Raw genomic sequence first — 144179 nt, forward strand, 5'->3', positions numbered from 1 at the left:
GTATGGCTGCAAGAAGATAAGAACAACGCCCTATCACCCTCAAACCAATGGACTCTGCGAGAAGATGAACCAGGTGGTGATAGATCTGCTAAAAACATTGCCCCTGGAAGAACGCAGTCTGTGGCCTGAGAAACTGCCCGATCTGGTGGACCTGTATAACCACATCCCTGTAGGTTCCACCAACTGTACCCCGGCTTACCTAATGAGAGCAAGACCTGGTAAGCTGCCTATTGACCTGGATATGGGAGTCCTGACGCCTGAGGACACCTCGCCAGAGGCAGACTGGGATACAGAACGGCAGCAGCAGTATCGGAAAGTACAGGAGAACGTCGAGCGAAGTCTGTCTCAAGCTAGAGAAAGGCAAGAGAAGGCTTATAACCAGTATGCTCCCGCTGTTCCCCTGGTACCTGGAGAGCAGGTCTTGAAGAGGAAGAGGCGGCTCCACAAGTTGGACGACCAGTGGGAGAAGGACCCGTACACCGTACTGCCATCAAGCCATGAGAACCCAAAAATCTGCGTAATCAGTAAAAATGGAGGGGAAACCACAGCCATTGTCTCCAGAGACCACCTGAAGAAGTGTCCCGAGCAGCTGCAAAGCCCTGAAGAAGATCAAGAAAACCCTCAACCCGCAGAGGAAAGGGAAGAAATGATCAGTACCGTACTCGGAGACTTCCCCCGGTCTTGGACACAAGTAAACGGCGCTGTCGTGGTACCCGTCCTCACCTTTCTCCAGCCAGCCCCGCAAGTGCCTACAGAGGAACTGGTAGAGCTGGAAGAGCAGCCGGCCCAAGGGGCAGAAGAGTCCACACCAGCAGTAAAGGAGGATCAACCCTCTGCTAGTAGTGAGCCTGCTGTGCCCCTAGTGAGCCAAAAAGTGCGCAGAAAGCTGCCCAGCTTGCCCATAACACCTCCTACACCCTGTAGTGCAGAACCAGTTAGTGAGCTCCGTAGGTCCACTAGAGTCACTAGAGGTCAGATGCCCGCTCGCTGGAGAATCTAAACCAATGCACTGTAAAGTTGACTGTTTATTGAAAAATGTTTATGATTTATGTTTGTTGCCTGTTACTAATTATGTTTCTCAGTTACACTGCAGATTTATTTGGACTAACAGGTTATGGACACTGGATAACCGGAACAGTTTTGTAGATAGTTGCACCTTGGTGCCTCTTGCGAAGACGGCCGCGGAAGAGAAAACCTGTCTGGCGTGGCCTCCTTGCGGCCCAAAGTAGTTAGTCTACCCTTGCAGCCACGCCCAAGGACAACGCAAGGGGTTTGCTTTGGACAGGTCCCCTACTTCGCTTAAAGTTTCACCTAGGGTGATATGGACACCCGGTTGCGGACACGCCGTGATCTCTACAGACTAAAGCTTCTTGTAAATATGTTGTCTTATTATTGTTATATCCTGTATTTATGTTTCTTTAAAAATGTGCTTAGTCCCGGAGTACTAAAATTTACTAGGGGGGAATGTGGCACCCCAGGGGTCTGGTTGCTACAGTAATAGAGATATTATGTCTGAGAGCAAGTGGGAGGTTTCTCTGGTCAGGATCCCTAAACATGCAACACGGTCCGCCCAGACCTGGGAGGGGAGGAATCTGCCCTTTTAAACTGGGTCTGGGGCGGGATTAGTCAGTTCAGTTCCAGACACAGGGAAAGCAAGAACAGGAGCTCTGTAGGAGCAGTAGCAGAAGTCCAGGGGCTGGAGCTGAGCAGAGCTCGCCCTGGACGAAGACACTAAAACCGGACACAGGAGTCCGAGGCTGTGGGGACTGATATACACCCAGCAGCAGAAACCAGCCGGCAGGGGATTCCAGGTCCTCTGGCCATAGAAGCCCGGAGGCTCAGTCACAGAGAAGGGACCAGCGCCGCCATCCAGGAGCGGAGGCTAACAGAAGGCCCCAGGTCACCAGCCATACGGGTGAGCACCACACGGTATACTCAGGGACGTGGGCTACTTGTAACCGCTGACAGCAAGGTAGCCAGGAAGAGTGCAGATTAACGGGGAGGCCTACAACTCCACCTGGCCAGGGGAACTCCTGCTTGCTCGCAGACTGACCAGGCCCCTTATACTAGCCAGTACTCCCGGGAGGGTCTGCCTTGTACCATCAGTAAAGACCCTAAACTGCACCTCCCATTTCTGTGATTCCTTGCCGCTCCTGCACCATTAGCACTGGGACCCTCAGACCATCACTCCCATCATCTACCACATTAGCTGCCCTGAGGCAATACTTCTCCCGTGGGGAGTCATCCCATACTCGGCTGTGCAAACAACATCAGCCTCAGCGGTCTGCAGCGCAGCGTCGGTCCCCACTGACCGCAATCCACGGGTGGCGTAGTCGGACACTTATTACAATACAAATAGACTTCCACTGGTTTGACCACCCTGGGCACGGACCGGGTCACCGCCACGGAGAACTACAACCCCCAGCGATCCGGCTCCGGGTATTCCCCCTGCACAGCAGCAGCAGCACAGGCCCAGGGGGCGCGTCAGAGACACCTAGACAGATCTAATATCACCCTGCCTACCCTATCGTCCCTATATAAGTTCAGCACCTATCGCCGAGCAGGAACCTAAACCCTGAATGTCCCTAGAGCTTGGCCCTAGATAGGGAGAGGGAGGGGTGAGCACTGGTCATGTCCCACTACAAACTAAAGACAACAAGGTAAACAAACAAAAGGGGATACTCTTAGCTTGAGCAGATACCAGAGAGATAACGCCAACTGTCCTCCAAGGGCACCAAAGACGAGACTAGCCAACTGCCAGTACTCCAAGTCTGCACAGACGTACATAGAACTATCACCGGCGACTCTCTGGAGAAACTGAGAGTTTTTAACTACCAAGCAAGGGTGTGTCAATCAAAAGCAGAAGGTGGAGGTCGCTGCTGGGTCCTAAAGGAAGAAGGATAAAACTATACTACAGAGATGAGAGGATCAAGAAGGCATCTGCAATGCCAAGCGCAGTGACCTTCTACAGCTGGATCCAGAGTGACTGTCTGTCACACCTGAAACACCCGTGACATATCCTCTGTTGTTTGTGGGCATATATTTGTATGATTGGTATTTTCCTTTAGCCCTTCAGACAAGGTACGTGGTCCCGGAGTCTTCACCTTCAGAAGTAATCCGGGGAACAGGGCCAGCTAGGGCGCCCTTAGCGTTAGGGACAGGGAAGGAGCCCCTGGCCCCGGGATACCCGACAACAGAGTCGTGACAGAATAAGAAAACCTGATGTCACGGAAATGGCTCAGAGCTTAGCAGAGGGAGGTATTCCAGGAAAACTGACAGAACCTACAGCAAGCTGCACCTTCCAGGAACTGACAAATGTCCCAGACCAAAATACTGCTTTTTATTAGCTCACAGTTATGCCCACACACCTGTACTTGATGACCTCATGTGGGGGCGGATTGTGGGATTTGCTGGATCTGTTAGAATTTTATGAGATCTCCAACTTACAGGATATCTTCGCCCATGAAGGTTCCAGGCGGTAGATATTGACATAAACAGGAGAAAATCTGGCTCAACGGACTTGTGAACAAACAGACTAGTGAACAAACTTTTCTTTATTCACCAAAGTGCTCAGTAGAGGATAAAACAGAATCAGTGATGCAAGTTACATGATATGCGACATTGACACATTTCAGGCAACTGTGCACCCTTAATCATGATGGTAGATATTGATGTCATATTTCTTATCATGATTTTACCATTACATAGAGATCAAACAGGGTTCACATAATCTATTGGACCGTTATTAAGTTGGAGGGGTTCTAGTGGCCCCACGGCAATGTGAGTGAATGCGTCACATCCGTCACTCCGCTACGATGCCAAAAATCTATATCCCATAAATATCAGATTGATACAAAATCCCAATACTCATATCAGGATAATAGAGACAGGAAGGCTGGAACACTCTCAGCCAAATACTTTGAACCCAGGAAGCTTCTTCCTTGGAACAAAGGCAGCTTCTGCACTTCTCCTCCCCTGTGAAAACAGATCTCAAAGCTTACAGTCTTTTCCCCAGCAGATATCCTGTTTTAATTACCTGTCCATGGCAGGAGGTCTCTGCTTCAAATGTTTTAATTAGTTTCTCTCTCTCTATAGCTATAATTAATCCCACTTCCAAAGGAGGTTGGAGTGTCAGCTCTTCTCCAGTTATAGGTTGCTTTCCCTCTTCCCCATATGTTCAATGTGAGGGGATAATATCCCCCTCCCTGGAGATGTCTTATGGATTTTAATTTTCCTCTATGACATCCCCCCCGAAGTGAAATGTCACAATGTACAGGAGGACGGCGCCACAGCGATCAGGAAGGTTTATGAGGAAGTTGTGTAATGACAGATGCAACTGGATTATTATTATTCATCACATCCTCAGCGCCAATAACAGTGGCATGTAAAAGTTTGGGCACCCCTGGTCTTAATTACTGTTATTGTGAACAGTTAAGCAAGTTGAAGATGATCTCTAAAAGGGCTAAAGTTAAAGATGACACATACCCTTTGTATTTTAGGCAAACAAAAAAAAAATATAGTCATGTTTTTATATCTTAAAAATGACAATAAGAAAAATGGGCCGATGCAAAACTTTGGGCACCCTTGGAGATTTGTGTGCTTAGATAACTTTGACCAAGGTTTCAGACCTTAATTAGCTTTCTAGGTCTATGGCTTGTTCACTATCATCGTTAGGAAAGGTCAGGTGATACAAATTTCCCAGTTTGATAAAAACCCTGCCTCCTCTAACCTTATGTCAAAACAGCAGCCATGGGCTCTTATAAGCAGCTGCTTAGCACTATGAAAATAGTGGAGGTCCACAAAGCATTAAGAAACAGCAGTTAACAGGAACAGTGGAGGACAAGATAAGGTCTGGAAGACCAAGCAAAATTTCAGTGAAAGCTGCTCGTAGGATTGCTAGAGAGACAAATCAGAATCCCTGCTTGACTGCACAAGACCTTCAACATTCAGATTTAGCAGACTCTGGAGTTGTGGTACATTGTTCTACTGTTAAGAGACACCTGCACATATATGGCCTTCATGGAAGAGTCATCAGAAAAAAAAAACCTCCTGCGTCCTCACCATAAAATTCAGCATCAGAAGTATGCAAAAGAACATTTAAACAAGCCTGATGCATCTTTGAAACAAGATCTTGGAAAATAAAACTCTTTGGCCACAATGATCAAAAGTATGTGTGGAGGAAAAAGGGCACATAATTTCAGGAAAAAAACATCTCACCAACCATTAAGCATGGGGGTAGATCAATCATGCTTTGGGGTTGTGTTGCAGCCAATGGAACATTTCTCGGGTAGCGATAAGAAAGGATTCAATGAAATTTCAACAAATTCTTGATGCAAACAAATGTAAAAAAGCTGAAGTTGGAAAAGAGTAACTTCTACAAATGGATAATGATCCTAAATACACGTCAAAATCCAAAATAGACTACCTCAAAAGAGGCAAGCTGAAGGTTGAAAATCATTGCAAACATCATTGAAAATCTGTGGCTAGACCTCAAAATAGCAGTGCATGCAAGACGACGCAGGAATCTAACAAAACTGGAAGAATTTTCCAAGGGAGAATAGATGAAAATCCCTCAAACAAGAATTGAAAGACTCCAAGGGAGAATAGATGAAAGTACCTCAAACAAGAATTGAAAGACTCTTGGCTGGCTACAAAAGGCGTTTACAAGCTGTGGTACTTGCTAAAGGGGGTGCTACTAGGTACTAACCATGCAGGGTGCCCAAACTTTTGCATCGACTCATTTTCCTTTTTGTAATCATTAAAATGTAAAAGCTGAAATAATATATATATATATATATATATATATATATATATATACAGTACAGACCAAAAGTTTGGACACACCTTCTCATTTAAAGATTTTTCTGCATTTTCATGACTATGAAAATTGTACATTCACACTGAAGGCATCAAAACTATGAATTACCACATGTGGAATTATATACTTAACAAAAAAAGTGTGAAACCACTGAAAATATGTCTTATATTCTAGGTTCTTCAAAGTAGCCACCTTTTGCTTTGATGACTGCTTTGCACACTCTTGTCATTCTCTTGATGAGCTTCAGGAGGTAGTCACCGGAAATGGTCTTCCAACAATCTTGAAGGAGTTCCTAGAGATGCTTAGAACTTGTTGGCTCTTTTGCCTTCACTCTGCGGTCCAGCTCACCCCAAACCATCTCGATTGGGTTCAGGTCTGGTGACTGTGGAGGCCAGGTCATCTGGCGTATCACTCCATCACTCTCCTTCTTGGTCAAATAGCCCTTACACAGCCTGGAGATGTGCTTGGGGTCATTGTCCTGTTGAAAAATAAATGATGGTCCAACTAAGCGCAAACTGGATGGAATAGCATGCCGCTGCAAGATGCTGTGGTAGCCATGCTGGTTCAGTATGCCTTCAATTTTGAATAAATCCCCAACAGTGTCACCAGCAAAGCACCCCCACACCATCACACCTCCTCCTCCATGCTTCATGGTGGGAACCAGGCATGTAGAGTCCATCTGTTCACCTTTTCTGCGTCACACAAAGACACGGTGGTTGGAACCAAAGATCTCAAATTTGGACTCAACAGACCAAAGCACAGATTTCCACTGGTCTAATGTCCAATCCTTGTGTTCTTTAGCCCAAACAAGTCTCTCCTGCTTGTTGTCTGTCCTTAGCAGTAGTTTCCTAGCAGCTATTTTACCATGAAGGCCTGCTGCACAAAGTCTCTTCTTTACAGTTGTTGTAGAGATGTGTCTGCTGCTTGAACTCTGTGTGGCATTGACCTGGTCTCTAATCTGAGCTGCTGTTAACCTGCGATTTCTGAGGCTGGTGACTCAGATAAACTTATCCTCAGAAGCAGAGGTGACTCTTGGTCTTCCTTTCCTGGGGCGGTCCTCATGTGAGCCATTTTCTTTTTAGCGCTTGATGGTTTTTGCAACTGCATTTGGGGACACTTTCAAAGTTTTCCCAATTTTTCGGACTGACTCAACTTCATTTCTTAAAGTAATGATGGCCACTCATTTTTCTTTACTTAGCTGCTTTTTTCTTGACATAATACAAATTCTAACAGTCTATTCAGTAGGACTATCAGCTGTGTATCCACCTGACTTCTGCGCAACACAACTGATGGTCCCAACCCCATTTATAAGGTAAGAAATCCCACTTATTAAACCTGACAGGGCACACCTGTGAGGTGAAGACCATTTCCGGTGACTACCTCTTGAAGCTCATCAAGAGAATGCCAAGAGTGTGTAAAGCAGTTATCAAAGCAAAAGGTGGCTACTTTGAAGAACCTAGAATATAAGACATATTTTCAGTTGTTTCACACTTTTTTGTTAAGTATATAATTTCACATGTGTTAATTCATAGCTTTGATGCCTTCAGTGTGAATGTACATTTTTCATAGTCATGCAAATACAGAAAAATCTTTAAATGAGAAGGTGTGTCCAAACTTTTGGTCTGTACTGTATATATATATATATATATATATATATATATATATATATATATATATAAATATATAAATATATAGTACAGACCAAAAGTTTGGACACACCTTCTCATTTAAAAATTATTCTGTATTTTCATGACTATGAAAATTGTACATTCACACTGAAGGCATCAAAACTATGAATTAACACATGTGGAATTATATAATTAACAAAATAGTGTGAAACAACTGAAAATAGGTCTTATATTCTAGGTTCTTCAAAGTAGCCACCTTTTGCTTTGATGACTGCTTTGCACACTCTTGGCATTCTCTTGATGAGCTTCAAGAGGTAGTCACCGGAAATGGTCTTCCAACAATCTTGAAGGAGTTCCCAGAGATGCTTAGCACTTGTTGGTGTTAGAACCCTCCTGTTTGTTTTTTTCTATCTTGTGTTTTGCGGTCAAGTGACCATATGCCTTTATATTCCAGCTCCGCCCTCCTGGTTGTGTTGGACTTCAGTGTTTGACTGTTTCTCTAGCCTGGTGCTTCGGTGCCTTTCTCTGTCAAGTTGGCTTGGTCCTCTGGGACCTTTAGTACATTTTTTGCCCCTATCCTTATGCAGCCTGATGAGACCAAGCCTTTTTTGGTCGAGGTCGATGCTTCATGGGTGGGGGTCGGAGCAGTTTTGTCTCAGGAGAACAAGGGTGGAGTACATCCTTGTGCCTTCTTTTTGAAAAAAATTTCGGAAACAGAACTGAATTATGATGTTGGAAATCGGGAGTTGCTAGCTATTAAACTTGGGTTTGAACATTGGCGTCATTTTTTGGAAGGCGCTAGATTTCCTATTCAGGTTTTCACAGATCATAAGAATTTGATCTATCGGGATGCTGCCAAGCGCTTGAATGCCCGTCAAGCTAGGTGGGCACTTTTTTTTCTCGGTTTAATTTTTCTGTTACCTATATCCCTGGTACTTAGAATGTTAAAGCCGATGCTTTATCTCGCAGCTTCTCTCCTACGGTCGGTGCCGAGGAGAGCATTTTACAGAAAGGGGTTGTGGTGGCGTCTTTCGACTCCTAGAGTCTTTAGGAGAGATTTGTTTGTGGAGTGTCATGAGTCTCAGTTGGCAGGTCATCCAGGAATTTCGGAGACTAAGAGACTTATCAGTCGCAGTTTTTGGTGGCCTGGATGGCAGAAGGAAGTCATCAAGTGGGTGCGTCAGTCTACTGTGTGTGTTAGGTCAAAGGCTTCACATACTCCTGCTGTGGGGTTGCTTTGCCCTCTGGAGATTCCTAGTGCGCCTTGGACGCATCTCACAATGGATTTTATTACTGATCTTCCTGTGTCCGAGGGTTTTACTGTCATCTGGGTGGTCGTGGACCGTTTTAGTAAGATGTGTCATTTGGTTCCATTCATTAAGTTGCCCTGCACCAAGACACTCGCTAAGGCGTTTGTTAAGGAGATTGTCAAGCTCCATGGCGTTCCCACGGATATTGTTTCTGATAGAGGACCTCAGTTTGTGGCTCACTTTTGGCGTGCTTTTTGTGACAGGTTGGGAGTCCATTTGTCATTTTTGTCTGGTTATCATCCTGAGTCTAATGGACAGACTGAAAGAAAGAACCATGATGTTGAACAATTTTTGCGATGCTTTGTGGCGGACAATCAAGAGGTATGGTCTGAGTTTCTGCCTCTCGCAGAATTTGCTCTTAACAATCATACATCCTCCTCTGCTGGGTGTTCTTTTTGTTTTTGTTGTACTGGGAGACATCCGTCTTTTGGTTCGTTCTCCAAATTGGGGTCGGCGGTGCCGGAGGAGAATTTTTCCGGTGATTTGGAGAGAGTTTGGACTAATGTACGTTGCAACCTTCAAGAGGCTAACAAGAAGTCGAAGAAGTATTTTGACAGGAAACTTAAAGAGGTTTTGTTTACTTTGGGTGACATGGTTTGGTTGTCCTCGAAGAACCTGCGGTTGAGGATTCCCTCTAAAAAACTGGGTCCTAAGTTTGTGGGTCCATTTAAAGTGCTTCACGTTGTTAGCCCGTCTGCTCTTAGGTTGGATGTCCCTACTTCCTGGAAGATTAATCCTGTGTTTCATGTTTCCTTGTTGAAAAAGGCTGACGTATCTGATAGGGACGCCACTGTCACAGTTCCTCCTGTGGTGGAAGACGGCGAATATGAAATTTCTCGTATCTTGAATTCTAGATGGCATAGAGGGAGATTACAGTATCTTGTCTCCTGGAAGGGTTTCGGTCCCGAAGACAACTCCTGGGTAAGGACGGATGATGTCTCTGCTCCTAGGCTTGTTAAAGCTTTCCACAGGAGGTCTCTGGATAGGCCTGGGCCTGGAGGATCCGGAGGATCCTCATAAAAGAGGGAGTACTGTTAGAACCCTCCTGTTTGTTTTTTTCTATCTTGTGTTTTGCGGTCAAGTGACCATCTGCCTTTATATTTCAGCTCCGCCCTCCTGGCTGTGCTGGACTTCAGTGTTTGACTGTTTCTCTAGCCTGGTGCTTCAGTGCCTTTCTCTATCAAGTTTGCTTGGTCCTCTGGGACCTTTAGTACATTTTGGTCATTTTGTCTTTTTGTGTTCTGCAGTAACTTCTGTTTAGGAGGTGTCCCATTTTTGTCCCAGTCCTTAGTTCTTTTAGGGACCCCTCCCTTAATTCTATAGGTCTTCGTTCAGACTAGCCGAGGACTAAGGCAGGTCTGTTCACAAGGAACAGTCAGCCCGCTACATCATAGGGATTCAGCTTAGTCTTACTGTAGGGACAGCTTTCCCCTATCCTTTCTTAGTACATGTTGCAGATCATAACAGTTGGCCCTTTTGCCTTCACTCTGCGGTCCAGCTCACCCCAAACCATCTCGATTGGGTTCAGGTCTGGTGACTGTGGAGGCCAGGTCATCTGGCGTAGCACCCCATCACTCTCCTTCGTGGTCAAATAGCCCTTACACAGCCTGGAGGTGTGTTTGGGGTCATTGTCCTGTTGAAAAATAAATCATGGTCCAACTAAACGCAAACCGGATGGAAAAGCATGCCACTGCAAGATGCTGTGGTAGCCATGCTGGTTCAGTATGCCTTCAATTTTGAATAAATCCCCAACAGTGTCACTGGCAAAGCACCCCCACACTATCACACCTCCTCCTCCATGCTTCACGGTGGGAACCAGGCATGTAGAGTCAATCTGTTCACCTTTTCTGTGTCGCACAAAGACACGGTGGTTGGAACCAAAGATCTCAAATTTCGACTCATCAGACCAAAGCACAGATTTCCACTGGTCTAATGTCCATTCCTTGTGTTCTTAGCTCAAACAAGTCTCTTCTGCTTGTTGCCTGTCCTTAGCAGTGGTTTCCTAGCAGCTATTTTACCATGAAGGCCTGCTGCACAAAGTCTCCTCTTAACGGTTGTTGAAGAGATGTGTCTGCTGCTAGAACTCCGTGTGGCATTGACCTGGTCTCTAATCTGAGCTGCTGTTAACCTGCGATTTCTGAGGCTGGTGACTCGGATAAACTTATCCTCAGAAGCAGAGGTGACTCTTGGTCTTGCTTTCCTGGGGCGGTCCTCATGTGAGCCAGTTTCTTTGTAGCGCTTGATGGTTTTTGCAACTGCACTTGGGGACACTTTCAAAGTTTGCCCAATTTTTTGCACTGACTGACCTTAATTTCTTAAAGTAATGATGGGCACTCGTTTTTCTTTACTTAGCTGCTTTTTTCTTGCCATAATACAAATTCTAACAGTCTATTCAGTAGGACTATCAGCTGGGTATCCACCAGACTGCTGCACAACACAACTGATGGTCCCAACCCCATTTATAAGGAAAGAAATCCCACTTATTAAACCTGAGAGGGCACACCTGTGAAGTGAAAACCACTTCCGGTGACTACCTCTTGAAGCTCATCAAGAGAATTCCAAGAGTGTGCAAAGCAGTCATCAAAGCAAAAGGTGGCTACTTTGAAAAACCTAGAATATAAGACATATTTTCAGTTGTTTCACACTTTTTTGTTAAGTATATAATTCCACATGTGTTAATTCATAGTTTTGATGCCTTCAGTGTGAATGTACAATTTTCATGTAACGGGTCTGGGAGGTGGAACCTCAGAGCAACTATACAAGGGGGCAGTCCTTGTAAGGAAGCGGGTGGCTCCCAGGGAAGACGGGCAGGTAGTCACGGCAAGTGACAGGGACAGTCTCTGGGTAGAGGGGCAGGTAGTCACGGCAAGTGACAGGGACAGTCTCTGGGTAGAAGGGCAGGTAGTCACGGCAAGTGACAGGGACAGTCTCTGGGTAGAAGGGCAGCGGGCTGGTGGCTGGTGAGCGCTCCCAGGTGAGCGGGCGAGAGTCTCTGGACAGGCAGGTGGTCACGGCAAGTGACGGCAGAACCTCCAGGTAGACTAGCAGACAAGTAGCGGGTAGACGCTCCCAGGTGAGCGGGCAAGAGTCTCTGGACAGGCAGGTGGTCACGGCAAGTGACGGCAGAGCCTCCAGGTAGGCTAGCAGGCAGGTAGCAGGTGAGCGCTCCCAGGTGAGCGGGCAAGAGTCTCTGGACAGGCAGGTGGTCACGGCAAGTGACGGCAGAGCCTCCAGGTAGGCTAGCAGGCAGGTAGCAGGTGAGCGCTCCCAGGTGAGCGGGCAGGCTGGTCCATAGACAGACTGACAGGTGTCGGAGAGCAGACCGTCGGACCGCAGGCTTGCAAGCTGGTAAGCGGATATCAGGCAGGTATCAAGCAGGAATCTGGCAGATGACTGGCAGGTAACAGGCAGGAATCAGGCAGGTAACTGGCAGGTAACAAGCAGGAATCTGGCAGGTGACTGGCAGGTAACTGGTAACGGGACCTGAGGGCTGAAGCAGAGTGAAGGCTTTGCAACAACATTGCTCGGGCACCTCCATTTTGGAGGAGGTGCCTTATATATGGGAGGTCCTCCAGCAATTGGCCGGGGACTCCTTAGGACGGCGCGCGCGGTCCCTTTAAGAGAGGGGGAGCGCGCGCGCGCGCCCTAAGCACACTGCCGGGGAAGGAGCGCGTGCCGGAAGCAGCGGGGAGAGAAGCACTGGAGGACTCCGCGCCGGGAGCGGGGAAGTGAGAGGGACGGCGTCTCCGCCTAGTACGGGGCAGAGACGCCGATGCTACAGTACCCCCCCCTTTAGGCCCCCTCTTTTTTTGGCCAGAAAGAAATTTTTCAAGGAGAAGCGGGGCGTTGATGTTCTCCCTGGGTTCCCAAGTTCTCTCCTCAGGACCAAACCCCTTCCAATCTACCAGAAAAAAGGTCTTTCCTCTTACCCTCTTGGAGGCCAGAATACTCTCTACCTCAAAGACGTCATCAGCGGAAACCGGAGCAGGAGGGGCACCTGGATTATTGGAAAAAGAGTTAAAGACAACGGGTTTGAGGAGAGATACGTGGAAGGAGTTGGGAATCCGTAGGGTGGCCGGGAGTTTTAATTTGTAGGCCACAGGGTTAATTTGCCTGAGGACTTCGAAGGGACCGATGAATCGAGGGCCCAACTTGAAGGAGGGTACTTTGAGCCGCACATGTTTGGACGAGAGCCAAACCTTGTCTCCCGGACGGAATTGAGGCGGATCCAGACGTCTCTTATCAGCATATCTCTTCATCCGCTCAGAGGACAGAAGAAGAGCGGACCTGGTACTCTCCCAAATAGTAGAAAATTCGCTGACAAGAGACTCCGCAGCAGGGTTGTCCACAGAAACGGAAACAGGAAGTGGAATCCGGGGATGTTGGCCACCGACTATAAAGAACGGGGATTTGGAAGAGGATTCGCTCTCATGGTTATTGTAAGAGAACTCGGCCCATGGTAGGAGATCCACCCAGTCCGAATGGTGTGCATTAACGAAGTGCCGGAGGTAACTGGTCAGGATCTGATTGATCCGCTCCACTTGACCATTGGACTGTGGGTGGTAAGCGGAGGAGAAGTCCAGGGTGATGTCTAGCAGCTTACATGTGGCTCTCCAGAAGCGTGAGGTGAATTGAACCCCACGATCCGACACGATGTGGAGGGGCAGGCCATGGAGACGGAAGATGTGGCGGATAAAGTCTTTAGCCAGCTCGATGGAAGACCAGGCAGGGGAATGAAGTGGGCCATCTTAGAAAAACGGTCAGCGACAACCCAAATGACTGTACAACCGGCAGAAATAGGAAGATCGGTGATAATGTCCATAGCAATGTGCTGCCAAGGAGCAGCAGGTACGGGAAGGGGCAGGAGATGGCCGGCTGGTAGATGTCTGGGAACTTTGTTACGGGCACAGGATGAGCAGGTCGCGACGAAGTCTACCACGTCCTTACGCAGGGTAGGCCACCAGTAATGCCAGGTAATGAGTTGGAAGGTCTTCTTTTGGCCAGCATGGCCAGCTAGCTTAGAAGAATGTCCCCAGCGAAGAACCCTCTCCCGATCTGGTACAGCTACAAACGTCTTACCGGGTGGGAGACGAGTCAGATCCAAGGGGGCCACATTCATCACCTTGGAGGAGTCGATGATGTGCGCAGGCTCCTCCTCTTGATCGGAGGACAGGAAGGACCGGGACAAGGCATCAGCTTTGACGTTCTTGTCCGCCGGACGGAAATGAAGAATGAAGGCGAAGCGGGCAAAAAACAACGACCACCGGGCCTGGCGAGGATTGAGTCTCTGGGCATTTTGGAGATATGCCAGGTTTTTGTGATCCGTGTAGATAATTACCGGGTAGAGAGCCCCTTCAAGCAGATAGCGTCACTCCCCCAGTGCCAATTTGATGGCTAACAATTCACGGTCTCCTATGGAGTAGTTGCGCTCAGACGAGGAGAAGATTTTGGAGAAGAAGCCGCAGGTTACCATTCTCCCGGTAGAAGATTTTTGGGTGAGTACCGCTCCGGCTCCGGAGGAGGAGGCATCAACCTCCAGGTAGAATTGTTTATTACAGTCCGGACGGTGCAGGACGGGAGCAGAGGCGAAGGCTTTCTTTAAGGAAAGGAAGGCCTCCTCGGCTTCAGGCGACCATGTCCTGGGATTAGCCCCCTTACGGGTAAGTGCAGATATGGGAGCAGTCCCAGACGAGAAGTGTGGGATGAAAAGACGATAGTAATTAGCGAAGCCCAGGAATTGCTGTATCGCCTTCAAACCTTCAGGACGAGGCCATTTTAGAACGGAAGAGAGCTTCTCGGGATTCATTTGCAGACCTGTCTGGGAGATGACATAGCCCAAGAACGGTAGGGAGGTCTGGTCGAAGAGGCACTTCTCGTATTTGGCATAGAGGTGGTTCTGCCGAAGCCTAAGCAGGACCTGACGAACATCCCTTCAGTGTGTGGGGAGATCCGGAGAGAAGACCAAGATATCGTCCAGGTATACCACTACGCAGGAGTACAGGAGGTCGCGGAAGATGTCGTTGACTAGTTCTTGAAAGACAGCGGGAGCATTACAGAAACCGAAGGGCATCACAAGGTACTCATAGTGACCGTCCCGGGTATTGAATGCCGTCTTCCACTCGTCTCCTTGACGGATACGGACCAAGTTATATGCTCCTCGTAGATCCAGCTTGGAGAAGATCCTGGCGCCCTTGAGACGGTCAAACAATTCGGAGATGAGCGGCAGGGGGTATTTGTTTTTTACTGTGATGAGATTGAGTCCTCTGTAGTCAATACAGGGACGTAGCGAGCCGTTTTTCTTTTTGACAAAGAAGAATCCGGCTCCAGCCGGGGAGATAGATTTTCGGATAAATCCCCTAGCCAGATTCTCTTCAATGTACTCAGACATGGCCCGGGTCTCGGCTGCAGACAACGGGTAAATACGCCCACGGGGAGGAGTGGTGCCAGGTACCAGGTCGATCGGGCAGTCATATGGCCTATTTGGTGGCAACGTCTCTGCTTCCTTCTTACCGAAGACGTCCGCATAGGGCCAGTAAGGAGCCGGGAAACCTGGTAAATTAGCTGGAGTAGGCGGAGGGCGAGCTGGGCGGACCGGAACCAGGCAGGTCCTATGGCAGTCTGGACCCCATCGGAGAACTTCACCAGATCGCCAGTTCAATACGGGTTTGTGCGTCTGGAGCCAAGGTAGACCTAGCAACAGGGAGTGAGACAGTCCGGACAGCACATGGAATGAGATTTCCTCAGAGTGCAGCATTCCCACCTGCAGGGTTATGGGTTTAGTGACGAGCAGGATGGTCTCCGAGAGAAGTCTTCCATCCACGGAGGCGACTGATAATGGTTCAGCCAGGGACTTGGTGGGAATACGGTATCTCTCTACCAGAGACTGGGAGATGAGGTTTCCAGCAGCTCCAGAATCCAGGTGGGCGAGTTCAAAGTGACGGTTTTCACTCCAAGCAATAGAGACCGGTAAAGTCAGAGACGGAGAGGGCTTACTTTTGTCTAGGACGACCTCTCCGAGCGGTCCTAGACACTGGCGTTTCCCGGCTTTTCCGGGCAGGAACGGATGAAGTGCTCCATACTACCACAATAGAAACAGCTTCCCTCGGCTCGGCGAGATTCTTGGCGAGATCTGACCATCTTGGTCTGGTCGATCTGCATAGGTTCAGGCGAGAGCGCCCGTGGAGTGACTGGTTGAGAGGCAGGTCTCAGGGAAGTAGGAGCAGAGCAAGAAAAGTCTTTCTCCCAGGTAGTCTCTTTGGCACGTTCTTGGAACCGGATGCCAATCCGGGTAGCTAGTGACACCAGGTCATCCAGAGTGGTAGGAATGTCCCGACCAGCTAACTCGTCCTTAATCCGACCGGAAAGACCCTCCCAGAAGAAGGACACCAGAGCCTCATTTTCCCAGGCAAGCTCAGAAGCGAGGGTGCGGAACCGTATGGCATATTGGCCCACGGTGAGACTCCCTTGGCGGAGACGTAGCAGAGAGGAGGCAGAAGAGGTTTTCTGTCCAGGTTCATCGAAGACTTTCCGGAAAGCAGCGAGGAAAGACGGCAGGTCGGACACCAAGGGATCCCCTCTCTCCCACAGGGGATTTAGCCATGCCAGTGCCTCCCCAGTGAGATGGGACATGATGAAGGCCACCTTGGCCCGGTCGGAGATGAACTGGTAAGCCAATAGCTCAAAGTGCAGGGTGCACTGGTTTATGAAACCCCGAGCTAAAGTAGGTTTGCCGGCAAAGCGTGGAGGTGCCAGAAGCCGAGGTCCATAGTCGGGTACCATGAGGGGACTGGATTGCGGTACCGCAGGAATGGGCACAGCTGGACCAGAGGTAGACATAGACGAGTCACACAATGCGCCTAGACGAGAGTTAACGGACCGTAGATAGGACAGTACCACCTCCTGCTGAGTTTTCTGACGTAAGACTTCCTGGTGCAGATCGGAGATCTGGAGGCCACCGGGTTCCATGGCCCGAGCAAACTGTAACGGGTCTGGGAGGTGGAACCTCAGAGCAAATATACAAGGGGGCAGTCCTTGTAAGGAAGCGGGTGGCTCCCAGGGAAGACGGGCAGGTAGTCACGGCAAGTGACAGGGACAGTCTCTGGGTAGAGGGGCAGGTAGTCACGGCAAGTGACAGGGACAGTCTCTGGGTAGAAGGGCAGGTAGTCACGGCAAGTGACAGGGACAGTCTCTGGGTAGAAGGGCAGCGGGCTGGTGGCTGGTGAGCGCTCCCAGGTGAGCGGGCGAGAGTCTCTGGACAGGCAGGTGGTCACGGCAAGTGACGGCATAACCTCCAGGTAGACTAGCAGACAGGTAGCGGGTGGACGCTCCCAGGTGAGCGGGCAAGAGTCTCTGGACAGGCAGGTGGTCACGGCAAGTGACGGCAGAGCCTCCAGGTAGGCTAGCAGGCAGGTAGCAGGTGAGTGCTCCCAGGTGAGCGGGCAAGAGTCTCTGGACAGGCAGGTGGTCACGGCAAATGACGGCAGAGCCTCCAGGTAGGCTAGCAGGCAGGTAACAGGTGAGCGCTCCCAGGTGAGCGGGCAGGCTGGTCCATAGACAGACTGACAGGTGTCGGAGAGCAGACCGTCGGACCGCAGGCTTGCAAGCTGGTAAGCGGATATCAGGCAGGTATCAAGCAGGAATCTGGTAGATGACTGGCAGGTAACAGGCAGGAATCAGGCAGGTGACTGGCAGGTAACAAGCAGGAATCTGGCAGGTGACTGGCAGGTAACTGGTAACGGGACCTGAGGGCTGAAGCAGAGTGAAGGCTTTGCAACAACATTGCTCGGGCACCTCCATTTTGGAGGAGGTGCCTTATATATGGGAGGTCCTCCGGCAATTGGCCATGGACTCCTTAGGACGGCGCGCGCGGTCCCTTTAAGAGAGGGGGAGCGCGCGCGCCCTAAGCACACTGCCGGGGAAGGAGCGCGTGCCAGAAGCAGCGGGGAGAGAAGCGCTGGAGGACGCCGCGCCGGGAGCAGGGAGGTGAGAGGGACGGCGTCTCCGCCTAGTACGGGGAAGAGACGCCGATGCTACATTTCATAGTCATGAAAATACAGAAAAATCTTAAAATGAAGTGTGTCCAAACTTTGGTCTGTACTGTATATATATATATATATATATATATATATATATATATATATATATACAGTACAGACCAAAAGTTTGGACACACCTTCTCATTTAAAGATTTTTCTGTATTTTCATGACTATGAAAATTGTACATTCACACTGAAGGCATCAAAACTATGAATTATCACATGTGGAATTATATACTTAACCAAAAAGTGTGAAACAACTGAAAATATGTCTTATATTCTAGGTTCTTCAAAGTAGCCACCTTTTTCTTTGATGACTGCTTTACACACTCTTGGAATTCTCTTGATGAGCTTCAAGAGGTAATCACCGGAAATGGTCTTCCAACAATCTTGAAGGAGTTCCCAGAGATGCTTAGCACTTGTTGGCCCTTTTGCCTTCACTTTGCGGTCCAGCTCACCCCAAACCATCTCGATTGGGTTCAGGTCTGGTGACTGTGGAGTAGTGTTGAGCCACCCCCGTAGTGTTCGAGTTCGGTTCGGTTCGTCGAACACCCGTGTGTTCGCCGAACTGTTCGTCGAACACCTTCGAACACCGTTAAAACCAATGGCAGGCAAACAAAAACACATAGAAACACATAGAAAACACCTTCAAAGGTGTCCAAAAGCTGACAAACTGCTCAGCAGACACAACTAACACATGGAAAAGTGACAAGTACATATAGTCATGCGAAAAGAAAAGAGGTGGAGGAGTAAAAGGAGGGGGAGACACAGATATAGGCATGTCATGCCCTTCTAAAATCCAAAAAGTGAGAAGCCGACACGTTCAGTCCGCTCCTGCCCGTGCCACCTCCGCGTCGCCGGGTTTGTGCCAGAGCCGCGGTGAACCCTGACGGCCAGCCCCCCTCTCCCAATACTGGTGCCTGTCCGCTGGTGGGTCGAGCGAGCCCCCCTGTGGTGGAGGCAGCTCTAAGCTTTTTAATTTAAATTGTCTCTCTAATTTGAATGAATACACTTTAAATCCATTTACAAGGATCTATTGGAGGGCAAGTCTCATGCCAGCAGCCGCGTAATTCCAGCTCCAGTAGCGTCCACTAAAGCTGCTGCAGTTAAAAAGCTTTTATAAGGATCGAGCTCGGCTGTCCACCGCAAGGCATCCTACTGCCAGTCCCAGCCCCTATGCCTTGGGGTGCCTCCTGATGCTCTTCACTGAGTATCCCGTGGCCCCGAAGCATTTCCTTTGAAAAAATTAAGTGTCCAAACTACAGGTGGTGTAGCTTGCTTAACAGCTGGGATAATCCGCTGACTAGCAGACACTGCTACTAGGCACAAAGTATTTCCTGGGCTAGATGCAGTTAAAAATTTGTAATTAGATACTCTCGTTGGATGCTGAGAAAGCATTCCATAGAGTCTCCTGGCACGCCATATATGATTCTCTTAAAAAGCTTGGGGTAGGGGTCTAGGGGACCCTTTTATAGCCAAAATCACGGCCCTGTATCGCAATACGTCACCTAGGCTGAAGATAAATGGAACTGTAGCACCCTGAGGGCTCGGTTGCTACAGAGGTATTGCACCTCACCCAGAGGTGTGATATCTCACTCTCAGGTAAGGATGTAGTGTGGATCAGGACCCGACACCTGCATGCATTACACCACATTGCCGTGGGGCAGGGCGACCAATATGCCCCTGAGATGGGCACGACAGTCCCTGTCCCTGGCTGGAGTGGGGGGAGGGAACACTGAGGAAGGGGAACCCTGTAGTGCAGGAGCAGGGAGGAAGCAGTTCCTGGGTGCATTGAGAAGGGAGTATAAAAGGTGGGCACCATCTTAGTTCAGTGCAGAGAAGTCTGAGCAGAAGTGGCAGGGAGCAGGGGCTCTGCATGAGCTCTGCTCCGGAGGCGGGCCTAGTAACAGAGGCCCAGGCCTGGAAGAGGGAGAAGGGAGGAAGAGGAGCGGAGAAGGCTCCAGGAACGAGGAACGAAGGGATCCCAGGGGTGCGGACGGGCGAGTCGCCACCGCACGCCCGAATCCACCTGCGTGGAGGGGTCAGGCCAAAGGGGGAGACCGGTCCCCGAAACTAGTGGAGGCAGGAAACGACCCTCAGCTAGAAACAGGAGGCTGTGACATTTTATGTGGCGCAGCCCCTCGCTACACCCGCTAGGAAGGCACCACATAGGGTCAGGGAAACTGGCGCCAAGTTTACCAAGAGGAGGCCCGAGGCAGCCGGACAGAAGGGTTGGTAAGAAAGGCCAGACAAAGGACACACAAAGGGGTTCCTGTGAAGCGCTCCAAAGTTATCTGGGAGTTGTCTGAGCCCCTCACCTGGTGAGCACAGTACGACGTGGGCAGCCGTTACCTGCAGACGTGGTCTGGATAATAAGAACTGTGAGTAAAGGCCCTGGACTGCATCACTGACTCCGTGTCGTTACTGCTGCTGCCCTGCACCATCACCCCCATCCTCCATATACACTGCCCTGAGGCTATACTCCTCCCGTGGGGAGTTATGCTACGCTCTGCTGCACCCACAACACCAGCCTCAGCGGTCTGCCCTGGAGCGGCGGTTCACTCTGACCGCAATCCACAGGTGGCGTAGTCGGACATTTAAACATCAAAACCACATAAATAGTTCCGCCACTGGTTTGTCCGCCCTGAGCCACGGAACCGGGTCGCCGCCACGGAGACTACAACCACCAGCATCCACCAAAAAGGGTCCGGCTCCGGGTGTCCCAAGGCCCAGGGGGCGCGTCAGAACATTTTCATCACCTTTCACAATCACCAATGGGACAAGGCAGGGATGTTCTCTGTCCCCTCTCTTATACATCCTAGTGACGGAGCACCTGCTCTCATCAATTCGCCATAACCCCAATATTAGGTGGATTGAGGTGGGAGGCACCGAGTACAAGTGCTCTCTATTTGCTGATGATGTCCTAGTATATATCACTCAATCACATATATCCATCCATGCTGTTATGGCTGAAATAGATCACTTTGTTACATGGTCAAATTTTAAAATCAATGCAGCGAAGTCTGAGGCCCTCGATTTCTCCCTCCCCAAATCCATATAGGATTCCATCCAGTCCAACTTTCCCTTTGCCTGGCCCTCACAGGGTATCAAATACTTAGGAATTCCTATTCATAGAGACCTCTCCCATCTATGTTATCTTAATTTTGGGCCCTTTATTGAACAACTCCATACAGACCACGGTTGGCAAGTTAGAACTGTAAGATTCACTACGTGAACCACTGGTGTTTTGTGGAAAAGCACATGTACACTGTGTTCCAAATTATTATGCAAAAAGTGTTTAGGAGTGATAAGGGAAGAATTTGTTTGTTTGTCAGTTAAACTCATTGATGGTGATGTGTGTCAGGGCTCTTTATATCACTGTAAGCAATTGCAGACACCTGTGCTAATTAGTTTGGCAGGTGTGTCCAATGAAAGGCAAGACTACTTAAGAAGGCTGTCTAACATTATTAAGCAGCCTACATTTTCTGCCAAAATGAGAAAGAAAAAGGATGTGTCGGCTGCTGAGAAGCAACAAATTGTGGAGTGTTTAGGTCAAGGCATGACTACAATCAACATTGTGCGATGATCAGGATGAAGTGTCTTGGCAATCAAGAAGTATGTAGCTGATTCACAGTACACACGTGTGCGTGCTGATAAGGGCAAATTGAGGACTCTTTCCTACAGGCAATTACGTCAGGTTGAAAGAGCAGCGGCAAAAAAGCCTTGTCATAGCAGCAGACAAGTTTTTGAAGCTGCTGGTGCCTCCAACGTCCCCCGAACAACAAGATGCAGGGTCCTTCAGAGGTTTGCAGCTGTGCATATGACGCGCCCCTGGGCCTGCTGCGTCGCGCGGCATCGCGCGCACGGGGGAGCTTACCCGGATCCGGATCAGATAGGAGTAGTAGTCTCGTGGCGGTGACCCGGTCCGTGCCCAGGGAGTCAAACTGAGCGGCAGTCTTTAGCAGTAGATGTTAAAAATGTGCGACTACGCCACCCGTTGATTGCGGCTATGAGGCCGCCGCTGCAGGGCAGACCGCTGAGGCCGGTGATATGGTTGTGCAGCGTAGATGGTATAACCCCCAACGGGAGGGGTATGGCCTCAGGGCAGCAGATGAGGATGATAGTGGTAGTGATGGTGCAGCAAGGAAGCTCAGAGACGCGTGGTGCAGTTTCAAGGCTTTTACTCACAGGTGTTGCTCCGGTCACTTCGGCCAAGAGTGACCACCCGAGCCGTGCTGCGTCCACCAGGTGCGGGACTCGGCCAACTCCCAGGCAGTTCCAGAGCGTGGTCCTGAGCTCCCCTCTCTTCCTTCCTACAGGCCGTCCTCACCAGGGACCCACCTATGTCCGGCTCCCTCGGGTCTTTTGGTGGCGAAACCTTTCCCGGCTTCCCTGACCCTATGCGTGGTCTGCCTTCCTGGTGGATATGGTGAGGGGTCGCGCCAAAGCTTGTCCACGACCTCCGGTTCCTGGCTAAGGATGATTAGCCTCTGCCAGTTTGGGATCCGGTACCCTCTTCTGCCAACCCTTCACCCGTCTTAGTTCACTTGTGGGATCTCAGGGTTCCCTCTATTCTTGCGTCTCTGGGCCTTTCACCGGGTTTCTCCTCTTCTTCCTCTTTCTCTGCGCTTCAGGCCTGGCCCTGGAGCTGGGCCCAGCCGGAGCCACAGCTCCCTGTCGGCCCTCTCTGGCTGAACTCTCCCTCAGCTTCTCCTCAGAATCAACCTCCTGTCTCAAGATGGTGCCCACCTTTATACTCCCTCTGACACCCGAGCCCAGGTGACTAGCACCCAATGGGCTCCTACCAATGCCCAGAGTCCCTCCCCTGTCTGCTCCTACACTACTGGGATGTTCCACCCCCCTCCCCACTCCAGCCAGGGACAGACGCTGTCGTACCTGCACATCTACCTAGTGGGAGTACCGTTGTTCTGTCCCCCGGAAATGGGGTGAGTGTAGTGCAGCTAACTGAGCTCAGTCCCACACTCCATCCTTACCCGGGAGTGGAATACCACACCTCTGGTTCGAGGTGCAATACCCCTGTAGCAGCCGAGTCCTCGGGGTGCTACACATACGCCATCCTGTCGACCTCCTCTATCCACTTCACACAAGCAGAAACGGCTCCAGTGGGCCAAACATTACATGAAGACTGATTTCAAAACTGTTTTGTTCACGGATGAGTGCCGTGCAGCGCTCGATGGTCCAGATGGATGGAGTGGAGGATGGCTGGTTGATGGACACCCCACGCAAACACGGCTACAGCGCCAACAAGGAGGAGGTGGAGTAATGTTTTGGGCTGGAATCATGGGGAGAGAGATTGTCGGCCCCTTTAGGATCCCTGAAGGCGCTAAAGATGAACTCCATAATGTATGTGGATTTTCTCAAACAGCACTTCCTGCCATGGATCAAGAAGAAGAACCGTGTATTTCACAGCAAGATCATTTTTTTGCATGATAATGCACCATCTCATGCTGCACATAAAACATCTGCATCTCTGGCTGATATGGGCATAAAAGGGGACAAACTTATGGTGTGACCCCCATGCTCCCCTGACCTCTACCCCATTCAGAACCTTTGGAGCATCATTAAAAGGAGTGTCTATGATGGCGGGAGGCAGTTCACATCTAAGCAACAGCTCTGGGAGGGTATTCTGTCCTCATGCAAAACAATTGAAGCAGAAACCATCCAAAACCTGACAAATTCAATGGACGAGAGAGTTCAGAAGCTCCTTTCGAACAAGGGGTCCTATGTGAAAATGTAACATCACCTAGAATAAAGTTTTGAGTTGAAAACTGTTTGATTTCAGTTTCTAACAACCTGCTAATGCTTATAATTTCAAAAATGACCATTTTTTTGGTCTTTATTAAAATGAAAAGGTTGATCGAAAAGTTTGGGGGATCTAAGAGTGTGGCAACCCAGTAGTCATGATTACTTCGAATTCTGACAATATGAGGGTCATGCTGCAGGTAGTGCAGCAAGAAGGCACTTATGTGTCTTGCGCATCTCGGAGCCCCAAAATTATTTTCCGGGCTAGATGCAGCTAAAAATTATTATTAATTTTAAATCTGGTGAAGCTTTAGTATAGATGGCCTAATAGGATCAGTGCTGCACACTGCTACAAAGCCCAAATTATTTTCCAGTCAAGATACAGATAAACATGATTAGTAATTTTAAATCTGGTGGAGCTTATTATAGATGGCCTAATAGAATCAGTGCTGCACACTGCTACAAAGCCCAAATTATTTTCCAGCCAAGATACAGATAAACATGATTAGTAATTTGAAAGCTTAAAACGGTTGGTAGGGTGATTTTAACCAATCATCAAGCTTTTACTCTCCCCAGGATGACACAGGGGTAGAAAAGTCGTTTCGGATCCATGATTTGTTCATCTTTATGAACGTGAGTCTGTCTACATTATCAGTGGAGAGCCGCGTGCGCTTATCTGTCAGCACACCACCAGCAGCGCTGAACACACGTTCAGACAGAACGCTGGCTGCGGGGCATGACAAGATCTCCAAGGCGTAAGTGGCTAGCTCCGGCCATTTATCCAGATTGGAAGCCCAAAAAGAGCAAGGGTCCAGTGACACAGTCATGGCTTCAATGTTTACTTGGAGATACTCCTGTACCATCGTCTCTAGGCGTTGACTATGTGTCAGACTTCTTGTCTCCTGTGGCCTTGCAAAGGATGGGCTAAAAAAGTGGTGAAATGATTCCGCAAAATTGATGTTACCAGCAGATACTGTGGTTCTGTTACGGTTTGAGTGCTGAACACTTGACGGTCCCACGGTTGGCAAGTTGGAACTGTGAGATTCACTACGTGCACCACTGGTATTTTGTGGAAAAGCACATGTAAGATTCTGCAACAGTCTCTGCTGATACTCCTGCAAGCGTGCATCCCTTTCTATGGCAGGAATAATTTCTGCAAATTTACTTTTGTACCGGGGATCTAACAGTGTGGCATCCCAGTAGTCAGGATTATTTCTAATTCTCACAATTCGAGGGTCATGTTGCAGGTAGTGCAGCAAGAAGGCACTCATGTGTGTTGCGCATCCAGGAGCACCAAGTCCCTGTTGTGTTGGTGGTGAGGTAACAATCATGCTTCCTTCCTCTGTCCTCTCCCCCCAACCTCGCACAACAGAAATGTGATCAAGGTCTCCCTCATCTGATGAGTCTTCCATCAGTTCGTCCTCCACTTCTTCCTGGGCTCCTGCACCTTCCTCACTAGTTTGGCTGCTACCATGCGCCCTGGTAAAACCATCTCCCCCACCCTCACATGCCTGCCGCCTTGGTGCTGCCGACCGTCTGGACCTTGCAGATGTTAGCCCTTCCGCATACAACTCCTCCTCCTCTACTTCCTCCACCTCCTCTTGTGCCACCACCTGACTCCGAATTCTGTTTAACATGTGCTCCAGCATGTAAATCACCGGAATAGTCATGCTGATAATGGCATCGTCAGCACTAAACATCTTCGTCGCCATTTCAAAACTGTGCAGAAGGGTGCATAGGTCCCTGATCTGAGACCACTCCTCCAGCGTGATTTGCCCCACCTCTGGATCTCGTTGGCCCAGGCTATACGTCAGAACGTATTGCACCAGGGCTTGTCGGTGCTGCCACAGTCGCTGCAACATGTGCAGAGTTGAATTCCACCGGGTAGGCACATCGCATTTTAGCCGGTGAAGTGGCAGGCCCAACGACTTCTGTAGAGATGTAAGTCGCTGAGCTGTGGGATGCGAACGGCGGAAGTGAGCACACAGCGACCGTGCCCTCTGCAGAAGGCCATCTAGTCTGGGATAGTGGGCTAAAAATTGCTGGACAACCAGGTTCAACACGTGAGCCATACAAGGCACGTGTGTGACATTGCCCCGGCGAAGGGCCGCACCCAGGTTTGCAGCATTGTCGCACACGGCCTTCCCTGGTTTCAGGTCCAGTGGAGACAACCATTCATGAAATTGGTTCTCCAGAGCTGACCACAACTCCTCAGCTGTGTGACTCACATTTCCCAGACATTTCAATGTAAAAACCGCCTGATGACGTTGAGCCCTACTGCCAGCATAGTAAGGAGGTGTGCAGGATCCCTTCTGCGCAGTTAGAAAGCTTGTGGCATGACCAGACAGGCTTTGGGTGCAGGTGGAAGACCGAGAGGAGGTTGAGGAGGCAGAAGCAGTGGAGGAACTTTGACATAAAGAGGATTGACGCACAACTCGTGGGGACGGCAAGACTTGGACAGCAGCCCCTTGTCCTGCTGTCACCATAGTTACCCAGTGCCCAGTCAGCGACATGTAACGACCCTGTCCATGCCTACTCGTCCAAGTGTCTGTGGTGAAATGCACCCTGTCACACACAGAGTTTCTCAAAGAAGCGGTGATGTTGTGTGCGACATGCTGGTGGAGCGCAGGCACACCTTTCTTTGAGAAGTAGTGCCGACTGGGCATCTGGTACTGGGGCACTGCGACGGACATAAGGTCTCGAAAATCCTCTGTGTCCACCAGGCGGAAAGGCAGCATTTCTGTAGCCAAGAGCTTGCAGATGGTGAAATTCAACCTCTTAGCTTTCTCATGGCTAGGAGGAAATGGTCTTTTACTTGTCCACATCTGAGGGACCGAGGGCTGGCTATTGTGCTTAGACGGGGTTGATAAGGGTGTCCCCGGCAAACTGCCGGTCTGTGAGGAAGATGCAGGCGGACATGTTAGGTTGCCTTGATTCAAAGGTGGTGCTATCGATGTCGGACAGCGCTCAACACCAGCTGGTGTTACCACCTCCAAAGAAAATGATGACCTGCCAATCACGCTGGCTGTTGCGGGTAAAGAGGTGGCAGGTCTGCGCCCCAAAACAGGTGTGACTGCTGTCCCCCCAGTCACAGAGGATGAAGAGGCCGCGGATGCACAAGATATGGCAGACGGTGGTTGGCCCGGCCGGCTAGGCCGCATTGTAGCACACTGAGCTTCCCACTGCAACTTATGCTTCATGTCCATGTGCCGGTTCATGCATGAAGTACTCAAACTATGTACTTTTTGGCCTCTACTTAGCTTTTGCTGACAAATGTTACAGATAACACGAGTTGGGTCATCTTTATCGATCTGAAAAAATGCCCAGGCTATGCAAGGCTTAGCACCCATGCGACCTGAAGAGCCACCACGACTTGTGGTGAGAGGCAGAGTTGTGTTTGAGGATGCAGTTGTTGACGTGCTTCCAGTACTACGTCTCTGTCCAGGAAGGCGCAACCTGACCTCGTCGTCACTAGCATCTTCCTCCACCTCCTCTGCTGACCTCATCTCTTGGCTGACTGTGGGTTGACAGTAAGTGGGATCTCCAACCTCATCATCATCACCCTGTGCGTTATCACACCCGTCGTCCTCAGAGCCAACCTGTTCCTGCCCTGACAAAAAACTAAAGTTGTCGCTCCAATCAGGTATTTGAGTCTTATCATTGTCTTCCTCATTGTCTCCACCAACAGGAGTTACAGTTTGGGAATGAGGGTCTACATTATGGTCAGAACCTTCTGCGTCTGGTCCTGGATCCGACTCATAAAGATTCTGGGCATCAGTGCAGATCATTTCCTCGTCTGGATTCACAGAAGCGCTGGAGTCGACCTCTGATTCCCAGGCTATAGTATGAGTAAACAGCTCTGCAGACTCAACCATCTGTTCTACCTCATACTCAGACGGGCAGCTGGAGATTTGGGAGCTGTGAGGAAGCAAGTGTGATTGGGGTGACACCTTTGAGGACTGGAGTATTTGTGATGTTGAAGTTGATGTGGAGGAGAGCCCACTTAAAGGAGCACTTGATATCCGTTGAAGCACCTGCTGTTTTTGTGCCTCATGTGGAATTTGTAGCGATTGGCGTGGCCGTAAGAAAGGGATCTTATCACATTGTCCGCTAAAAGAAGTAGACATTTTAGTTTGGCTGGAAGATGGTCTTTCTTCTGCAGATGTTACTGTTGCTTTAACACCTACCCCACGGACACAACCTTTTTTCCCCTTCCCAACACGCCTATTCCCCTTTCCACCAGCAGCAGGCCTTTTTCCACTCATTTTGGTGGTTAACTAATTCACAACTCTGGAGTTGTTTGCACAAAAAAACAATGGATGGGAACCGAGCAGAGCTGAGTGGCCAAACTGTGGCATTAGGCCAAAACTATTGGCTGGGTTAGATGCAGAAAAAAATTATATTCAATTTGCAACCTGATGGAGGTCAGTATAGATGGACTAATAGAACAAGTCCCACACACAGCTAGAAGCCCAAATATTTTTTCAGAGGTAGATGCAGAATTTTTTTTTATTCAGTTTGCAACCTGATGGAGGTCTGTATAGATGGATTAATAGAACAAGTCCCACACACAGCTACAAGCCCAATATTTTTTCAGAGGTAGATGCAGAAAAAAATTATATTCAGTTTGCAACCTGATGGAGGTCAGTATAGATGGACTAATAGAGAAAGTCCCACACACAGCTAGAAGCCCAAATATTTTTTCAGAGGTAGATGCAGATAAAAATTATTTTTAATTTGCAACCTGATGGAGGTCAGTATAGATGGACTAATAGAGAAAGTCCCACACACTGCTAGAAGGCCAAATATTTTTTCAGAGCTAGATGCAGATAAAAATTATATTCAATTTGCAACCTGATGGAGGTCAGTATAGATGGACTAATAGAACAAGTCCCACACACAGCTAGAAGCCCAAATATTTTTTCAGAGGTACTGTAGATGCAGATAAAAATTATTTTTAATTTGCAACCTGATGGAGGTCAGTATAGATGGACTAATAGAGAAAGTCCCACACACTGCTAGAAGGCCAAATATTTTTTCAGAGCTAGATGCAGATTAAAATTATTTTTAATTTGCAACCTGATGGAGGTCAGTATAGATGGACTAATAGAGAAAGTCCCACACACTGCTAGAAGGCCAAATATTTTTTCAGAGCTAGATGCAGATAAAAATTATATTCAATTTGCAACCTGATGGAGGTCAGTATAGATGGACTAATAGAACAAGTCCCACACACAGCTAGAAGCCCAAATATTTTTTCAGAGGTACTGTAGATGCAGATAAAAATTATTTTTAATTTGCAACCTGATGGAGGTCAGTATAGATGGACTAATACAACAAGTCCCACACACAGCTAGAAGCCCAATATTTTTTCAGAGGTAGATGCAGAAAAAAATATATTCAGTTTGCAACCTGATGGAGGTCAGTATAGATGGAGTAATAGAACAAGTCCCACACACAGCTAGAAGCCCAAATATTTTTTCAGAGGTAGATGCAGATAAAAATTATTTTTAATTTGCAACCTGATGGAGGTCAGTATAGATGGACTAATAGAGAAAGTCCCACACACTGCTAGAAGGCCAAATATTTTTTCAGAGCTAGATGCAGATAAAAATTATATTCAATTTGCAACCTGATGGAGGTCAGTATAGATGGACTAATAGAACAAGTCCCACACACAGCTAGAAGCTCAAATATTTTTTCAGAGGTACTGTAGATGCAGATAAAAATTATTTTTAATTTGCAACCTGATGGAGGTCAGTATAGATGGACTAATAGAGAAAGTCCGACACACTACTAGAAGGCCAAATATTTTTTCAGAGCTAGATGCAGAAAAAAATTATATTCAGTTTGCAACCTGATGGAGGTCAGTATAGATGGACTAATAGAGAAAGTCCCACACACAGCTAGAAGGCCACATATTTTTTCAGAGGTAGATGCAGATAAAAATTATTTTTAATTTGCAACCTGATGGAGGTCAGTATAGATGGACTAATAGAGAAAGTCCCACACACTGCTAGAAGGCCAAATATTTTTTCAGAGCTAGATGCAGAAAAAAATTATATTCAGTTTGCAACCTGATGGAGGTCAGTATAGATGGACTAATAGAGAAAGTCCCACACACAGCTAGAAGGCCACATATTTTTTCAGAGGTAGATGCAGAAAAAAATATATTCAGTTTGCAACCTGATGGAGGTCTGTATAGATGGATTAATAGAACAAGTCCCACACACAGCTAGAAGCCCAATATTTTTTCAGAGGTAGATGCAGAAAAAAATATATTCAGTTTGCAACCTGATGGAGGTCAGTATAGATGGACTAATACAACAAGTCCCACACACAGCTAGAAGCCCAATATTTTTTCAGAGCTAGATGCAGAAAAAAATTATATTCAATTTGCAACCTGATGGAGGTCAGTATAGATGGACTAATAGAATGATGCTATGCCCAAAAGATTTTACTTCACTAGGTGCAGTAAAAAAATTGGTATTCTATACACAGGTGGTATATCTTGCAACACAGATAGGCTACTCCACTGACTAACACACTCTGCAATAGGCCAAAAAGGATTAGCTTTGCTAGATTCAGCCAAATGCTGTGAAAAAAACTTGCACAGCACTGGCACAGACCTGCCTGGCAAAAACTGATCGGAACTGATGTAACCTAGTCCTGAAAAGGACTCCAATTACAATTAGTCTTTACTCCCACAATCTATCTATTTAAGAGCACAGACCTGCCTGATAAAAGTCGTAGGAAATGCTGTAACCTAGTCCTTAAAAGGACTGCAATCACAACTATTCCCTACTCCCAAGCTATCTGTAGATTTGTGCGAAAATTGGCTTGAAATTAACAAGGTATAGCGCACACAGCAACAGCGGTGCCGTCTAACACGCAGCTGCAGCAGTGAGAAAATGGTGGCGACGGGGAAAATGGCTTGGTCTTATAGGGCAAGGACATGTGACATACACTGCCAATGACACATGCCCTTGCTTGTGTGAAAAAAAGCACTTCGCTCCGTGTGTGCGCTGCTGATAGGCTGACAGATTGCACCTCCCCACTGTAAATGCGGGAAAGAGAAAAGAAAATGGAGATCTTCATTGTTCCTGCAGAGATCCATCCCCTGCCCCTCCCCCCACCCCGCTGTACACTCAAACTGCGTATTAACATTAATTTTCATCATTACTGAGAAAAAATCCAGTTATGATTTTGGTGCACGAACAGTTATCGAACATAACCTCGAACAGCCAAATTTTTCTCAAATTGTTCGTGTTCGCCGAACGGCTCGAACACCGCCCTAAACAGCTCGAATTTGAGATTGGCGAACAGTTCGAGTAGAACAACGCTCATCTCTACTGTGGAGGCCAGGTCATCTGGTGTAGCACCCCATCACTCTCCCTCTTGGTCAAATAGCCCTTACACAGCCTGGAGGTGTGTTTGGGGTCATTGTCCTGTTGAAAAATAAATGATGGTCCAACTAAACGCAAACCGAATGGAATAGCATGCCGCTGCAAGATGCTTTGGTAGCCATGCTGGTTCAGTATGCCTTCAATTTGGAATAAATCCCCAACAGTGTCACCAGCAAAGCAGCCCCACACCATCACACCTCCTCCTCCATGCTTCACGGTGGGAACCAGGCATGTAGAGTCCATCCGTTCACCTTTTCTGCGTCGCACAAAGACACGGTGGTTGGAACCAAAGATCCCAAATTTAAACTCATCAAACCAAAGCACAGATTTCCACTGGTCTAATGTCCATTCCTTGTGTTCTTTTGCCCAAACATGTCTCTTATGTTTGTTGCCTGTCCTTAGCAGTGGTTTCCTAGCAGCTATTTTACCATGAAGGCCTGCTGCACAAAGTCTCCTCTTAACAGTTGTTGTAGAGATGTGTCTGCTGCTAGAACTCTGTGTCGCATTGACCTGGTCTCTAATCTGAGCTGCTGTTAACCTGCGATTTCTGAGACTGCTGACTCGGATAAACTTATCCTCAGAAGCAGAGGTGACTCTTGGTCTTGCTTTCCTGGGGCGGTCCTCATGTGAGCCAGTTTCTTTGTAGCGCTTGATGGTTTTTGCAACTGCACTTGGGGACACTTTCAAAGTTTGCCCAACTTTTCGCACTGACTGACCTTAATTTCTTAAAGTAATGATGGCCACTTGTTTTTCTTTACTTAGAATTTTTATTATGGCAAGAAAAAAGCAGCTAACAGTCTATTCAGTAGGACTATCAGCTGTGTATCCACCTGACTTCTGCACAACACAACTGATGGTTCCAACCCCATTTATAAGGCAAGAAATCCCACTTATTAAACCTGAGAGGGCACATCTGTGAAGTGAAAACCATTTCCGGTGACTACCTCTTGATGCTCATCAAGAGAATGCCAAGAGTGTGCAAAGCAGTCATCAAAGAAAAAGGTGGCTACTTTGAAGAACCTAGAATATAAGACATATTTTCAGTTGTTTCACACTTTTTTGTTAAGTATATAATTCCACATGTGTTAATTCATAGTTTTGATGCCTTCAGTGTGAATGTACAATTTTCAAAGTAATGAAAATACAGAAAAATCTTTAAATGAGGTGTGTCCAAACTTTTGGTCTGTACTGTATATATATATATATATATATATATATATATGTATATATATACACATACACACACACACACGCACACACAGGTGCATCTCACTAAATTAGAATATCATCAAAAAGTTAATTTATTTACGCTCTTCAATACAAAAAGTGAAACTCATATATTATATAGAGTCATTACAAACAGTGATCTATTTCAAGTATTTATTTATGTTAATGTTGATGATTATGGCTTACAGCCAATGAAAACACAAAAGTCATTATCTCAGTAAATTAGAATAATTAACAAAAAACACCAGCAAAGGCTTCCAATGCATTTAAAAAGGTCCCTTAGTCTGTTTCAGTAGGCTCCACAATCATGGGGAAGACTGCTGACTTGACAGATGTCCAGAAGGATGTAATTGACACACTCCACAAGGAGGGTAAGCCACAAAAGGTCTTTGCTAAAGAAGCTGGCTGTTCACAGAGTTCTGTGTCCAAAGCATATTAATGGAAAGTTGAGTGGAAGGAAAAAGTGGGGTAGAAAAAGGTGCACAAAGAACCGGGATAACCGCAGCCTTGAAAGGATTGTTAAGCAAAGGCCATTCAAAAATTTGGGGGAGATTCACAAGGAGTGGACTGCTGCTGGAGTCATTGCTTCAAGAGCCACCACACACAGATGTTTCCAGGACATGGGCTACAAGTGTCACATTCCTTGTGTCAAGCCACTCATCACCAATAGACAACGCCAGAAGCGTCTTACCTGGGCCAAGGAGAAAAAGACCTGGACTGTTCTCAGTGGTCCAAGGTGTTGTTTTCAGATGAAAGTAAATTTTGCATTTCATTTGGAAATCAAGGTCCCAGAGTCTGGAGGAAGAGCGGAGAGGCCACAATCCAAGCTGCTTGAGGTCTAGTGTGAAGTTTCCACAATCAGTGATGGTTTGGGGAGCCATGTCATCTGCTGGTTTAAGTTCACTGTACGTTATCAAGACCAAAATCAGCGCAGCTGTCTACCAGGAAATTTTAGAGCACTTCATGCTTCCCTCTGCCGACAAGCTTTTTGGAGATGGAAATTTCATTCTCCAGCAGGACTTGGCAACTGTCCACACAGTATGGCTATGTGCCGACAATGCAGAAATGCTCCGGAATTTTTCCTGAGCATTTCTGCATCTCCCTGGCATAAAAAACGCATGCGGATTGTACATGCGTTTTTCCTGTTTTCCTGCCAGGGACATGCGGATGTGAAGCGTTGTTCACATGCATTTCCGCATGCAGGTTGTGAAGCGCTTTCCAAGCGATTTTAGCATCACTTGGAAAGTGCTTGACAACTTGGTCACACTATATAAATCCATGCAAACGGCATGGATTTATATACTGTGACCGTAAAAGAATGCTCAAAAATAAATCTATACTTACCCTCTGATGGCCCCCGCTGACTTTATTCGCTCCGCCCTGGCTTGCCAGCAGCTCGCGGTACACTGAAGGACCTGCCGACGTCAGCGTCGCGTGACCCGTCGCATGACTAGATGACGTCAACGCAGGTCCTTCAGTCCACCGCGATCTGCCGGCAAGCGAAGACAAGGAGACCATCAGAAGGTAAATATAATATTTATTTTATTCTTTTTTTAACAGGTTCTATGGTACCCGATCCGGAGGAAAGTCTCCTCTCCTCCAGACCTGGGTACCATCGACACATTGAAACGCATGGAATGCGCATCTGGAGCATCATCAAAAGGAGTGTCTATGATGGCGGGAGGCAGTTCACATCTAAGCAACTGCTCTGGGAGGGTATTCTGTCCTCATGCAAAACAATTGAAGCAGAAACCATCTAAAACCTGACAAATTCAATGGACGAGAGAGTTCAGAAGCTCCTTTCGATCAAGCGGTCCTATGTGCAAATGTAACATCACCTAGAATAAAGTTTTGAGTGGAAAACTGATTTCAGTTTGTAATAACCTGCTAATGCTTATAATTTCAAAAATGACAATGTTTTTGTTCTTTATTAAAATGAAAAGGTTGAAAACTCTGCTGTGAATAATAATTTGGAACATGCATTTTGAGTGCAGTTTGAGTTTTTTATTTTTTTTAAAATATACTGTTATCATAGGCAGTTTGTACAAAAACCTTTCAATTGTACTCTAATAGTTATTTGACTGGAAAATTACAATGACTGCAATTCATATAGGTAATTTGGGAAAATCTGAGAAAATATTATTTGCATAATAATTTGGAACACAGTGTATATATAGCTTAAAAAACAAAGGAAATGTGTTATCTTTAACTTTAGCCCTTTCAGAGATCATTTTATCTTCAACTTGCTTAACTGTTCACAATAAGGCTGTGTGCCCACGATGTGTTTTTTTAAGCGTTTCCGCAGCGGCAAAAACGCTGCAGAAATGCTTAAAAACGCATGGTAGAAGGCCTGCCATGTTCCCCAATGAAAATCCGCATGCGGAAAAAAACGCAGCACTACCAATTATTTTGCGGAAGTGCTGCGTTTTCGCCGCCATTGACTTGCATTAGAACGCATGGATTCCGCTTCACTAGATAAGGACATGCGGAATACATGCGTTTCAATGTGCGGATGGTACCCGGGTCTGGAGGACAGGAGACTCTCCTCCGGACCCGGGTACCATAGAACCTGTAAATAAAAGAATAAAATAAAAAATAAAGATTATACTTACCTTCTGGCGGCCCCCGCTGCGCTCCTCCTCTCATGCCGGCAAATCGCGATGGACTGAAGGATCTGCGCTGACGTCATAGTCATGTGACGGGTCACCCGACGCTGAAGTCGGCAGGTCCTTCAGTGTACCGCTGCCGGCAGGGAAGCAAGACAACCAGGGGCCATCAGAGGGTAAGTATATATTTATTTTTTACCATTCTTTACGGTCACACTATATAAAGCTATGCAGTTTGCATGGATTTATATAGTGTGACCAAGTTGACAAGCTCTCACCAAGTGATGCTAAAATCGCTTGGAAAGCGCTTGTCAACACACATGCGGAAATGCATGTGAAGAACGCTTCACTTCTGCATGTCCCTGGCAGGAAAATGCATGTACAATCCGCATGTACAATCCGCATGCATTTTTTTCTGCCAGGGAGATGCAGAAACGCTCAGGAAAAAATCCTGAGCATTTCTGCATCATGGGCACATAGCCTAACAGTAATTTTGACCAGGGGTGCTCAAGCTTTTACATGCCACTGTATCCTTAGTGCTGGGGTGTTCGACTCAATGTTGGGTCCTCTCTCTCCTCAGTATTGGGCCCTCATTCACTTTACTGTTTGGTTGCTCTTCTTAAAGTTGGGGTCCTCTCTCTGCCTAGTGTTTGGTCCTCTCTCTCCTCAGTGTTGAATCCTTTTATCAGTGTTGGGTCCTCTCCTCAGTGTGGAGTCCTTAACTCAGCGTTGGGTCTTTTCACTCTTTAATGTTGGGTTCACTCTCTCCTCAGTGTTGGGGTCCTCTCTCTCCATAGTGTTTGGTCTTCTAGTTCTTCAGTGTTGGGGTCCTCTCCTCAGTGTTGAATCCTCTCCTAAGGGTTGGGGTTCCCTCTCTTTCCAGTGTTGGTTTCTCTCTCCTCAGTGTTGGAGGTCCTTTCCTCAGTGTTGGGGTCCATTCTCTGGCCAGTGTTGGGTCCTCCCTACTCAGTGTTGGGATTCACTCCCCAGTATTGGGGTCCTTTCCTCAGTGTTGGGGTCCTCTTTTTTTCTCCCCAGTGTTGGGATTCTTTCTTTGGTGTTATGGTTATCTCTCTCCTCAGTATTGGTGTCCTTTCCTCATTGTTGGTGTCCTCTCTTCAGTATTGGGTTTTCTTTCTCCCCACTGTTGGAGTCCTCTCCTCAGTGCTGGGGTCCTCTCCCCAGTTTTGGGATCCTTTCCTTGGTGTTGTGGGCCTCACTCTCCTCCGTGTTGGGTCCTCGCTCTCCGCAGTGTTGGGTCCTCTCTCTCCTCAGTGTTGGGTCCTCTCTCCTCAGTGTTGGGTCCTGTCTCCTCAGTGTTGGGTCCTCTCTCCTCAGTGTTGGGTTCCTCTCCTCGGTGTTGGATCCTCTCCTCGGTGTTGGGTCCTGTCCTCAGTGTTGGTTCCTCTCTTCTCAGTTTTGGGGTCCTTTACTCATTGGGTCCTCGCTCTCCTCAGTCTTGGGTCCTCTCTCCCCAGTGTTGGGTCCCCTCTCCTCAGTGTTGAGGTTCCTTCTCTCCCCAGTGTTGGGTCCTCTCCTCAGTGTTGAGGTTCCCTCTCTCCCCAGTGTTGGGTCCTCTCCTCAGTGTTGGGGTCCTCTCCTCAGTATTAGGTCCGCTCCTCAGTGTTGAGGTTCCCTCTCTCCCCAGTGTTGGATTCCCCTTTCTTCTCAGTACTGGGGTCTTCTCCTCAGGGTTGGGTCCTCTCCCACCCCAGTGCTGTGATCCTCTCCTCAGTTTTGGGGTCCCCTCTCTCCTCAGTGTGGGCATCCTCTCCTCAGGGTCCTCTCTCTCCGCAGTGTTGGAGTCCTCTCCCCAGTGGGGCCCTTTCCACAGTGTTAGGGTTCTCTCTCTCCTCAGTGTTGGGTCTTCTCTGTCCCCAGTTTTCGGGTCCTCTCCTCAGTGTTGAGGTCCCCTTTCTCACCAGTGTTGTGGTCCTTTCCCCTGTGCTGAGGTCCTCTCCTCAGTGCTAGGGTACTTTCCTTAGTGTTGGAGTCTTTTCTCAGTTTTGGGTCCTCTCTCTCCAGTGTTGGGTGTCCTCTTCTCAGTGTTGGGGTCCCCTTTTTCCTCAGTGTTGGGTCCTCTCTCCTCAGTGTTGCGGTCCTCTCTTCAGTCTTGGGTCCTCTCTTTCCTCAGCATTGGGGTCCTCTCCTCAGTGTTGGGTCTTTTCTCTCCTCAGTGCTGGGTCTTCTCTTTCCTCAATATCGGGGTTTTCTCTCTCTCCTCAGTGTTGGGATCCTTTCTCTCCCCAGTGGTGGGATCCTCTCCCCAGTGTTGGGTCCACTCCTCAGTGTTGGAGTCTTTTCTCTTCTCAATACTGGGTCCTCTCCTCAGTGTTGGGTCATTTCCTCTGTGTTAGGGTCCTCTCTCTCCCCAGTGTTGGGTCCTCTGCTCAGTGTTGGGGCCATTCTTCTCCTCAGTATTGGAATCTTTTAGTATTGAGGTCCTTTTCTCTGTGTTGGGTCCACTCGCTCTCCTCTCCATTCTTTCTCTCCTCAGTGTTGGGATCCTCACCCCAGTGTTGGTTCCTCTCCTCAGTGTTGGGGCAATTTCTGTCCTCAGTATTGGGATCCCCTGTTGGGGTCCTCTTTCTCCTCTGTGTTCTGTTCACTCTCTCTCCAGTGTTGGGGTCACCACTCTCCTCAGTGTTGGGGTCCTCTCCTCAGTGCTGGGTTCTCTCCCCAGTTTTGGATTCTCTCTCTTCTCAGTCCTTTTCTCAGTGTTAGAATCCTCTCTCCCTCCAGTGTTGGTGTCCCCTCTCGCCTCAGTGTTGGGGTCTTTTCCTTAGTGTTGGAGTCCTTTCTCAGTGTTGGGGGCCTCTCTAACCCCAGTGTTGTGTTCCCATCTCTCCCTAATGCTGGGGTCCTCTCCTTAATGTTGGGTCATCTCTCTCCTCAGTGTTGGGTCCTATCTCTCCTCAGCGTTGGGTTCTCTGTCTCCGGTGTTGGGGTCCTCTCCTCTGTGTTGGGTCCTCTCTCTCCTCTGTGTGCTCCCCTCAGTATTTGGATTCCTTTCATAGTGTTGGGGTCCTTTCCTAGGTATTTGGGTAGTTTCCTCAGTGCTGGGGTCCTCTCCTCAGTGTTGGATTCTTTCCTCAGTGTTGGATTCTCTCTCTTCTCAGTCTTTTTCTCAGTGTTAGAATCCTCTCTCCCTCCAGTGTTGGTGTCCCCTCTCGCCTCAGTGTTGGGGTCTTTTCCTCAGTGCTGGAGTCATTTCTCAATGTTGGGTTCTCTCTCCCTAGTGTTGGGGTCCTCTCTCACCCCAGTGTTAAGGTCTCATCTCTCCTCAGTGTTGGGGTCCTCTCCTCATTGTTGGGTCCTATCTCTCCTCAGTGTTGGGTTCTCTCTGTCCCCAGTGTTAGGGTCCTCTCCTCTGTGTTGGGTCCTCTCTCTCCTCTGTGCTGCGGCCATTTCTCCCCTCAGTTTTGGGATCCCTTTCTTTGTGTTGGGGCCCTTTCCTAGGTATTTGGGTCATTCCTCAGTTTTGGGGTCATCTTTCTACTCAGTGTTGCATCCACTCTCTCTCCAGTGTTGGAACCCCTCTCTCCTCAGTGTTAGGGTCCTTTCCCCAGTCTTGGGGTCATCTCCTCAAGGTTGGAATACTCGCTCTCCCAAGTGTTGGGGGTCTCCTCTCTCCTCAGTATTGGGGTCTCTCCTCAGTGTTGGATTCTCTCTCTCTCCTCAGTGTTGGGTCCTCTCTCTCCTCAGTGTTGGGTCCTCTCTCTCCTCAATGTTGGGTCCTCTCCCTACTCAGTGCTGGGGTCCTCTCCTAACTGTTGGGTTCTCTCTCTCCTCAGTTTTGGGGTCCACTCCTCAGTGCTGGGTCCTCTCTCTCCTCAGTGTTGCGGTCCTCTCTCTCCTCAATGTTGGATCCTCGCTCTCCACAGTGTTAGGTTCCTCTCCTCAATGTTGGGTCCTCTCTCTCCTCAGTTTTGGGGTCCTCTCCTTGATGTTGGATCCTCTCTCTTCAGTGCTGGGGTCCTCTATTCAGTGTCGAGTGCTCTCTCTCCTCAGTGTTGGGGTCCTCTCCTCAGTGTTGGGTCTTTTCTCTTCTCAGTGTTGGGGTCCTCTCTCTCCTCAGTGTTGGGGTCCTCTCTCTCCTCAGTGTTGGGTCCTCTCTCTCCTCATTGTTGGGGTCCTCTTCTCAGTGTTGGATCCTCTCTCTCCTCAGTGTTGGGGTCCTCTGCTCAGTGTTGGATCCTCTCTCTCCTCAGTTTTGGGGTCCCCTGCTCAGTGTTGGATCCTCTCTCTCCTCAGTTTTGGGGTCCTCTCCTCAGTGTTAGGTCCTCTCTCTCCACGGTGTTGGGATCCTCTCCTCAGTGTTGGGTCCTCTCTCTCCTCAGTTTTGGGGTCCTCTCCTCAATGTTGGATCCTCTCTTCAGTATTGGGGTCCTCTCTACAGTGTTGGGTCCTCTCTGTCCTCAGTGTTGTGGTCCTCTCTGTCCTCAGTGTTGGGGTCCTCTCTCTCCTCAGTGTTGGGTCCTCTCTCTTCAGTTTTGGGGTCCTCCTCTCAGTATTGGGGTTCTCTCTCTCCTCAGAGTTGGGGTCCTCTCGTTCCTCAGTGTTGGGGTTCTCTCTCTCCTCAGTGTTGGGGTCCTCTCTTCAGTGTTGGGTCATCTCTCTCTCCTCAGTTTTAGGGTCCACTCCTCAGTGCTTGGTCCTCTCTCTCCTCAGTGTTGGGGTCCTCTCTCTCCTCAGTGTTGGGTTCTCTCTCTCGCTCCTCAGTTTTGGGGTCCTCTCCTCAGTGTTCGGTCCTCTCTCTTCCCAGTGTTGGGGTCCTCTCTTCAGTGTTGGGATCCTCTCTCTCTCCTCAGGTTTGGGGTTCACTCCTCAGTGTTGGGTCTTTTCTCTCCTCATTGTTGGGGTCCTCTCTATCGTCAGTGTCAAGTCCTCTCTCTTCAGTTTTGGGGTCCTCCTCTCAGTGTTGGGGTCCTCTCTCTCCTCAGTGTTGGGACCTCTTTCTCTCCTCAGTTTTAGGGTCCACTCCTCAGTGTTGGGTCTTTTCTCTCCTCAGTGCTGGGTCCTTTTTCTCTTCATTGTTGGGGTCCTCTCTCTCCTCAGTGTTGGGGTCCTCTCTCTCCTCAGTGTTGGGATCCTCTCTCTCCTCAGTGTTGGGGTCCTCTCTCTCCTCAGTGTTGGGTCCTCTCTCTCCTCAGTGTTGGGGTCCTCTCTCTCTCCTCAGTTTTGGAGTCCACTACTCAGTGTTGAGTCTTTTCTCTCATTGTTGTGGTCCTATCTATCCTCAGTGTTGGGTCCTCTCCTCAGTGTTGTCGTTCCCTCTGTTCTCAGTGTTGGGGTCCTTTCCTCATTGTTGGGTCATCTCTCTCCTCTGTGTTGGGTCCTCTCTCTCTCTTCTCAGTGTTGGTGTCCTTGGGGTCCTCTCCTCGGTGTTGGGTAGTTTCTCTCCTTAGTGTTGGGGTCCTCTCTTCAGTGTTGGGCCGTTTCTCTCTTTAGTGTTGGGGTCTGTCCCTTGTGGCTGCAGTTCCTCCTCCCTCCAGGCGGTGGCAGTAGAGCAGGGATGAATCACAGGGTGGTGGCTGCTGAGGTTTTATCTTCCGCACTTTTCTGCTGCTCGCAGTCAGTTCGGGTGTCTGTGCCGAGGTTTCCTGTGCTGTGAGCGCCCCCCGCTGTACGGTGAGTGACCCCTCTGCGGGAGATAGCAGCCGGGATCGGGTGCAGCCCCCAGTGTGCTGTTCAGACTTTTTTTTCTTTCTGCTCCATCTGCGCGCAATCTCCATATATAGTCAGTCACACACTGCTGATAATGAGTGCAGTCCGGGAGCACGGGCATATGTGAGGGGGCGGCAGTCCCGTGCAAGGGATGAGGGGAAGGGGCGGCAGTCCCGTGCAAGGGATGAGGGGAAGGGGCGGCAGTCCCGTGCAAGGGATGAGGGGAAGGGGCGGCAGTCCCGTGCAAGGGATGAGGGGAAGGGGCGGCAGTCCCGTGCAAGGGATGAGGGGAAGGGGCGGCAGTCCCGTGCAAGGGATGAGGGGAAGGGGCGGCAGTCCCGTGCAAGGGATGAGGGGAAGGGGCGGCAGTCCCGTGCAAGGGATGAGGGGAAGGGGCGGCAGTCCCGTGCAAGGGATGAGGGGAAGGGGCGGCAGTCCCGTGCAAGGGATGAGGGGAAGGGGCGGCAGTCCCGTGCAAGGGATGAGGGGAAGGGGCGGCAGTCCGGGAGCACGGGCATATGTGAGGGGGCGGCAGTCCCGTGCAAGGGATGAGGGGAAGGGGCGGCAGTCCGGGAGCACGGGCATATGTGAGGGGGCGGCAGTCCCGTGCAAGGGATGAGGGGAAGGGGCGGCAGTCCCGTGCAAGGGATGAGGGGAAGCGGCGGCAGTCCCGTGCGAGGGATGAGGGGAGGGGGCGGCAGTCCCGTGCGAGGGATGAGGGGAAGGGGCGGCAGTCCCTTGCAAGGGATGAGGGGAAGGGGCGGCAGTCCGGGAGCACGGGCATATGTGAGTGGGCGGCAGTCCCGTGCAAGGGATGAGGGGAAGGGGCGGCAGTCCCGTGCAAGGGATGAGGGGAAGGGGCGGCAGTCCCGTGCAAGGGATGAGGGGAAGGGGCGGCAGTCCCGTGCAAGGGATGAGGGGAAGGGGCGGCAGTCCCTTGCAAGGGATGAGGGGAAGGGGCGGCAGTCCCGTGCGAGGGATGAGGGGAGGGGGCGGCAGTCCCGTGCGAGGGATGAGGGGAAGGGGCGGCAGTCCCTTGCAAGGGATGAGGGGAAGGGGCGGCAGTCCGGGAGCACGGGCATATGTGAGGGGGCGGCAGTCCCGTGCAAGGGATGAGGGGAAGGGGCGGCAGTCCGGGAGCACGGGCATATGTGAGGGGGCGGCAGTCCCGTGCAAGGGATGAGGGGAAGGGGCGGCAGTCCCGTGCAAGGGATGAGGGGAAGCGGCGGCAGTCCCGTGCAAGGGGAGGGGGCGGCAGTCCCGTGCAAGGGATGAGGGGAGGGGGCGGCAGTCCCGTGCAAGGGATGAGGGGAAGGGGCGGCAGTCCCGTGCGAGGGATGAGGGGAAGGGGCGGCAGTCCCGTGCGAGGGATGAGGGGAGGGGGCGGCAGTCCCGTGCGAGGGATGAGGGGAAGGGGCGGCAGTCCCTTGCAAGGGATGAGGGGAAGGGGCGGCAGTCCGGGAGCACGGGCATATGTGAGGGGGCGGCAGTCCCGTGCAAGGGATGAGGGGAAGGGGCGGCAGTCCCGTGCAAGGGATGAGGGGAAGGGGCGGCAGTCCCTTGCAAGGGATGAGGGGAAGGGGCGGCAGTCCGGGAGCACGGGCATATGTGAGGGGGCGGCAGTCCCGTGCAAGGGATGAGGGGAAGGGGCGGCAGTCCCGTGCAAGGGATGAGGGGAAGGGGCGGCAGTCCCGTGCAAGGGATGAAGGGAAGGGGCGGCAGTCCCGTGCAAGGGATGAGGGGAAGGGGCGGCAGTCCCGTGCAAGGGATGAGGGGAAGGGGCGGCAGTCCGGGAGCACGGGCATATGTGAGGGGGCGGCAGTCCTGTGCAAGGGATGAGGGGAAGGGGCGGCAGTCCGGGAGCACGGGCATATGTGAGGGGGCGGCAGTCCCGTGCAAGGGATGAGGGGAAGGGGCGGCAGTCCGGGAGCACGGGCATATGTGAGGGGGCGGCAGTCCCGTGCAAGGGATGAGGGGAAGGGGCGGCAGTCCGGGAGCACGGGCATATGTGAGGGGGCGGCAGTCCTGTGCAAGGGATGAGGGGAAGGGGCGGCAGTCCGGGAGCACGGGCATATGTGAGGGGGCGGCAGTCCCGTGCAAGGGATGAGGGGAAGGGGCGGCAGTCCGGGAGCACGGGCATATGTGAGGGGGCGGCAGTCCCGTGCAAGGGATGAGGGGAAGGGGCGGCAGTCCCGTGCAAGGGATGAGGGGAAGCGGCGGCAGTCCCGTGCAAGGGGAGGGGGCGGCAGACCCGTGCAAGGGATGAGGGGAAGGGGCGGCAGTCCCGTGCGAGGGATGAGGGGAAGGGGCGGCAGTCCCGTGCAAGGGATGAGGGGAAGCGGCGGCAGTCCCGTGCGAGGGATGAGGGGAGGGGGCGGCAGTCCCGTGCAAGGGATGAGGGGAGGCCTCTCACTCCCATCATTCTGGAGCTCACAATCTATAATCTCCCTCGTTTTCTGTAGCTCCTGTCGTCATGTTGTCTATACCCTCGGTGCAGGGATGTTGGGGGTTGTAGTGAAGGAGCACAGGCTTATTATGTAATCCCCCCGGCCTGCTGAGTGGGGGGGCTTTGCACCCTCCGCTATAACCCCACCTGTGATTTAAGATTTGATTCCTCGCCTTTGTAAGATCTCTGCTTGCTGTAAGTGACTGGGAACATGAAGTGAGGCCCCAGCTCTGACTGGAGTGTTGTTGCAATGTGCTGTCCTCTGTGCGCTGATACATTGTAACGGCCGTGTGATCACAGGATTCTCTGCGCTGATACATTGTAACGGACCCTCAGCTCTCGCACTTTGTTCGCAGTTTCTTTGTGTGAACCAGGTTATTTTCCCTCAGTGACAGCAAGCTCGCCTAATGGGAAAGTCTGTAATCTGGTCTCCCGCCAGCCGGGACGTACGGGCGGCTGTGCTGGCGGTGACGGGCTGCTGTCTGCACTGTGCTTTGTGGTTACAGCAGGCGACGGCTCTGACCATTATAATTGGGTGTAATTGTAGAGACGGCGGCGTCTTCTGCAGAGGGGGACGGGAACTTTGGCTGCTCAGCGCGTAGGCTGGTCACATGACCGGGCGACCACCATCTCCATCAGTCTCTGGTGCCGGTGGATACTTAGATCTTGCTCCAGGGGCGGCCATGGATCGCGGTCACCAGCCATTGTGGTGTTCTGAGCCGTGGTTGGACGCTGTCGCTCAGATCTCGTAGATCGTTGCTTTTTTTGCGGCACAGGGTTTTCCTCTGGACTATGACTGTCGTGGTGCAGGAGAATGGCCCCGAGCCTCCTGCACTGCGTGCTTGGCGTAGCCGTGCTGAGGTGGTGTCTGGGCGCGGCTCTGCTACACCCACACCTGTGCTGAGCCATTATCCATATCTGGGCATACGATGGACCACCACTGCAGCCCCCAAAAATAGAGGGGGAAACCAAATCCTCTATCTTGATGCTCAAATAACCTGTCCCACCCTGTGCCCCTCACACATGTGAGCAGTGATGCCTGGTTGTCTCCTGTCTGATCCTCGGATCACTTCCACTGCTGCAGTCCCATGTAAATGAAGCCTCCTGAACTATTGTGAAAAGCCGTACAACTTTCTAGTTGGATTTCTGTATTCGTTCTTTATCCTCTGCTTGTTGACAGTGAATAAGAATACTGTTGTTCACATGAAGCTGAAAATGCTCCTGGTCTGTGCTGCTCATAGCTGGAGGCTGGTAACATTGTATCAGTGCAGGTATCTGTGTCTTGTATGATGAGTCTGTGCTGAAGCTGGTCTGCAGGAGGCTGTGCTGGCCCTTTAAATTTGTGTCCTGGTAGATGTGAGAGCCACCCCCGGTGATAGTATAATTTCCTGTGGTTTATTACACTCTAGTTATAAACACCCCCTCTCCCCACATTAGTTTCCGGATGTTTTTATTTCCTTTATTTTTAAATTGTTTCTGTTGCTAAGAAACCAAACCCCGAACACAACTCCCATCATCCTCATTCTATTCTGGGGAATGTCTGGCCTCAGTGCTGCCCCTTTGAGTGGAGATGCTGGGGCCCATGGATTCCCGTCCAGCAGTTTATAACCCTGCAGTCAGATGCTCGCTGTCAGTGAATGGAGAAACAGCCCCACAATGGATGGAGCCATCAGCCGAAGCAACTGGATGGCAGCTCTCATAAAGCAGTGACCTGAACTACCACCTCCATGTTCCTCCGCATCTCCCCATCATGTGACTGCCGGCATACGTGTATAGCAGCCGAACCCAAGACTAGATGTAATTATAGATAGGACATGGAGCTGGCTCGCCCCCCCCCCCATCACTTGAACTGTTTCCCACGAGCCTGCACATGCTGCACACTCAGTTACACTGTGGCCCCCCGACCGAGCCTGCACACGCTGTACTTGGTTATACTGTGGCCCCCCTGAGCCTGCACACTACTTATCCTGTGGCCCCCCCGAGCCTGCCCGCTCGCTTATCCTGTGGCCCCCCCGAGCCTGCCCGCTCGCTTATCCTGTGGCCCCCCCGAGCCTGCCCGCTCGCTTATACTGTGGCCCCCCCGAGCCTGCCCGCTCGCTTATACTGTGGCCCCCCCGAGCCTGCCCACTCGCTTATCCTGTGGCCCCCCCGAGCCTGCCCGCTCGCTTATCCTGTGGCCCCCCCGAGCCTGCCCGCTCGCTTATCCTGTGGCCCCCCCGAGCCTGCCCGCTCGCTTATCCTGTGGCCCCCCCGAGCCTGCCCGCTCGCTTATCCTGTGGCCCCCCCGAGCCTGCCCGCTCGCTTATCCTGTGGGGCCCCCCCCCCGAGCCTGCCCGCTCGCTTATCCTGTGGGGCCCCCCCCCCGAGCCTGCCCGCTCGCTTATCCTGTGGCCCCCCCCACCCCCGAGCCTGCCCGCTCGCTTATCCTGTGGCCCCCCCCCGAGCCTGCCTGCTCGCTTATCATGTGGCCTCCCCGAGCCTGCCTGCTCGCTTATCATGTGGCCTCCCCGAGCCTGCCCGCTCGCTTATCCTGTGCCCCCACCCCCCACCCCGAGCCTGCCCGCTCGCTTATCCTGTGGCTCCCACCCCCGAGCCTGCCCGCTCGCTTATCCTGTGGCCCCACGAGCCTGCCAGCGCTGCACTTATACTGTACCCTCGGACCTACTGCTCTCCCACAGCATTCTCTGGATGTCATTGCTGTCCTGATTTTATGTTATGTCGGGTGTGAAGTCATTTTTGGGGTCAGAGGTACCTTTATGCACTGATCCAGCGCTGTGGGACTAGAGGGTGCAGTCTGGGAGGCCATGCATCGTGTTTCCCTTGTGAGCTGCATTCCCCCATAATTTGGTTTATATATTGTTGGTGCGGCTCCTCCGGGGGGGGGGGGTCCCTGGCTCTGGGCGTGGCCCAATGGTGGGGGGGGGGGTTGCCCAGTGAGGAGTGGGAGGGAGGGGGCCCTTGTCACAAGCTCCTTGGGTCATAGCAGACATTTCTTCCACTGGATGGAGTCTGAGCTGTGACTCATTTTGGAGAAGCCATCTGGCCACCAAGACTTCCCCTGCCAAGTGCCTATAGGATTTCCTGACCAACTGGGAGGATGAGAAGTGCTGACTAGAGCAGGAGCCGCTCTGCATTGTAGGAGATGGTGACTCCTGCCAGGAAGTGCAGTCGAGGGTCTGCCACTATGGGGGATGATCACAGCTGCAGTGGTCTGCATCCTTCACCTATCCTCACTGTAGATCTGACATTGCATTCCAGAGCTAGGAGGCTCAGGATGAGCGGCGAACTAGGCCCCTTCAGGGCTGGTGACTATTCTGGCCGCTCATCTCCATGTGTCACACCCAATAATACTGTGGCATCTTGGGGTCCTCGCTCCCCCCATGATCTCCTGGAGGAATCCTTACACTGTAGTGGACCCTCAGCTGTAAAAGGGTTAACTCCCTTGTATCTGAGCCCAAAAATATTTGTGGTTTTTGCTCAGTGCTAGTGGAGAGACTGAGTCACTGCCGGTGGGGGCTCTGTAGGGAAGTCCTTACTGCGGTCCAGTGGAATGATGGACGCGGGGGTCTCTTTCTTGACGACCATATTGGATGTCAGCTAGCTTTTCCTGGAGCAGATCTATCAAGAGCTGTCTGACTCCCGTTTCCGGGGCGTTGTGGTTTTGGGGGGGACCCTCTGCTCCGCCAACTCGTCTGCACACGATGGTAATAGTCAGCCCTGGGGGGGAAAGTCACAGAGTGCCCAAATATAGAAATATTCGCATCACCCCCACCTTACTGCACAGCTGCAGCTGCCCCCTCCCCCCACCCCACACTACAGCTGACATTCTAGATACGCAGAATAGTGACTGCAGCTCTGGAGGTGACTGGGGGATATGACATGATGCAATGGCAGAATAGTGACTGCAGCTCTGGAGGTGACTGGGGGATATGACATGATGCAATGGCAGAATAGTGACTGCAGCTCTGGAGGTGACTGGGGGATACGACATGATGCAATGGCAGAATAGTGACTGCAGCTCTGGAGGGGACTGGGGGATACGACATGATGCAATGGCAGAATAGTGACTGCAGCTCTGGAGGGGACTGGGGGATACGACATGATGCAATGGCAGAATAGTGACTGCAGCTCTGGAGGGGACTGGGGGATACGACATGATGCAATGGCAGAATATTGACTGCAGCTCTGGGGGATAATTCATGATGTAACGGAATAGTGATCGGAGCTCTATAGGTGACTGGAGGATAAAATGTGACTGCAGCTCTGGAGGTGACTGGAGTAGTTGCTATAGCCCTCCGGCACCATCTCGGTGATTATTTCTGACGCTCCCGGTGAGCTTGGTGCAGTCTCTTAGATGTGGGATTTGCACTGTCTGTGCCCGAATAATCACATGTCATTATAAAAGGATTAGACGGAGGTAAAGTCTGCTCCACCTGCGTATGGAGAGGCCAATGATCAGCACGGGGTAATGAGGATGTGCAGCCGTTTAGTGTATGCAGCACCACTAATGATGGGAATCCTGAGCCCGCAGTCATGTGACTAGACAGTTGGGGGAGGCAGGTTCGCTGAGGACTTCTCTCATCATCCTGAGGGTCACATTCAGAAGTGGGCCGAGTCCTGCTCACACAGCTGAGGTATTGTTACAATGTGTCAGGGTCTGTAGAAACTAACGACTAAATTCTGAGCTTTCGCTGTGAGACGTGTTGGGTCAGGACCGGATTTCTTTGTGGCTAAGAATGTCCTCATTCGATGTCAGCAAGCACAGGTCTTGTGGATGATGGGGTTGTGCTTGGTGGGCGATGCCTGGCTCTTCTGTGTGACGCTCTCTCCTCTTTTTCAGCTGTCAGAGATGGTGGTTGATCACCCAGAGTTTGAGAGGGCGGGGAAGGCGCCCGGGCTGCAGGTCTGGAGGATCGAGAAGTTTGATCTCGTGGCCGTGCCGATGAACCAGTATGGATCCTTCTTCACCGGAGACGCCTACATTGTGCTGAGCACCATCCAGCAGCGCTCCGGGAATCTGCAGTACGACCTCCATTACTGGCTGGGTGAGTGTCGCCCGTGGGCCCCTGCTGGCATCAGGGTCTGCTGCCTTCCTGCAAACTCTGCATTGTGGGGCTGTGGTGTGCGCAGATCCACAATGCAGAGGATGCGGTGTTCAGTGCCGGGTCACACGGCGGATGATGGGGGTTGTAGAAGTGCCTGGTGCTGAGTGATCATTTTATAATCCTAATCCAGATAATCCTAATCCTCTCACACACTGCACTGCACGTTTCGAAATACGGTGCTAAGTGTCCATGTACCGGGCAGATCCAAAGCTCTGAGAGGCAGGTGTATTCTGGTGCTCTGTATGCCCCCTTCCTTGGTGTATTGAGGTGCGCTGTATGCCCCCTTCCTTGGTGTATTGAGGTGCGCTGTATGCCCCCTTCCTTGGTGTATTGAGGTGCGCTGTATGCCCCCTTCCTTGGTGTATTGAGGTGCTCTGTATGCCCCCTTCCTTGGTGTATTGAGGTGCTATGTATGCCCCCTTCCTTGGTGTATTGAGGTGCTATGTATGCCCCCTCCTTGGTGTATTGTGGTGCTCTGTATGCCACTTTCCTTGGTGTATTGTGGTGCTCTGTATGCCGCCCCCCCCCCACCACGTGGTGTATTGTGGTGCTCTGTATGCCCCCCCCCACACCACGTGGTGTATTGTGGTGCTTTGTATGCCCCCCTCCCACCACGTGGTGTATTGTGGTGCTCTGTATGCCCCCCTCCCACCACGTGGTGTATCGTGGTGCTCTGTATGCCCCCCTCCCACCACATGGTGTATTGTGGTGCTCTGTATGCTCCCCACCACCACGTGGTGTATTGTGGTGCTCTGTATGCCCCCCTCCCACCACGTGGTGTATTGTGGTGCTCTGTATGCTCCCCACCACCACGTGGTGTATTGTGGGGCTCTGTATGTCCCCCCCACCCCTTGGTGTATTGTGGTGCTCTGCATGCCCCCCCCCCCCCCTTGGTGTATTGTGGTGCTCTGTATGCCCCCCCCCCCCTCGGTGTATTGTGGCTCTCTGTATGCCCCCTCCCCCCTTGGTGTATTGTGGTGCGCTGTATGCCCCCCACCCCTTGGTGTATTGTGGGGCTCTGTATGTCCCCCCCACCCCTTGGTATATTGTGGTGCTCTGCATGCCCCCCCACCCCTTGGTGTATTGTGGGGCTCTGTATGCCCCCCCACCCACCCCTTGGTGTATTGCGGTGCTCTGTATGCCGCCCCACCCCCCACCCCTTTGTGTATTGTGGTGCTCTGTATGTCCCCCCCACCCCTTGGTGTATTGTGGTGCTCTGTATGCCCCCCCACCCACCCCTTGGTGTATTGCGGTGCTCTGTATGCCGCCCCACCCCCCACCCCTTTGTGTATTGTGGTGCTCTATGTCCCCCCCACCCCTTGGTGTATTGTGGTGCTCTGTATGCCACCCCACCCCCCACCCCTTTGTGTATTGTGGTGCTCTGTATGTCCCCCCCACCCCTTGGTGTATCGTGGTGCTCTATATGCCCCCCCCACCCACCCCTTGGTGTATTGCGGTGCTCTGTATGCCGCCCCACCCCCCACCCCTTTGTGTATTGTGGTGCTCTGTATGTCCCCCCCACCCCTTGGTGTATTGTGGTGCTCTGCATGCCCCCCCCCCTTGCTGTATTGTGGTGCTCTGTATGCCCCCCCCCCTCGGTGTATTGTGGCTCTCTGTATGCCCCCTCCCCCCTTGGTGTATTGTGGTGCGCTGTATGCCCCCCACCCCTTGGTGTATTGTGGGGCTCTGTATGCCCCCCCACCCCATGGTGTATTGTGGTGCCCTGTATGCCCCCCCCCTTGGTGTATTGTGGTGCTCTTTATGCCCCGTCCCCTTGGTTTAATGTGTTGCTCTGCACACACCGCTCCAGTGTCTACCCTTTGATGGGAGTGGCTGACACCAGCGGACAGTAGCTGGCATGCTGCAGTGCAGGGGGGTGGTCTCATGTGTTGCGTCTTCTTCCTCTAGGCGATGAGTGCACACAGGATGAGAGCGGATCTGCCGCCATCTTCACAGTCCAGATGGACGATCACCTCGGAGGGAAACCCATCCAGAACCGGGAGGTGCAGGGCTATGAGTCGCACACCTTCCTGGGATACTTTAAATCTGGCATCAAATACAAGGTGAGGCGTTGTCATTAGTGTGCCAGGCTTTACACATGGAGGCAAGAAACCAGTGTCGGTGAGGACCGCTGCAGTGTGTGTGTGTGTGTGTGTGTGTGTGTGTGTGTGTGTGTGTGTGTGTGTGTGTGTGCCTGCTGTGGCGTGTGTGTAGGGGGTGTTAGGCCGCTACGTCCTGCCGCAGACTGTTCAGTGCCGTTGATCTGTATCCTCTGTCCCTAGGCTGGTGGCGTGGCCTCAGGATTCACTCACGTGGTCCCCAACGATGTGAGCGTGGAGCGGCTGCTGCAGGTGAAGGGCCGGCGCCTGGCGCGTGCCACAGAGGTGCCTGTGGCCTGGGGGAGTTTCACCCAGGGAGACTGCTTCATCCTGGACCTGGGAGATGTAAGTGTGGCTGACCACGAGGTGCAGCCATGGAGACAGTCAGCAGGGAGCAATGTGACCCCCGCCCCCCACCCCTTCCCTGTCGGACCCCTCCCCTGTCGGACCCCTCTCACTTGCCCGCTCTTTTGCAGGAGATTTACCAGTGGTGCGGGTCAAAGGCAAACAGATTTGAAAAGCTGAAGGCCACTGCCGTCGCCAAAGACATCCGGGACAACGAGCGCCACGGCCGCGCCAGAGTGTACGTGGTGGAGGAGGGGATGGAGCGCGAGAAGATGATCCAGGTGCTGCGTCTATGGGGATACTGGGACTATATACGCAGTGGGTGGAGCTTTCCCAGAATGGGCAGGGCTATGCATCATCTGATTATTACTAGATGGTCACATGATGGCAGCTGCGCAGGGGGCATTGTACAGATTTCCTGGATAACAGCTTACTCCTTGTGCAGAGCCTGCGCTTGTCGTGTGGCTGCCATCTTGTGGGGGGATGGGGGGGTCACATGGCACGCATCCTGAGGTTGGAGGTAAATTCTGGAATACATTTGTGCGTCTGAGCGGCCGGATCTTGTTACAGGCAGGGGATGAGCTATCTGGACACAGAGCCTGAAGGTGGCAGCCATTGCTTCACCGCTCTGTATATGGGCTGATGTAAAGCACCCCCATGAAGGCGTGTGCCCCTAAAATGTTTGGCCCCGAGAGAACGCTCCCCATTCCCCTGCCCCACGGTAACGCCTCATCTGGCCCCCGGAGGACACCACCCCCACCTGTAACGCCTCGTCACAGTACGACGTCCAAGATCTCCAGTCCTAGGTGCTGAGGGTTAATATTACCCCCTTCCGCTGCCCATCCTGTAGTCCTCCATGTACGATGCCCCCCTGCGCTCTGTGCTGCTGGGAGTGTGGAGCCCTGTGGTCGGGGCAGGAGGTGCTGCCATTAGAGGGCTGCAGTCCAATCACTGGACACTGCGGGCTGCCAAGTTCATACACTATATCCTGCTGGGAGTTGTAGTCCTCGGATTCTGGACATGGTTATGGATGTCTGATAGTCCAGCACCGGATTATCGGGTGCAGCTATGAATCCATTACCGCTTCCCTCTCTTTCACAGGTTCTAGGGGAAAAGCCGGATTTGCCGGAGGGAACTGCCGATGACGTGAAAGCCGATGCCACAAACAGGAAGCTGGCGAAGCTGTACAGGGTGAGTGCCGGGCGCTGCTATACAGGGTGAGTGCCGGGCGCCGCTGTACGTCTTCATGCACCCACCACTGAGACATTTCTCTCCTTGTTTCCAGGTGTCTAATGGCGGTGGGGCGATGTCCGTCTCTCTGGTCGCCGATGAAAACCCATTCACACAATCTGCTCTCAACTCTGACGACTGCTTCATCCTGGACCACGGATCTGATGGCAAGATCTTTGTCTGGAAAGGTTCGTATCGAGCGTGAAGTGGCAGAAACCTGGGGAGGGGACAATGCCCCATCCACAAAGCTCTGCGCAGAAGTGGACACTGCTTGGTCCACAACAAGGGAAGCGTTAGTGTGGCTCCTTCTGTGCACTATAAGGGCCCCTCAGCTGCGCCAGCAGGATAGACCTGCCATCTTGTAGGTTGTACATAAGAAGGTCCAGCCGCTCATGACCTCCGCTTACTGTCGGTGAATGTACCCAGAGGATGAGTTGTCTTGTTGTCTCCGCCTGTGACCTTGGGTACCAGGCTGCAGCTGGGGTGGCTTTCAGCTCTTCTAGAGGGGGCACCTGCTGGAATATTAAGGTCTCGATGGGGAGGTCTCTAGTGTACCCCTTATCCAGATGACTGTAATTGTGCTAAATGGTACAGCCCTAGGTGGCCCCTCGCTCCTGCTTTTCTTGGGCTCACCCTGAAGGTGACATACATAACCCCCATCTTATCTTCCTTACAGGTAAGAACGCCAACATGGAGGAGAAGAAGATGGCTCTGAAAACCGCCACAGAGTTTATCTCCAAAATGGGATATCCCAAGCAGACGCAGGTGAGTGGCGAGGACGAGCCGCAGCGGGTGTAATCATCCCCACATTCCAGGCCAGTGCAGGTTACTTACAAGAGATGTGTTGTACTGGAAAAAGTCATCAGACTAGTGGACAGACCTCCACTAACAGTTTGGCTGTGGTAATGAGTGAGTTATCGTTCAGTAGATAACACTTTCCATCATCAGAGTCTACAGAAGCTGCACATGTCGGAAAGGCTTAGGTATTTCCGCTCTGAGGCTTGTGTGACCTTTAACGTGATGATCAGGAGCACTGAAGGAGTAGTCCCATCTTCTCTAGGAGCAGGTGTCCATGTGATGCTCAGGGTCTCCACATGGGGTGCCATACAAACATCCATCGCTTCTGCCTCTGAAGGTACAAGTCCTCCCAGAGTCCGGGGAGACGCCACTCTTCAAGCAATTCTTCAAGAACTGGCGTGACAAGGACCAGACTGAGGGGATGGGCATTGCTTACGTCCCCAACCACATTGCCAAGATCGAGAACGTGCCGTTTGATGTCAGCTCCCTGCATGAGTCCCCGGCCATGGCTGCGCAGCACGGGATGGTGGATGATGGGCGTGGTGAGAAGCAGGTGAGGCCTGATCTCCTGGGGTCGTCACTGCAGATGGTAGTGTTGGTAGTACCATGTTCCTCCTGCGGGTGGCAGCATTCTCACCTGCGCACTCTTGCAGATTTGGCGCATTGAATCCTCCGAGAAGGTTCCGGTGGCGGCGTCTCTGTACGGTCAGTTCTACGGAGGAGACAGTTACATCATCCTGTACAATTACAGCCACGGTGGGAAGAAAGGACAGATCATCTACACCTGGTAATAACGCAGGGCAGTCCTATGTAAATGATTACCCATTAACACCTGGTAATGACCGCAGGGCAGTCCTATGTAAATTATGCCCCATCATTGCCTCCTTTCTGGAGCTTTCTTCTGCCCATTTTTTTTCACTCACTATTTTCTAGCTCTCCTCTTTCTAGATCTACTCTTGCTGTCAGTGAATTTGACCTCTTTTATAAATTGGGACAAACTGAAACCGAGAAAATAGGGGATGTCTGAGCTCCAGTCCATGAACATTAATTAGTCTTCTCCACCTTACTCCAGTATGGCGGGTCTTCCTCTGATATTGGGGGGGGGGTGGTGCTACACTATTGGGGGTGTGTGGACCTTATGCTCCGCCATTGTGTGGTGTTTACATGTTAGGTCTGATGTCTCTTCTCATTACAGGCAAGGACTGGACTCCTCAAAGGACGAGATCACGGCCTCCGCATTCCTGAGCGCCCAGCTGGACGAGGAGCTAGGAGGCGGCCCAGTGCAGGTCAGCATCATCGCATGTTGTCACACTGCAGATGTGCGGGACAATGTGCCAGAGCAGCTGCTCCGGGGGAGGGGAGATGGATGAAGGGAACCCATGAATATATATATATATATATATATATATATATATATATATATATATATATATATATATATATATATATATATATATATATATATATATATATATATATATATATATATATATATATATATGTGTATATGTATATATATATATATATATGTGTATATGTATATGTATTTATACACACATCTGTGTGTGAGGAGCCCCCTCTAGTGGTGACTATTTATACACACCCAGAGGCGAAAGGGAAGGCTGACAGCACTCACCAAGTTGGACGTTAGTTTAACCCCTTACTTACCGGGGACGTATTAGTACGCATATTTGCGATCCCTCCGTTCAGTGAGGGCTGCTGCGCTGAGCCCTCACTGAACGGAGCACATGTCAGCTGATTCTTACAGCTGACATGTGCCCGCAACAGCCGCGGGTGGAATCGCAATCCACCCGCGGCTGTTAACATGTTAAATGCTGCTGTCAATCTCCGACAGCAGCATTTAACGCGCGCTTCCGGGTAGCGCGTCATAAGCCCCGCCCACCGGCGACCCCGTCACGTGATCGCGGGTCGCCGATGGGCGTGCATGACAACCCAGGGTCTGCAGCAGACGCCTGTGGTTGTCATGATCTTGTCGCTATGAGCGCCACCTAGTGGTCGGCGCTCATAGCACAGGACTATTTCTGCTGCATGCAGGGGACCTGCTCGTCCCCTGTATGTAGCAGAGGCGATCGGATAGTTGCTGCTTCTAGTCTCCTATGGAGACTATAGAAGCATGCAAAAAGTAAAAAAAAAAAGTTTTTAAAAATATAAAAAAATATAAAAGTTTAAATCACCCCCCTTTCGCCCCATTCAAAATAAAATATATAAAAAAAAAACCCCACATACACATATTTGGTATCGCCGCGTTCAGAATCGCCCGATCTATCAATATAAAAAAAGAATTAATCCGATCGGTAAACGGCGTAACGAGAAAAAAATTCTAAACGCCAGAATTACGTTTTTTGGTCGCCGCAAAATTGCAATAAAATGCAATAACGGGCGATCAAAACATCGGATCTACCCCAAATGTTATCAATAAAAACGTCAGCCCGGCGCGCAAAAAATAAGCCATCAACCAGCCCCAGATCACGAAAAATGGAGACGCTACGGGTCTTAGAAAATGGCGCTATTTTTTTATTTTTTTTTACCAAATTTTGGAATTTTTTTTCACCACTTAAATATAAAAGAACCTATACATGTTTGGTGTCTATGAACTCGTAATGACCTGGAGAATAAGAAGGGCAGGTCAGTTTTAGCATTCAGTGAACGTGGTAAAAAAATAAAATAAAAAACAACTGTGGTATTGCACTTTTTTTTGCAATTTTACCGCACTTGGAATTTTTTTCCCGTTCAGGATATGGTAAAACTAGTAATGGCGTTGAAAAGTACAACTCGTCCCGCAAAAAATAAGCCCTCACATGGCCATATTGACCAAAAAATAAAAACGCTATGGCTCTGGGAACAAGGGGAGCAAAAACGAAAATGCAAAAACGAAAAATGCTCCGGGGCTTAAGGGGTTAAAGTTCCAAGGAACTGGCTTGGAGGATTAACAGCACAGAGGCAAACAAACAGCGTCCAGTCCAGGGTGATGTATTCCAAAAGTCTGACGATTATATTCCGCCATCAAGTTACAACATTTCGACCTGTTATAGGTCTTTATCAAGTATGCACAGAAACACAATGGGCAGGTTTATATAGTGTGGCTAACGCACAGGTACCAATCGCCACAGAAACCAAGCCCCCTCATTAGAAACAGTTTTTACAAAAATCAATGATGCAGGGCTTATCACCCCTCATAGCAATCCATAAGTAATATATTATACAATTTAAAAAATAGAAAATACTCCCCATGTACAATGTTATAGCAGTTGTTTATAAATTAACATTATCGTGGTCAATGAGTCCATTGTACAAGGAATCATTGACCAGGAGCTGCAATTCCGACTTAAAACAAATTGTGGGGTCACAAGTAAGTTTCTCATAGACTAATTCATTAAGCTGACGTAGTATTTCCTCTTTATATTTATTACTATCCATTATAACCACCGCTCTGCCTTTATCGGACGGTTTAATCGTCATTGATTTATTGCTCGTCAAATCATCTAAAACTTTTCTATCAAGGGCTGATAAATTATGACCCGTTTTTAAATGAAAATTGTTTCTCAACAAATCAACATCATTTTTCACAAGCTGTGTATGTATGATTCCACCAAATGATTGTTACGTGGTGGTTGGAAATGACTCTTGTTATAGAATCCCACTTCATTTAAAGCAAACAGTGGGCCCTCAACCGTTCTTTCAGAATTATTACATTCCTCAAAAAAAGATGCTAGCTGTAACCTCATAAAGAAAGTATATAAATCACTTTCCAATGGAACCAGTCAGGTGCATTGGATGGACAAAAAGATGGTCCTCTTGATAAAACATCTAATTAAATATCAGTTAAAGAAGTCTGAGATATTTACCACGAAGTCTGTTATTTAAACAGCCTTCTGTTTCTCCTCCGTATTCCTTGTCCTCATCGTGGTATGTCTCGTTATCCTCTGCTGCTCCCGCATTGTTCCTCTTCCTCCAACCACCTCTCTGTTGTCTCCTATAGTTTTCTCCACTTTTCTTTTTCCCAAAAAATGTGTTGAAATAAATCCTCCTACACTTGAGTCGTCTGATTCAGCTGTTCTGAATCCAAAATTCTGTGCATTCCTCTCCTGAGGTCTACGTCATCTCCTTGTTTGGGCAAACTTTCCTTTTGTTATTAAAATTCAACTGAAATCCCAGTTGACAATTAAATATCCGACCTGTTTTGTAATCCTCCGCATCACGGAACCACTTTGTTTGGTTTGTTGCTCCTATACTTAACGAGGTTTTCATGCAACTTAGTCTTTAGGGAACCCCATTCTTGTGCGGTCAGCTGATTGGCCAATTTACCTTCTAAATCAGAAAGATCCCTCCTAATCGTCTCCATTTCTCCGTGTAGAAACTCCATATTAAGCAGAATAATATCAAAGGCTAATTTATTCGAGATTGACTCAAATTTTGCTAATTATTCGGCGGCAAAGTGGGTCTCCAATGTGGCCGTAACCCATGAGGAATCCTGTGTCCCTTATGGTATTCAATTAATGTAGTGATGTAGCTGAAAGGAAATGAGTCTCCTCCTCTTTCTCCCATTTTGTTTCTCAACGTGTCTATTGTGGGTCTATTTACTTAGAAAAGCAATGTCTGTACCTGGACCAGACAGTATCCATGTATCATCATCATCAGTACAATGGGTTGTGGCAGTTTCTGGCTCGCCCACATCCAGAATCGTATTCATTTCCGTCATCTCGGAAGGGTGCATGCTGGCCTGGTTCACATAAACATCCAGAGGCAAAGGGGAAGGCTGACAACACTCACTAAGATGGACTTGCATTTAAAATTCCAAGGAACCCACAAGTATACACAGAAACATTGCACATGGGGGGTATTTTCTATTTTTAAACTGTATAATATATTACTTATGTATTGCTATGAGGGGTGATAAGCCCTGCATCAATGATTTTATAAATTTTTGTAAAAACTGTTTTTCTAATGAGGGGGCTTGGTTTCTGTGGTGATTGACACGTGTGTGTGTGTGTGTGTGTGTGTGTGTGTGTGTTAGCCACACTATATAAACCTGCCCATTGTGTTTCTGTGTATAAAGACCTATAACTGGTCGAAACGTTGTAACTTGATGGCGGAATAAACGTCAGACTTTTGGAATACATCACCCTGGACTGGACACTGCTTGCTTACTTTTTCCCTTCACCCATGACAGCACACCTGACAGGATACGCCCTTTGAGGACAGGAAACCATCTGAAATAAAAGGGCGGCAAAATCCAACACCACATCAAATAACACCCAAGAAACGTGCACACCCATATGGTGAGAAAGAAGGGGGGGGGGATATACGGGTGCTGTCATGGGTTCTGGAAAAACCGGCTACCGGTAAGTAACCTTGGTGTTTTCCCTTCACCCATGACAGCACACCTCTCCCCCCCCTTCAGTTTCCTGTCCTTGATGGGAATCCTCATGAAGTATCAGGCAGCTGTCATGCTGAAGATTCTTACCCAGGCCTTTCCCGGCGCTGGAAGAGCGGGCTCTTGTCCGTGGCGCCGGCCTTCAGGTGCTGGTAGCGCCGTCCGCATGTTCCCCGGGGACCTGTTGCACGTGCGGGCACAGGCGGTGCGGAGGTCCTGGGCTTCTTTACAATGCCGCGGTTCCCTCCCCCTGCCGCCCATGTGACCGGAAGTGACCGCGGTCATGTGCCTCTGACGTCATGGCGCGAGGCACGCTGGGTAGGGCGTGCCTCAATGACGGGGGCGGCGCCGGAAGAAAGATGGCGGCGCCCTGTATAATGCCGGCTGGCATGGCAAAACGCTGGCGGCGGCTGCAGAAACGGTGGCCAGGGGGAGGGGGCTAATCACCGGAAGGAGACCGTAGGGACCTGCAGGTGGCTGACCCCGCTCATCTCCCTATTTAAAGGAGCACATTGGGTCAGAACACTGCTCAAAGTCCCGACATAATGTCTGACGTAGAGCAGCAGCAGCTGTCGCCACGGCCACGATCGCTACCACCTTCATCACCACCTCCGTCTGCTCGCCGATCTCGAGGGTCCCACGGAATGAGCAGCAGTTGTCCCAGTCAACAGGGTAAAGCTTCTCAGGACTCCACGTTCTCCAGGAGGGATGCATCGCGTATCCTGAAACAGTCTTCAATTTCGGTATCCGCAGTGGCGGGGCGAGTGATCTTCGTGAATGTCACTAGATATATTTGCTAATAGGACTCTTATTGTGTGTTTAAATCACCAGGAGGAACCCAGGAAACTTACCACCAAGAAGTGGAACAGGGAATGTGCGATATGCAAATGCCCACTAGCGATAGACTGGCAGAAGGAGCTCTGCTCGGACTGCATTCAGAAAACTATTTGTGAGGGTACCCCAGATTTTGCAGCTAGCCTCAGGTCTGTCATCAGATCGGAGGTAGAGGGTTCCCTTAAAACAATTTTGAGGAAAAGAAGAAAAATCATATCTGATCCTTCTTCTGACTCTGACTCCTCTGTGTTATCGGATGGACAGTGTCGTAGTGGGGCCTCATCCTCTTCAGACAGTGATAGAGGGGGGAGACCATGCTTCCCTATAGAAGACACAGATAAATTAGTAAACACTGTCAGAACCACTATGGGGTTAAAGGAAGATAAATCCGTTAAGTCCCTAGAAGACATCATGTTTGCGGAGTTAGAAGAAAAGAAAAGAAAAAACGCACCTTCCTGGTGAATACTAAGGTCCAGGCACTTATCAATAGAGAATGGAGGAAGCCTGAGAAAGTAGGAGCCTTGCCTTCATCCTCAAAGAGGAAGTATCCCTTTGACCTAAAACTGGGATAAGGTGCCAAAAATTGACGCTGCGGTGTCTAGATCATCAAAAAGATCGGCACTCCCTCTTGAAGACTTCGGGGTACTTGGAGACCCCTTAGACAAAAAGGCGGATACCTTTTTAAAGCATACTTGGGAATCTGCAGCAGGAGGTCTAAAGCCAGCCATTGCAGGAACATGAACCGCTTCTTCCCTTATGATATGGTTACAGCAGTTGGAAGATCAGCTGAAAAATAAAAAGACCTCAAGGGAAAAAATTCTAGCCAACCTCCCCCTATTACATGGTGAAGCTGCCTTCCTAGCAGATACCTCTGCTGACTCAGTAAAATTGGCAGCTAGGTCGGCTGGTCTATCAAACGCAGCTAGATGAGTTCTGTGGCTCAAGGGATGCCCTGGGGACTTACAATCAAAATCTAGATTGTGTTCTATCTCCTGTGATGACCAATTTCTCTTTGACAAAAAATTGGATGATGTCCTTGAGAAAGCAAGCGACTAAAAAGGAAGGTTCCCTGGGTTTTTGGCGGAGGCCAGGAAGACCTATTTTCGGAGGGGGAAATTGAGTAGAGGTCGCCCCCCGGGAGAAAAAAGAAAGTGGGATTTCAAGAACCAGTCCAGATAAATGTTCGAAGGTCCCTCCGCCGCCTCCAAAAAAAAAACTTCCACAATGACGCCAGGCTACAAGTTGGAGGGAGACTCTCAATTTGTTTTGGCCTGGGAAAACATTTCCTCCAGTCCCTGGGTCCTCAACATAGTAAGAGATGGACTAAGGATTCAATCCCCTCAGCAGCCTCGCCGCTCGTTTGTGATAACTCCGGTAAGAAAATCCCCAGACGAACAGCTGGCCCTAGAATCAGAGATCTTGAGTCTGTTGAACAAACGAGTGCTATGCGAAGTTCCAGTCAGTCAAAAAGGAAGGGGATTTTATTCCCCTCTTTCTAATAAAAAAAAAACCCGACGGTACATTCAGAACTATTAGAAATCATGTCCTAATTCACCCAGATCATCAAAAGTATCTAAGGGTTGCTCTTTACATCCAAGGGAGTTGCAGACACTTCCAGTTCCAAGCTCTTCCCTTCTTGTTGTCAGATGCTCCAAGGGTATTCACCAAGCTGATAGCCGAGGTGACATCCTTTCTTAGCATTCAAAATAGTCATACCATATCTGGACGACTTCCTTATAGTGGGGAATTCAGAGAGCCACTGTATTTCACAACTGAATCAAGTCATGGCTGTCTTGCGGAACTTAGGCTGGATGGTCAAAACCCAAAAATCAAGGCAAGAACCCGCAAGGGTCCAGGCCTTTCTGGGGTTTACTCTAAACTCCGAGTGTCAGACTTGTCTTCTACCCGACAGCAAAATAGACAGTCACAAACTTGGTCTCAGCAGCCATACACACCCCATACATGTCCTTAAGGAAGGCTATGTCCCTGCTAGGTACTCTAACATCATGCATTCCGGCAGTCAAGTGAGCCCAATTTCAGACAAGAAACCTTCAGTGGGAAATCTTGTCGGCACAAAGATTGTTAAAAGGGTATTTAGAAGGAAAGGTACATCTCTCCTTGCGAACCAGGAACACCCTCTTGTGGTGGACAGACAGGTCAAATTTATCTTTGGGGGTCCAGTGGGACACACCAGTACAAAACATCATCACGACCGATGCAAGCAACTCGGGGTGGGGCGCACACCTGGAAAATCACATAATTCAAGGCTCTTGGTCATTCTTAGGGAAAAACGAGTCATCAAATCTAAAAGAGCTATGGGCAGTAAGGAACGCTTTAGAAGGCTTCCACCCTTTACTCCAGGGTCGTTATGTTTGGATTATGTCGGACAACAGAACCACTGTGGCCTATGTAAACCACCAGGGGGGAGCAAGATCTCATTCTCTTCTGGAAGCAGTAGGTAGGCTTTTTCAAATAGCAGAGCAAAATCTTTTAGCACTTACGGCGCTACATATACGAGGCATAGAAAACACGAAAGCAGACTTCCTAAGTCGCAACAACTTGAGACAAGGGGAATGGGCCCTGAATCCCAGTATATTCCATCAGATAGTATTCCATCAGTATATTCCATCAGATAGTACAGCTATGGGGTCTACCAGAGAGCGATTTGTTTGCCGACAAAAACAGGCAAGTGGAGAAGTTCTGCTCACTAGACCCAAGGGGAAACCCATTGGCAATAGATGCTTTCCAGATTCCTTGGGGCTTCAAGTTGGCCTATGCCTCCCCTCCAATAGCTATGATACCTCTGGTGGTGAGGAAGATCAGGAAGGATCAAGCGAGAGTGATTCTCATAGCCCCCTTCTGGCCAAAGAGACCATGGTTCTCCCTTTTGAGGATGTCACGATCAGACCCATGGATTCTACCAGAGACCCCGGACCTTCTAGCTCAGGGACCAATATTCCACTCTCAAGTGAAGGGTTCCACCTAGCAGGGTGGAATTTGAGAGGGCAATATTGAGGGGCAAAGGTTTTTCATCAGGTTTAGTGTCTACTCTATTAAGAAGTAGAAAGCCCATAATCACCAAAATCTATGGTAGAACATGGAGAAAATTTTTAGATTTCCTAGGAAAGCCTTTAAGCCAAAAAACTCCAATTAATTCCATCCTGGAGTTCTTACAGAAAGAGTTTGAGTTAGGTCTGGCTACCAGTACACTTAAGGTCCAGGTTTCTGTCTTGGGTGCGCTGTATAACCATAACTTCGCAGCCAATAAATGAATTACAAGGATCATTAAATCTTGTGGTAGAACTAGGCCAGTCTCAATACCCAAAGTTCCTCCATGGAACCTGAATTTAGTACTTGACGCCTTAACTATGGAACCCTTTGAACCAGTTCAGGAGTTGTCTGCAAAATAAATAACTCTCAAAACAATTATTTTGGTAGCTATAACATCAGCCCGTAGAGTAAGTGATTTGCAGGCCCTATCCATAAATCCTCCATATACACAAATATTTGAGGATAGAATAGTATTGAGGTCTGATCCAGCCTACCTTCCTAAGGTTGCGCTCAAGTTTCATAGATCTCAGGAAATTGTTCTGCCCTCCTTTTGGAACAACCCGAAGACCCCAGGGGAACAAAAGTTTCATAACCTTGACGTTAGAAGGGCTCTATTACAATACATAAAAGTAACTAGCCAGTGGAGGCGTAGCCAATCCCTGTTCGTAGCCTTCCAGGGGAGTAGGAAGGGTTATGGGGTGACAAAAGCAACTATAGGCAGATGGATTAGGGAGGCCATTTGCTTAGCCTACACGACTAGTAACACCCCGATCCCTGACTGCATCAAGGCTCACTCCACCAGAGCCGTGGCTGCCTCCTGGGCAGAGAAGGCAGAGGTATCGATAGATCAGATCTGTAAGGCCGCTACATGGTCATCACTATCTACCTTTTTCAAACACTACCTTTTGGATCTATTCTGCCTATCTGACTTAACCTTTGGTAGAAGATCTATCCTGCCTATCTGACTTAACCTTTGGTAGAAGGGTGCTGCAAGCGGTGGTCCCTCCCTTAGGGGTTTCTTTCTCCAAAATTCTCTCAGATGTGCTGTCATGGGTGAAGGGAAAACACCAAGGTTACTTGCCGGTAGCCGGTTTTTCCAGAACCCATGACAGCACCCGTATATCCCCCCCCCCCCTTCTTTCTCACCATATGGGTGTGCACGTTTGTTGGGTGTTATTTGATGCGGTGTTGGATTTTGTATATGACCTTTTTTTTTTTTATGGAGGTCCTCTCAATGCTCTGTAACTTACTGAAACGGGGGAGAGGTGCCGCCCTTTTATTTCAGATGGTTTCCTGTCCTCAAAGGGCGGATCCTCTCAGGTGTGCTGTCATGGGTTCTGGAAAAACCGGCTACCGGTAAGTAACCTTGGTGTTTCATGTTGCTAATCCTCCAAGCGGGTTCCTTGGAACTTTAAAGGAACGTCCACCTCAGTGAGTGCTGTCAGCCTTCCCTTTTGCCTCTGGGTGTATAAATAGTCACCACTAGAGGGGGCTCCTCACATACAGATTAATATATACAGTCACCAATAGAGGGGGCTCCGCATTCAGGTGTGTGCGCATATACAGTCAGCAATTGAGGGAGCTCCTCACATATAGATGTGTTGATAAAGTCACAACTAGAGGGAGCTGTTCAGATACAGGTGAATATATACAGTCACCACTAGAGGGAGCTGTTCACATACAGATTAATATATAGTTACCACTAGAGGGGGCTCTGCATTCAGGTGTGTGCATGTACAGTCACCACTAGAGGGAGCTGTTCAAATACTGATGAATATATACAATCACAACTAGAGGGGACTCCTCACATTCAGGTGTGTGTACATAATCACCACTATAGGAAGCTCCTCGCATACCGCTATTACAGCTATGTGTGTGTATATACAGTCACCACTAGAGGGAGCTCTGGGCACACATGTGTATGTGCAGGTCTCTGCTGTGACTGCTGCGACTCTGTGCAGTGACAGTTGATCTTGGTGCCTCCTTTATGTATTGAAGTCTTCGTTCTTCTCTCTGTGCAGGGGCCCAGGAGTCAGGTACACGCGTGTGCTGCATGTTATACTGGGGGCCCCCTTTCTGTGCTGGTTGGGTTGATATGTGCCCCACATGTAATGCAGTGAGTGGCTGCTGATTACAGGGTCTGCAGCTTAGTGTATTATTTATCCCCACCCCACTCCTCTGACGGCAGCCATATTTTCTGAACCCTAATGACCTTTGTGATTTGAGGCGACACTCATTGCTGTGTTGGTCCCTGTGCAGACATTACACTGCATCAGTGATTCCTGAAGGTTGTGTGCGGAGCATTCTGGGTAATGTGTGCGGTGCTGGTGTAGAATATGTATGTCCCCCACCTCCCTGTGCATGGAGTGTGGTCATAAGCTGCACGTGTTACCTGCTCACCATCACCTGGAGATGCGAGGGCCGGCTGGTGGCTTTCTCCAGTGATGTGGGTGGAGTGTAATATGAATACTCTGTGTGACAGGTGCGCGTGGTGCAGGGCAAGGAACCGGCCCATCTCCTCAGCCTGTTCGGTGGGAAACCGCTGATCGTCTATAAAGGCGGTACCTCCAGAGAAGGCGGACAGAGCGCGGACGCTGACGTACGTCTCTTCCAAGTGCGGGCATCATCTGCGGGCTTCTCCAGAGCCGTGGAGGTAAGGTGTCTCTACTGTAACAGCCTGTGTGGCCCCGGTTCTCCTCTGGTGACCGGGGCCCCGCTTGTGTCTCCCGCCTCCGGTGACCGGGGCCCCGCTTGTGTCTCCCGCCTCCGGTGACCAGGGTCCCGCTTGTGTCTTTCATAGGTAGACGCCTCTGCTGACAATCTGAACTCCAATGATGCGTTTGTCCTGAAGACCCCGTCCGCTGCATTCCTGTGGGTGGGACAAGGCTCCAGCGATCCGGAGAAGCAGGGGGCCCGCGAGTTATTAACTGTCCTTGGTGTCTCTGGCTCAGAAATTGCAGAAGGAAGAGAAACTGGTAAGAAACCCAACAAGGAACTATGGGGTGAGCATTAACCCTAGCTCGGCCGGGAGCAGGGAATTGTTTGGGAAGTGACTTGGCAAGTTTTGCCCAATCACTATGATCGGTTCCGGTCCCGTGGCCGCAGTGTCTGTGGTTTCCGTCGGAGTCTGCGGCTATTGCGGATGTGTTGCCTGCCGTGTCTGCGGTCTGGTGAGGTGACCTCCGTATTGTCTTGTGAAACAAACCTGACGTCTCACCAAAGCCCACCACTCCTGCGGCGGTGTCACCTCGTCACAGGTGATTGAGAGGATTGAGGTTGCGCCTGGACATGACTGTAAATCCTTGTTGGGTTCAGTATGTGGCACATGTGCCGATCTCAGGGAATCGCGCTCCTGGTGTGGCGGTCGGATCAGCGGTGATTTTGTCGATTGGTCGGAGCTCCCGGTGGTTGCATCGCCTCCAGCGCTGGAACTTCAGCTGCCGTCTCCGCTTTTCGCTGCCAATTATTGAAGTTACGTTTTACTTTTTCCTGCGATTTTTATTTTTTTTGGTCACTCCCCTAGGTCCATTGGCGCAAAGTCCATGTTAACACTTTCGCTTCTGTTGTAGATGACTTCTGGGCAGCGCTGGGTGGGAAGGCTCCATACCGCACCTCTTCCAGGCTGAAGGACAAGCTGAACGCCCACCCCCCGCGCCTCTTTGCCTGCTCCAACAAGACCGGCAGATTCATTGTGAGTGGCTGCTTCTGTCCCCCCTCTCCACCCTCCAACCATGACCTCTGTGTTTCCCACCCTTCCTGGCCTCACTGCCGTCACTCCCCCCTTCTCATTTCTCGCTACATCCTGTAGATCGAGGAGGTTCCAGGAGAGATCACACAGGACGATCTGGCCGCCGATGACGTGATGCTGCTGGACGCCTGGGACCAGGTACAATACAACGGCCACTGTAGGGTTCATGCTTCTGGCTCCTAACCCTGGAAGAAGCAGACACCAGAGAGCAGCAGCTCCGAACAATCAATGCCTCTTGTCTTTTCAGGTCTTTGTCTGGATCGGAAACGAAGCTCAGGAGGAAGAGAAGAAGGAAGCACAGGCCTCAGGTAACAAGCGAGCGTCACTCCTGGGCGTTCTGTGGACTGGTGGTCTGCGGAGTGTCACTCCTGGGCGTTCTGTGGACTGGTGGTCTGCGGAGTGTCACTCCTGGGCGTTCTGTGAACTGGTGGTCCGCGGAGTGTCACTCCTGGGCGTTCTGTGAACTGGTGGTCCGCGGAGTGTCACTCCTGGGCGTTCTGTGAACTGGTGGTCCGCGGAGTGTCACTCCTGGGCGTTCTGTGGACTGGTGGTCATCGGAGTGTCACTCCTGGGCGTTCTGTGGACTGGTGGTCATCGGAGTGTCACTCCTGGGCGTTCTGTGGACTGGTGGTCATCGGAGTGTCACTCCTGGGCGTTCTGTGGACTGGTGGTCATCGGAGTGTCACTCCTGGGCGTTCTGTGGACTGGTGGTCATCGGAGTGTCACTCCTGGGCGTTCTCTGGACTGGTGGTCATCGGAGTGTCACTCCTGGGCGTTCTCTGGACTGGTGGTCCGCGGAGCGTCACTCCTGGGCGTTCTCTGGACTGGTGGTCCGCGGAGCGTCACTCCTGGGCGTTCTCTGGACTGGTGGTCCGCAGACCGGAGCTGCTTGCATAATGAGGGTCAACATCTCACCTTTGGCCACTTCTGTTTTTTCAGCCTCTAAATACATAGAGACAGATCCATCTGGCAGAGACAGGAGGACCCCTGTGGCCGTGATCAAGCAGGGATTCGAGCCCCCCACCTTCACTGGCTGGTTCCTGGGCTGGGACAATGACTTCTGGGCGGTGGACCCCCTGGAGAAGGCGCTGGCGGAGCTGAACATGTGACTTGGACCAGTGCTCTGCGACCTTTGTGCCTTCACTGCCCGAGACCCCTGATTCCTCACTAGAGACTGACAACTCTCCACCCCTCCCCCGCTGTGCAGTCCCCAAACATATGGAACCCATAATAGTTTTTCAATATTTAAAAGCAATAAAAGCTTCAACTGGATCCAGCGCTGAAATGTTCTGTCGGCGGTGCCCAATGTCCCAACCCGTGCGCCGATGTAAGACGTCTCATACTGAAACTACTGCCCCCTACTCCACTCATAGCAAGAGCTGCACTCATAGTATCTTATTATGTAACATCAGCTCTGGATGTGACTGGAGGATAAGACCTGATGTTATGGCTGAATAGTGACTGCAGCTCTGGAGGATGCCAGTGCTGCAAGACTTTCCTCAGTGAGCTCTAACCAGACATTTAATGTAACGGCAGCAGTGTTGTGGTTGCAGCTCTGGGTGTGACTAGAGTAGAAGATACGGTTGATACTGAGCTAGTCTTTGTTTTTATCGGACTTCTTTCCACATGTGGAAATCTCCATTTATTAGACACAATATATAAAACGTGATGATTAATAAGTTTGTCGCGATTCACTGAATTATGGCGAAAAGTAGAAAACACATAAATTACAACTAAGCAGCACAGAGAAGGCAATGCCGTGGTGTCTAGAGGAAGGCTGCAGGTGCAGTGTAGGGGTTCCCTGTAAGTAAGTGCATCCTGCCCCTGAGCATCATGGGACAACCAGCACTGCAGAGTAGCGTGAGTAAATGGCTACAGTGTATAGAATTAATTGTTGTCACTGCGTCTTTCGGTCTCTGCTCCCACTGGACGTGTTACTTGCGGCCGGAGACTATTCCCTGCAGCATATCAATGGGGAGAGGGAAGACAATGGTGGAGTTCTTCTCCGCAGCAATGGTGGTCAGCGTCTGAAGGTAACGTAACTGCAGAGCAGCAGGGGATTCTGAAATCACTATGGAGGCTTCTTTCAGTGCACGAGACGCATTCATTTCACCTTCTGCAGCGATTACCTGTGGAGAGAGGTATACATTATAGGGTTAATGCACTGCCATATCTAGGGGTCAAGGAGAGAGATGCATGCTGCTCCCCCTAGTGGTGGCTGCAGACAGAATCTCATAATGTGTCGTTCTACAGGGAGCTCCCTCTAGTAGTGGCTGCAGGGTATATGTGAGGGAATGAGGACTTTGAATCCTGATCTAGTTTTCTCACTTTCGTCTGTATTAAGTAGTGAATATAAAACCCTGGTGATACTTTGGCCGTCAGTCAGGAGTGTGATTGATCTGAGCGCAGTGCGCGGTTCAGAGGGTCCTCTCCTGCAGACGTACAGGGTGCAGCTCCATGACATTCCCAGAGGTGGGGGAAGGGTTAATCTGCAGGAACAGACATTAGACATTTCTGGCCTCTCTGCCGGTGCCAGATCTGCTCAACAGCCGGAAGCTGCTGCCTCTGCTAATCCTGCAGCCTCCCAGTAAGGACTGGTATGTAATGGGACAATGCCCGAAGCTGGAAATAGACAGGTGCCTGGATACTGTAGCGTCGTGGCACATGTTCTGGACGGGGGAGGGGCAGAGAAGCGGCATTCTCTTGGGGCAGATAATGTGGGTCTGGTCCATCACCGGCCTCCCCCCTATAGGATGTGTGCGGAGGAAGGGAGCGGCTGACTGGGCAGTATCTGATGAGGGATGAACTGATGAGTGGTGTTGTCTCTGGGGTCTGACTATCACCATCCTCATGGCTGGTGGTTGTTCCCTGTCCACCTGATGAGTCAAAGTACTTGTCTGCTTAAAATATGTGAAGGGACATTGATCACCTGAAACACTCTGTGCTGCTGTAGCTTACATACCTTGGCCCTGGCCTCTCGGGCAGCCTCTGCTTCTGCAGCCATTGCCCTCTGCAGTTGCACAGGTAACTTGACGTCTTTGATCTCCACACGCTCCACCTTGATACCCCAGTCATCTGTGGCAACGTCCAGCGTGGACTGCAGGGAGAGAGGAGAGGATGTCAGGCATGGCTATGGTCACATGCCGAGACCCTTGCGGTAGCGCTCCCTACCTGCATGCTATGCGCGATCTCCTCTCGGTCGGACAGGATCTGGGATAGGTTCTTGGTTCCCAGCACGTTCCTCAGGGTGGTCTGCGCCAGGAGGCGAGTGGCAGAATCGGCATTGGTGATATTGGCCACGGCTAGAGTGGCATTCTGGACCCGGTAGTACACCACACCGTCCACGCTGACCGTCACCGAGTCTTTAGTGAGGATCTGAGAAAACATGGGAGAAATGAAAAAAATCCTGACACCAGTGTATTGCTCGCAATCCTGCCCTGGTATCAGGCATGATCTCTGCTTGCAGGCAATGAACGGGCACAGTCATGGTTTAAAAATCCTTAAAAAAAGACACATCCACAAAGCTGAGGGGGGTGGTGCTTTAGACCAGTGTTCCCCAACTCCAGTCCTCAAGGCCCATCAACAGGTCATGTTTTCAGGTTTTCCTTAGTATTGCACAGGTGATAATTCCATCACCTGCACAGGCAATGACTCCATCACCTGTGCAATGCTAAGGAAAACCTGAAAACATGACCTGTTGATGGGCCTTGAGGACTGGAGTTAGGGAACCCTGCTTTAGAAGCCCAGTGCTACGCGTTTTGGACGCGATTCCAGTGTCTTTTCTCAAAGCTACTCTGTTGCTAATGGACAAACATTATATACATAGATGATTAAATGCACCTGATAGAAATAACCCATGTGATCTCCAACATGGGGGGAGGTGTTAAGATGAACATTAGTGAATGTTCAATCATTATTGGAAATTCCAACATGAAATCAGCCTGTAATCATGAAAAATAAAAACATTAATATCAGAAGAATAAAAACACTGATTAGACCAAGTGAAAGGAGATCACATAAATACTGTAATATTGGTAGTGATTGTGGAACATTACTTCTTTGCGCATGTTCAGACCGTCTGGGACACGGGTACCTGGTTTATACATCCAAAAGGCTCCCCTGGTCTGCAGACGTCTTCTGTGATCTCCTCCCCTCTCAAGTTTCCTAACTTTCTCTATTCCAAAGACCTGAAAGACGCAACCTGTTTATTATGATGGGAGATAAAGTGCTGAGATGTATGTGAGATTGTGTGGGGAGTAAGATTATTGCTAATTGTGCCTGTGATCTGCTCGGAAATGCCAACTCTTAATTTCCGTGTTATACAGCCGACGTATTTTATTTCAAATAGAACTGTTAATGACATACTACATCCTGAGTAATACAATTGATGGAATTTTTAATAAAATATTTACATGATTTATTGTGGTTGTAGAAATCCTTTGTAATTAATGCATGAGTACTAGTTCTGCATCTATTGCCACCACATCTGTAGAAGCCTTTACATGATAACCAGGTCTCCGATTTATTTCTAGATGAAAAATAACAAGGTGAAATAATATTTCCAATGGTGGATGCCCGTTTTGCTACAATTGCACAACAGTTGGACAGAGAATTGGGAGACTCAGGTGCTAGATTAACCAAAAGAGGCTACCCTCCTTGGACTATACAGCGTCCAATCTTATTTAATGCAAAAATAGACAGGATATTATGTCAAAACTAAAAAGTGAAACCTCTACACCAGTTATCAATAAAATATAGTTCTCAATTTAATCGTATAAAATCAATTTCAAAATTCTTGCCAATTTTACACCATGATTCAATATTTTCCTCCATTTTGGAACAAGTTTGTGCAATTATTGCAAAACGGCATCCACTATTGGAAATATTATTTCACCTTATTTTTCATCTTAAAATCAATTGGAGACCTGGTTATCATGTAAAGGCTTCTACAGATGTAGCAATAGATGCAGAGCAAGTACTCATGTATTAATTACAAAGGATTTCTACAACAACGATAAATCATGTAAATATTTTATTAAAAAATTATATCCAATTGTAATACTCAGGATGTAGTATATGTCATTAACAGCTTTGTAATAAAATGTACGTCATCTGTACAACACGGAAATTAAGAGTTGGCATTTCCGAGCAGATCACAGGCACAATTAGTAATAATCTTACTCCCCGCACAATCTCACATACATCTCCGCACTTTATCTCCCATCATAATAAACAGATTATGTCTTTCAGGTCTTTGGAATAGAGAAAGTTGGGAAACTTGAGATGGGAGGAGATCACAGAAGACGTCTGTGGACCAGGGAAGCTGTTTGGATACGCAAGTGCTTTTCACTAAATTAGAATATCATCAAAAAGTTAATTTATTTCAGTTCTTCAATACAAAAAGTGAAACTCATATATTATATAGAGTCATTACAAACAGATTGATCTATTTCAAGTGTTTATTTCTGTTAATGTTGATGATTATGGCTTACAGCCAATGACAACACAAAAGTCATTATCTCAGTAAATTAGAATACTTTATAGCAGCTTGAAAAATGTTATTAAAATCCGAAATGTTGTCCTACTGAAATGTATGTTCAGTAAATGCCCTCAATACTTGGCCGGGGCTCCTTTTTCATCAATTACTGCATCAATGCGGCAATGTGGCACGGAGGCGATCAGCCTGTGGCACTGCTGAGGTGTTATGGAAGCCCAGGTTACTTTGAGAGCAGCCTTCAGCTCGTCTGCATTGTTGGGTCTGGTGTCTCATCTTCCTCTTGACAATAATGACATTTCCATCTACAAAAAGCTTGTCGACAAAGGGAAGCATGAAGTGCTCTAAAATTTCCTGGTAGACGGCTGCGCTGACTTTGGTCTTGATAGAACACAGTGGACCTACACCAACAGATGACATGGCTCTCCAAACCATCACTGATGGTGGAAACTTCACACTAGACCTCAAGCAGCTTGGATTGTGGCCTCTCCACTCTTCCTCCAGACTCTGGGACCTTGATTTCCAAATGAAAATTGGAACTCTGGGACCTTGTGGAGTGTGTCAATGACTGCCTTCTGTACATCTGTCAAGTCATCAGTCTTCCCCATGATTGTGGAGCCTACTGAAACAGACTAAGGGACCTTTTTAAATGCTTAGGAAGCCTTTGCAGGTGTTTTTTGTTAATTTTAATTTACTTTTGTGTTTTCAACGGCTGTAAGCCATATTAATCAACCTTAACAGAAATAAACACTTGAAATAGATCACTCTGTTTGTAATGACTCTATATAATATGAGTTTCAATTTTTGTATTGAAGAACTGAAATAAATTAACTTTTTGATGATATTCTAATTTAGTGAGAAGCACTTGTATAATCCAGGTACCTGTATTCCAGATGGTCTGAACATGCGCAAAGAAGTAATGTTCCACAATCAATAGCAATATTACAGTATCTATGTGATCTCCTTTGACTTAGTCTAATCAGTGTTTTTATTCTTCTGTTAGTAATGTTGTTTTAATTTTTCATGATTACAGGCTGATTTCATGTTGGAATTTCCAATAATGATTGCACATTCACTTATGTTTATCTTAACACCTCCACCCATGTTGGAGATCATAAAATTAAACCATATCAGGTGCATTTAATAATTTATAATGTTTGTCCACTAGCAACAGAGTAGCTTTGAGAAAGAAAGCTGGAATTGTGTCCAAAAGGCGTAGCACTGGGCTTCTAAACAGTCATCCCCCCTCCATTTTGTTTGTATGTCTTTTTAAGGATTTTTGAATAAATTGAATGTTTTATTGGAGCTGGAAATCATCATTTCCACAGTCATGGTTTACCTCTGCCTTGGGTGGGTGCCCTGACAGTACCAGCTTCTCTGTACCTGCATGGAGGGCACCACCGCATCCCACCCTGGGGAAGGGGCTAATAGTGCATCATTGTGCCCCACCCCAGAGCTGGGGCAGGCAGTCACTGACCGCACACCCAGGGGCACAGTATTTTTTTTACTTTATCCCCTTTAATATGTAAAAAAGAAAGTAATAATTGTACACCCTCCCCCCTTTTACCCACTAGAAATAGATAAATGACACAAGCAGTCGCTGTCGTCACTTTCGGAAAGCTTCGGGTTCTGGATTACTTTTTAGTCCCTTTTAACATCTAAACAAAAAAACGAGATTGGATGTTTCACCAATTATGTTTGTTATTTTAACTTCACAGAGCAACAATTAGTTACAAAGACGGAATAGCGAGTTTACTTAGTGGCTGAGCTGCCCGTAAAAAGTACTATAGAAATTAGATGAAAATGTCTTATCTACGCTACGACTGTGAAAACAAATGTGAGTTCAGCGCATAAAAATCAAGTCCTAACATTGTCCCCTACAGGGGGTTTATATACCAACATACTGGCCCCTTTAAATGTAGCAACGTCTGACACATGATCACACTTGTTTCTTGGCTGCGATGCTTTTCTGCAGCTTTAGGCTATGTGCCCACGTTGCGGAAATGAAGCAGAAAATTTCTGCTTCATTTCTGCATGTCCTCTCCTGGAAACACGCATGCGGAATTACGCAAGCGTTTTTCGCGCGTTTTCGACATGCGGAATTGCCTTGCGTTTTTTCTTGCATTGAAAAGGCAATTCCGCTTGCGGAAACGCAAAATTAATGGACATGCTGCGGATTTTTCTGCACATCAAAAACGCTGCGGAAAAATCCGCAGCATGGGCATAGAACTTGCGGTTTCTCATTGGGGACCATGGGGTGCGGATTGACAAGCGTTTTACAAGCGTTTCCGCTGCAGAAAATCTGCAGCAAATACGCTTGTAAAACGCTACGTGGGCACATACCCTCAGGAGTCCTTGTTCGTGGCAGAATATCGCCGGTGTAACCAATATGTGCTTCTGCTAAAGTGATGTCAAATCCGCACACAACAATGGGAATGGCCATAGCATTGTGGAAACAATCAACTGATCATATAACAGCCTGGATCTAAGAGGGCCACAAGACAATCTCAAGACCCGACAAACTAGCAGAGCATTTCACTCCTTTCTCAGGTGATCTCTGGCAGGTTCACAGGTACTCTATCATCAGATTTCCTAATCTGACTAGGGCACCAAAATGCCTGGTCTTGGCCCTGCAGCCTCCTCCGGTCCGGCAGTCACCGGCTCTGCAGCCCAGCCTCCTTAGGCCCTGGATCCCCGTAGTCAGAGGCCCTGCAGTCACTGTCCCCGCAGCCCAGCCTGTTCCAGCACTGCAGCCCCACAGTCATCGGCCCTGCAGCCCAGCCTCCTCAGGCCCTGCAGCCCAGCCTCCTCAGGCCCTGCAGTCACTGCTACAGCCCGGCCTGTTCCAGCACTGCAGCCCCACAGTCATCGGCCCTGTAACCCAGTCACCAGCTCCGCAGCCTCCTCTAGCCCTGAAGCCACCTGTTCTGCAGCCAAGCCTCTGCTGGACCAGCAGTCACAGGCACTGCAGCCCTGCAGTCACTGGCCCTGCATTGCCACAGTCACTAGCCCTACAGCCCAACCTCCTCTGGCCCCGCTGCCATTGACTCTGCAGCCCAGCCTCCTCAGGCCCTGCAGTCACCAGCCCCACAGCCTGGCCTGTTCCAACACTGTAGCCCCACAGTCACCAGCTCTTCAGCGCAGCCTTCTCAGGCCCTGCAAACACTGGCTCTGTTGCCCAGTTTCCTCTGGCCCGGGAGCCTCGTAATCACAGCCCCTGCACGCCTAACTATCATCATATAACAAGAATTCTCTCTAACGGGGGATCTGAGGGAAAAGAGTGGGCGGCTATCTCACCCAACGGTCCAAGTTAACCAGACCAATCTGAATTACGTTAAACTATGAGGAGTAAGAGCCGATCCAACCCACTATCCTGGACTATTCCTGGTGAGGGAAGACCCGGCACATCCACCCATTGCTTCCAGATCTTATAGAACTTATGTAATGCATTTCTTTTCAGATATACCTCCCTCTCCAAATGTATTATGTTGTTCATTTTATTCTTAAGGTCTCCAATAGATGGGGGGTGGCATCTAGCCAATGATAAGCTAACAATTTCTTAGCCTGATATATTATACATGAAATACCCAAGTTCACTGAATCTGGATCAGTCTCCTCTTCCTGAAGACGCAGGACACATGACAATGGGTTTGGCTGTATTTGGATCCCATAGCCCTGTCTAACCCCGCAACCTGTCTAACCCCAATTTTGTACAGCAGACTAGGTGTTCTATATATTCTATGCAAGAGAAAAAGCTGAGATAGCCTCTGTCCCTCCATGACCGCCAACCTAGGGGTCTGTTCCACAACATGCACCCATTGCTCCTCTTTCAGGGGTCCCACATCCCTTTTCCATTTGGATCTGACCTGCATAGGAAACTTATTGAGGTATAGTGGCAAGAGTTTCTTATATAACAAAGATATGATACCTCTGGAAGATCCAGACTTCAGCAGATTAGTGAGACAATAGTCTATTTTGATATTGGCCATTCACTTGATTACTCAGCTCTCTGTGCTAGCCTTTCATTAGGTAATTCGGTCCAAATTACCAGAACTCCCTGGCGCCTAAAATCCTTTCTGGATCCAACTAATAGGAGGATCTCCCCAAACAAGCATATTGGAATATTTTAATATAAACGAGTATACAGCCCCCAATCACATAGTATGGGATGCCATGAAGGCATTTGTTTGTGGACTATATATTAGAAAAATCTGCACTAAAAAAGCAAAAACCAGAGAGCTCACTAATAACATAATACAGGACCTTGCTTATGCGGAGGGGGGACTGATGGCGGACCCAATGGAGGAGCCAAAGATTGCTCTTGGGAGGGCACAGACGGCATTAAAGGACCAAATGATTTTTTCATTATACAGAGATTCTTTGCAGAGGGAGAGAGCGGGGCACTTCTTGGCTACAATTGTTATGGCTCAGGGGGGCACTTCTCAGATAGCCAGTTTAGCTTTAGATAGTGGGGAGGCGGTAAAAAAAAATAAGGACATCCTACAGGCTTTATGTAATTATTATGCTAGGCTTTATACCCCAAAATCTAACCCCAAGATCGAGGAGATAGTGGAATTTCTTGCAAACATACCCCTCTCTGGTATGACTGATGAAAATAGAGAGGCATTAAATAGTGATATATTATTAGAGGAACTGGAAGAGGCGTTAAGACAAATGCAATCTGAAAAGGCCCCTGGAGTGGATGGATTGCCGGGGTAGTTTAACATGTATGCCTCCCTGCTGATGCCCCGCTTGTTGAGGGTGAGTGAGGATGCAGAAAAACAGGGTTCACTTCCTATAGCTATGAAAGAGGCTATAATTGTACTAATTCTAAAACCTGGGAAGCACTCATCTCTTCCAGAGTCTTATTGCCCTTTTTCTCTCCTCCCAGTTGATATTAAATTGTTTGCAAAAGTATTGGCCAATAGGCTATCCCATGTGACAACAGCAGTAGTACATGAAGACCAAACAGGATTTATCCCACATAACTCTACCTCTATAAATATCAGACGCTTGTTCTTGGGTCTTCAGGTTAGCTCCGGGGAATCGGGGCAAGGGCAATTCTGTCATTGGACGCTGCTAAGGCCTTTGACAGCGTGGAATGGAACTATTTGTGGGCTGTTTTGACCAAAATGTGATTTGGATCTAGATTAGTTGGGTCAAATGATTGTATGTTTCCCCAAGAGCAAGAATCCGTGTAAATGGATGGATTTCTGGACCCTTTAACCTGGGATGAGGTACTCAATAGGGGTGTCTTCTCTCCCCGGTACTCTTTGCATTGGCCATAGAGCCGTTGGCAGCCTTACTTCGCTCCTCCAAAGAAAAGAGTGGTTTTAAATGCGGGAACATCAAGCAGAGAGTATCTCTTTATGCAGATGATTTACTTCTATATTTGGGAGAGGTTCAGACTTCTATAGTTCCGGCTATGAATATAATTAAGAAATATGGGAGGTGGTCTGGACTTCAGATAAATTGGTCAAAGTCAGATGTGATGCCAGTGGATCCTCTATCTCTGGAGTTCCCTAATATGCAGATCCCAGTGGTGGATAAGTTTAAATATCTGAGAGTAATTATTAGTGTTAGACCATTAGAATACCAGACTCTTAATTTGGACCCCCTGCTTGCTCAATTTAAAACCAACGTTAACACTTGGTGTTGCCTTCCCTGGTCAGTGATTGTCAGCCAATCTGATTAAAATGGTGTTAATGCCACAACTTCTATACCTTTTAAATAATACCCCGGTCTGGATACATAGGCAATTTTTCAATAAAATCAATACTCTGTTCAGGGAACTCATTTGGAAGAAGCAAAATACGAGGACTAGATCAGAGGTACATCAGAGGGATAAGGGGGATGGGGGCTTGGCAATACCAAATCCATGGTGTACTATATTGCATCACAAATGCAACATTTTAGAGGGTGGGGGACAGATAAAGCATATTATATAGGGGGACGGTTGATAAAAGAGGGCACAAGATGGAAGATCCCTGTGGGATCTCTGGAAGTAGGAAACCTGCAAATCAACAGTGTGTGGCATCCAACACTTGCTATGATCTTCAAGGTATGGGATAGGAGTACAACATTTAACAGGATACGTGGAATATTACCCAGTTTGGCATAATCCAGGTCTGGTAGACATACAGAAGCTTGTAGGTTTTAAAAAATGTGAGGACAGCAGAATAACTCTAATAATCTTTATTTTTATATAGCACCAACATATTCCACAGCACTTTACATACATTATCATTGCTGTCCCCATTGGGAGGAAACCAGAGAACCTGGAGGAAACCCACGCAAACGGGGAGAACATGGAAACTCCTTGCAGATGTTGTCCTTGGTGGGGTTTGAACCCAGGACCCCAGCACTGCAAGGCTGCAGTGCTAACCACTGAGCCACCGTGCTACCCACTCTGATCTCTCAAGTCTTTCAGAATAATATATTTAAAAGTTTCGATCAAATTGAAAATGAATTTAGAATCCCAATGGCCTCCGGACATTCCACGCCACCACATCCAACGTTGATACCATAATAATATTCTTGCATGTGTAATACTAGATGGTGGCCCGATTCTAACGTATCGGGTATTCTAGAATATGTATGCGGCCGACCAGGCGCAATCAGCAGAGCGTTGTTTAAATTTGGTGGCAATATCGCTGATTGGTTGCGGCCGCCGGCTGCGACCAATCAGCGTACCGTGTTAGGGAGGACCGGAGAGCGTGTTTAAATTTGGCGCCAAAATCGCTGATTGGTCGCGACCGCGACCAATCAGCAAAGCGGTGTTTAAATTTGGCCCCAAAATCACTGATTGGTCGCGGCCCCCACCAATCAGCGAATCGTATTAGTGAGGACCGGGGAGCGGCGCTGCCTGTGCGGGTACTTCCGCTGCGAGCAGCTGGGAGATAACCTGCTGCTCGCAGCAGAAGTATCCCGACCGGCGCTGCCGCTCCCCGGTCCTCCCTTCACACTTGCCGTCGGGAGGTCAGCAGCGGCGCCGCCGGTCGGGGTCCTTCTGCTGCGAGCAGCCGGGAGATGAGCCGCTAGCGGCCGCCATCTTTTTCTGAAATCCCGCGTCGCTGATTGGCCGCGGCCGGACCAATCAGCGACGCGGGATTTCCTGGACAGGAGGACAGACAGACAGACGGGATAAGACGATTATATATATTAGATGAGGGTGTACCTTCAGTGCACAGGCATGTGCAGAAAATTTTTAACTCTGACATGAGATTTAGTTAATAAAGTGATGAATAAAGAAATAAAAAAAGAAAAAGAACAATGAACAACCAACCTAACAGTCTTCACATTTGTCTCAAATGGAGAGAAGTGGGTCTGTCTAACGGCCCTAGCCCACATAAGGCAGAGGCCGACCTGTCTCGCATCTTATATAACAAGAATGCTCTGAGAAGCGCTCCGCTTCATGTCCACATTAGGACAAGAGTATACAGTATACCAGTACAAGCATAATATTCCGCATTTCAGTATAAAAAGTATGAAGATCAGGTATCACCCCTGCGCACGGCCTTCTCGTTCCTATCCAGCCAGGTCAGCGCAGTATTAGGAGAGTCAAACAGATGTATATTTCCATTACCAACCACCAGCAGCTTGGCGGGAAACATCATGGAGTATGGTATCTGCAGATTTCTCAGCCGTTTTTTGAAATTGTCCTCTCTTTTTATGTACCTCCATGAAGAAGTCAGGAACAATAGAGATCCTATTTCCATCTATGGTGATGTCTTTGAGGTCCCTGGCCCTCCGGACGACAGAATCCCTATCCTTGTAGTGCAGCAGTCAGATAATTACAGGGCGTGGGGGTGTCCCAGGTGGGAGGGATTGAGTTGGGACCCTGTGCACTCTTTCTATTGCAAAGAATGGGGAGAGTACATCTTTCCCCAGGATCTTTGGAAGTCATGTTTCAAAGTATGCCACAGGATTTCTTCCGTCTGCCTTTTCAGGAGCTCCCACGAGGTGCAGGTTGTTTCTATGTGACCTGTTCTCCAGATCCTCCACCTGATTTATCAGCAGTGAGATGTTGTGCATTGCCTTCATGGGTCAGTGGAGGCCGTTTATCCTCTTCCCTCTAGCTCCCCCCTTTCATTAACCCCACATAAACCTTGCTTACTACAGGATATGTCTGTTTTCATGACGTTCATCTGCCTGCTTAATGTAAACAGAGTAGAGTTACGCATTATTACAGCAGACAAGATGTCTCCAATTGTTGGTTCAGCTAGAAGTGACGCTGCATTTGCAGGACTCATCTCCATACTCCCTTCATCTCTATGCTACCTCCAGGTTGCAGTATGAGGTAAGCGGCAGCCATATTACTTGTGGTGTCTTCACTCCTGGGCTCTGTCTCCAACTCCAGGTCAAGACCAAGGCAATACCCATCGCTGCAATCATCTGGTGAGATTTGTTCAGGTGGAATGCGGGCAAATTTTCCCAGCTTTGCCGCCACCTAAGATGTTCAGCGCTGGCACCATATTGGATGGGGCCACCTCGCGATCTACTGACTCCTTCTCTCTTTTGCTGCGGGTCATGGTGGTATTTGACCTCTCACTCAGGGCCCTGATGTCTCCTGTAAGTACCATCACTGTAAATTCAGCCGTGGAAGCATTATTGCTGGTATATCAGGATGTAGCCGGATTCAGCGGGGGAGCTCTCACACCACACGTCTGCCTCACACGCAGCTCAGGCCATATTTGCATATTCACCCTGACATATGATATTTTCCATTTTTTCTCAAAACATTTTTTTGTGTTTACTCACCTTTTTTTGTATTATGCTTACTAACATGGACACTGAATGTTTCTTGGTCAGTGCAGGATTTCTCTATATTCAAGAGCTTTGCTTGGTCCATGTACACACCTAGGTGCTTATTTTGTATACATGTGTACGTTTTCATATGTATCTTCATAAGCGTACATCAATCTATTCCTGCTGACTGTTTTCATGCTGGTTGGCATACATTCTATGTATGAATCGCTTTTCATGCAAATGAACATCTTGAGCGCCTATTTTTCATCTGTGTTTTTATACATTAAATAATGTTCATCAATATTTATACAACTGCACATGTTTCTCTTACAAATCATATCATGCAATTTTTGCAAGTGTATATTATGCCACCTCAACAATCATCTTCATGATTGGCTCATGCATCTATTGTGCGCCATTAGATTTCTACTTAGATTTGTACAGGCAGCTCTTACTGGTCGCGTCCGACCATCCTATCAATGCTATGTGGGCACACAAGCGCAGTGCTTTTCATCTAGTATGGATCGCAACCAGTAGACGTATGTGGCAGTACGCATGAAGAGTACATGTTCTTTGCTGTATTGAGATACGTTTTTAACACCTGGTCATCCTTTAAAGCGCATGCTCATTATACATTGTGGGACTTATGCTTTTTGTTCGCATTGTTGAGCATGTGCAGTATGTTTGAATATATATTTTTTCATGTCATGTTATACACTCTATGATTGGCTGCAGGCTGACATGCATGCGCAATGCACATGTTGATGACAATCTAACTTAATACACATCGTCTGATTGGTCACATCGACGATGCGCATGCGCAGTACACTTTACCGCACATTGAAGCTTGTTCCGACTTTGCTTCCTCCACATATAGTAATGATTATTTAACTTTTTATCTCTTAACTTTACTATATATACTGTGAACCATGACCTCATTCACTTTTACCTCTGATGAAGCCACGCTATTGGTGGCCATAAGCATGGGGTTGCCAACTCCTCCTTGACCATTGGTCCACCTTATCAGCTTTTCTCCATTTGTGCTTATGTTACCATGCTTTTGTGACCTAGCGTATACTGATATGTGACTTGTGATTATTTAGGCTTCTTTGCACAGCTATAAGCTTATTGAGCCTCACTACCTCATATCATGCTATTTTGCATATTTATTTATATCAATAGATTTTGACCTTTTTGTATATAGAGAATACCTGTGCATATGGCATATTTTCTTTGTTTACTATCTAATGTTTATCTCCATACCTGATATCACTGCATTTTTCAGGCTGATATATTTACCATTCAGGAATTTTTAACCTAAGTGGACATTGGAGGAGAGGTGTTAGTCCTATTATGGACACAGCTGGTGGAATATTTTGTAGAATTTGTTTAACTCTTTTAAATGTTTTTAAAGATATTTGTCACTGTTTATTAGTCTTGTTTAATAAAATTGCATTGCATTATATTTTGGTAATCCCAATTCTTTTAGCGCACTTCTTCTTATTTCATTGTTTCTGTGCTGTAGTGTGCTAGTGGTAGATCCCATATTTATTAGGTGGTGCCCTCAGTAGTTTACTTATCTCTGGCCCTGTAGCCCCGCAGTCATCGGCCCTGCCTCCTCCAGCCCTGCCGCCCCGCAATTATGCCTCCTGTGGCACTGCAGCCCCTCAGTCACGCCTCCTCTGGCCCTGTAGCTCCACAGTCACCGGTATTGCAACCCAGCCTCCTCCAGTCCCGCAGCTTCGTGGTCACTAGCTCTGCGGCCCAGCCTCCTCTGGCCCTGAAGTCACCAGCCCTGCAGCCCAGTCTCCTCCAGCCCTGTAGTCTTGTGGTCACTGGCCCTGCAGTCCAGCCTCCTCTGGCCCCACAGTCACTGGCCCTGCAGCCCAGCCTCCTCCAGCCCTGTAGCCTTGTGGTCACTGGCCCTGCAGCCCAGCCTCCTCCAGCCCCGCAGCCTTGTGGTCATTGGCCCTTCAGCCCAGCCTCGTCTGGCCCCGCAGTCACTGGCCCTGCAGCCCAGCCTCCTCCAGCCCTGTAGCCTTGTGGTCACTGGCCCTACTGCCCAGCCTCCTCCAGCCCCGCAGCCTTGTGGTCACTGGCCCTTCAGCCCAGCCTCCTCTGGCCCCGCAGTCACCAGCCCTGCAGCCTTGTGGTCACTGGCCCTGCAGCCCAGTCTCTTCTGGCCCTGCAATCACCGGCCCTGCAGCCCAGCCTCCTCCAGTCCTGCAGCCCTATGGTCACCGACCCCGGAGCAGCCCAGCCTCCTCCAGCCCCGCAGCCTTGTGGTCACTGGCCCTTCAGCCCAGCCTCCTCTGGCCCCGCAGTCACTGGCCCTGCAGCCCAGCCTCCTCCAGCCCTGTAGCCTTGTGGTCACTGGCCCTGCTGCCCAGCCTCCTCCAGCCCCGCAGCCTTGTGGTCACTGGTCCTTCAGCCCAGCCTCATCTGGCCCCGCAGTCACTGGCCCTGCAGCCCAGCCTCCTCCAGCCCTGTAGCCTTGTGGTCACTGGCCCTGCAGCCCAGCCTCCTCCAGTCCCGCAGCCTTGTGGTCACTGGCCCTTCAGCCCAGCCTCCTCTGGCCCCGCAGTCACCGGCCCTGCAGCCCAGCCTCCTCCAGCCCTGCAGCCTTGTGGTCACTGGCCCTGCAGCCCAGTCTCCTCTGGCCCTGCAGCCCAGTCTCCTCTGGCCCTGCAGTCAACGGCCCTGCAGCCCAGCCTCCTCCAGCCCTATGGTCACCGGCCCCGGAGCAGCCCAGCCTCTTGGTATCTTTCTTACCTCTTGGGGCGGGATGTCGAATGAGATGGTCCTCATATCCACCTTGATGAAGTTGTCAGTGCAGGGCAAGACAAAGAAGAGACCTGCAGAAGAGTCACAAGGTCGGTGGGAGCAGTGATTAAAGGTCACCTCAGGGCAGCGGTTATTGTAAGGCATGCTCAGTGTAGTGAGGGGTCCTGGACAGTGTCATCCCCTGCGCTGTCGGTTAAGAACGGGGTCATATGACTAATTATAACCGCGCTCCTCTGGATTGATTTCATCTTGGCTACTCCCATCATTGTAATACATCTGCAGCTATCAGAAGTCTCGGTCTAAATACTATCACATCCTGTGGATGTGAACGAAGGTTCCTATTCTCTGACTGCTAGCAGAGATACTGATAATGGGGAGGGCACGATGTCGATCAGGAAGTTCATGTTTTGTTTACATGGGACTGTAGCGGTCCTGTGTACAGAACATTATACAGAACCTGACCTGGTCCCTTTGCTCCTCCACGCAGGATACGCCCCAGTCTGAAGATGATCGCCCGCTCGTATTCCTTCACAATCTGAAATCAGAAGAGCCATATCATCAGAGGAGCGATGTAGCGATGGGCAGCCACAGTCCACATATACATGTCCGGGAATCGCTGAGTCTCCTACTTACCTTTATACACATCCATACTGATATAGGAAATGTGATAATGGTGAAGAAGAAGGATACAATCACCAGGAACCACCCGCAGCAGCCGAGCCCAGGGTCCGGATCTCCTGAAAGAGCATAGAGAATCTGTGATGTCACCGCCATATCACATGATCCGCACTCAGCGGCCAATCATTTCTAACCTTTGTAAAAAAAAAAAATCCACTGGAAACATTGTAGCAAACAATTAGGCCACGCCCCACACCTGTAAGCGCCCCTAGTGCGAAGGTGACCCCTCCCACATGACCATTTACTGCCGCAGTGATCTTTGAAGAAAGAGGAGTGGCTGCCCGGAGGGACCAAGGCAAGAGCCACTCACCTGTACCCCCAATCATACAAGCAACCATCGCTACAGGAAGTCACATATCCCCTCACAATTCTGTGCAATGCATCACTATGGTAAGTCACATGTCCGTCCCCCTCCCCCGGCAGTGGTGTACAATGTATCACTATGGTAAGTCACATGTCCATCACCCCTCCCCCGGCAGTGGTGTACAATGTATCACTATGGTAAGTCACATGTCAGTCCCCCTCCCCCGGCAGTGGTGTACAATGTATCACTACGGTAAGTCACATGTCCGTCCCCCTCCCCCGGCAGTGGTGTACTATGTATCACTATGGTAAGTCACATGTCCGTCCCCCTCCCCCGGCAGTGGTGTACAATGTATCACTACGGTAAGTCACATGTCCGTCCCCCTCCCCCGGCAGTGGTGTACAATGTATCACTACGGTAAGTCACATGTCCTTCTCCCTCCCCCGGCAGTGGTGTACAATGTATCACTACGGTAAGTCACATGTCCGTCCCCCTCCCCCGGCAGTGGTGTACAATGTATCACTACGGTAAGTCACATGTCCGTCCCCCTCCCCCGGCAGTGGTGTACAATGTATCACTACGGTAAGTCACATGTCCGTCCCCCTCCCCCGGCAGTGGTGTACAATGTATCACTACGGTAAGTCACATGTCCGTCCCCCTCCCCCGGCAGTGGTGTACAATGTATCACTACGGTAAGTCACATGTCCGTCCCCCTCCCCCGGCAGTGGTGTACAATGTATCACTACGGTAAGTCACATGTCCGTCCCCCTCCCCCGGCAGTGGTGTACAATGTATCACTAAGGTAAGTCACATGTCCGTCCCCCTCCCCCGGCAGTGGTGTACAATGTATCGCTATGGTAAGTCACATGTCCGTCCCCCTCCCCCGGCAGTGGTGTACAATGTATCGCTATGGTAAGTCACATGTCCGTCCCCCTCCCCCGGCAGTGGTGTACAATGTATCGCTATGGTAAGTCACATGTCCGTCCCCCTCCCCCGGCAGTGGTGTACAATGTATCGCTATGGTAAGTCACATGTCCGTCCCCCTCCCCCGGCAGTGGTGTACAATGTATCGCTATGGTAAGTCACATGTCCGTCCCCCTCCCCCAACAGTGGTGTACAATGTATCGCTACGGTAAGTCACATGTCCGTCCCCCTCCCCCAACAGTGGTGTACAATGTATCGCTACGGTAAGTCACATGTCCGTCCCCCTCCCCCAACAGTGGTGTACAATGTATCGCTACGGTAAGTCACATGTCCGTCCCCCTCCCCCGGCAGTGGTGTACAATGTATCGCTACGGTAAGTCACATGTCCGTCCCCCTCCCCCGGCAGTGGTGTACAATGTATCGCTACGGTAAGTCACATGTCCGTCCCCCTCCCCCGGCAGTGGTGTACAATGTATCGCTACGGTAAGTCACATGTCCGTCCCCCTCCCCCGGCAGTGGTGTACAATGTATCGCTACGGTAAGTCACATGTCCGTCCCCCTCCCCCGGCAGTGGTGTACAATGTATCGCTACGGTAAGTCACATGTCCGTCCCCCTCCCCCGGCAGTGGTGTACAATGTATCGCTACGGTAAGTCACATGTCCGTCCCCCTCCCCCGGCAGTGGTGTACAATGTATCGCTACGGTAAGTCACATGTCCGTCCCCCTCCCCCGGCAGTGGTGTACAATGTATCGCTACGGTAAGTCACATGTCCGTCCCCCTCCCCCGGCAGTGGTGTACAATGTATCGCTACGGTAAGTCACATGTCCGTCCCCCTCCCCCGGCAGTGGTGTACAATGTATCGCTACGGTAAGTCACATGTCCGTCCCCCTCCCCCGGCAGTGGTGTACAATGTATCGCTACGGTAAGTCACATGTCCGTCCCCCTCCCCCGGCAGTGGTGTACAATGTATCGCTACGGTAAGTCACATGTCCGTCCCCCTCCCCCGGCAGTGGTGTACAATGTATCGCTACGGTAAGTCACATGTCCGTCCCCCTCCCCCGGCAGTGGTGTACAATGTATCGCTACGGTAAGTCACATGTCCGTCCCCCTCCCCCGGCAGTGGTGTACAATGTATCGCTACGGTAAGTCACATGTCCGTCCCCCTTCCCCGGCAGTGGTGTACAATGTATCGCTACGGTAAGTCACATGTCCGTCCCCCTCCCCCGGCAGTGGTGTACAATGTATCGCTACGGTAAGTCACATGTCCGTCCCCCTCCCCCGGCAGTGGTGTACAATGTATCGCTACGGTAAGTCACATGTCCGTCCCCCTCCCCCGGCAGTGGTGTACAATGTATCGCTACGGTAAGTCACATGTCCGTCCCCCTCCCCCGGCAGTGGTGTACAATGTATCGCTACGGTAAGTCACATGTCCGTCCCCCTCCCCCGGCAGTGGTGTACAATGTATCGCTACGGTAAGTCACATGTCCGTCCCCCTCCCCCGGCAGTGGTGTACAATGTATCGCTACGGTAAGTCACATGTCCGTCCCCCTCCCCCGGCAGTGGTGTACAATGTATCGCTACGGTAAGTCACATGTCCGTCCCCCTCCCCCGGCAGTGGTGTACAATGTATCGCTACGGTAAGTCACATGTCCGTCCCCCTCCCCCGGCAGTGGTGTACAATGTATCGCTACGGTAAGTCACATGTCCGTCCCCCTCCCCCGGCAGTGGTGTACAATGTATCGCTACGGTAAGTCACATGTCCGTCCCCCTCCCCCGGCAGTGGTGTACAATGTATCGCTACGGTAAGTCACATGTCCGTCCCCCTCCCCCGGCAGTGGTGTACAATGTATCGCTAAGGTAAGTCACATGTCCGTCCCCATCCCCCGGCAGTGGTGTACAATGTATCGCTACGGTAAGTCACATGTCCGTCCCCCTCCCCCGGCAGTGGTGTACAATGTATCGCTACGGTAAGTCACATGTCCGTCCCCCTCCCCCGGCAGTGGTGTACAATGTATCGCTACGGTAAGTCACATGTCCGTCCCCCTCCCCCGGCAGTGGTGTACAATGTATCGCTACGGTAAGTCACATGTCCGTCCCCCTCCCCCGGCAGTGGTGTACAATGTATCGCTACGGTAAGTCACATGTCCGTCCCCCTCCCCCGGCAGTGGTGTACAATGTATCGCTACGGTAAGTCACATGTCCGCCCCCCTCCCCCGGCAGTGGTGTACAATGTATCGCTACGGTAAGTCACATGTCCGCCCCCCTCCCCCGGCAGTGGTGTACAATGTATCGCTACGGTAAGTCACATGTCCGCCCCCCTCCCCCGGCAGTGGTGTACAATGTATCGCTACGGTAAGTCACATGTCCGCCCCCCTCCCCCGGCAGTGGTGTACAATGTATCGCTACGGTAAGTCACATGTCCGCCCCCCTCCCCCGGCAGTGGTGTACAATGTATCGCTACGGTAAGTCACATGTCCGCCCCCCTCCCCCGGCAGTGGTGTACAATGTATCGCTACGGTAAGTCACATGTCCGCCCCCCTCCCCCGGCAGTGGTGTACAATGTATCGCTACGGTAAGTCACATGTCCGCCCCCCTCCCCCGGCAGTGGTGTACAATGTATCGCTACGGTAAGTCACATGTCCGTCCCCCTCCCCCGGCAGTGGTGTACAATGTATCGCTACGGTAAGTCACATGTCCGTCCCCCTCCCCCGGCAGTGGTGTACAATGTATCGCTACGGTAAGTCACATGTTCGTCCCCCTCCCCCGGCAGTGGTGTACAATGTATCGCTACGGTAAGTCACATGTCCGTCCCCCTCCCCCGGCAGTGGTGTACAATGTATCGCTACGGTAAGTCACATGTCCGTCCCCCTCCCCCGGCAGTGGTGTACAATGTATCGCTACGGTAAGTCACATGTCCGTCCCCCTCCCCCGGCAATGGTGTACAATGTATGGCTACGGTAAGTCACATGTCCGTCCCCCTCCCCCAACAGTGGTGTACAATGTATCGCTACGGTAAGTCACATGTCCGTCCCCCTCCCCCGGCAGTGGTGTACAATGTATCGCTACGGTAAGTCACATGTCCGTCCCCCTCCCCCGGCAGTGGTGTACAATGTATCACTATGGTAAGTCACATGTCCGTCCCCCTCCCCCGACAGTGGTGTACAATGTATCACTATGGTAAGTCACATATCCGTCCCCCTCCCCCGGCAGTGGTGTACAATGTATCACTATGGTAAGTCACATGTCCGTCCCCCTCCCCCGGCAGTGGTGTACAATGTATCACTATGGTAAGTCACATGTCCGTCCCCCTCCCCCGGCAGTGGTGTACAATGTTGTAGACGTACACGATGCGTCAGCACACTGCGATTAGTGAATACATGAACTCCAATATTGCTGTAAACACTAAGAACGTAAGGTACTTACTGTTTTATGATCAAAGAGCGCAAAAGCCTCCAACCACGTGAAGGTGTATCTAAATATGGATGGTCCCTATTACTAATCTACTCTCCATGTCATAAACTGGCCTCTTCACAATGGGGAGTGAAAAAGTGGAAAAAACATTAAGTAACTTATGTTTTTAATGTTTCCAGCAATACTGCAGTTCATGTATTCATTAGTCCAAGTGTGCGGACGCACCGTGTGTGTATACAGTGTGCATATTGCCCACAGCGGATTTGTGCCCCTGTACATTCATTCAATTCTAAGGGTGAACTGGGCCTATTTTTTCTTTTTTGTCATAAGTTGTAATGCCCCCCCCAATGATGAGCAATGTATCCCTGCAGGGAGGGGTATCGCCCCCAGCTCATTGATTTCAGGTTTTCCTATTACACAACATTCGAGGCGCGGCTCAGATAATAGCCGAGTGTTTATTCTTCCACTGGTAACGGTGAGATATGGAGGAGGTGACCACAACGCAGGAGTGACTAATGACCCAATGTCACCTTCCTTATAAGGGAGAATTTCCCCCATGTAACTCATAAAATCACCCCTGCGGTCTTGAGATTTCAGTGGGAACAACTCCTATCGTGTTCGTGTGTTGTTATTGAGAAATGCTATAGGATGTAGTTACATAACCACCTCGTGGTAATAGCTGCAATCTCTGGTGAAACTCTGACCCCACAGCGGAAGAGAAAATGTCAGGAATGTCCTGGTGTCATCAGTCACACAAGTATTACCAGAAGTCACTGACCTGACCCTGGCACCATGCCAGAAACTGCTGCACCCCAAACACCTCCACCCGTGGGTACCCTATATTAACCTACAATGGCACCACATCCAGCAGCAGGCATCATGCAGTTCCTTGAAAAACTATTCATGCCCCTTGAAGCTTTTCACATTTTTTCAAGTTACACCCACACATTCAAGTATTTGTGAAGTGTAAGGAAATGATACATGGCTTTCTAATTACATCTGAAAATTATGATGTGAATTTGTATTCAGCCCTCTGCAGTCTGATACCCCTAAATAAAATCCTGAGTGACCAATTGTCTCCAGAAGTCACATAATTTGTAAATTGAGTCCACCTGTTTGTAATTTACCCTCAGTATAACTACAGCCGTTCTGTGAAGCTCTCAGGGGATATCTTTGAGAACATTAGGGATCAAACAGCATCATGAAAACAAGGGAACACACCAGTCATGTCAAGATAAAGTTGTGGAGAAGAGTAAAGCAGGGTTAGGTTATAAAAAATAGCCTAAGCTCTGAACATCTCACGGACCACTGTTTAATCCATCATTCAAAAATGGAAGGCGTATGGCACAACTGCAAACCACAAACCTTCCAAGACATGGCCGTCCACCTAACCCGACATCCCAAGCATGGAGAGCACTAATTAGAGAAGCAGCCAAGAGGCTCATGGTCACGCTGGAGGAGCTGCAGAGATCCACAGCTCAGGTGGGAGGATCTGTCCACAGGACAACTATTAGTTGTATACTCCACAAATCTGCCCTTTATGGAAGAGTGGCACTAAGAAAGTCATTTTTGAAAGCAAGTTATAAGAAGTCCTGTTTGCAGTTTGCAAAAAGCCATGTGGGGTACAGTGAGCACGTGGAAGAAGATCCTCTGGTCAGATAAGACCAAAGCAGAACCTTTTGGGCTAATTGCCAAACGCTATGTGGGGCGGAAAACTAACACAGCACATCACCCTGGAAAACACCATCCCCACTGTCACACATGGGGATGGCAGAATCATGCTGTGGGGAAGTTTTTCTTCAGCAGGGGCAGGGAAGAAGGTCAGAGTTGATGGGAAGATGGATGGACCTAAATACAGGGCAATCCTGGTGGAAAACCTGTTTGAGGCTGCAAAAGACTTGAGACCGGGGTGTAGGTTCACCTTCCAGCAGGATAGCAACCCTAAACATCCTGCCAGAGCTACAATCAGGGTAGGACTGGCCTGGCGGGGTACCGGTGAAATGCCGGGTGGGCCCCAGAGAAAGAAGGAGAGGAAGAGGAAAAAATATATAATTTTTTTAGGGACAGGGGCCCTTTAAAAGCACAGGCGGCAGGGGCATGCGCACGTATGCACACAGACCTGACACGCCGCGATGACCATGGCCGGCGTCACCACCCGGCGCACCTAGGCAAGTGCTGGGGCCCCGGGGTGAAAGGACACTGGCACGCTATTGGTCCCATGAGTCAGGGGAGGGAGATTACCCCCCCACACACACACCTCCTCCTCAAATACACACCTCTCCTTGTTCCTCCCAGCTCCAGTGATGTCAGCTCCTTCTGATTCTAACGTCTCAGGGCAAAGTGACGTCACTACCGCCCTCTGCTCTGAGCACTGCAGAGTCAGAAGGCGCACCTGCAGGGAACGGTAGAGGTGAGGATTTGATTTTTTTTTATGTATGCAGCATTACATGGGGCCCAGAACTCTGTATGGAGGACCGTGGGGGGGGGGCAGAACTCTGTATGTGGGACCGTGGGTGTCCCAGAGCTCTGTATGGGGGACCGTGGGGGGCCCAGAACTCTGTATGGGGGACCGTGGGGGGGGGGCAGAACTCTGTATGGGGGACCGTGGGGGGCCCAGAACTCTGTATGGAGGTGGTCACTGTATTACCTGTATATGCCTGTATCATAGCATATACAGGTACTCTGTATATGATGCAATGTCACTGGTGATCACAGTATTACCTGTACACTATACACAATATACAGAACTCCTGTGTATAATGTCCCCAGTGGTAATATTAGTGTTATTAGTATTGTGGTTTTTATTAATGATCAGTATTGTATTATTCGGTCACTATGTGGTGGTAATATGTAGTCTGGTCATGGTGTGGCAGTATTTATCCCTTGTGTGTGGTGGTATTGGTCTTGGTATAGTGGATTATGTTGTGTATGTCGGCCATTTGTTCTCTCTGATATCAATAAGGGGAAGATTCTTGATTTCCAATAGAGATTAATTGCTTAAATGTTTAACCCCTCCCTGTCCTGTGACTATTACACAGTAGCAAATATGCACTTACAGATGTTCTATGGTAAAAACAAGTAATCACCTATCCTAAGGCCCCCGTTCACACATTCAGTATGTGGTCAGTATTTCACATCTGTATTTGTAAGCCAAAACCAGGAGTGGGTGATTAATACATAAGTGGTGACGTGTTTCTATTATACTTTTCCTCTGATTGTTCCACTCCTGGTTTTGGCTACAAATACTGATGTAAAATACTGACCAAATACTGAATGTGTAAACGTGGCCAAAGGATAAGTGATAAGTTATTGATTGGTGGGGGTCTGACTGCTGGGACCTGCACCGATCGGCAGAATGTGCACCTTTTATCCCCATTAGTATGGAGTGGCATGTACTACTCGACCACTGATCCGTTCATTCACTAAGGGGCTGCACTTGGCTTTCTCTGTAAGCCCCCAAAGAGGATGAATGGAGCAGTGGTCAAACGTCCCACCTGCTACTCCATTTTAAAATGGGGATAAGTGTCCTATCAGGGATAAAAGTTCCCCATTCTTCTGATCGGTGCGGGTTCCAATGCTCGGATTCCACCGATCAATAAGTTATTACCTACCTAACCTGTGGATCGGTGATGACTTGTTTTCATCAAAGAACCCTTTAATGCAAACTACAGTAAATGCACGTCCCCGTTATAGTATGTGCACAGTAGATGTGCAGGAGCCTCCTGTGTTTTACAGTCGATGCTCCACTATAACGGGGATAACAGCTACCAGGTATTTGCATATAGCTGTAGGGTGGGCCCCTAGGGTCAATTCCTGCTGTGGACCCCAGACACCCCAGTCCGACACTGGCTACAATGGATGGTTTAGATTAAAGCATATGCATGTGTGTGAACGGCGCAGTCACCGTCCAGACAGAAATCCCTCTGAGAATTTGTGAGAAGACTTGGAATTTGCTGTTCACAGACGTCTCCATCCAATCTCACTGAGCAAGAGCGAGTGTGCAAAGAAGAATGGGCAAAAATGTCACCTCTAGATGTGTAAAGCTGGTAGAGACATCCCCAAAAGACTGGCAGCAGTGATTGCAGCGAAAGGTGGTCCTACAAACTATTGACTCAGGGGGGCTGAATACAAATGCACCTTGCAATATTCAGATTTATATTTTTTAAATATTTAGAAAACCAGGTATCATTTCCTTTACACTTCACAAATATTTGCTACATTGTGTTCGTATCATATAAAATCCCAATAAAATACATTTAAGTTTGTGGACGTAATGTGAAAAAATATGGAAAAGTTCACAGGGTATGAAGACTTTTTCAAGGCGCTGCATATTACCGTACAATGTCACCGTATCCACCTCCACCCGTGTGTTTCATGTATTACCGTACAATGGCACCATGAGGCTCGTGCCTCAATCACGGGGCAGCATTGGAAAGCAGAGGTGTGAGGCACAGGAGGCGACGATCAGCGGCGTCAGCTTGACCCCTCCTGAGACTTCATTATTCACTGGAATAAACATCTGAGACCTGGGGAATCGCAAGTGCGGGAAAAGCCAGCGAACAATAAGGCCGCAAGAATCAGTCACCAGCACACGCCAGGCAGCGATCAACAGAGCCACGGACCCCCTACAACTACTGACCCTAAATCCCCCCATCCTCCACCAACTTCATGGCTACTGACCCCGCTGCAGTCTTAGGTTCTGGGTTATGGTGGGGGAGGGGGGATTTCAGGTTTACCCCTCCATAATTTTACATCTGGCCATTGCAGGGGATGGGGAGTGTGCGGGGGGAGGGGTAATGAGACCTCTGAGGGGCCCTTATCCTGACAAGCCTGATAGGGCCCTGGTGGTAACCATGGTTAGGTAACCATGGTTACGAAACTTCAGTTCAGGAAGACTCATGTCTCATCCCAATCCTCTACTGCTCCTCCTGTCAGTCTGCACTATAATCCTGGCATTGTAGCCAGGAGAAAGCAGTATTACAGTCACTAACAGACAGAAGCCCTGCTCCCCCACTGCTGTCATGGCAGCCTCTACTAACTCAGCGTCTGCCAGCAATTGTGAAAAAAGCAAGGATAGGTCCTTGATACAGTAACATGACCCAGCTTCTGGGAAACCACTGTGATAAAACCGCAGCTCTGTGAGGAAACAATCCCCAAACTGTGTCACCACAGCAACGCTATCCGGCAGAGAGAACAGGAGTAGTAGTACTGTGTGATGTCCAGAGAGAACAGGAGTAGTAGTACTGTGTGATGTCCAGAGAGAACAGGAGTACTAGTACTGTGTGGTGTCCAGAGAAAATAGGAGTAGTAGTGTTGTGCGGGGTCCATGGAGAGAAAATAGGAGTAGTGGTACTGTGCAGTGTCCAGAGAGAATAGGAGTAGTAGTACTGCGCATCATGGTGGCTCAGTGGTTAGCACTGTTACTTGGCAGCGCTGGGGCCCTGGGTTCAAATACCACCAGGACAACATCTGCAAGGAGTTTGTATGTTTTTTCTGAGGTTTCTCTGGTTTCTCCCACACTACAAAGACATACAGTGGCTTGCGAACGTATTCCCCCCACCTGCAACACCACTAAATAGTCTAGTTGGTGAAGTGAGAAAAATATAGCTATAAATTACATTTATGGCATCAAATAACTAAAAATGTACACATGTATTCACCCCTTTTGCTATGAAGAACCTAAAAATTTCTGGTGCAAGCAATTCCCTTCATAAGTCACATGCTCAGTGAAAGGAAGTCCACCTGTGTGCAATCTAATGTCACATGGCTGTCAGTCTATACACAGCTTTTCTCAAAGGCCACAAAGGCTGCAACACCATTAACCAAGAGGAACCACTAACCAAACACCATGAAGACCAAGGAGATCTCCAAACAAGTCAGGGACAAAGTTTTTGAGAAGTGCAAGTCAGGGTTGGGTTATAAAAAAAAATATAAATAAAAAAGAAAATATCCCAATCTCTGATGATACACCGGAGCACCATCAAATCCCTTATCATCAAATGGAAAGAACATGGTATCACAACAAACCTGCCAAGAGAGGGCCGCCCGGGCAAGGAGGGCATTAATCAGAGAGGAGAACAGAGACTAAAGTTAACCCTGAAGAAGCTGCAGAGTTCCCAAGCAGAGACTGGAGTATCTGTACATACGACCACAATAAGCCGTAAACTCCATAGAGGTGGCCTTTATGGAAGAGTGGGCAGAAAAAAGTCTTTACTTACACACAAATATTGTAAGGCTCATTTTGAGTTTGCCAAAAGACATGTGGGAGACTCCCCAAATGTATGGAGGAAGGTGGTGTGCTCAGATGAGACCAAAATTGAACTTTTTGTCCACCAAGGTAAAAGCTATGTCTGGCGCCAAATCAACACAGCTCATCACCCCCAGAACACCATACCCAGAGTGAAACGTGGTGGTGACAGCATCCGGCTGTGGGGATGTTTTTCGGCAGCAAGGCCAGGGAAAATTGTCCGAGTTGAAGGGATGGATGGTGCTAAATACAGGGATATTCTTGAGCAAAACCTGTTTCAGTCTATCAGTGATTTGAGACTGGGACAGAGGTTCACCTTCCAACAAGACAATGACCCACAGCATATTGCTAAAGCAACACTCGAGTGGTTTAAGGGGAAACGTGTAAATGTTTTGGAGTGGTCTAGTCAAAGTCCTGACCTTAATCTAATTGAGAATCTGTGGTCAGACTTGAAGATTGCTGTTCACCAGAGGACACCATCGAACTTGAAGGAGCTGAAGCAATTTTGCCTTGAGGAATGGGCAAAAATCCCAGTGGTAAGATGTGGAACGTTCATAGAGACTTATCCAAAGCGACTTGGAACTGTAATTGCTGCAAAGGGAGGCTCTACAAAGTGCTGACTTTAGGGGGGTGAATAGTTATGCAGACTGAAGTTTTCAGTTATTTTGTCCTATATGTTGTTTACTTCACAATAAAAAGAAAACCAAATGTTCACAGTTGTAGGAATGTTCTTTACGTGAACTGATGCAAAACCTCAAAAGAAACAGTGAAATTCCAGGTTGTGAGATAGCATAACACGAAAAATGGCAAGGAGGGTGAATACTTTCGCAAGCCACTGTATTGATAGGGAACTTAGATTATGAGCCCCAAAGGGGATCGTGATGATGATGTCTATAAAGCGCTGTGGACTATGATGGCTCTATATGAGCAAAGGATAATAATAAAAGCATAATACTATGTGGTGTCCAAAAAGAATAGGAATAGTAGTGCTGTGCAGTGTCCAGAGAAAATAGAAGTAGTGGTACTGTGAGGTGTCCAAAGAGAATAAGAGCAGTAGTACCGTACGGTGTCCATAGAGAATAGGAGTAGTAGTACAGTGCTTATCGGTTCAACCTTCACGTCTCAGCCAAACAAGATAATTATACAGTGCTGTGTTTTCCACAGGCGGCGGGGCAGGTGGAAGGGGGGATCCTTGCATCTTCTATATCACCCGGACACCTGACTGTGCCGGAGCTGTCATCTACTCCATCCCTTACAGCAAGGATACCTGTTACTCCCAACATGCTCTGACAGCCCCCTAAGAGGAAATCCTGGGAGTTGTCTTTCACAATGTTTGGAGTTCATATAAATGCTGTCTTCACCTAAAAGACCCTCATACACATTAGATGAAACTTGTCCGAACCCACCCTTTTCTGCGGGCCAGTTGTGTTACATGTCCAATCATATTGTTTTCACAGGGATAAGCTGCTGCCAGATGAGTCTAGAGGGAGGAGGAAGGTGACCAAAGAGTCCAGAGGGAGGAGGAGGAAGGTGACCAAAGAGTCCAGAGGGAGGAGGAAGGTGACCAGAGAGTCCAAAGCGCGGAGAAAGATGACCAGAGCATCCAGAGGGAGGAGGAAGGTGACCAAAGAGTCTAGAGTGAGGAGGAAGGTGAACAAAGAGTCCAGAGGGAGGAGGAAGATGACCAGAGAGTTTAAAGGGAGAAGGAAGATGACCAGAGTGCCCAGAGGGAGGAGGAAGGTGACCAAAAAGTCCAGAGAAGGAGGAAGATGACCAGAGAGTCTAGAGGGAGGAGGAGGAAAAGGTGTATAGAGGAAGAGTCTAGATGATAAGGGGGACAGAGGAGGAGCCTGGAAGAGAAGGGTGCCAGAGGAGTAGTCTGGAGGAAGAGGGAAAACAGTGGATTCTGGGGGGTGGACAGTCATGTCTATGTCTGGCAGTTATGAAAAAATGCAACAGCGCAGTAGGGTCTTATCCAATTAAATTGGTACAGAAGTATTAAAAACTGCTCACCTAGTTGGGTTGTGTGTTACACAACACCTATAAAGCCTGGACTCCAGATGCTGCAGGTTCCTATGGATGTGTCAGAGATAGATGCTGGGAAAGGAAGTTGTTTCTCCGCTCTCTGGAGTCACAACAAACCACTAGTATGGATAAAAATGTAGGTTTATTGTCTACGCGTTTCACCGACTCCTTCCTCAGGACTACCATACATAACCTAGAAATGGTGTCTAGGTTTGTTGTGACTCCAGAGAGCGCAGAAACAACTTCCTTTCCCAGTATCTATCTGTCTGGCAGTGGCTTTCTCCTCTCTACCTATCGGCTGCGCTGAGAGTTCATGTATATGGGGAAGAGAACTGTTGGCGGACATTACAGCTATCTGATGTGTATGCTCAACTTGAGGAAGGGATTTACAGTGGTGGTTAAAAGTTTTGAGACTGACACAAATTTAGTTTTGGGGGTCTCCAGGTTGGGCAATGTCTCTAGCTCTGACCTGCCCTTCAGGAGCAAAACTGACATAAGGTGGGCTCCGGTGATAAACAAGAAAACAAGCCTCGCCCAACGTACTCTTACCACAACCCCAACAAACGACGAAATGAAAAGTGTATTGTTAAATTATATGGTGGGATTCAGGGATCCCCAAACTCAGGATACCCCAAACATTCTTCACTGATCAAGAGAACTACAACCAGCAGCATGTAACAAAATATGACAAAACTAAGAATGTAACAAAACTGATAACTCCAAATCCAATGATGTCATTAATTCAAAACTAATCATTATTTTCCCCCTATACACGTGATGTCATCGATTACAGTGATTAGAGCTCCGGCTCCCTGACATAAAGTCCTGAATGATCAATCATCAGTAGATGCCGTAATCCTATCACTGCAGTCAGGGGAGATGAGAGGAGTGAACAAGTGTGTGCCCCCCGGGTAAAATGTGTGTGCCCCCCAACACACGTCTGTGCCCCCCTGACAGAAGAGTGTGCCCCCCCAACACAAGTGTGTGCCCCCAGAGAAAAGTGTGTTCCCCCGCAACACAAGAGTGTGTGTCCCGACACAAGAGTTTGCCCCCTGACACAAGAGTGTGCCCCCCAGAAAAGTGTGTGCCCCCCTGACACAAGTGTGTGCCCCCAGAGAAAAGTGTGTTCCCCCGCGACACAAGAGTGTGTCCCCCGACACAAGAGTGTGCCCCCTGAGAAAAGTGTGTGCCCCCCTGACACAAGTGTGTGCCCCCAGAGAAAAGTGTGTTCCCCCGTGACACAAGTGTGTGCCCCCCGACACGAGTGTGCCCCCCGAGAAAAGTGTGTTCCCCCGACACAAGTGTGCCCCCCCCGAAAAGATTGTGCCCCCAAAACAAGCGTGTGCCCCCTGACACAAATGTGTGCTCCCCCGACAAAAGAGTGTGCCCCCAGACACAAGTAAATGCCCCTCCACCCCCCAGAAAAGTGTTCCCCCAAAACAAGTGTGTGCCCCCGAACACAATATGTGTCCCAGACACAATATGTGTCCCCCCCATTCTTCCCCAGACAAGTAATTGCCCTAACATAGCGATGTGCCCTGAGGTTCACAGCCCGGGACGTGTCCGGGTGATTCTTACTGAGGATTTCACTGCCGTCCTGGATCCTGCGCGGCTTCGGATCACTGTCAGCCATGGTGCGAGGTCTGGAGGAGAAGAAGTGACAACACTGACAAGCCTCTGCCGGAGCCGCCTGGAAATCCTGCACAGAAACACAACCAGGATCCACGCCCACCATCCAGGCCGCCCCCTCCCTGAGAAGCACAGCCCCACTCAGGACACAGCCCCACTCAGGACACAGCCCACTCAGGACACAGCCCCACTCAGGACACAGCCCCACTCAGGACACATCCCCTGCTGCTCCAAGAATCAAACAGTGCAAATAGCAACAATAGTAATAATGTCACAGAAATGACGGCAACAAAGTAACAGAAGAGCAGCAGTGGCCAAGCCCTGCGATCAGCTGTATTATCTATAGAGACATCTTCTGCCTCTTGTCTCTCTGCAGCTGATTGTGAAGAGCAGCAGTAATGACAGAAGTGATTATAATCTATGCACTTCTGGTTCATGGCTTGGATCAGTCTGTGGCTCAGTTTCTGATTCGGACATTTAATGGGTCTCTGGTTTGGATCGGTCTCTGGCTCAGATCTTGGTTCAGACCTTGGATCAGTCTCTGGTTCGGGTCTTGGATACATCTCTGGCTTTGTTTTTGATTTGGGCCTTGGATTGGTCTCTGGCTCAGTTTCTGGTTCGGATCTTGGATCGGTCTCTGATTTGGACTTTGGATGGGTCTCTAGTTCATTTTTCTGATTCAGACTTTGGATTGGTCTGTGGCTCTGTTTCTGGTTCAGACCTTGGATCGGTCTATGGTTTCAATCTTGGATCGGTCTCTAGCTCTGTTTTTGATTTGGACCTTAGATCGGTCTCTGGCTCAGTTTCTGATTCTGACCTTGGATTCGTCTCTGATTTGGACTTTGGATCAGTCTCTGTCTCAGTTTCTGGTTCGGACCTTGGATCGGTCTTTGGTTGAATTTCTGATTCGGACTTTGGAACAGTCTCTGGCTCAGCTTCTGGTTCAGAACTTGGATCTGTCTCTGGTTTGGACCTTGGATCGGTCTGTGGTTCAGTTTCTGGTTTAGACCTTGGATCAGTCTCTGTCTTGGACCTTGGATCGGTCTGTGGTTCAGTTTCTGGTTTGGAGCTTGGATCAGTCTCTGGTTTGGATTTTAGATCGATTTCTGGCTCATTTTCTGTTTCAGCTTTCGCCTTAGTTCTTGGTGCGATGTCTGGTTGAATTTTGTCTTTCACATTCTGTCGGAATGAGAAGACACATTTTCCTATAACCTTGGGTCATCTTTAATACTCTAATGATGTCTGTGTACTATAATGTGGCAGCTGGACTGGTCCTGGACGGGACGTATGTACAGTATCACCGAGGTGGTAAGCCTCAGTGATGTAGGACCCAAAGAAGCAGGCCCAGCACGTATAGTGCTGAGAGTTGTTTTTTAACCCCTTAACCACCGTGCGATTTTCTGTTTTTGCATTTTCATTTTTTGCTCCTCTTCTTCCCAGAGCCATAACTTTTTTATTTTTCCATCAATTTAAGCGTATGAGGATGAGTTGTACTTTTGAATGACACCATTGATTTTACCATATAGTGTACTGGAAAACAGGAAAAAATTCCAAGTACGGTGAAATTGCAAAAAAAGTGCAATTCCACCGTAATTTTTTTGGTTTTTTATTTACCATGTTCACTAAATGCTAAAACTGACCTTGCAATATGATTCTCCAGGTCAGTACAAGTACACAGATACCAAACATGTATAGGTTCTTTTTCATTTAAGTGGTGAAAAAAAAGTTTTTAAGAAAAAGAAAATGTCTCCATTTTCCAAGAATGAGTGCTTATTTTTTGCGTGCCGAGCTGACGTTTTTATTTACACTATTTTGGGATAGATCCGATGTTTTGATTGGCTGTTATTGCATTTTATTGCAATGTTGCAGCAACCAAAAAAACGTTATTTTGGTGTTTTGATTTTTTTCTTGTTACTGTTTACTGATTGTATTCATTTACTTTATATTTTTATACATCAGACATTTCTGAACGCAGCGATACCAAATATGTCAGTTTTTTTTGTTTTATTTTGAATGGTGATTTGAACTTTTTTTTAGATTTTTTTTAGATTTTTTAAAACACTTTTATTGGCGTTCATAGGAGATTTACAATGACAGTCTATCATGACAACCCATGGACACCCCTCGATCACTTGACAGGGGCACGAATTGGCATGTCTTGTGACACGCTTCCAGCTCACGCGAGTTAAATGCCGCTGTCAGAGATTGACAGTGACATTTCACATGTGAACAGCCACGGATCCACCTGCAGCTGTTAGAGCCACATTACAGCTGATCAGATCAGCTGTCATGTGCAGTGAAAGATGTGGGCTCAGTGCTGGAGCCCGCATCAAATGCAGGGAGACGACTTTGGATGCACCTATGCGTCCAAGGTCTTAAAGGGGTTAATGGTCCGGGTTTTAGAAACAGCCAAACAGCTAGGTGGGATTGGCTGTTCCCTTACCTCCAGTTCCAGGACTTCAAACAGGCTATATAAGGTAGTTCAGCTACCTCCTTCAGGGTCTGTGTTAAGAAGGAGGAAAAGACTTGTGTTATTCAGGGCAGTCAGTTGGGACAGACTGACCAGAAGTTACTGTGCTTTAAATGTGTGAGCCCATGTCTGTTTTCTTTTCTGTGAAGATTCAGGGGTGGACATATCATTGGTGCTACCTGTGCAGCTGCACAGGGGCCCAAGATGTAAGGGGGCCCATTTCCACCTCCAAAACAGGTGGAATTTATTCATTATGATGATCTATTAGACTGCAAAGTGCCATATACTGTTCTGGCACAGGGACCCTCTTCTGTCTGTGTCCACCAGTTTGAAGATTTATTGACTTTGATAAATCTACCGATTGTTGCACCAAGCTATTTCGTGCCTGTATCTACCTCAACCGCTGCCAGAGTGAGGAATCCCTACAATTGGTGCTTAGAGTGCGGCTAGTAAATCCCAAAGAGCACTGGTGATTGCTGGAAAGACTGTATGTACTGGGTGAAGTCAGTCTCTGCTGTTAAAGCACAGTCTGAAGCTATGGAGTAGCTAATTAAGTAGCTGATCCAAATCAACATGCAGCAACAGCAAGCCAAACAGGAGACTAATAAACTGTTGATGCAACAGTTTCAGCTACAGCAACAACAGGTACAGCAGTAGATGATGATCTTGGCAGAAACACGCAGGGCCAAGGAAGACACACCCCCTCCAAACCGAAATGATGATAAGAGGTGAAGAAGACAGTAAGGTTGCAAAAGATGATTTCCTGTGATGACGTCAAGGCTTTCCTGACTGTTCGAGAGGGTGACGGACCAGGAGAAATTGTCTCTGGAAGGGTGGGCGGATGTGCTGGCACCATATTTGCCTGGGAAAGCACAGAAGGCCTATTATGACTTGACCCGCTCAAGGCAGAGATCTTGGCTTGGCTGGGTGTAACTGTGGCAGTCGGCGCCCAATAAATGCATGAATGAGGTTATCACAGGGACAAGCCTCCCCGGTCACATATTTTTGACCTCCTGCACTTAGTAAAAAAATTTCTACAGCGAGACACTTGTTCCCCAGCCCAGATGGTGGAGCAAGTGGTAATGGGTTGGCTTATCCACTCTCTGCCGAGGCTGGTTTAGTCCTGGGCTACCGAGAGAGATCCCCAGAACGTAGATGACCTGGTGGGCCTAGTGGAGAGGTACCAAGCGGTGGAGAGTTTCCTGGGTGGTCAAGGCGGTAAAGTCACCTTTCTGAGGTTCCCAAAGGGGGTCTGACACCTAAAAGAAGGGGACTAAATCCACACCTGTGGGGCGTCCAAAGTCTCAGGAGGCATCTCAGTTGCTACCGATGCCTGTTGCCCCTGACTTTGGAGCCTAGGGACTGCAGCATAGGCCAGCGCTGCACCTACTTTTCCTACCCCGCCTGTGGTGGGGTTCTTCATCTTGGCGAGAGGCCTCAGACCTGCCAAGTGACTTACCAAATGACTATGGACCATTCACAAGTGATTGGACTTTTGGTGACCCTGATAAGTGACTGGGAGTTTGGTGACCCTGATAAGGCCCACACTTCCACATATGCTACTCCCTGGGAAGGAGGTCAAGGTGAAGTGTCTGCATTTGGACGCCAAGAACTATCCTGTGGCCTGCGTCTAAATACATGCGGACTGTGGTACCATGTCCCATGAAGTGAGAGTGGTCAAGGACTTATTGCACCCTATAATTGTGGGCCATGATTTTTCTTTTGTTCTGGGACCTGTGGTGAAAAGCAATGTGATGTCACCTGGTAGCTCGGGTGACAACCAGGTCAAAACGAAAGAAACTTTGTTGCATGTCGAGTTTTCATTCTGTGTGCTCATTGGTGAGGAGGATGAGGGAGCATCCCCTGAAGCCAATGTTCCTAAGCTGGAGGTGATCCAGGGGAACTTTGGAACTGCCCAACTCAGAGATTCAATATTAAATAGTGCCCTTGAAAATGTGACGGTGATAAATGGTGTTCTTCAGGAGCTTGAGGCCGACAATTGGTTCCCTTAATTTGCCATTAATGGGGATTCGTTGTATGAGTGATCAAGCTAAGGGGTGAGGTAATAAATCAGTTACTGGCACCAGGGCCCTACAGACACAGGATTTTAGACATAGCCCATTCACATGTGTTGGGTGGTCATCTGGGGGGTAGATAAGACCCACGACTGGATTCTCCAGAGATTCTATTAGCCTGGATGCCACAGAGAAATCCTGAGCTACTGTCGTTCCTGTCCCACATGCCTGCTAACCTCCCCAGTAGCTCACTTCCGCAGTACCCTGGTTTTGTTGCCCATTATCGAAGTCCCATTTGAACGTATAGTGATGGATTTAGAAAAGGACGACTGGGACTGAGACTGTCCACTACCCTACCTGCTGTTCTCCATCAGGGACGTTCCCCAAGCCTCCGCAGGCTTCTCCTGCTGTACGGTTGACACCCTCATGGACTCATGCATCTGACAAAAGAGTCCTGAGAAACTGAGGCCACACCTTACAGAAGCGTGATAGAGCATGTGGCCCAGATGCAAGAGAGGATTGCCAAAATTATGTCCATTGTGAAGTAGCACCTACTCAAGGCACAAGAGACGCTTAGACAAGGGTGCATAATTGTCTGGCCAGAGTAAGACAGTTCAACCCTGGCCAATGGTACCTGTGTTGGCACCCACGGTGGAGAGCAAATTCCTGTCCAAGTGACAAAACCCTTATGAAGTGGTGGAAAAGGTTGGTGAGGTCAACTACAAAATTCACCAACCAGGAAAAAGGAAGCCCTATCAGGTTTACCATGTGTCACGGCTAACAGCTGGGGTTGGGGTCACACAGATCCCACCACTGTTACCACTTTCTCACAGATGATGTATCTGCATCACTACATGCCTCTGCTCCTCCTTCCTGGCAGGGACGCTGACTTAATTATCGCACAGGCCGTCCTGTGGTGTCCCCTGCTACAGCTCCCGCATCCCAGTCACAGCGCGTGCTGCACCGCTCCCCTGGCGGTGGGCTTAGGGCACGTGTGCACGCAATCTTGGTCCCTTAAAGAGACAGCGCGCACACTCCTATGTGTCCCCAGCCAATAGCTGGGAGGCACTTAGTAGGGAGGTGCCTGACCAACAATTGAGTTTTGCAGTCTGCTAGCTGCAAGCCTGTTGTCAGGTCCCTGAACCTGCATCTGTTCTAGTACCTATTCCAGTCTGATCTGTAGCTGTTCTTCGAACCTGAAACTGCACCTGCAGTATCTGAACTCGAAAGCGCTCTGGCGGTACCTGAACTTGAAACCATTCCGGCGGTACGTGAACCTGAAACCGCACCGGCGGTACTTGAGCCCAAAACCGCTTCGGAGGTGTGTGATCCAGATACTACTCCAGCGATACCTGAACCTGAAACTGCTCCGGCGGTACATGATCCAGAAACTGCTCTTGCGGTACCTGAACCCAAAACTGTTCCGGCGGTACATGAACCAGTACCTGTGCTTACTACCCTGTCCCATCTGTACTAGCACTACTATACATTTCACCAGTAACCGATCCCACCTTGGACTCCGAGTGTGTGTCTACTGTCCTGACTAGTGATGAGCAAACGTGCTCGGTTAAGGGGTTAACCAAGCACTTCTAGGGTGCTTACCGAGTAGCTTCGGCATGCTCGTACAGTATGTTCGAGTTGCTGCTGCCGCATGTCTTGCAGCTGTTAGCCATGACACGTAGGGATTGCCTAACAAGCAGGCAATTCCTGCATGTGTCGCTGCTATCTAACAGCAACTCGAACATATTGTACGAGCACGTCAAAGCTACTTGGTAAGCACCCAAACATGCTCGGTTAACCCCTTAACCGAGCATGTTTGCTCATCACTATTCCTGACCTTTGGGGTCAGCTGCCGTGGTGCCAGGATCAGTCCTGGAGTAGCACCTGGTGTCCACCTGTGGTCCAAGCCTAACCACAGCATCTGGGGCTCTAGTGAAAACCCAGGTGGTCCCTAGTTATGCCCCTCTAGGCTTTCCTTGGTCCATGGTGCAGTGGGTCCACATTTCACGTGTGTAACAATTTGCTCAGGCCTTGGACCCCGCTGATCCCAAGACCTTTCCGCTCTCTGAATTATTCCAAGAGATTTCCAATCCTGTCCTATCTGCAGACAGTGAATATGTGTTTGTACACCTTGATGTCAGCTGCTTCATCCGTCCCAGTCCAAGTTGCTGCAGCTGCATCAGTGACCACTCTGCCTGCATGTGACGCGCCCCCTGGGCCGTGGGGTACCCGGAGCCGGACCGGCTAGACGCTGGGAAAGTGTAGTCACTGTGGCGGTGACCCGGTCCGTGACCCAGGGCGGTCAAACCAAGGGGTAGTCTATGTGTATAGGTTATTTATAATGTCCGACTACGCCACCTGTGGAGTGCGGCTAATGAGGCCGCCGCTGCGGAACAGTCCTCTGAAGCTGGTGGTTTGGCAGCAAGGGTGGTATAACTCCCCACAGGAAGAGTGTAGCTTCAGGGCAGTGCGTGTGGATGATGGTGGTTATGCTGCAGGTAGTCAGTAATCAACACAGAGTCAGATAGTGCAGTCCCACGGTCTTTACTCACAGTTGTTGTCCAGATTACAGGGGCCAAAGCAATCTCCCTCGTCGTGCTGTGCGTACTCAGTGAGGGGCTCAGTCCACCCCCAGATAGCTCCGGAGTACTTAGCAGGACCCCCTTCTGTATGTCCTCTCTCTGGCCTTCTTCCTGCACCTCACACCTAGTGACACTTCTATCCGGTATCCTTGGGCCTTGGCGGGCGACGTGTGTTCCGTCCCCTGGGTCCTATGTGGCTACCTTCTTAGTGGACTGGTGTGGACTTATGGCCTGCGGTACTTAAAGTGCTGCAGCCTCCGGTTTTCTAGTTGAACCTTGTAGTTCTTGCTAGTTGAGGAACCGGTTCCCTCTATCTGGCCTGACTGACCCCTCTACCTCCTGGTAGCAGCGGGCGTACGGGTGGCTTGCTGCACGGCCCGGACCCCTAGGGTCCCTTCGGTTCCTGGAGCCTTCCTGCTCCCACTCCTCTCTTCTCCTTCCAGGCTCAGGCCTCCTGACTAGGCCCACCTCTGGAGCAGAGCTCCTACAGAGCGTCTGCTCCTGTCACTTCTCCTCAGACTTTTTCACCCAGATCTAAGATGGTTCCTTCCTTTTATATGCTCCTACTCCAGTGCTCCCAGGATCTACGTCCTCCACCCCATCCACTACATAGTTCCCCCTCTCTAGGTGGTTCCCCCCACTCCAGCCAGGGACCAGGGACTGTGCTCTCCCGTAGGAGCAATCTCGCCCTGTCCCCCGGAAATGTGGTGTAGTGAATGCTGGTGTTAGGGTCCTGAGCCATACTCCTTCTTTACCTGAGAGTGAGGTACCACACCTCTGGATGAGATGAAATAACTCTGTGGCGACCGAACCCTCAGGGGCGCCACACATGCATCTGGACTAGCTCCCTGTCTGTCTGCACTGCCACGTTTCAGCGGGGATCCCAAGCCGTGCCGTGACTGTATTAACTAGTGTACCTTGCACTGTGAACTGCTGGCCCACCAGTTCCCCTCGGATCAGGCTAACATTGCGTTCCTGATGTCTCACTTAGGAGGAGAGGCCCTGGCATTGTTCAATCCTCTATGGGAAAGAACAGATCCGGTGACCTCGGATTTGCTGGTTTTCCTAGAGGCGTTTCGCAAGGTCTTCGACAAGCTGGGCCATGTCACTTTTACTGCATCTTCCCTCCTCAGGTTGCCTCAGGGCGGTCTGACTGTCGGCCAATATGCAGTCCAGTTCCACACTCTGTCTTCCGAACTTGGCTGGAATAACAAGGTGCTGGTGGCAGCATTCTGGGAGGAATTGTCCAAATGAATTAAACATGAACTGGCTGGTTGAGACATCCCTGCCACATTTGATGACCTACTTTCCCTGACCATTCGTATTGACCTCAAGTTCCAGGAACGCTTCAGAGAGTCGACGCGTGAAAGGAAACCGCTTTGTCTTCCTTCTTCTTTTCTAAGCACACCTATTATTCGACCGTCTATGCCAACTAAAACCTCTGAACCTATGCCGCTCGCCTGTCTTAAGTTGTCCGAACAATGGCAGAAACACCATCGTGCCAAGGGACTGTACTACTATTGCGGTAGCACAAACAATTTGATCCATATGTGTCCCAAGAAGTCAGGAAACTCCAAGGCTTAGAGTCAGTAGGAGAGGCCTCCCTGTGCGAAAGGGATTCCTTTCCACCATTGATTCTGACCATATCGATATTTTGTGGAGGTTCACGGTTCGTTGAAATAACTCACCTAGATTCCGGCGTGGCTGGAAATTTCATGCAGTAAGAAGTGGTAGATCGGTACCAAATTCCCATTCAACTCCTTGAAAATCCTTTTTTGGTGTCGCCTGTCGATGGGAGGGTCCTATCCAAAATCGTTTCATGTGGTCACCGAGCGAGTAGAGATCCGTATAGGAATGCTACACACAGAGAAGATTGCCTTCTATGAACTTTCCGGGATGTTGCACCCTCTTCTTCTGGGCCTTCCATGGCTTAGTGTTCATGAACCCATGCTAGACTAGAGATCCGGAGAGGTGCTACAATGGTGCCAGTCTTGCCACGAAAAGTGTCTTGTTCCTGTACATCCTGTACGGCTGCAGGCGAAACCATCTAATTTCCCGGGTCTGCCGTTCGCTTACTAGTCTTATGCAGATGTCTTCAATAAGAAAGAAGCGGAAAGATTACCTCCATATAGGCCGTACGATGGTCTCATTGACCTGCTCCCGGGTCCTCACCTCCTTGAGGCTGCATCTATCCTTTGTTGCAAGCTGGGACCCTAGCTATGTCGGAATATGAAAAGGAGAATCTGGCAATGGCATTCATCCAGAAGTCTTCTTTTCTGGCTGGAGCTGGCTTCTTTTTTGTTAAGAAGAAGGAGGGTTCTCTTTGACCGTGTATCAATTATAGAGGTCGCAACCCAATCACGATCAAAAACAAATATCCAATGCCCCTGATTTAGGAATTTTTGATCGTTTAAAAGGTGCCAGGATCTTCACCAAGTTGGATCTTAGAGGAGCACATAATCTGATCTGCATATGCGAAGGAGATAAGTGGAAGACCGCTTTCAACACCTGAGACGGTCATTACGAACACTGTGTAATGCCATTTGGGCTCAGTAATGCCCCTGCCATCTTTTAAGAGTTTGTGAACAATGTCTTCAGAGATATCCTTTACTCCTGCATAGTGGTGTTGACTCACCCCCTGGGCCTGTGCTGTGCAGGGGAACCCGGAACCGGATCGCTGAGATGCTGGGGGTTGTAGTCTCCGTGTGGCGGTGACCCGGTCCGTGCCCAGGGTGGTCAAACTAAGTGGCAGTTATTGGTATGATGGTATTAGTGTCCGACTACGCCACCCGTTGAACGCGGCTATGAAGCCGCCGCTGCAGGGCAGTCCGCTGAGGCCGGTGGTACGGATGTGCAGCGTGGATGGTATAACCCCCAACGGGAGGGGTATGGCCTCAGGGCAGAGGATGAGGTTGATGTTGGGAGTGATGGTGTGGATGTCCCAGTACTAATGGTGCGACAAGGAAGCACGGAAACGCGAGGGTACAGTTCAGGGTCTTTACTGATGGTACAAGGCAAATTCCCCCGGGAGTACTGGCTAGTAGTTGGGGCCTGGTTAGTCTGCGAGTAAGCCGGAGTTCCCCTGGCCAGGTGGAGTTGTAGGCCTTCCCGTTAGTCTGTACCCTTCCTGGCTACCCTGCTTTCGGCGGTTACAAGTAGCCCACGTCCCTGGGTATACCGTGTGGTGCTCACCCGTATGGCTGGTGACCTGGGGCCTCCTGTTAGCCTCCGCTCCGGGATGGCGGTGCTGGTCCCTTCGTTGTGACTGAGCCTCCGGGCTTTTATGGCCAGAGGACCTGGAATCCCCTGTCGGATGGATTCTGCTGCTGGGTATATCTTAGTCCCCACAGCCTCGGACTCCTGTGTCCGTTTTTTGTACCTTCTCCCAGGGCGAGCTCTGCACAGCTCCAGCCCCTGGCGCTTCTCCTTGGCTCCTACAGAGCTCCTGAGGTCTATCTGTCCCTGTTTCTGCGTGTCCAGACCAGACTCCGTCTCTGTCTGCAACTCCTCTCTCTAACCCTGCTTCAGCCCCAGTTTATATAGGGGAAGTTCTTCCCCTCCCAGGACTGGGCAGGAGGTGTGGCATGCTTAGGATTCCTGCCCAGGAGACCTCCCACCTGCTCACAGACGTAATACTGCTATTACTGTGGAAACCAGACCACTGGGGTGCCACATTCCCCCCCTAGTGAAATTTAGTACTCCCGGACTAAACATAACAGGGTATAAACAATAACAATTAAATACATGAGATGGTCACGGCGTGTCCGTAACCGGGAAGCAATAAGGGTGTCCATTTCACCAAAGAACAGGGAGCCGTAACCAGGTAGGGGTCTGTCCTGCCCCGAGTCTTTAACAGTCTGTAGTCCATTCCTGGGTTACGCTCCAAACATATTTACAACAGAGTTCCGGTTACTCACTGTCCATAACCTGTCAGTCCATATAAAGAAATCTGTAACTGAAAAACATAATTAGCAACGGCTACAACAAAAACAGGTAAACATAAAATAGTTAAAGCAACTAGCCAACTTAGATTCTCCAACGTACGGGCATCTGGCCTCTGGTAACCCTAGTGGACCTACGGAGCTCACTAACTGGTCCTGCACTACAGGGTGTAGGAGGTGTTATGGGCAGGCTGGGCAGCTTTCTGCGCACTCTTTGGCTCACTAGGGGCACGGCAGGCTCACTACTAGCAGAGGGTTGATCCTCCTGTACTGCTGGTGTGGACTCTTCTGCCTCTTGGGCCGGCTGCTCTTCCAGCTCTACTGGTTCTTCTGTAGGCACTTGCGGGGCTGGCTGGAGAAAGGTGAGGACGGGTACCACGACAGCACCGTTTACTTGTGTCCAAGACCGGGGGACGTCTCCGAGTACAGTCCTGATCATTCCTTCCCTTTCCTCTGCGGGTCGAGGGTTTTCTTGATCTTCTTCTTCAGGGCTTTGCAGCTGCTCGGGACACTTCTTCAGGTGGTCTCTGGAGACAACGGCTGTGGTTTCTCCTCCATCCTTACTGATCACGCAAATCTTTGGGCTCTCATGGCTTGATGGCAGTACGGTGTACGGGTCCTTCTCCCACTGGTCGTCCAACTTGTGGAGCCGTCTTTTCCTCTTCAAGACCTGCTCTCCAGGTACCAGGGGAACAGCGGGAGCATACTGATTATAAGCCCTCTCTTGCCTTTCTCTAGCTTGAGACAGACTTCGCTCCACGCTCTCCTGCACTTTCCGATACTGCTGCTGCCGCCCTGTATCCCAGTCTGCCTCTGGCGAGGTGTCCTCGGGCGTCAGGACTCCCATATCCAGGTCGATAGGCAGCTTACCAGGTATCGCTCTCATTAGGTAAGCCGGGGTACAGTTGGTAGAACCTACAGGGATGTGGTTGTATAGGTCCACCAGATCAGGCAGCTTCTCAGGCCACATACTGCGTTCTTCCAGGGGCAATGTTTTCAGGAGGTCTATCACCACCTGGTTCATCTTCTCGCAGAGTCCATTAGTTTGTGGGTGATAGGGCGTTGTTCTTATCTTCGTGCAGCCATACAGGTTGCAGAACTCCTGGAAGACTTCCGCTTCGAAGGCTGGCCCTTGGTCTGTCAGCACTTGGTCCGGGTACCCGTGTGGACGGCAGAAGTGCTGCTGGAAGGCTCTAGCTGCTGTTTGAGCCGTTAAGTCCTTGACCGGGACCACCACCAGGAACCGGGAGTAATGATCTACGATTGTGAGGGCGTAGACATACCCAGATCTGCTTGGAGCCAGTTTCACATGGTCCAGGGCTACCAGTTCCAGTGGCTGTCGGGTGATGATGGGCTGCAAGGGAGTCTTCTGGCTGGCACGGTCCTTCCTTCTTAGGTGGCACGGTCCACAGTCTCTGCACCACCTCTCGATGGCTCCTCTCATGCCTACCCAGTAGAACCGTTCACGCAATAAGAACTCCAGCTTCTTCCACCCGAAATGTCCTGCTCCGTTGTGATACGCCTCCAGAATCATAGCCGCGTCTCGTCTGGGGACCACTACCTGCCAGGTCAACTCATGTGTTCGAGAGTTAACCATTCTCCGGCACAACTTCTCCCTGTAGAGGAACAGCCTACTTTTCTCCTTCCACAGTTGCTTAGTCTCCTCTGGGGCGTCTGGGTCCAGACTGGCATCGGCTTGGGTCAGCATTTCCTTCACCAGGCGGACTGCAGGATCACTGTCTTGCGTCTCTGCCCAGTTGTAGTGGGGCAAGGGATTGAACGTCGCGGAGCGCCTGTCCTTCACACGGTTGGAATACAGGGTAATCCCATGACGGTGGAACGCAGGGAGCTCAACTTCTTCCAGATCTTCTGGATCTTCCCCTACATCCGGTAAGTTCGGCATTCTAGACAGGGCATCCGCGTTGGCATTTGAGCGTCCTGCCCGGTATTTGATGGTGAATTCAAAGTTGGACAGGCGGGCCATCCATCTCTGTTCCAGAGCACCGAGCCTTGCAGTGTCCAGGTGTGTCAACGGGTTGTTATCCGTGTACACGATGAATTTGGAGGAGGCAAGGTAATGCTTGAAACGTTCGGTCACTGCCCACACTACTGCCAGGAACTCCAGCTTGAATGAGCTATAATTCTCAGGGTTCCTCTCGGTGGGTCGTAGCTTTCGGCTAGCGTAAGCGATTACCCGTTCTTTTCCTTGCTGGATCTGGGACAGCACGGCTCCTAGCCCGATGTTGCTTGCGTCCGTGTGGAGGATAAAGGGCTGGCTGTAGTCTGGATATGCCAGGATTTCATCCCTCATGAGGGCCATCTTCAGCTGGCAGAAGGACTCCTCTTCCAGCTTTTCCCACCTGAAGGGCGGCTTCTGGTTTTTGGCTTTCCGAGATTGACCTATCAGGAGGTCCTGCATAGGGGCTGCCATTTTGGTGAAACCGGGAATGAATCTTCGGTAGTAGCCTACCAACCCGAGGAACTGCTGCACTTCCTTTATGCTGGAGGGTCTTGGCCAGTCCTTAATTACGGTGATCTTATCAGGGTCGGGAGCCACTCCGTCAGCACTCACCACGTGTCCCAGGTATTGCACCTTTGGTTTCAGGAGGTGACACTTGGAGGGTTTCACCTTTAGGCCGTAGTTTGCCAGAGCTTCGAACACTTCTGCCAGGTGTTTCAGGTGGTCCTCGTAGGTCTTGGAATAGACGATGACATCGTCCAGGTATAACAGGACCGTCTCGAAGTTCCGGTGTCCCAGACAGCATTCCATCAACCGTTGGAAGGTTCCTGGTGCGTTGCAGAGCCCGAACGGCATGCAGTTAAATTCACTGAGACCCATCGGGGTGGTGAATGCGGTCTTCTCCCGGTCCGCCTCTGCTACAGGAACCTGCCAGTACCCGCTAGTGAGATCCAAAGTAGAGAAGAAGTTAGCAGATTTTAATGCAGCTAAGGACTCTTCTATCCTTGGTAACGGGTACGCATCTTTGTGTGTGATACGGTTGACCTTCCTGTAGTCTACACACATTCTCATGGTGTTGTCTTTCTTTTTCACTAAGACTAGTGGAGCTGCCCAGGGGCTACAGCTGTCCCTGATTACCCCAGCCTCCTTCATGTCTCTAAGCATCCCCTTGGCGTGTTGGTAGTGTGCCGGGGGTACGGGTCGGTATCTCTCCTTTATGGGAGGATGGTCTCCCGTTGGGATGTGATGTTCTACCCCCTTTACTCGCCCGAAGTCTAGCGGGTGTTTACTAAACACTCTCTCGTACTCTCGAACCACCCGATAGACTCCCTGTTTTTGGTGTGAGGGAGTGGAGTCAGTACCCAAATGCAGTTGCTGACACCAGTCCTCCATTGGTTTCTTAGAGCCGTTACCTTCCTCTGGTTGAGATGAAGGCATGGGTTCCACGGCCTGTACAGAATTCTGGTTTATGGTGAACAATTTGGCTAGCGTGGCATACCGGGGCAGGTGTACTTCTCTCTCCCCGATATTTATGATGCGAACGGGCACCCTCCCATGGCGTACATCGACCACCCCCCGTGCTGTCAAAATGGTGGGCCTACTGTCTGAGTAGACGGGTTCTACCATTGCTTGGTAGTCTCTACCTCTTAGACCAATAGCTGCCCGGCACCAAATCATCATCTCACTTTTTGGGGGCATGGCAATAGGGAACGGGTCACACATTCTCACGCTTCCTATCTCACCACCAGATAGTTCCACCTGTTGCCGCTTCATCAGTGCCTGGATCTCTTTTTGGAGCACACGCTGCTGGCCGGAACTGGCGTTCTTGGCAACCTGCTGTAAAATGAGAATCACCTCTGCAAGACAATTTTCAATTACATTGGTTCCCAGGGTGATTCTAGGGTGACTCTCATGACCGTCTATGTCCACTATAATCAGTCCTTGTGCCGCCAGTTCGACTTTACCGATTTTAATGGTCACCTCCTTGAATCCCACCTGCGGCACGGGCTGACCATTGCTGGCGATGATACTCAGGTCGTCGTCTGGGTAGCGGGTTATGTCCGAATCATTCCAGTACTGCTTGAAGAGCACGTACGGGATGGTGGTGACCTGTGACCCAGTGTCTAGTAGGGCACTCATAGGAATGCCATCCAGTACCACAGGCAAGATTGGACGTCCCCCTACGTATTTATCACGCCAGTTTGATGGGCCTGATGGTCTTATGCCTGGGGGTTGGCCCTCTACCCCAGGTTGTGCCCGTTTAAATGACAGTACCTTGCCACATGTCCGGGTTGATTGCAGCGGCGGCAAATAGGTCGTCCGTCCTCGTTGTATCGATCGCTGGGTCTTCCTCTGGCCGGTGGGGTCCTCCTTGGTCGGCGCCACGGGATGTCCTCCGGTCCGGATGCCAGCTCGATCTTCCCTGCAGTAGAAACCTGTAAAGACTGCACAGTTCGGGTTAGCGCGGCAACGCTTTTAGTTAGCTCTTGGACCTGATGGTGCAGGTCTGTAGCCGGGTCACTGTTTAAAGCCTGCGCATCAGCTCCCACAGGCCCTGCAGACAAGGGCGCCGTCTCCTGGTGATAAGTGATAGCAGGGAGCCTGTGGGTCACAGCGCCACCTGGTGCCGGTTCTCGGAGCACCCGGATGGCTCTGTCCTTGAACTGTGCAAAGTCCAGGTCATGGTCCTGTAAGGCCATTGCCCGCAACTGGGTTCGGTGGGCATTGCACAGTAGACCCTCAATGAATTGTTCAGTCAACAGCTTATCTTCATTTCCCACGCTGTCAGGGTCTGCCTGCTTAATGGCTCTCAGGGCCTCTTGTAGGTTTAGAGCATAGTCTCTTATACTCTCATGTGCCCGTTGTTTGCACCCATAAAATCTTAGTTTTATTTCGGCTGAGGTGCGGGTGTCAAATGTGTCTTTCAGCCGGGTTAGTATGTCTCTGACAGTCCTCTTCCTCCCAGGTGGCCAGGACTTTACCTCCCTTTGGGCTGCCCCGATTAATTGGGCCACCAGGATGCTCACTTTTTGCGCCTCCGTGAGGGGATACACCTGGAAGAGGCTATCCAGCCTTTCTCTGAAGTCATTTAGGGTATGTGACTCCCCTGAGTACTGGGGTAGTCAGGCTGCCCCCGGGATATAGGGCATGGTGAAAGGCATGACCGCAGCAGCGGTGGCGCTGGCGGCGGCTGTGGCGGTGAAGCTCTCCTCCGTATCCGACATCCTCCTCCCCCCTAGTGGACCGTGGCCTACCATGCGATGATCCTCTTCCGTAGGCCGCGGCTCCGCAGTGGATCGTCAGGGTTGAGGACCTTCCGTCGCGCTCCTGTGACGTCGGCGTCTGCTGGGCTCCTTCCAGGACCTTACGCAACGTCCGGACGTGAGGCGGGGCTTCAGTTCTCGCGGGCTTTCGGAGTCCACGCCCCTCTTCTTCCCGCGCGGTGCCCTCAAGATGGCGTCCAATGGCGGGAAAACTCCACGGATGGCGGGAAGAAGGCAGAAGATGGCGTCGGATGGCGGGAATCGGCTCCAGATGGCGGGAAACGACTCCGGACGGCGGGAAACTTCACCACAGGTAAGTATAAAAGTCTCTTTTTTTTTCAGGCACGCAGTACCCGGTGGTTGCGGGCACGTAATCCTGCCGACTACGCCAAAATTGACTCACCCCCTGGGCCTGTGCTGTGCAGGGAAACCCGGAACCGGATCGCTGAGATGCTGGGGGTTGTAGTCTCCGTGTGGCGGTGACCCGGTCCGTGCCCAGGGTGGTCAAACTAAGTGGCAGTTATTGGTATGATGGTATTAGTGTCCGACTACGCCACCCGTTGAACGCGGCTATGAAGCCGCCGCTGCAGGGCAGTCTGCTGAGGACGGTGGTACGGATGTGCAGCGTGGATGGTATAACCCCCAACGGGAGGGGTATGGCCTCAGGGCAGAGGATGAGGTTGATGTTGGGAGTGATGGTGTGGATGTCCCAGCACTAATGGTGCGACAAGGAAGCACGGAAACGCGAGGGTACAGTTCAGGGTCTTTACTGATGGTACAAGGCAAATTCCCCCGGGAGTACTGGCTAGTAGTTGGGGCCTGGTTAGTCTGCGAGTAAGCCGGAGTTCCCCTGGCCAGGTGGAGTTGTAGGCCTTCCCGTTAGTCTGTACCCTTCCTGGCTACCCTGCTTTCGGCGGTTACAAGTAGCCCACGTCCCTGGGTATACCGTGTGGTGCTCACCCGTATGGCTGGTGACCTGGGGCCTCCTGTTAGCCTCCGCTCCGGGATGGCGGTGCTGGTCCCTTCGTTGTGACTGAGCCTCCGGGCTTTTATGGCCAGAGGACCTGGAATCCCCTGCCGGATGGATTCTGCTGCTGGGTATATCTTAGTCCCCACAGCCTCGGACTCCTGTGTCCGGTTTTTGTACCTTCTCCCAGGGCGAGCTCTGCACAGCTCCAGCCCCTGGCGCTTCTCCTTGGCTCCTAAAGAGCTCCTGAGGTCTATCTGTCCCTGTTTCTGCGTGTCCAGACCAGACTCCGTCTCTGTCTGGAACTCCTCTCTCTAACCCTGCTTCAGCCCCAGTTTATATAGGGGAAGTTCTTCCCCTCCCAGGACTGGGCAGGAGGTGTGGCATGCTTAGGATTCCTGCCCAGGAGACCTCCCACCTGCTCACAGACGTAATACTGCTATTACTGTGGAAACCAGACCCCTGGGGTGCCACAGTGTACCTGGACAATATCCTGGTTTTCTTGCCAGATCTTGTTTCTTATAGGAGGAATGTTCGTCTAGTCTTGCAAAGGCTCAGAGAGAATCGCCTGTATGCTAAGTATGAGAAATGCGTTTTTGAGCAGACCTCTCTGCCTTTCCTAGGATATATCATCTCGTACATTACAGACCAAAAGTTTGGACACACCTTCTCATTTAAAAATTTTCTGTATTTTCATGACTTTGAAAATTGTACATTCACACTGAAGGCATCAAAACTATGAATTAACACATGTGGAACAAAAAAGTGTGAAACAACTGAAAATATGTCTTATATTCTAGGTTCTTCAAAGTAGCCACCCTTTGCTTTGATGACTGCTTTGCACACTCATGGCATTCTCTTGAATTCTATGGGGCTGAATATGGATCCGGAGAAGGTATCTTCCATTCTCAATTGGCCACGTCCATATAGCGTTAAGGCTATTCAGCAGTTCCTAGGATTTGCCAATTATTACACGAGTTTATTCCTCATTTCTCGTCCCAGACGGCTTCCATTTCTGCAATGATCCGCAAGGGTACTAATCCCAAGATCCGGACTCTGGAGACTGAGGAGGCATTTCTTTCTGTAAAATAGGCCTTCTCTTCTGCTCCTATGCTTCACAGACCCAAGGTAAGCAAACAATTCTTCCTGGAAGTGGATGCTACATCCTCTGGAGCAGGGGCAGTACTCACACAGAAGACTTTCTCCGGTCGTATGGTAACTTGCGGTTCTTTTCCAAGATTTTCTCAGCTCCCAAACAAAACTACTCGGTTGGCGATCAAGATGGCCGTAGAGGAATAGCGTTATTTACTCGAAGGAGCAATCAATCCGGTTATCATATACACCGACCACAAGAACTTGACCTACCTACAGTCGACGCAAAGGCTAAATCCGCGCCAAGCTAGGTGGTCGCTGTTCTTCGCCTGCTTTGATATACTCCTATATTTTCGTCCAGCCGACAAGAGCGTCAAGACAGATGCCCTCTCTAGGACCTTTCTACCTAGTGATCAAGAGATTAGAAAAATAGCCCAAATGTCAAAAGAGAGGTGTAAGTGGGGGAAAAAAAAATCCCCCCGAACACCCTCCTATACCGACTCAAAAACACCATTAGTTAAAGCAGGGGTCTCAAACACGCGGCCCGCGGGCCGCATGCGGCCCCTGAGGCTGCTTTATGCGGCCCGCAGGCAAAGACCCCTTGATGATCCCGACCAGGTCCAGGAGGAGCCGCCGACAGCAGCGCTGCATTGCCGCACAGAGACTGTTTCCCAGCACTGCATTTCCAATGCCAGCCGCCGGCCAATCAGAGGCCAGCAGCTGATATCTGCGTGTCGGCGCAGCGAGTATGACGTCATTGCCATACGCAGCTATCAGCTGCTGGCCTCTGATTGGCCGGCGGCTGGCATTGGAAATGCAGTGCTGGGAGACAGTCTCTGTGCGGCAATGCAGCGCTGCTGTCGGCGGCTCCTCCTGGACCAGGTCGGGATCGTCAAGGGGTCGGACTCTGTGGTGCCTGCGGGCCACATCTGCAGGAAGGCCGCCGAGGGAACGGAGGACAGGTGAGAATCATCTTTTTTTTTTCTATTTTATGTGTGTGAAGAACAGGGGGCACATAGCCACAAGAGGGGACCTGAATGGGGCACATAGCCACAGGATGGGGACCTGGATGGGGCACATAGCCACAAGATGGGGACCTGGATGGGGCACATAGCCACAGGATGGGGACCTGGATGGGGCACATAGCCACAAGATGGGGACCTGGATGGGGCACATAGCCACAGGATGGGGACCTGGATGGGGCACATAGCCACAGGATGGGGACCTGGATGGGACACATAGCCACAGGATGGGGACCTGGATGGGGCACATAGCCACAGGATGGGGACCTGGATGGGGCACATAGCCACAGGATGGGGACCTGCATGGGGCACATAACCACAGGATGGGGACCTGCATGGGGCACATAACCACAAGATGGAGACCTGGATGGGGCACATAGCCACAGGATGGGGACCTGGATGGGGCACATAGCCACAGGATGGGGACCTGGATGGGGCACATAGCCACAGGATGGGGACCTGGATGGGGCACATAGCCACAGGATGGGGACCTGGATGGGGCACATAGCCACAGGATGGGGACCTGGATGGGGCACATAGCCACAGGATGGGGACCTGGATGGGGCACATAGCCACAGGATGGGGACCTGGATGGGGCACATAGCCACAGGATGGGGACCTGGATGGGGCACATTACTACAAGATGTTTGCCATTATTACTATATGATGCTAATTGTAAGACAATATTACTGAATGTGGCCAATTGGGGGAAACAAAATTGTAAAAATCAAAAAAATAAAAATAAAGCATGAAAAAATATTGGGCACTAAAAATGCTGTTTTATATGTAAACTAAAGTAAACACAAAAAAGTGCACGTTTATTATCGCCACATCCATAACGACCCAAGCTATAAAAAAATAAACACGGAAAAAATGTTCAAAAGATGTATACAAAAAAAAATGGTATCACTAAAAATGTCACATTGAACAAAGAATGCGGCCCCCCAAATTCAAATTTTTTCCATGTGCGGCCCATATACCCAGCCGAGTTTGAGACCCCTGAGTTAAAGAGAGAACAACAGAGTCATCATGGCTTAGAAAAAAGTATACATATATATTTTTAAATGAATGTTTCAATAAAATAACTCAAACAAAACACAAAAAGCAAGGTAGACAATGAAATATCCGATCCAGCCAGAACAAAGCCTGCCCTGATATTAAATATTTGATCAAATTTGCATAGATTTACAGATAGAAAGAAGTTAGGGCATCGAACCAAAAAAGATGCAAATATATGGAAAAACACATGGGAAAACATGAGAAAGCACTATACCAAAAAATTCCTGACCAAAATTGTAGAAAATTTTTGTATAATTATAATTTAATCAGGTACATAATGATGTCAGGATTAAATGGGTTATACTTAGACTGACCATATGGTGGCGCACTCAAATAAGGTGCAGTGTGCATGTTTCCAATGCTAACAGATTTTAGCAAATAGCAGGACATTTTAAACAGGGTTCCCCAAGGGCAAAAATGAGGGAAGGTAACCTCTCATAACTAAATGTCTTGATGACAGGGGAAATGCATCATAAATGGTTGACCCTGAAAAAACTGGCGTTCATACCAATAATAGCAGGCTGAAGTGGTCGGACAAGGATAGAAAATGCGTCCCCGACGCGCGTTTCGCGGCAACTAGGGCCGCTTTCTCAAGGGGCAGTGGTATTACTGGGGATGAAGGACCTTTTTAAACCATTCCCGCCGATCGCGTGAGCGCTCACGTGACCGGTGACGTGTGTAAAGGGGGCATGTGCAGGTGTTTCCGAGACGTCATACCGGCGCATGCGCCTTCCAAATCCTGCGTCAGGCGCCGCCCCCAAGTCGTCAGGAACCACTGCGCACGCGCGGGCACGCTGCAAGGACTGCGGAAGTGCCCGACCGTGCGCGGATGTCATGTAGACAGCTGGGGGCGCGCCCGACCACAGGAGGGCCGGCGCATGCGCACCACGTCGCGGGACAGCAGCACTAGCTCCAAGGCAACACGTAGGTGGAAAGGAGAGGGGAACAGCACAGAGAGTATCAGATATGTAATGCAGATTAAACAAAGGAAGGAAAGCAGGAAATGCATTTAAAACATAGTATCAATCATAAATCGTCCATCAGAAAGTCCTTTTCCTTTTGCTTATCCCCTCACTTTCTCATTCTTCATGTGGAATATCCGTCATCACGCGGTTATTAAGAATGGATAAGGAATGATCCAAAATAGTACAGAATGAAAAAGTTGTTACTTTAGCTACAGAGAAACTGGAAATATAACCAAATTAAAATCATAAGATCAGAGTGCCAATTAAAAATAAAAAATAAAAAATAACAATGAACCCCAGAGTAGACAAATGTGTCCCTCGGGCGCAGTGAGGGTGAATGAGGGGGTTCACCATGTAATATAGGATCAAACTACTCATATTGTCATATCATAAAAAGGAGGAGAAAGAGAGAGACTCATTTAGACCGGGGGTGACATTGTCCCAAGCGTCACTATCCACTTGGCCTCTACTTGCGCCAGAATTTTTCTGACATTGCCACCCTGCGCGCCCAAATGTATCGCATCTATCCCCCGCACCTTAAGACAGCTAGGATCGCAGTTGTGGACAGCCCTGAAGTGCCTGGGAATACTCTTGAGTTCATCTATGTCGGCTGCCGTCCTGGCCGCACCAATGTCGCGCACATGCTCACGCACACGTATTCTCAGCTCCCTAGATGTTAAGCCAATGTAAATTAGGGGGAAATCGCACACAGCATAGTAAATGACATTGTTAGTGCCACACGAAGTATAGTGTTTGATTTTAAATTCTTTTTTGCCATCTGAGGACGTGAACGTGTTGCTGCGCGCGACATTGGCGCTGGCAAGACACCGGCCGCAGGGAAATGTCCCAAGAGTAGGTCCATGAGAACCAAAAGGATTCGACCGCATTGGAGTATAGTGACTTGAGACTAGCAGATCTTTTAAATTTTTGTCCCGTCTCGGGGTCATGAGTGGACGATCCCCAAGAACTGGTCCCAGGGAAGCATCAGTTGCCAAGATGTCCCAATGTTTGGTCATGATTTTCCTCATATTCTCCCACTCATGGTTATAATTTGAAATGTACCTAATCTTTACTTGTCCTGTTTCCACACCTTTAGTGATGTTAGAATATAATAGATTGTTATGTGGAGTCCGCCTTGCTCTGTTGTATCCGCGCCAGATACACCTGTTACTGTACCCACGTTGCCTGAATCTATCCTTCAGATCCACGGCTTGGCATTCAAATTTAAGGTCAGAGGAACAGATCCGCCTTGCCCTCAGGAATTGTCCGACCGAGACGGCCCTTATAGTTGCGGGATGGTGTGCCGTATCTGCGTGTATTAGGGCATTGACTGACGTAGATTTTCTAAAGATGGCTTTCTGGAAGCACGTCCCATCATCAACCTCCAGCGCGACATCCAAGAAATCAATTTTTGTGGTGTTAAATTTGTATGTCAGCCTAATGCCCCATGTATTCCAATTTAATTGGACCATAAATTCCTCAAGGCCCTGCACCGTCCCTCTCCAGAAAAACAAAACATCGTCAATGTAATGAAGCCAGCATAAAATCTGGTTAGCGCCCCCCGCGCCCTCATCGCCAAAAATGTGCCTCTCCCAAGCGCCTAGGAAGAGGTTGGCGTACGAGGGCGCGCAGGCCGCCCCCATAGCTGTGCCCCATTTCTGCAGATATACTGCATCCTTAAACAGAAAATAATTATGGGTCAGGACGAATTGCAGGAGCTCGGCAATCAGTCCACACAGAGGGCCGCCAAGGTCGGACGCCCCGAGGAAAAGGCGGACCGCCTCCAGACCGATAGTGTGCTCAATACAGGTGTACAGGCTTTCTACGTCTGCTGTGACAAGTAGTACTCCTTCCAGAAGGACACCATCGACCCGCGTGAGGACGTCCGTTGTGTCCTTAATGTAAGAGGGTAGTGTCTCAACGATTGGCTTCAAATAGAAGTCGATGAATTTACATACGGGTTCGCATAAGCCGCCCAAACCTGACACAATCGGACGTCCAGGCGGGTCGATGGGGTCCTTGTGGATTTTAGGCAGAAGATAAAAGGTTGGTGTTTTTGGGAACCGAACTGTCAGGCCTTCCACAGTTTTTTTGTCTATAACCCCGCCTTCACAAGCATGGGCCAAGATCGTCTGGAGCGTAGCGGAGAAGGAGGCGGTGGGATTATAGTGGAGTTTGGAGTAAGTATTAATATCTTTTAATTGACGGAATGCTTCCCTCTCGTATTTTGTACAAGGCCAAATCACGATATTTCCCCCCTTGTCCGCTGCTTTGATTACGATGTCACTATAGGACTGTAGTGTACTAACTGCCTTCCGTTGTAATGCCGTGAGATTATCAAATCTCCTAAAAGTAGATAGCTTTCTAAAGTCCTCGGACACCAATTTTGAAAAAATCTCTACAGCGAGACACAGGGACAAGGGGGGGAAGCGCGTAGATTTGGGTCTTGCACAAGGGGGTAACCCACCTGGTTGGGAACATCCTTGCTCCTGTAGCAGTTCCTCCAAATTTGAAATCGCCTCCTGCTCCACCGCACTCCATGATTCACAAGGTCCCATGCTCTTAGAATGCAGTTTGTGAAGGATGAGTTTACGTGCGAATAGTTGAAGGTATTTTAATGCTGTGAAATAATTAAAACCATGAGTGGGAGAAAAGGTCAATCCTTTACTCAAAACTTCCAACTGCACAACAGAGAGAACATGAGTGGACAGGTTGACAACTTGTAGCTCCCCCCGGGACCCACTCACCCGTTGCGGTGAAGGGCCTTTATTCCTGCTATTCTGTCTAGTCTGAATCCTTTTGGGGATTTGTACCATAGCACTCTGGCCATCCACAGCTTGCGATTTTTCATGGGAGTCTTCCACAGAGGTAGTGGATGACATAGACGTTGATCTTGATCTAAGGTAAAAACCTCTTCTCTGCTGAGAGCGAGAGCGTCTATTTGAATGTCCCCACTTGTACATACGTTGTAGTTGCTTGTCTTGTGCGTCTCGTAAAAATTTCTTTGACTTAAACGACTGGACCTCATTAACCAGTTCCTGGGATAGAATTTCAATGTCTTCATTGAATTTTTTTAGAGACTCGTTGGACATCTCCTTCCTTAGTATAATCTGCAGTTGCTCAATTTCTGTCTCAATCAGTGTTAGGGATTTTTGATTCATCTCAATAAGTAGATGCATATATCCATTTGAGCATGTGTTGGAATGTTGCTCCCATCTGGCTTTAATAGAATCGTCCTCCACACTAAATGATGGGAAGATCTGGACTCTCAAGCCCCGGGGTATTAAGCCCTTTTCAATGTATTTTTTTAGGAATGCAACATTCCACCACAGCCGTATTCTCCTCCTGATGAGATCCTTAAATTTGTTAGTATGTTCATTCATACTGGATCCCCCCCCATATTACTATCATTGTCGTCCTTGCAAGTGTAGTGAGCTGGCAGGCTCTGGCTGTTCTGTGATAATTGAGATAGAGCCTGTGACAGAAATGATTACGCAGGATGGTGTTGCCACCTTGTGGCCAGAGGTTGCACCTGCGCATGGTGTGATGACAGAGAAAAAGACTGAGTCTCCTGTGTCCCGCCCTAGAGAGTCACGTGACCAGAGTGAGAAGCAGGAAAAAGCGCGCGGAGAGTCTGAGAGAGTCTGTGAAAAGAACCAGAACGGTGTGCAGGTCCTCGTGTGTACCTTAGAGGATACTCTCAACGTGGCTGCTGTTATCTGACATCTTTTCCTCAGAGCTTTCCCCAGCTTCCGCACTGCTGAAGGATTCAGCTGTTACACTCCCCACTACTGGAATGTGGACAACACAAGGGAATCCACAAGAGCTGCTATCCGGATCAGAGAGACTGTAAGCGGGACCTCTGGCGAGAGGCCGAAGTATTCCTTCCTTTCAGCGAAATTTGTTGTTCCTGTTTTTTTTCTTCGGCTGGGACGCCTTCCTGCAAAGACAGACAGGCCTGCGATGGGGGACACATCCTTCTGGAGTAAAGGACTGGTAACGTGTGAGTAGGGACAGTGAGGGTCAGCTTATAAGTACACATTATTGCTGTGAACATTTACGGTTGTCATTTATTGTGTTCTGCTATGTTAAAAATGTATACAAGTAAAGATACGGTTATCAAGATAGAGTCTGTGTGTGGGGATCTTGCTGGGCCAGATCATAGATACCAACGCGCAGCCTTGCCCGCGGTCACTTCATCTGGCGTAGTCGGCAGGATCTGTGACCAACAAGATTCCCACCCAGGCCACGTGTACAGTCAGAAAGCCCCGCCGGTGTCTATTGTGAATCAGGTCAGGAAATTTGGCGGACGAAGCTACCCTGTACCAGAGTGGGCGGAACAAGTCCGGATACTGGGGGAAATGTATACTATTGACCCTAAGACCTTGGCAGAAATGGCGGTACTGACGCTAGAGGGGGAGGCATGGACGACAGTCAGACTGGAGACGGTCAGGGGCCAGCGTACAGTGGATGATTTGTTGCGGGTGCTGGAGAACACCTATGGGCCGACCACATACCAGGGAACACTGCGACACATGTTCTTTAGACGGACGCAGCTTGAATGGGAGGATATTCCCCAATATGCGAACGCCCTTCAGGTACTCCTTGAACAAGCCTGTGGAAAAGGGGAACAACTAGCTGGTGTGGCTCCTCGTGACCTGGTACTGAGAGACCAATTTGTAATAGGACTGAGAGACCAGTATCTTAACCGCACGTTACAGGACTTGATCCGGATGATGCCGACTCTTACTTTTGCTGAAGTCAAACAGGAAGCCATAGAACGTTCAAGGGGACCCGTCATGGATGTGGGGATTCCAGGTGCTGCGTGCAGATCCATATCTGACATTAAAAATCCGAACAGTGACACGGAAGACCTGAAACAGATGGTAGCAGACTTACAGAAACAGGTATTACAGTTAACATTAGACCGACAAGGAGACCAGCGAAGACAGCCTAATAGTCCCGTGGGACAGTGTTGGTCATGCGGTAATCCTCGCCATAGGGCAAATCGTTGTCCTCAACACTTCCCTCCGCAAAAACCTCAGTCACACCAACGAACAAACCCTCAGTCACCCCAGCGAAGGGAATTTCGATCAGACCAGCGAATGGAACCCCAGCCATATCCACAAGCAAAGCTACCACGCCGGGCCTCACCACAATGGCCGCCGTTAAACTAGACACCCCTGCAGCTGAGGCTCGCGCAGCAGGGGAGGCCAAGGAGAGGGGTGTGGAAAAACAGAGCCGACGGCGGAGTGCTCTTGCGTCGAATAACCCGACACTTGAAGTTGTCCTGGAAGGAATTGCCGTACAGGGACTGATGGACACCGGGTCACAAGTGACCACGATCTCTGAACAGTTTTATGAAAATTACCTCAAACCAAGAACTGCTTGTGACCCAGACACCGCCATTAAGATTATTGCGGCTAATAATCTACCCATTCCAGTGACCGGAGTTGCTTGGATGGACACAAAGGCCTGCGGACAGGACTTAGGGAAACGAGGGATCGTCATCGTCAAGGAAGGTTTCGGCTCCAAGACCCCAGTGATAGTTGGAATGAACATCTTGAAAGACCTAGATCTTATGATGTTGACAAGAAAAGGACCCAAATACTGGAAGAAAGTCACCAAACATAAGCCGACTCGTCTGGCGTTCCAGCGCGTAATCCGGACCATTGGACTTCAACAGATGGCAGAGGAACAACTACCCCTAGCCGCCATTACGGTGCCACGCCGTACCCGGATTACTTTGCCCGCTGAAAAAGAGACAGTCATTTCCTTACCCCTTAACACCCACCGACAACTTGAGGGGGTTGAAGTGTTGATCGAGCCGAGGACCCCAAGTGGGGGTAAGCTAAACCCACTAGTTGCTCGCACTCTAGCCGTCGTGAGGAACGGGAGAGTCCCTGTCAGGCTAAACAACACCGCAGACGTAGGCCTAGCCCTTGAAGCCGGCACTCAACTTGCCCGGGTATATGCTCTACCCACGGAAGTGAATCCCATTGGACCCCTAAAATTCACCCCGTCTACAGAAGGCGACTGGACGGTAACCGTCTCAGCCATAAACGCTCAAGTAGATGATGAAGACATTGGGCGAAAACTACGGGAAAAAGTACAGCTAGACACGTCCCAATACACCAAACAAGAAGTGTCTCAAGTGGAGGAACTCCTGCGGGAACACCAAGACTCCTTTGCAAAGCATGACACAGACTTTGGGTGTACCACCAGTATCCAGCACGAGATACCCACGGGCGATACCCCCCCTATCCGCGAGAGGTACCGGCAGATACCTCCTCAACAATACCAGGAAGTGCAAAGCCTATTAGAATCCATGCTACACGCCGGAGTGGTACGTGAAAGCCAGAGCCCGTGAGCTACACCCGTGGTGATAGTCAAAAAGAAAGATGGTTCCCTGAGATTTTGCGTAGACTACCGTAGGCTGAACGCTTGCACTATCCGGGACTCATATCCACTTCCTCAGATCGAAGAGTCACTGACCGCCCTGAAGAAGGCCAAATATTTTTCGTCCCTAGACCTGGCCAGTGGATATTGGCAGGTTCCAATGAGTGAGAAGGACAGGGAAAAGACCGCCTTCATCCTTCCCATGGGCCTGTATGAGTTCGACCGGATGCCGTTCGGCTTGAATAACGCACCAGGGACCTTTCAGAGACTGATGGAACGCTGTCTGGGAGACTTTAACTTTGAGTTTACGCTGATATACCTTGACGACATCGTGGTATACTCCGCCACCTTCGAGGATCATCTTCACAAGCTTGGCCAAGTGTTCCAGCGCTTGAGGGGAGACGGCTTGAAGTTGAAGCCCAGCAAGTGCCGTCTGTTCCAGCAGGAAATCGACTACTTGGGTCACCGGATCTCAGCCGAAGGTGTCCAGCCCTCTCCGGAGAAGATAGCAGCCGTTCGAGAGTGGCCGCAGCCAACTACCGTCAAAGAAGTCCGGGCTTTTCTGGGGATGGCAGGCTACTACCGTCGGTTTGTCAAGGACTTTGCTCGGCTTGCTGAACCACTGCATGAGGTTCTCCGAGGGACCGCGAACAGTCCCAGAGGACGACGCATCAGTTGGGGGCCTGACCGAGAAAAATCCTTTCAGGCACTTAAGGCTGCTCTAACATCACCCCCTGTTCTGGCGTATGCAGATTACACATTACCGTTTCAGTTGCACACCGACGCCAGCCTTCAAGGTCTAGGGGCAGTCCTCTCTCAAGTTCAAGATAATAAAGAACGCGTGATAGCCTATGCCAGTAGGTCTCTCCGTGATACCGAAAAGAATCCCGTCAACTACAGCTCCTTCCGCTTGGAACTCTTGGCTCTGACTTGGGCTATGACGGAGAAATTTGCCGGCTATCTGACAGGAGCGGAGGTGCTGGGCATGACGGACAACAATCCTCTTGCCACCCTAGAGAATGCCAAACTAGGGGCAATGGAACAGCGCTGGATGGCCAGGCTCTCTAGATTCCAGTACAAAATTAAATACAGAGCGGGGAACGAGAATCAGAATGCTGACAGCCTGTCTAGAGTGACATCATCCCCGCCAGTGGGGGACCGGGATGAAGAGTTGGAGGAAGATGAGATGCCTGACTTTGCCCGGCTCGCGCAGCAAATAGAAGATAGCCGCCAGTATGCGGTAGGAGGGATTGAAGCCGTAGTGGGATCTCCCCTGTCCCAGCAAGAATGGGCCAAGCTTCAAGATTGAGATCCCGAGCACGTCTTACTGAAACAGTATGTGAATAAACAAGAGAAACCGCCCTCCGAAGTGAGAGCCCGACTATCGACCGGAGCCTTGGCTCTGCTTGCCCAATGGGATCGGCTGATCATGAAAGATGGAGTCCTATATCGCAGGGCCCTTTTATCCCATATGCTGGAGGAGTGTTTGCAGATTGTCGTCCCGGTGCAGTTGGCCCATGAGATGGTGGGCGAAGCTCACAGGAGGAATGGCCACTTCGGCATAGACAAGACCCTCCGGTGGACCCAGCAGTTAATTTTTTGTCCGGGGCTCCGTAAGCTGGTTGAAAACATCTGTCAAGGATGCCGTACCTGTGAATTCCACAAGTCCGCGGAGCAGTGTGCCCCCGTTCAGACTATTAAGACTTCGAGGCCCCTCGAGCTGTTGATGGTGGACTATCTGTTGATCGGAACGGCGAATAGTGGCTACCAGTACTGTCTGGTGATGGTGGACCACTTCACGAAATTCGCCGTCGCTGTTGCTACCAAGGATCAGACTGCTGAATCAACTGCACAGGCCATCTGTCAGCAATTCGTTCGGGTCTACGGGTGTCCGGAGCGGCTACACTCTGATCAGGGAGCTTGTTTCGAAGGGCGAGTCATTAAAGAACTCCAACGGATGTATGGAATCAAGAAGTCCAGGACCACCCCTTACCATCCACAAGGGAATGGCGCGTGTGAACGCTTTAACCGGACCCTCTTACAACTGATCCGGACACTGGCTGAAGACAAAAAGCCCGACTGGCCTCGATTCCTCCCAGAACTGCTGTGGGCCTATAATAATCAAGTCCATTCCGTCACCGGATACACCCCATACACCCTTCTCTTTGGCCGTCCAGGCAAAGACATCCATGAGTTGCAACTGTCTAGCTCCGAAGAAGATACCTGTGGTACCTATCCTTCCTGGCTACAAACACACCGCCAGAGAATGGAGACTGTCTACCGGCTAGTAGGCCGACAAATCCAGGATCAAGTGCACGCTGACCCACTTCCGGTACAAGAGGACTCACTGAATGTAGGTCAACTGGTCCTAGTCCGTATAAAGAAACCGCAAGGGAAACTCCGGCCCAAGTGGGAGACCGAAGTCTATTGAGTAATTGGACAGCCGTACCCCGGTGGCCCCGTCTATCGAGTGCAGGGCGAAGACAGCGGCAGCATCCGAACTTTGCACTGTAATATGTTGCGCTCCTGCCGTTCCCAGCCTGACTCCCCTACTGTGATACCTAGAGAGATGGATATCACTAATACTGTCGGAGACACTGACCCCAGGGATGTAGAGATTGAATGCATGCCTACCCCTGTCCGTCCGACTGACGCACTTGAACCGATTACCTCCTCTACTGACATGTTGACTGGGAAAGAGAGTGGGGTGACTGATCGGAGAGAGGGGATCCAACCCGTTAGGCGGACAACGAGGACCACTGCAGGGGTACCTCCAGGACAGTCCTACAGAGACCAATTTGTGTGGCCCTCTTCCCAGCCGCCCCCTGTCACATCCACAGCCATCGCCACCCTGGAGCCGGTCGTTAAACGGGGACTGCCAACCTTTGATTGGGGGGGCGTGTAGTGAGCTGGCAGGCTCTGGCTGTTCTGTGATAATTGAGATAGAGCCTGTGACAGAAATGATTACGCAGGATGGTGTTGCCACCTTGTGGCCAGAGGTTGCACCTGCGCATGGTGTGATGACAGAGAAAAAGACTGAGTCTCCTGTGTCCCGCCCTAGAGAGTCACGTGACCAGAGTGAGAAGCAGGAAAAAGCGCGCGGAGAGTCTGAGAGAGTCTGTGAAAAGAACCAGGACGGTGTGCAGGTCCTCGTGTGTACCTTAGAGGATACTCTCAACGTGGCTGCTGTTATCTGACATCTTTTCCTCAGAGCTTTCCCCAGCTTCCGCACTGCTGAAGGATTCAGCTGTTACACTCCCCACTACTGGAATGTGGACAACACAAGGGAACCCACAAGAGCTGCTATCCGGATCAGAGAGACTGTAAGCGGGACCTCTGGCGAGAGGCCGAAGTATTCCTTCCTTTCAGCGAAATTTGTTGTTCCTGTTTTTTTTCTTCGGCTGGGACCCCTTCCTGCAAAGACAGACAGGCCTACGACGGGGGACACATCCTTCTGGAGTAAAGGACTGGTAACGTGTGAGTAGGGACAGTGAGGGTCAGCTTATAAGTACACGTTATTGCTGTGAACATTTACAGTTGTCATTTATTGTGTTCTGCTATGTTAAAAATGTATACAAGTAAAGATACGGTTATCAAGATAGAGTCTGTGTGTGGGGATCTTGCTGGGCCAGATCATAGATACCAATGCGCAGCCTTGCCCGCGGTCACTTCACAAGCATCATTGAGCTGTAAGAGCCAGGTTCCATCCCGGGCTCTGAAATCCATAACGGGCCTGGAAAAAACTGTGTGAACCACAGAAATAAATATGATTAGAAAAATAGCCCAAATGTCAAAAGAGAGGTGTAAGTGGGGGAAAAAAAAATCCCCCCGAACACCCTCCTATACCGACTCAAAAACAACATTAGTTAAAGAGAGAACAACAGAGTCATCATGGCTTAGAAAAAAGTATAAATATTTTATTGAAACATTCATTTAAAAATACATAACTCAAACAAAACACAAAAAGCAAGGTAGACAATGAAATATCCGATCCAGCCAGAACAAAGCCTGCCCTGATATTAAATATTTGATCAAATTTGCATAGATTTACAGATAGAAATGGGTTATACTTAGACTGACCATATGGTGGCGCACTTCATAGTGCATTGCTGACAGGCAGTCAGACCAAACCAATCAAATAAGGTGCAGTGTGCATGTTTCCAGTGCTAACAGATTTTAGCAAATAGCAGGACATTTTAAACAGGGTTCCCCAAGGGCAAAAATTCTGGCGCAAGTAGAGGCCAAGTGGATAGTGACGCTTGGGACAATGTCACCCTGCGGTCTAAATGAGTCTCTCTCTTTCTCTTCCTTTTTATGATATGACAATATGAGTAGTTTGATCCTATATTACATGGTGAACCCCCTCATTCACCCTCACTGCGCCCGAGGGACACATTTGTGTATAACCCATTTAATCCTGACATCATTATGTACCTGATTAAATTATAATTATACAAAAATTTTCTACAATTTTGGTCAGGAATTTTTTGGTATAGTGCTTTCTCATGTTTTCCCATGTGTTTTTCCATATATTTGCATCTTTTTTGGTTCGATGCCCTAACTTTTTTCTATCTGTAAATCTATGCAAATTTGATCAAATATTTAATATCAGGGCAGGCTTTGTTCTGGCTGGATCGGATATTTCATTGTCTACCTTGCTTTTTGTGTTTTGTTTGAGTTATATATTTTTAAATGAATGTTTCAATAAAATATGTATACTTTTTTCTAAGCCATGATGACTCTGTTGTTCTCTCTTTAACTAGTGATCAAGAGGAAGAATCCCTGCATATTATTGAATCCTTCAGGATGGTGACTGTAGCTCCGGTGACACTTGTCACAGATTCCTCCTGGGAAGATTTTAGTGCCGGAATGTGATAATAAGAGAATTCTTCTAAGTTGGCTGATCATTCCAGGCAGAGGAAGACTACTCAACTCATTCTCATGCAAGGTGAGGGAAAGACTAAGTGCAAAATGATGGGAAGAAGGGGAGGAAACCCAAACACTAGGGAAAGGGGGAGTGGAGACCACTAGGCAGATCTGACAGTCACCCTGACTCCCCTAACGTCTCTGAGGACGAAAATCCTGACACCCCTTCTCAGAAAATACATCCTCAAAACCAGAAAAAAACGCAGGTAAGGTCTCCGTACAGACTGCAGAAAAGGAAATGTTTAGGCAGTTCTCATAGCAGTAATCTCCCCACTCGACAATCTCTCTGGATTTCCAATCCACTATCGGATTATGTTTCACCAACCAGGGTAAACCTAGTACAATTGGAGTGGGAAGACCCTCTAGAACATAACAAGGAATTACCTCTTAATGAAAAGACCCCACCCTCAGTCTTATACTATGTACACAATTGAAAAAAGCCTTGGACAGGCTGAAACGTCTTGTGAGTTGTGGAATAAATGAATCAACCATCAACACGTGAGTGCCGGGATTTGCTTTTCCTAGAAGCATTGTTTTCCACGTGCACCACCCTAGCTATACGGAGTGCCGACTATGTTCTCTTTATACTATGTACAATCTGAGTCAAAGCTTTCTGTGCAAGTGGTGCTGAGTCGATGGCATAGATAGGAATGAGCTAAGCTAAAGTACAGCAAGCAAGCCCATGAGTTCTCGCAAACTCAGCATCAATCATGCTAACTCCAGCTCCACTGTCAACAAAGAGAAATTTTCTCAGTCCTGCTCTCTAGCACCACCTCTGCCATCAGGACAAACCGAGAACTGCACGTTGAAGACAAACATACCCCTTGATCATCCAACTCCAGCCTCCCAAGGGTTAACCGAGTCTCTTTTTGCTTAGGAATTGAGGGACAGGCCCCAATATAATGTCCCTTCTTCCCACAAAAAAAACACATGCCCTTTTTCTTGCCGATGTCAGGGGAAACATATGACGCAGAAGCACCCCCTAACTTCTTGGATTCCTCTAACTCCACAAGTACTGGTTCACACCCAGACCTCCCCCTGGCAAAGGGGCATTGCCCTGGAAAGAGGGCTCAGGAGAAGGTGGTCTTACCCACCTATCCAGCAGGTGTCTATCCACATGTATAGCCAATGACATGGCAGCCTCCAAGGACTCCGGGGTTTCGTACACTGCCAAATCATCTTTCAACCTTTCTGTGAGGCCCTGACAAAATTGGCTTCTAAGAGCCAGGTCATTCCATTTGGTATCGGTTGCCCACCTACTTAATTCAGAGATGTAAGTCTCCGCTGACAGATTTCCCTGCTGAAGGCGGCGCAGCCTGGATTCAGCCAAGGAAATGCGGTCAGGATCATCATAGATGAGGGCTAAAGCCCCGAAAAACCCTTCTACTGACTGGAGACAAATAGAACCCTGTGGCAAAGAATAAGCCCAGGATTGGGGATCTCCTTTCAAAGGTGAGATCACAATCCCCACTCGTTGCTCCTCATCTACAGAGGAGTAAGGACGAAGTTTGAAATACAATTTACAAGCTTTCTGAATACAAAAAACTTGTCCCTACCTCCCGAAAACCTGTCCAGGAGGGCAACTTTGGGTTCAAGCTGGACCTGTCTACCAGCAGAGTCTCCAACAATAGGAGTCTGCAGCTGCTGCCGTTGATGCTGAACCTCAGATTGAAGGTCAGTCACCTCTAGTGACAGCCTCCGCAGCTGCTCTGGCAGAACAGAAACGAGATCCATGAACCAGGGGAGAGAAAAAAAACACACCAAAACAAAAACCACGCACAAAAAAGCACGTGTCAGTTTATATATATATATATATATATATATATATATATATATATATATATATATATATATATACAGTATATTAATATATATGTGTGTGTGTGTGTTTACGGCTTGTGATAATTTCATGCAAGGTGAGAGACAGACTAAGTGAACAACGATGGGAAGAGAGGGAGGGCGGAGGAAGCCCAAACACTAGGGAAAGGGGGAGTGGAGACCCCTAGGAAGATCTTACAGTCACCCTGACTCCCCTAACGTCCCTAAATAGGTTCCACACCTATCGCCGAGCAGGAAACCTACTGCAACTAAAGTTGCCCCCACTGCAACTAAAGACAAACAGGTAAACAGACAAGAGAAACACTTAGCTTGAGAAGACACCAGAGAGATAACGCCAACTATCCTCCAAGGGAATTCCAAGAAGACACTAGCCGACTACAAGTACTTCAAGCTTGGACAGAGGAACATAGAGCTATCACTTGCAACTCTCTGGAGAGTCTGAAGGCATTTAAATATCCAGCAAGGGTGTGTCAATCAGCAGCAGGAGGTGGAGGTCATTGCTAGGTCCTAGAGGGAGAAGGGTGTTGCTACCCTACAGAGATGAAAAGATCAAGAAGGTGCTGTAACATACCTGGCGGCGTCCTTGCATAGTGGTCCATCTCCCACTGTGCAAGAGCGCGCACTTGATCTCCTGTCCAGAATGTCTCTCTGGCTTCCCTCCATGCTGTCTGTTTGTGTCTGTTTCTGCTGCTTAAGGGCGGCGCCCGATCACTTCCTGCTTTTTGTACCTGCTGTGGGTCACACCTCTTGTGCGTCCTCAGCCTATTGCTGTCTGTCACCTGGTATATAGCTCAGCTGCGGCCATCTATCCCTGCCTGAGCATAGTGTTTCATTCAGTGTGTGCTTGCACTCTGAAGGTGCCAGGTCCCGTTCTGTGTTCTCTTGTCTGCCTATCCTGGAGGCTGTATTTCCAGGCCTGTCTGAACACGCTCCTAGCCTGTTCCTCCTGCCTTCTAGGGGCCGATTACCTAGACCCGTTCCTGTATCTTGTCTGACCTGTCTGAACACGCTCCTAGCCTGTTCCTCCCGCCTTCTAGGGGCCGATTACCTAGACCCGCTCCTGTATCTTGTCTGTCCTGTCTGAACACGCTCCTAGCCTGTTCCTCCCGCCTTCTAGGGGCCGATTACCTAGACCCGCTCCTGTATCTTGTCTGTCCTGTCTGAACACGCTCCTTGCCTGTTCGTCCTGCCTCTCTGGGGGCCGTATTCCCAGACCCGCTCCTGTATTCCGCTGCAGTGTCGGTCTCCTCCGTACACTCAGTTCCAGTCTGAACTCTCTCCTATCCTTTACCTGTTTTGCCTCTATGTCCGTTCCCTTCCTTTTTCTGCAGAGTCTGAACTCGTACCTAACTCCTGCTTGTTGTCTCTGTACTCCCGTTTGTGAGTTTGTGGTCCACTCGCTACTTCACTGCAAGTACCCTGTGGGTGTCTGGCTCTGCCTTTCCCTTCCTGTCTGTTCCGTGTGAACAGAGCCCTGTCCCCCCTACTCAGCCTAGCCTGCTCTGACTCCTTTGCTCACCGCTCCGGCGGTTCAAGTCTGCTCTGACTCCTTTGCTTACCGCTCCGGCGGTTCTAGCCTGCTCTGACTCCTTGCTCACTGCTCCGGCAGTCCTGTCCTGCCCTGCTTCTGCCCGCTGCTCCGGCAGACCTGTCCTGCCCTGCTTCTGCCCGCTGCTCCGGCAGTCCTGTCCTGCCCTGCTTCTGCCCGCTGCTCCGGCAGTCCTGTCCTGCCCTGCTTCTGCCCGCTGCTCCGGCAGTCCTGTCCTGCCCTGCTTCTGCCCGCTGCTCCGGCAGTCCTGTCCTGCCCTGCTTCTGCCCGCTGCTCCGGCAGTCCTGTCCTGCCCTGCTTCTGCCCGCTGCTCCGGCAGTCCTGTCCTGCCCTGCTTGTGCTCGCTGCTCCTGCAGCCCTGTCCTGCTCTGTTCTTGCCCACCGCTTCGGGCGTTCCCTCTCTGCTGTGGTTGTCTACCGCATCTGCGGTTCTGTGACCCAGTCTGTACTGGGTCTTAACCTTTCTGTGCTCCAGCCCGTCCTTTCGGCCAGTACCTCCCTGCCTGCATACTCGCCTGTATCCACCCATCTGCATACCTGCCGTGTTTGCTTATATCCACCAGTCTGTGCCAGCCTAACCTGCCTGTTCCTGAGTCCCAGTGTGTACTGGGTCCTATCCCGCCTGTGTTCCTACCTGCTAGTGCCTCCCTGTCTGCACTCTAGCTGTGCTTGCCTGTACCCCTCTACCTGTATTGTTCCTGAGTCCCAGTGTGTACTGGGTCCTATCCCGCCTGTGTTCCTACCTGCTAGTGCCTACCTGTCTGCACTCTAGCTGCGCTTGCCTTTACCCGCCTGCCTGCATACCAGTCGTGCCTGCCTATACCCTCCAGTCTGTGCGCCAGCCTAACCAGCCTGATCCAGTAATCCCTGTGTGGGTCAACCCCCGTGTCCGGAGTTTGACCTGGAGTAGCACCTGGTCCCTCTGCCCGGTTTCTCCCTGGTGCACTGGCGTCGTATGCCGTCGTGCCATCTTGGTCGGATCGGCCAGATACTTAGTCACGCCCCTCCAGGCACTCTCCGGTTCATGGTCCAGTGGAATCACTACAATCACACGCACACGCCGCTCAGCCCGGGCGTGTGCATAACAGGTGCCTGCAGAGCCAAGCGCAATGACCTTCTACAGCTGGGTCCAGAACAACTGTCTGTCACATTTGCCACACCCGTGACTCTCATTTGTCATCATTATTGGTGGCCTTCGATAAGAAAGGATATTTAGGAGTGTGTTTCTGCCTGCCCTTCCTGTGCTTGTAACAAGACCACAAAGCATCTCCCGTTCTGGCATCTTCTTCCTTTTCCTGTTCCTTCAGCTCCCTGGAAGCACATCGCAATATAATTTATTACGGACCTGTGTCCGCTGGTTGCTCCGTCATCTGGGTTGTGTTAGACCATTTCTCAAAAATGGCTCACTTTACTCCACTGCCTGGTCTTCGGTCTCCTGACAAGCTCGCTGAGAGGTTTATACAGCACATCTTCAGTCTTCATGGCTTTCCTCTTCACATTGTGTCTGACAGGGGCATCCAGTTCACTTCCAGGTTCTGGAGAGCTATTTGTAAACTGTTAAATGTTAACTTGGACTTTTCATCTGCATACCATCCACAGTTCAACGGTCAGGTGGTAAGAGTCAACCAAATTCTATCCAACTTTCTGCAGCATTTCACGAATATGCAACATGACGACTGGGCCAAACTGTTACCTTGGACAGAATTCTCTGCTAATAATCATGTAAGTGAACCCTTCGCAAAATTACCATTCTTCATCTTTTATGGTCATCGCTTCTAGCATTCCTGCAGCCGATGCTCTCTCTGAAGAGTTCTCTAAGATCTGGAGGGATACCAAAGCCACGCTAGAGAAGTCCTCTGACTGAATGATGCTTGGATCCACCAACCTTCCAGTCAGGAGATAAGGTGTGGCTCTCTTTGAAATAAATCCACCTTAAGATGCCATCTTACAAGTTGAGTCCCCTCTTCATTGGTCCGTTCAGGGTCTTCTGACAGATCGACATGGTATCTTATAAATTGAAGCTTCCAGCTTCATTGTGTGTGCCTAACTCCTTCCATGTTTACCTTCTCAAGCCAGTCGTTTTAAGTCCCTTCTTGGAAGATCCGTCTGCCACTCCTGCGCCAGTCAGCTCTGAGGATGTCTTTCAGGTGGAGAGCATATTGGCTTGAAGAAGGTGAGAAGAAAAACCTTTTTTCTTGTGGATTGGAATTGGTTTGGTCCCGAAGAAAGATTGTGGAAACTCAAGGAGAATATCCATGCCCCACTATTTCTGGAGAGATTCCTTGTGGGCTTGAAGAAGAGCCGGCGTAAGGGAGGGTACTGTAACGCCAGTGTCCCTGCATGCCTCAACTCCGCCCTCCCGGCAGGGATGCCGACTTACTCACTGCTCCGGCTCCCGCTTCTCAGTCTCGACGCGCGCCCCACTGCTCCCCTCGAGGCATGACTAGGACGTGCGTGCACGCACTCCTGGGCTCTTAAAGAGATAGCACGCACAATCCTATGTGTCCCCAGCCAATAGCTGGGAGACACTTAGTATTTAAGACACCTCCACCTGTAGAGAAGTGCCTGAGCAGCAATTGAGTTTTGCATCTGTTCTAGTACCTGTTCCAGTCTGATCTGTATCTGTACTTTGAACCTGAAACAGTAACTGCAGTACCTGAATCTGAAACCGCTCCGGCGGTACGTGTACTTGAAACCACACCTGTGGTACCTGACCCTGAAACTGCTTTGGCAGGACATGATCCAGAAACTGCTCCGGCGGTACCTGAACTTGAAACCACTGCGGCGATACCTGAACCTGAAACCGCTCCGGCGGTACATGATCCAGAAACCACTCTGGGGATACCTGAACTTGAAACCATTCCGGCGGTACGTGAACCCGAAACCTGCGCTACTTGAGCCTGAAACCGCTCCGGTGGTACGTGAACGAGCACCTGTGCTTACTACCCAGTTCCGTCTGTACTAACACTACTATCCATTCCACCAGTAATCCATCCCACCTTGGACTCCAAGTCTGTGTTTACTGTCCCTGAACCTGCATCTGTTCTAGTACCTGTTCTAGTCTGATCTGTATCTGTACTTCGACAGTACCTGAGCCTGAAACCGCTCTGGCGGTACCTGAACCCAAAACCGCTCCGGCGGTACCTGAACATGAAACTGCTTTAGCGGTATGTGAACCTGAAACCGCACCTGTGAAACCTTAGCCTGAAACCACTGGCGTCCACTTGCGGCCCAAATCTAACCACACCATCTGGGGCTCTGGTTAAAACCTAGGTCACCTAGTTACGCCCCTCCAGACTCTCCACGCTCTGTCGTGCAGCGGGTCCATGATCCACGTGTGTTACAGATGACACCAGAGAGATCACACAGATCTCACCGCTGCCACCAGTATGTCAAGAAAATGCAACTCCACTGCCTCCAATCGCCAGGACAATTACACAATTGAGGGACGCGTGATCGATGAGGCCACGGCTGCTTCCACTACTAGGCTGGTTATTGGAGAACCAACAGTGAGTGTATGGTATATACACCACCGATTCCAATGCATGGAATATATGTATATAACACCTGTAGGTCACTGACAGCTCCGCAATAACAAAAGAACTACTAGCTTCCACCGCAAATCGTTTATGCAGGCAGATTGAATACCCATTACAGGTGACATATGGATTCAGGGATGCTGTTTATAGAGCAAGAGGAACAGAGCTATTAAATTTATATATTTAATCAAGAAAGATAAGCAGTGTTTAAGCAAAATATATAAGATGATACGAAATGGGAACAAATAATACAATATCATAGAATCATAGAATGTTAGAGTTGGAGTGGACCTCCTGGGTCATCTGGTCCAACCCCCTGCTCAAAGTAGGATTCACTAAACCATCTCAGACAGATGTCTGTCCAGCTTCTGTTTGAAGGCTTCCATTCAAGGAGAACTCACCACCTCTCGTGGCAGCCTATTCCACTCGTTAATCACCCTCAAGTTTTTTTCTAATATCTAATCTGTATCTTTTCCCATTTAGTTTCATCCCATTGCTTCTAGTCTTTCTTTGTGCAAATGAGAATAAAGCTGATACGTACCTCTTCAGTGTGACAGCCCTTGAGATACTTGTAGACAGCTATTAAATCTCCTCTCAGTTTTCTCTTTTACAAACTAAACATTCCCAAATCCTCTAAGTTTTCCTTATAGGATATTGTTTGCAGACCGGTCACCATTTTGGTTACTCTTCTCTGAACTTGCTCCAGTTTCTTCATGTCTTTTTTAAGATGCGGTGCCCAGAACTGGACATAGTATTCCAGATGAGGTCTGACCAAAGAGGAGTAGAGGGGGATAATTACTTCACTTTTTATAGAATTACATGAAATATAAAGGAATAACAAAAGAAAACTACTAAACCTGCACACGGAAATGGCTCAAAGCTTAGTGGAGGGAGGTACTCCAGGAAAACGGACAGAACCTACAGCAAGCTGCGTCTTCCAAGAACTGACAGATGGCCCAGATCCAAATATTGCTTTTTATTAGCTCAAAATTCCGCCCACATACTTCCCCTTGATGAGCTCATGTGGGAACGGATTGTGGGATGTGCTGGGTCTGTTAGAATTTTATGAGATCCCCAACTTACAGGATATCTTCCCCCTGAGGGTTCCACGCGGTAGATATTGACGTCGTATTTCTTATCATGATTTTACCATTACATACAGATCAAACATGGCCTGGTACGCACCATTTATCGGACCGTTGTTAAGTTGGAGATGTTCTAGTGGCCTCACAGCGATGTGAGTGAATGTGTTACATCTGTCCCTGTGCTATAACGGCAAAAATCTATATCCCATAAATATTGGATCAATATAAGACCCCAACAGTCATATCTGGATAATGGAGACACAAGGGATAGAACACTCTCAGCAAAATCCTTTGAACCCAGGATGCTTCTTCCTTGGAACAAAGGTAGCCCCGTATCTGCTCCTCCTCTGGGTAAACATTTCTCAAGCTGAGTGTCTTTTTCCCTGGTAGATATCTTGTCCATGGCAGGAGGGCTCTGCTTGAAAGGTGTCACAACTCTGTTGTCGGGTATCCCGGGGCCAGGGGCTCCTTCCCTTTCCCTAATGCTAGGGGCACCCTAGCTGGCCCTGTTCCCTGGATTACTTCTGAAAGTGAAGATGCCGGGGCCACGCACCTTGTCTGAGCTCCTCAATCCGCCCTCAGTCTGTTTTCTTCCCTCACCCAGTGAAGAGGGGAGTAGTAGTGTATGGTAGTACACCAACCAGACTAACAAGGTAATACAAACAGGGCTAAAGGAAAACACCAATCATACAAATAAATGCACACAAACAACAGAGGTTAAAACCGGGAAGTGGAGGATGGGGAACAAACCAAAATAGGAGAAGAAGAGGATTACACACAAACTAAACCACACAACAATCTTAGCCTAAATCCGCTAAACACCTTCTCAAACAACAACACTCCACCACACTCCTAGAACCTTGCAGCATAAGCTAGCTCTGGCAATGACTCCAAGCCAAAGCCCAGAATATGTAGGAGCTGGGAGTGGCTAAAACTGGACAGCTGAGAGCCTTAATGCAAGTAAGCCTCCAGGAGCTCACAACTGAGCAGATTAACCCCTGCACTGCTGAAAGAAACCTGCACCATTTAATATGAAGATGAAAGGCTTCTAGTGAGTGCAGGAGTGGGAGGAGTCAGTTGCTAATGACAGGAGATGGCGGTAGCGGTGATGGTATGTATTTTTTGAGTAGCGACTGATGAAACACATAATGGATCCTAAAGGTGGGTGGCAAAGCAAGGCGGAATGCTACGGGATTGACGACAGCCACAATCTTATGAGGACCGATGAACCTGGCACTCAATTTCCAAGAGGGAACCTTCAACTTACTGTTCCTTTAGGACAACCACACCAAGTCACCAACACACAGGTCTGGACCCACCACACGTCTCCAATCAGCCACACTCTTGTATTTGAACCCCATCTTCCTCAAGTTGTTAAGAACCCCTTGCCACACAGACGTAATAGAAGATGAAAACCGTTCTTCTTCAGGTATTCCTGAAGAACCATTTCTATTAAATGAGATGAACTCAGGATGAAATCCGTATGCCCCGAAGAACGGAGACTTACCAGTAGATTCATGGCAGTGGTTATTCACCACGAATTCAGCTAGATGTAAGTAAGTGACCCAATCCTCCTGATTCTCAGACACAAAACACCTAAGTTTCAAGATTCTGGTTAACACATTCAGTTTGCCCATTACACTGCAGATGAAATGCTGAAGAGAACAACAGATGGATCCTCAACTGAGTGCAAAATCCCCTCCAAAATTTGGAAATAAATTGCACCCCCCGATCAGAAACAATATCGGTAGGGATCCCATGTAATTTTACAATCTCTGTGATGAAAATCCGCGCCAAAGTCTTGGCATTAGGTAATGCAGGTAGCGCAATGAAATGTGACATCTTACTGAATCTGTCCACCACTACCAAAATTACAGTATTACCTGCCGACACAGGTAGGTCAGTGATAAAATCGACAGATAAATGAGTTCACAGTCTACTGGGAATCGTCAATGGTTGGAGAGAACCAGACGGACGAGTATGAGAGGTCTTAGAATGCGCACAGACATTGCAGGCGGCTGCATACTTCTGAACATCCTGATGAACCCCTGACCACCAAAAACGCTGAGTAAGAAGATCTGTTGTGGCTTTATTACCGGGTTGTCCGGCCAAGACCAAATCATGATGTTCAATAAGAATTCTAAGACGGAGATTCACTGGTACAGACAGGCAGCAGGGATGTCCCCCTGAGCCTCAACAACCTCCTTCTCAAGATCGGAGCATATAGATGCAATAACTACCCCTTTTTGAAGTATAGGAACTGGTTCACAATTATCTCCACTTTCAGGAAAACAACGAGATAAGGCATCCGCCTTAATTTTCCTGTTCCCCGGCCTAAATGTAACGAAAAAGTTAAACCTGGTGAAGAATAACGCCCATCTTGCCTGTCTAGGCGTTAGACGTTTTGCAGACTCTAGATCAGTGGTTCTTAACCAGGGTTCTATCGAACCCTAGGGGTTCGGTGAGTCGGTCTCAGGGGTTCGGCAGAGCCTCCGCCACGGAGGTCAAGACACACCCGACTCATTAAGTAAATTCGTGATGACATGCCCCGCTTGACCATCACTTGCTGCAGATGATCATGTTACATTAATTGGCCAATCAGTGCTGCGGGGAATTTAGTGTGCTCAGTAATCAATACTAACTATGTCGAGCAAAAAAAGAAAGTGGTCGGACGAATATGTACAACATGGATTCACATGTATCACGGAACGTGATGGGAGTCAGCGTCCTATCTGCATGATTTGCAATGCCAAGTTGAGCAACTCTAGTCTCGCACCGGCAAAACTGAAGGAACACTTCTTGAAGCTGCATGGAGATGGGGAATATAAGAACACAACGCTTGCTGAATTCAAGGTGAAAAGAGCCAGATTCGATGAAAGGGCCACTCTGCCTGCTCTTGGATTTGTACCCGTGAACAAACCGATCCTCACCGCATCGTACGAAGTTGCTTACCTGATCGCAAAGCAGGGCAAGCCGCACACCATCGGTGAAACACTCATAAAACCAGCAGCATTAAAGATGGCGAATCTGATACTCGGAACAGCAGCCAAAGGTAAATTATGCCAAATACCTCTTTCAAATGACACCATCAGTGACAGAATAGAGTGCATGAGTAAAGACATCTTGGCTCAAGTAGTCGCAGATCTAATTTCAAGTCCGGCAAAATTCAGCCTTCAACTCGACGAGACCACAGACGTTTCTAATCTAAGCCAGCTTGCTGTTTTCATGCGCTATGTGAAAGACAACATGATAAAAGAAGAGTTTTTATTTTGTAAGCCTCTTACAACAACAACTAAGGCAGCCGATGTGAAGAAGCTTGTGGATGACTTCCTCAGAGACAACAATCTTTCATGGGATATGGTTTCTGCAGTTTGGACGGACGGAGCTCCAGTCATGCAGGGAAGAAAGTCTGGTTTTGGTGCGCTAGTAAAAGCCGATGCACCACACATCATTGTTACGCATTGTATTCTGCACAGGCATGCGTTGGCAACAAAAACCTTGCCTCCAAAAATGGCAGAAGTATTAAAAACTGTAGTGGAATGTGTGAACTATGTGCGAAATAGTGCTCCGAGGCACCGCATCTTCAGTGAGCTGTGTAAAGAAATAGGCTCTGAATTCAAGGTACACCTGTACCATTCTAATGTTCAGTGGTTATCCCGGGGATAGGTGCTGAATCGTGTTTTTGCCATGCGTGTGGAATTAGCCCTGTTTTTGCAAGAGCACCAATATTGTCATGCAGATTGCTTCAAAAATCCTGAAATCATTCTCATTTTAGCGTACATGGCTGATATATTTGCAGCTCTAAATCAATCATCTCAATCAGCAGATGCAGGGTGGTGGAGTCAACATCATGGAAGCAGAAGAAAACCTGAAGGCTTTTAAAAAAAAACTACCATTATGGAAACGACAAACAGAGAACAATAACTTCGCAAACTTTCCCCTTCTGGACGACTGTGTAAGTAAGATCGAAGATGTGTCTGGAATCGGAGACATTTCTGTATCCATGGAACTGAAGCAAACAATTGCCACGCACTTAGATGAGCTTGCAAAGACTCTCGACGGATATTTCCCTACAAGAGAGTTGTAACATACCTGGTGGCGTTCTTGCATAGTGCTCCATCCCCCACTATGCAAGATCGCAAACTTGATCACCAGTCCAGTCTGCTAGCCTGGCTTCTTTCCATGCTGTTTGCCTCTGTTCTGGCTGCTTAAAGGCGGCGCCCGATCTCTTCCTGCTTCTTGTAGCTGCTGTGGGCACACCCCTAATGCGTCCTCAGCCTATTGCTGTCCGTCACTGGATATTTAAACCAGCTTCACCTGGAAGTTGGTGCCTGAGCAAAGTGTTCATTCAGTGTGATCTTTCACTCTGAATGTGCCAGGTCCTTTTCTGTGTTTTCTTGCCTGCCTGTCTGCCTTCCTGGAGGCTGTATTTCCAGGCCTGTCTGAACACGCTCCTAGCCTGTTCGTCCTGCCCTCTGGAGGCTGCATACCCAGACTCGCTCCTGTATCTCGCTGCAGTAACAGCTCCTGTCTGAACTGTCTCCTAACCTGCTTCCTGTTTTTCTCTATGTCCGTACCTTCCCTTTCTCCTGCATTGTCTGAACCAGCACTTGGCTTTACCTTGGATCGTTCCTGTATTCGTTGCAGTAACAGTTCCTGTCTGAACTGTCTCCTAACCTGCTTCCTGTTTCTCTCTATGTCCGTATCTTCCCTTTCTCCTGCCTTGTCTGAACCAGCTCTTGGCTTTACCTTGGCTCATTCCTGTATTTGTTGCAGTAACAGTTCCTGTCTGAACTGTCTCCTAACCTGCTTCCTGTTTCTCTCTATGTCCGTACCTTCCCTTTCTCCTGCATTGTCTGAACCAGCACTTGGCTTTACCTTGGCTCGTTCCTGTATTTTGTTGCAGTAACAGTTCCTGTCTGAACTGTCTCCTAACCTGTTTCCTGTTTTTCTCTATGTCCGTACCTTCCCTTTTTCTGCAGAGTCTGAACCTGCTCCTAACTCCTACTCGCTGTCGCTGTACTTCCGTTTGTGAGTTTAGAGTCCACTCGCTACTTCATTGCAAGTATCTTGTGTATATCTGGTTCTGCCTTTCCCTTCCAGTCTGTTCTGTGTGAACAGAGCCCTGTCCCCTCTGCTCTGCCTTGCTCACCGCTCCGGCGGTTCTTGCCCGCTCTGCCTTGCTCACCGCTCTGGTGGTTCCTGCCTGCTCTGCCTTTGCTCACCGCTCCAGGCGGTCTCGCTCTGCTCTGCCTTTGCTCACCGCTCCAGGCGGTCTCGCTCTGCTCTGCCTTTGCTCACCGCTCCAGGCGGTCTCGCTCTGCTCACTGCTCCAGACGGTCTCGCTCTGCCCTGTCTTTGCTCACCGCTCCAGACGGCCTCGCCCTGCTCTGCTCTTGTTCACCGCTCCGGCGGCCTTGCTCTGCTCTGCTTGTCTACCGCATCTGCGGTTCTGTTCCTGAGTCCCAGTCTGTACTGGACCTTATCCAGTCTGTGCTCCAACCTGCTAGTGCCTCCCTGTCGGTACGCCAGCCATGCTTGCCAGTACCCCCTGCCTGCATACCAGTCGTGCTTACCAGTGCCCGCCTGTCTGCATACCAGCCGTGCCTGCCTATACCCACCAGTCAGTGTGCCAGCCTAACCTGCCTGTTCCTGTATTCCCCGGTGTGGGTCAACAGCCGTGTCCGGGGTCTGACCTGGAGTCGCACCTGGTCCCTCTGCTCGGTTCCTCCCTGGTGCACAGGCGTCGT

General features: G+C 49.6%; 2 protein-coding genes across 3 annotated transcripts; one reads left to right on the forward strand and one right to left on the reverse strand.

Moving 5' to 3' along the window:
- The first annotated feature begins 40276 nt into the window (after positions 1-40276).
- On the forward strand, positions 40277-66783 carry GSN (gelsolin). 2 transcript variants are annotated; one of them, XM_073640827.1, is made up of 18 exons: positions 40277-40424; positions 47747-47951; positions 49920-50074; positions 50294-50455; positions 50587-50736; positions 51557-51646; positions 51741-51873; positions 52362-52450; positions 52821-53036; positions 53137-53270; positions 53679-53769; positions 63785-63799; positions 64246-64416; positions 64564-64738; positions 65333-65454; positions 65572-65649; positions 65759-65819; positions 66451-66783. In XM_073640827.1, exons 2-18 carry the CDS (start codon positions 47756-47758, stop codon positions 66618-66620), a joined length of 2208 nt encoding a protein of 735 aa, XP_073496928.1. In that variant the 5' UTR covers positions 40277-40424; positions 47747-47755; the 3' UTR covers positions 66621-66783. The 2 variants fall into 2 exon arrangements, with proteins under 2 accessions (XP_073496928.1, XP_073496927.1); XM_073640826.1 differs by lacking the exons at positions 40277-40424; positions 63785-63799.
- Positions 66784-67111: 328 nt separating this feature from the next.
- Positions 67112-97878, reverse strand: STOM (stomatin). Its single transcript, XM_073640828.1, has 7 exons — positions 97706-97878; positions 83171-83274; positions 83000-83072; positions 82526-82608; positions 68683-68886; positions 68474-68608; positions 67112-67640 (listed from the first exon to the last, which is right to left on the reverse strand). Exons 1-7 carry the CDS (start codon positions 97860-97862, stop codon positions 67446-67448), a joined length of 951 nt encoding a protein of 316 aa, XP_073496929.1. The 5' UTR covers positions 97863-97878; the 3' UTR covers positions 67112-67445.
- Between the last annotated feature and the right edge of the window lie 46301 nt (positions 97879-144179).

This window comes from Phyllobates terribilis, unplaced genomic scaffold, assembly GCF_046119375.1.
Source record: "Phyllobates terribilis strain yellow unplaced genomic scaffold, ASM4611937v1 Scaffold_7__3_contigs__length_470593459, whole genome shotgun sequence".
Taxonomy (NCBI): Eukaryota; Metazoa; Chordata; class Amphibia; order Anura; family Dendrobatidae; genus Phyllobates; species Phyllobates terribilis.

Coding starts and splice junctions, on each gene's coding strand:
- GSN (XM_073640827.1), top strand. CDS start 47,756: ATGGTGGTTGATCACCCAGAGTTTGAGAGGGCGGGGAAGGCGCCCGGG. Junction 50,737..51,556: donor AGCGCGAGAAGATGATCCAG/GTGCTGCGTCTA, acceptor TCTCTTTCACAG/GTTCTAGGGGAAAAGCCGGA. Junction 65,650..65,758: donor TGCTGGACGCCTGGGACCAG/GTACAATACAAC, acceptor TTGTCTTTTCAG/GTCTTTGTCTGGATCGGAAA.
- STOM (XM_073640828.1), bottom strand. CDS start 97,862: ATGGTGGGCGTGGATCCTGGTTGTGTTTCTGTGCAGGATTTCCAGGCG. Junction 83,073..83,170: donor CAGTATGGATGTGTATAAAG/GTAAGTAGGAGA, acceptor TTCTGATTTCAG/ATTGTGAAGGAATACGAGCG. Junction 67,641..68,473: donor CCCGAGAGGCCAGGGCCAAG/GTATGTAAGCTA, acceptor CTCTCTCCACAG/GTAATCGCTGCAGAAGGTGA.